A 121,896-nucleotide genomic window follows, 5' to 3' on the forward strand; every position below is an offset into this window, starting at 1 on the left:
GGAGTTGTCTTGGTTGTGTGTTTTTCAACAGACTTATTAAGGAGCAACTGCAAAGCACATTATGTCTCATTCCTCTCGTACCCTAACTTGCGCATTAAATGTTGAATTCAGTAAGTGCTAAATGTTGGGGCAATTTATAAGTGACTAAAGCAACAGAATGGAAGAAGACAGAAGAGGACATATTCAAGAAGAAGCCAGAAGAAGACTTCTTGTGGGAAGCGCTCTCAGATCACTTCAAAGAGAGCTACTGGTGATGCTTGTGTTCACAAGTGCTCCTCTTTGAAGTTATCTTAGTTGTGACAGTCATATTAGATTGAATGCAGTACAGTTTTTCTTTCCTGAATCCTGATTTGGTCATCATGATTACCCTTACAAAAACATGTACTTTGTCTCTCAATGCAGTAAGTGCTTTTTGTTGGGGTAATTTTGGTGATCGATGAATCTTCAAGTATGTAAGCTGCATGTCATTTGAAAACTTGTGAGATATGCTCTACTAAGATAGATCTCAATGAAATCACATTCAGAAAACTTCAAACTGAGACACTGATGATTTTTGTATTCATAAGTGCTTCTTTTTGGAGTATTCTTAGTTGTGACAGTTGGATCAGTTGTAATGCAGTAGTTTTCCTTTCATAGGTCCAGATTTGGTCATTATGATTACCCTTACAAAAACACTAACTTTGTCTCTCAATGCAGTAAGTGCTTTTTGTCAGGTAATTTTGGTGATCGATGAATCTTCAAGTATGTAAGCTGCATGTCATTTGAAAACTTGTGAGATATGCTCTACTAAGATAGATCTCAATGAAATCACATTCAGAAAACTTCAAACTGAGACACTGATGATTTTTGTATTCATAAGTGCTTCTTTTTGGAGTATTCTTAGTTGTGACAGTTGGATCAGTTGTAATGCAGTAGTTTTCCTTTCATAGGTCCAGATTTGGTCATTATGATTACCCTTACAAAAACACATACTTTGTCTCTCAATGCAGTAAGTGCTTTTTGTTGGAGTAATTTTGTAGACCGATGCATCTGCAAGTATGTAAGCTGCATGTCATTTGAAAACTCGAGTGAGATATTCTCTTCTAATTTAGTCCATGATTCTGCATTGGTTTCACATTCAGATTTGTTGTCTATGTTTTCAGAAGGTGTCTTAGGTCTTACGCTAGAATATGCCCTTTTGAGTAGATATAAAGTGCCAACTACCTTTTTGTGTTGTTTTAAAGTACTGCTGTTGGAGCTGCAACTGCATGTGCCAAAGAGTGGCACCAAGACGACTCATTGCTGTCTGATTGACCACTCATCAAATGCTAATGGTATGCACACATTTAGGATGATCGTCTCGTCATGAAGGTATTGTTTACTGACATCATCAAGACCATTGAAACTTCCTCTAAAAGTAGGCGGAGTTCATGTGACTTGATGTATTTAAGATGGGCAAATCTGTACAAGAAACAACACTTCCACAGCTTCTGGGACACAACAAGGATGCAGGTAAGAAGCATTTAGACTACAAGGATACTACGACTACTCACTGGATGTCTTTTATATTGCCTCAACTTGAGCATTGGCCTGTGTCTACATTCAGTAAGTGCTACTTGTTGGGGCGGTTCAACATGACAAATTCTACAAGATTACAACAAAAGAGAACTCAAAGAAATCACATTCAGATAACCTCAAACTGAGACACTGATGATTCTTTAGTTCATAAGTGCTTCTTTTGTGGTTTTCTTACTTGTGACAATCAAATTGGATTAAATACACAACAGTTTTCCTCTCTGTCTAGATTTGGTCATTTTAATTACCTTAACAAAAGCACTAACTTGTTTTTTAAATGCAGTAAGTGCTTTTTGTTGAGGTATTTTTGTTGATCGATGCATCTTCAAGTATGTAAGCTGCATGTCATTTGAAAGCGAGTGAGATATGCTCTACTAGGATAGATCTCAATGAAATCACATTCAGAAAACTTCAAACTGAGACACTAATGATTTTTGTATTCATAAGTGCTTCTTTTTGGAGTTGTCTTGGTTGTGTGTTTTTCAACAGACTTGTTAAGGAGCAACTGCAAAGCACATTATGTCTCATTCCTCTCGTACCCTAACTTGCACATTAAATGTTGAATTCAGTAAGTGCTAAATGTTGGGGCAATTTATACGTGACTAAAGCAACAGAATGGAAGAAGACAGAAGAGGACATATTCAAGAAGAAGCCAGAAGAAGACTTCTTGTGGGAAGCGCTCTCAGATCACTTCAAAGAGAGCTACTGGTGATGCTTGTGTTCACAAGTGCTCCTCTTTGAAGTTATCTTAGTTGTAACAGTCGGATCAGTTTTAATGCAGTACAGTTTTTCTTTCCTGAATCCAGATTTGGTCATTATGATTACCCTTACAAAAACACTAACTTTGTCTCTCAATGCAGTAAGTGCTTTTTGTTGGGGTAATTTTGGTGATCGATGAATCTTCAAGTATGTAAGCTGCATGTCATTTGAAAACTCGAGTGAGATATGCTCTACTAAGATAGATCTCAATGAAATCACATTCAGAAAACTTCAAACTGAGACACTGATGATTTTTGTATTCATAAGTGCTTCTTTTTGGAGTATTCTTAGTTGTGACAGTTGGATCAGTTGTAATGCAGTAGTTTTCCTTTCATAGGTCCAGATTTGGTCATTATGATTACCCTTACAAAAACACATACTTTGTCTCTCAATGCAGTAAGTGCTTTTTGTTGGAGTAATTTTGTAGACCGATGCATCTGCAAGTATGTAAGCTGCATGTCATTTGAAAACTCGAGTGAGATATTCTCTTCTAATTTAGTCCATGATTCTGCATTGGTTTCACATTCAGATTTGTTGTGTATGTTTTCAGAAGGTGTCTTAGGTCTTACGCTAGAATAAGCCCTTTTGAGTAGATATAAAGTGCTAACTACCTTTTTGTGTTGTTTTAAAGTACTGCTGATGGAGCTGCAACTGCATGTGGCAAAGAGTGGCACCAAGACGACTCATTGCCGTCTGATTGACCACTCATCAAATGCTAATGGTATGCACACATTTAGGACGATCGTCTCGTCATGAAGGTATTGTTTACTGACATCATCAAGACCATTGAAACTTCCTCTAAAAGTAGGCGGAGTTCATGTGACTTGATGACATTTTGTATTTAAGATGGGCAAATCTGTGCAAGAAACAACACTTCCACAGCTTCTGGGACACAACAAGGATGCAGGTAAGAAGCATTTAGACTACAAGGATACTACGACTACTCACTGGATGTCTTTTATATTGCCTCAACTTGAGCATTGGCCTGTGTTTATATTCAGTAAGTGCTACTTGTTGGGGCGGTTCAACATGACAAACTCTACGGATTACAACGAAGGTGATCTCAATGAAATCACATTCAAAGAACCTCAAACTGAGACACTGATGATTCTTTAGTTCATAAGTGCTTCTTTTGTGGTTTTCTTACCTGTGACAATCAAATTGGATTAAATACACAACAGTTTTCCTCTCTGTCCAGATTTGGTCATTTTAATTACCTTAACAAAAGCACTAACTTGTTTTTTAAATGCAGTAAGTGCTTTTTGTTGAGGTATTTTTGTTGATCGATGCATCTTCAAGTATGTAAGCTGCATGTCATTTGAAAGCGAGTGAGATATGCTCTACTAAGATAGATCTCAATAAAATCACATTCAGATAACTTCAAACTGAGACACTGATGATTTTTGTATTCATAAGTGCTTCTTTTTGGAGTTGTCTTGGTTGTGTGTTTTTCAACAGACTTATTAAGGAGCAACTGCAAAACACATTATGTCTCATTCCTCTCGTACCCTAACTTGTGCATTAAATGTTGAATTCAGTAAGTGCTAAATGTTGGGGCAATTTATACGTGACTAAAGCAACAGAATGGAAGAAGACAGAAGAGGACATATTCAAGAAGAAGCCAGAAGAAGACTGTGTGTGGGAAGCGCTCTCAGATCACTTCAAAGAGAGCTACTGGTGATGCTTGTGTTCACAAGTGCTCCTCTTTGAAGTTATCTTAGTTGTGACAGTCGGATCAGTTTTAATGCAGTACAGTTTTTCTTTCCTGATTCCAGATTTGGTCATTATGATTACCCTTACAAAAACACTAACTTTGTCTCTCAATGCAGTAAGTGCTTTTTGTTGGGGTAATTTTGGTGATCGATGAATCTTCAAGTATGTAAGCTGCATGTCATTTGAAAACTTGTGAGATATGCTCTACTAAGATAGATCTCAATGAAATCACATTCAGAAAACTTCAAACTGAGACACTGATGATTTATGTATTCATAAGTGCTTCTTTTTGGAGTATTCTTAGTTGTGACAGTTGGATCAGTTGTAATGCAGTAGTTTTCCTTTCATAGGTCCAGATTTGGTCATTATGATTACCCTTACAAAAACACATACTTTGTCTCTCATCAATGCAGTAAGTGCTTTTTGTTGGAGTAATTTTGTAGACCGATGCATCTGCAAGTATGTAAGCTGCATGTCATTTGAAAACTCGAGTGAGATATTCTCTTCTAATTTAGTCCATGATTCTGCATTGGTTTCACATTCAGATTTGTTGTCTATGTTTTCAGAAGGTGTCTTAGGTCTTACGCTAGAATATGCCCTTTTGAGTTGATATAAAGTGCTAACTACCTTTTTGTGTTGTTTTAAAGTACTGCTGTTGGAGCTGCAACTGCATGTGGCAAAGAGTGGCACCAAGACGACTCATTGCCGTCTGATTGACCACTCATCAAATGCTAATGGTATGCACACATTTAGGATGATCGTCTCGTCATGAAGGTATTGTTTACTGACATCATCAAGACCATTGAAACTTCCTCTAAAAGTAGGCGGAGTTCATGTGACTTGATGTATTTAAGATGGGCAAATCTGTACAAGAAACAACACTTCCACAGCTTCTGGGACACAACAAGGATGCAGGTAAGAAGCATTTAGACTACAAGGATACTACGACTACTCGCTGGATGTCATTTATATTGCCTCAACTTGAGCATTGGCCTGTGTCTACATTCAGTAAGTGCTACTTGTTGGGGCGGTTCAACATGACAAATTCTACAGGATTACAACAAAAGAGAACTCAATGAAATCACATTCAGATAACCTCAAACTGAGACACTGATGATTCTTTAGTTCATAAGTGCTTCTTTTGTGGTTTTCTTACTTGTGACAATCAAATTGGATTAAATACACAACAGTTTTCCTCTCTGTCCAGATTTGGTCATTTTAATTACCTTAACAAAAGCACTAACTTGTTTTTTAAATGCAGTAAGTGCTTTTTGTTGAGGTATTTTTGTTGATCGATGCATCTTCAAGTATGTAAGCTGCATGTCATTTGAAAGCGAGTGAGATTTGCTCTACTAGGATAGATCTCAATGAAATCACATTCAGAAAACTTCAAACTGAGACACTGATGATTTTTGTATTCATAAGTGCTTCTTTTTGGAGTTGTCTTGGTTGTGTGTTTTTCAACAGACTTGTTAAGGAGCAACTGCAAAGCACATTATGTCTCATTCCTCTCGTACCCTAACTTGCACATTAAATGTTGAATTCAGTAAGTGCTAAATGTTGGGGCAATTTATACGTGACTAAAGCAACAGAATGGAAGAAGACAGAAGAGGACATATTTAAGAAGAAGCCAGAAGAAGACTTCTTGTGGGAAGCGCTCTCAGATCACTTCAAAGAGAGCTACTGGTGATGCTTGTGTTCACAAGTGCTCCTCTTTCAAGTTATCTTAGTTGTGACAGTCGGATCAGTTTTAATGCAGTACAGTTTTTCTTTCCTGAATCCAGATTTGGTCATTATGATTACCCTTACAAAAACACTAACTTTGTCTCTCAATGCAGTAAGTGCTTTTTGTTGGGTAATTTTGGTGATCCATTCATCTTTAAGTATGTAAGCTGCATGTCATTTGAACACTTGACTGAGATATTCTCTTCTAATTTAGTCCATGATTCTGCATTGGTTTCACATTCAGATTTGTTGTCTATGTTTTCAGAAGGTGTCTTAGGTCTTACTCTAGAATATGCCTTTTGGAGTAGATATAAAGTGCTAACTACCTTTTTGTGTTGTTTTAAAGTACTGCTGTTGGAGCTGCAACTGCATGTGGCAAAGAGTGGCACCAAGACGACTCATTGCCGTCTGACTGACCACTCATCAAATGCTAATGGTATGCACACATTTAGGACGATCGTCTCGTCATGAAGCTATTGTTTACTGACATCATCAAGACCATTGAAACTTCCTCTAAAAGTAGGCGGAGTTCATGTGACTTGACAATATTTTGTATTTAATATGGGCAAATCTGTCCAAGAAACAACACTTCCACAGCTTCTGGGACACAACAAGGATGCAGGTAAGAACCATCTGGACTACAAGGATACTACGACTACTCACTGGATGTCTTTTATATTGCCTCAACTTGAGCATTGGCCTGTGTCTACATTCAGTAAGTGCTACTTGTTGGGGCGGTTCAACATGACAAATTCTACAAGATTACAACAAAAGAGAACTCAATGAAATCACATTCAGATAACCTCAAACTGAGACACTGATGATTCTTTAGTTCATAAGTGCTTCTTTTGTGGTTTTCTTACCTGTGACAATCAAATCGGATTAAATACACAACAGTTTTCCTCTCTGTCCAGATTTGGTCATTTTAATTACCTTAACAAAAGCACTAACTTGTTTTTTAAATGCAGTAAGTGCTTTTTGTTGAGGTATTTTTGTTGATCGATGCATCTTCAAGTATGTAAGCTGCATGTCATTTGAAAGCGAGTGAGATTTGCTCTACTAGGATAGATCTCAATGAAATCACATTCAGAAAACTTCAAACTGAGACACTGATGATTTTTGTATTCATAAGTGCTTCTTTTTGGAGTTGTCTTGGTTGTGTGTTTTTCAACAGACTTGTTAAGGAGCAACTGCAAAGCACATTATGTCTCATTCCTCTCGTACCCTAACTTGTGCATTAAATGTTGAATTCAGTAAGTGCTAAATGTTGGGGCAATTTATAAGTGACTAAAGCAACAGAATGGAAGAAGACAGAAGAGGACATATTCAAGAAGAAGCCAGAAGAAGACTTCTTGTGGGAAGCGCTCTCAGATCACTTTAAAGAGAGCTACTGGTGATGCTTGTGTTCACAAGTGCTCCTCTTTGAAGTTATCTTAGTTGTAACAGTCGGATCAGTTTTAATGCAGTACAGTTTTTCTTTCCTGAATCCAGATTTGGTCATCATGATTACCCTTACAAAAACACTAACTTTGTCTCTCAATGCAGTAAGTGCTTTTTGTTGGAGTAATTTTGTAGACCGATGCATCTTCAAGTATGTAAGCTGCATGTCATTTGAAAATTCGAGTGAGATATTCTCTTCTAATTTAGTCCATTATTCTGCATTGCTTTGACATTCAAATGTGTTGTCTATGTTTTCAGAAGGTGTCTTAGGTCTTACGCTAGAATATGCCCTTTTGAGTAGATATAAAGTGCTAACTACCTTTTTGTGTTGTTTTAAAGTACTGCTGTTGGAGCTGCAACTGCATGTGGCAAAGAGTGGCACCAAGACGACTCATTGCCATCTGATTGACCACTCATCAAATGCTAATGGTATGCACACATTTAGGCTGATTGTCTCGTCATGAAGCTATTGTTTACTGACATCATCAAGACCATTGAAACTTCCTCTAAAAGTAGGCGGAGTTCATGTGACTTGATGACATTTTGTATTTAAGATGGGCAAATCTGTCCAAGAAACAACACTTCCACAGCTTCTGGGACACAACAAGGATGCAGGTAAGAAGCATTTAGACTACAAGGATACTACGACTACTCACTGGATGTCTTTTATATTGCCTCAACTTGAGCATTGGCCTGTGTTTACATTCAGTAAGTGCTACTTGTTGGGGCGGTTCAACATGACAAACTCTACGGATTACAACAAAAGAGATCTCAATGAAATCACATTCAGATAACCTCAAACTGAGACACTGATGATTCTTTAGTTCATAAGTGCTTCTTTTTGTGGTTTTTTTACTTGTGACAATCAAATTGGATTAAATACACTACAGTTTTCCTCTCTGTCTAGATTTGGTCATTTTAATTACCTTAACAAAAACACTAACTTGTTTTTTAAATGCAGTAAGTGCTTTTTGTTGAGGTATTTTTGTTGATCGATGCATCTTCAAGTATGTAAGCTGCATGTCATTTGAAAGCGAGTGAGATTTGCTCTACTAGGATAGATCTCAATGAAATCACATTCAGAAAACTTCAAACTGAGACACTGATGATTTTTGTATTCATAAGTGCTTCTTTTTGGAGTTGTCTTGGTTGTGTGTTTTTCAACAGACTTGTTAAGGAGCAACTGCAAAGCACATTATGTCTCGTTCCTCTCGTACCCTAACTTGCGCATTAAATGTTGAATTCAGTAAGTGCTGAATGTGGGGGAAATTTATAAGTGACTAAAGCAACAGAATGGAAGAAGACAGAAGAGGACATATTCAAGAAGAAGCCAGAAGAAGACTTCTTGTGGGAAGCGCTCTCAGATCACTTCAAAGAGAGCTACTGGTGATGCTTGTATTCATAAGTGCTCCTCTTTGAAGTTATCTTAGTTCTAACAGTCGGATCAGTTTTAATGCAGTACAGTTTTTCTTTCCTGAATCCAGATTGGGTCATTATGATTACCCTTACAAAAACACTAACTTTGTCTCTCAATGCAGTAAGTGCTTTTTGTTGGGTAATTTTGGTGATTGATGCATCTTCAAAGATGTAACCTGTATCTCATTTGAAAACTCGAGTGAGAAATTCGCTTCTAATGTAGTTTGTCCTTCTGTATTCGTTTCCCATTCAGTTTTCCTCTCTGTCTAGATTTGGTCATTTTAATTACCTTAACAAAAACACTAACTTGTTTTTTAAATGCAGTAAGTGCTTTTTGTTGAGGTATTTTTGTTGATCGATGCATCTTCAAGTATGTAAGCTGCATGTCATTTGAAAGCGAGTGAGATATGCTCTACTAGGATAGATCTCAATGAAATCACATTCAGATAACTTCAAACTGAGACACTGATGATTTTTGTATTCATAAGTGCTTCTTTTTGGAGTTTTCTTGGTTGTGTGTTTTTCAACAGACTTATTAAGGAGCAACTGCAAAGCACATTATGTCTCATTCCTCATAGTACCTCAACTTGCACATTAAATGTTGAATTCAGTAAGTGCTAAATGTTGGGGCAATTTTAAGTGACTAAAGCAACAGAATGGAAGAAGACAGAAGAGGACATATTTAAGAAGAAATTAGAAGAAGACTCCATGTTGGAAGCGCTCTCAGATCACTTCAAAGAGAGCCACTAGTGGTGCTTGTGTTCATAAGTGCTTCTCTTTGAGGTTATCTTAGTTGTAACAGTTGGATCAGTTTTAATGCAGTACAGTTTTTCTTTCCTGAGTCCAGATTTGGTCATTATGATTACCCTTACAACACTAACTTTGTCTCTCAATGCAGTAAGTGCTTTTTGTTGGTGTAATTTTGGTGATCCATACATCTTTAAGTATGTAAGCTGTATGTCATTTGAAAACTTGACTGAGATATTCGCTTCTAATTTAGTCCATGATTCTGCATTGGTTTCACATTCAGATTTGTTGTCTATTTTTTCAGAAGGTGTCTTTGGTCTTACGCTAGAATATGCCTTTTGGAGTAGATATAAAGTGCTAACTACCTTTTTGTGTTGTTTTAAAGTACTGCTGTTGGAGCTGCAACTGCATGTGGCAAAGAGTGGCACCAAGACGACTCATTGCCATCTGATTGACCACTCATCAAATGCTAATGGTATGCACACATTTAGGCTGATTGTCTCGTCATGAAGCTACTGTTTACTGACATCATCAAGACCATTGAAACTTCCTGTAAAAGTTGGCAGAGTTCATGTGACTTGATGACATTTTGTATTTAAGATGGGCAAATCTGTGCAAGAAACAACACTTCCACAGCAACAAGGATGCAAGGAAGAACCATCTGGACTACGAGGATACTACGACTACTCACTGGATGTCTTTTATATTGCCTCAACTTGAGCATTGGCCTGTGTTTACATTCAGTAAGTGCTACTTGTTGGGGCGGTTCAACATGACAAATTCTACGGATTACAACAAAGGTGGTCTCAATGAAATCAAATTCAAATAACCTCAAACTGAGACACTGATGATTCTTTAGTTCATAAGTGCTTCTTTTTGGGGTTTTCTTACTTGTGACAATCAAATTGGATTAAATATGCTATAGTTTTCCTCTCTGTCCAGATTTGGTCATTTTGATTACCCTTAACAAAACACTAACTCTTTTTTTCAATGTAGTAAGTATATTTTTGTTGATCCATGCATCTTTAAGTATGTAAGCTGTATGTCATTTAAAAACTAGTGAGATATGCTCTACTAAGATAGATCTCAATGAAATCACATTCAGATAACTTCAAATTGAGACACTGATGATTTTTGTATTCATAAGTGCTTCTCTTTGGAGTTGTCTTGGTTGTATGTTCTTCAACAGACATATCAAGGAGCAACTGCCAGGCATGAAAACGGGTTAGAGGTGAAAAAGGTGAGAGGGATATTACCCACAGGTAGAGGGGTGTGCAAAACATTTAACAACAAACATTTGATGCTAAATATGAAACAGAGTGCAAATAGTGGATATTTAATTGGGAGTACAGTATTGAATATTTACAGTTGATTCTGCAGGGAATAAAAATAGAAAGAATAAAAATAAGGAAGTAAAATGCACGGAATGCATAAACATGTGAAAGTGACATGTAAACGAGCTTCATAATTCTTGATGGAAACACGACTCTACTGTTCAGGAGCCGCTCCAGTTGACTCCTGCTGAAGTACAACTGAAAGCTCTCGTCATCCAGACACAACTCGCGGATAGTTATTCGCAGTACTCAATTTAATTTATTTTTTTTTAAAACGCCTGGTGCGTTTTTGTCAAGGAGTTTTTTAAGCGGCTGCGCTTTAAAAAGTCTCGTCCTGTGTGATTGGTCCCTCAGTCCCTTCACCTCAGAATCTACCTCCTCTTTAACGGAAGCGTTAGCTAACTTTCCACCGTAGCGTTAGCTAGCTGGCTAACGACGAGCTCTCTCCTGCTGTGTTCAATGACTCAATTCATCAAGCTGTAGCTAACGTTAGCCAAGTCTAAGTCAACAGAGCTCCAGGGTAACTTAACTTAGAGATAACCATCAAATATTATATTACCATGCACTCGCGCTCCCTTCTGGCACGCGCATCTGTTCGCAGTTCACTGAATATAAATACCCCCCTCGCCGCACTCCTCCTCAAAAAAAAAAAAACTCATTGAATCTACACGATTCGGTTTCAAAACGCCGAATTTCACCGAAAGTTGAGGGATTTTCATGCCTGAACTGCAGAGATTTAAAATTTCGCGTCTTAAAAAGGTGCTTCCTATGTGACCGTGGAGTAGTTTGTTTTATAGCCTAATGTAAACTTTATACTTTCGCCGATTGCATTCAAATGTTCCAAAAATTTGAAGTGACATTAATTTGTGAGGATTATCTTGCTGAACAAAACATGCCAGAATAATAAACATTTCTTTGCCACAGATTTCATTTTCCACAATAATCCAAAATCTAATGGGACAAATCCCATTGTCTGTTTGTTTAGGGAACCAGTGCGATGCCAACTTCCTGCTTAGTGTACAAAGACACATCATCCCTGCAACTTTCTAGTGTATGTTTTTGTAAATTGTGGAGCAATGTAATGATAATTCCTTCATTAAATAACTTAGAATTTGTCAATTTATGTCTTACTTCTGTGCAAGTTTAAACCTTATTGTTTTAAGGGATCACTTGACAATGATCTTTTTAAACATGAAACAACGATTACATATAATTGTTTGACTTATACAATGATACTCAGATAAACACAACGTATGTTGCACCGGCTCATTTATTTGTGTTGAGCTTAGCAGAGAGAATCTGAGTCAAAGCAATCATAACGAACTGTAAATCTATACAGAAAGTGCAGAAGCAAATACTGACGACAGAAAATCACTTTGGCTTACAAGGCATTTTGGTTAGCAATTGTATCACATACGTCTGGTTTGATTCATATTCTTAAACATAATTAACCTTTTAAGTATTCCCAAACATTTCTTACAAAACTTCATTCTTAGATTTAAAAAAAGATGACATAACATCTTTGCAGGACAAAAAAAATACACATTAAAGCTATTACACACTATTTGAAGTCATACAATGATACACACATAATAATAACATCATCACTCATATCATATGAGATTACATGTGTGTCCAGTGCAGGTCTGTCATTGTCTGGATATATTGTACAACCTGGAACTGTCACATCTCACCTTTACGGTGACTATCTTAGTCCATAAATATTTGTCAGGAATTGACTTTGAGTCAGATGCAGGAATGTGTTTACTTCTCCAATCATGTATTTCATATTAATCCTAATATATTCACATATCTGAAACATTTTACAGACTACAAGGCATTGGAAGGCAGGGCATTAAACTACATAGGCTTGCTACTGTGTGCAGTTTACAAACCCTCGTTATTACTATTGTAATACATTCATATTTCAAAGCAAAGTGAATATATTTGTAATTGATTTACAATTCACATTATTATTCAGTTCACATTACAAACGTACACAAAAAAATAGGATGTTTGCACGACAGTAAACCTGGAACTGAAAACAGCTGGTATGTCACCTTTTAACCAGACCCAATTGTGAAACTGAAATATTACAACTAAAGTCAGTATAAAATGCAAGTTGAATTTTGAGAGTAAGATGTAGGCAATATGGTCAGAGTTTTTTGGAGGACAGGGTGGAGTCGCTGATCAGCTGAAGTCTCGGTTGGTGAGGATCATGGGGGCCACCAGGGTCCAGGTGTACAGGGCCAAGCACACCCAGCAGGAGCTGATCTTCACCCACACTGCTGGCCACTTGCTGGTTACGGTGTAGTCGGCATCGGGGCTGTCGGGAGCAGAACACAACAAAAGGTCTCTCAGTCTTCAACATGTTGCTCATAAAGTTGCTTTGATGACAGTTTGAACAGCACAAATTTAAAATATTGTGTTTACCAGAGTTATTTAAAAAAATAACTTAACCACACATTTAGTAGTCTCGGTCCTATTTACTAGGATGTTCAAAGCACTAATATTGAAGCAAATAACTATTTATTATGTAAAGATATACAGCAATGTCTGGCTGAGCAGAGAATGAAGCCTCTCTGCGTGCTCTTTTTGCATGTTACTCCCACACGGCTCTTACATCTGGTAAACACGCTTAGCTCTGTCACGTTGAGAGTGTGTATTAGTCAATAGATCTGCTCTGAATTTCGTATGGAGCACATTTAAAAAGCTTTGGACAATTATTAGTTGTAGCTAATTATGTGTAAAATGACGTCCACCATGACCTCTTAGAAAAGCAAACACAACATTTACATTTTTTTCTTGTTGTGATTTCACATGTTAACCCTGACAGCAGCTACTATAGTTTAAGGTAATTACAGATTAACAATTCAAAATGTGTCTTTCAGGTTGCAATCTGGAAAAATAACAGACCAGTATGCATATAGGTGCAACACTGTCTTATTTGGTGCTTCTCATGGATGTATAAGGCTGAGTTCGGAGGACTGACCTGTACCAGTTGGTGAGGGTCATCATAATGTAAAGTGAGGCCAGGAAGAGCATGAAGTGGAAGAAGGAGTAGCTGTACTGGACCATGTCGCGCTCGTTGTCCTCCACCCGGCGGGGTCCGGTGGACTCCTCTGAGAGGTCTGGGCTGCTGCCGCCCTCAGCCAGGATGACCGAGTCTTTGGAGGCCATGGTGAGCTTGTTCACCTGGCTGGTGCTGGACGAACGAATACTGAGGGAGGAATAAAGAGATAAATGGATACTGATGGCTCTGAAGTGTCCACCACAACATCAGACATTTCTCATACTAATAGGTTGTTGGTTACTTCAAATCTTTCTTTAGCTACGCAAGCAAAATTCAGGTACCGCTTTTGTCCACAGGGAACACCAAAATCAACACAACATCCAAAACGTTGAACTTTTAGTTCCTTGAGTGCTTTTAAAATACTTGTCCACACTCTTGACCTTGGAAAAAGCAACTAGCAGATAAATATAATGAGATATGACTGAAAATTACAGAACAGAAACTGAATGTTGAAACTTACTTCATTAGTTTTGAAATTGAGAAAAACATTGTCTACGTTAATAAATGATGATTAAGTGTTTATGACATAATTTTTTTGTTTTGTATTTCATGAATTTGTTTATGACAGTGAAGAGGTCCTGCATGTGATGCAATCAAACCTCCAGGAGGGTGCTCAGCTGTGAAGAGTCAGTCCTGTGACAAACACTTTCCCACAGTCACATTGTTTCTTGCCTAACCTTGAGTAGAGGATACAGAGGACAAATATCGTGAGCCCCACGATGCTCTGGGCGTCCCACCACTGCAGGTACGGGGATGTCAGGACTGGATCCTCTGTGCCGATGATCACCACGGCTGTCTGGTTCTCCATCTCCAAGGGGGCCGCTGTGGGGGCCGCAATCTGATGGAAGATGCTCAGTAGGCTGGGGTTGCATTCTCGGTCTGAGGCCAGGAGAGAAAACACAAGCACAATGTTTGAATCTAGATGTAGTGATAGACACTGATTCTGATAGAAGATTACTATCACTGATGGATGATATTGAGACAAAACACAGTTTTACCCGAGCAAGGCGCAAGGATGAAGTGACAGGATGAAGGGGGCTGTTAAAAATTCTAAGGGCACTCTATTTTTGAAAATAACAGATTTAAACATTTAAAGGGCGCCATGCACTGTATAAGAAGTGGACACAGTCACTGTGACGTCACCCGTTGGTTTGTGTACTAGTTTTGAAAGTCGGGTTCGGCCTTCTGTCATCTGCATCGGCATCTTGTTTTTTATTACCTGAAGTGACTCGGGAGGGTGGAGCTAAGTACAACCGAATGCAAAATTAGCCAATTGTAGGCGACCAAAATGATTGGTAATGTCAATCACAAGGTAGCCCCGCCCTAAAGCAGTTTGCTTTATTTTGTATTACAATTTCAATTTACCATAAATTACTAAATGAACGTCATGCCGGATTGAAGAAGATTTCAAACTAGAGATTAAGACCATAAAGTCATGTTTACAATGTTTACTGAGGAAATAAATCAAGAGAGAAGAGTCATTTTTTCTCATAATATTGTTTGGCTTGATTGAAGTATAACTTAAAAAACTAGTTACAGTGCAGGCTTTACCTCATAGAAAATATAATATTGGGCTCCAACGGTTACCCTGCCGTGGACCCGTAGCTTCTGTGGTCTCTGTCACGTGTGAGCACAAGACATGGCAGCCATGAAAGTAGCTTGAAAATGATACTTGACCCATTTCAAATGAAATGTAATGCTTTTGGTCAATGGAGGAATCAATTAACTACAGCATGTTGCGCTGATGCAAGTACAACACACATCATGCATTTTGAAAAGAACAACCAAAAGAATAACTAACTTAAGCTATAACTCAAAGTTACTGGCATTAAAAGAAGAATTTCTTTAAAATGACTGCAACAATGCATACAAATAGAGCCATGAACAGATACTTGTCCGGTTTCTTATATGGGGCTAATGGGCGGCTGTTAATTCTGCTATTCATAAGTGCTTGATTGTTTACAGCAACATTTCCGGCACACAGCCTCACCAGGCTCATTGGTCATGGCAGACCAGGTCAGATACATGGTGTACAAGGTGATGATGGAGGACTGTAGAAGACCTGAACGTGCCTGAGACTCCTGTGGACAAACACAAATCAAATAGTCAGAAACCCATAAATATATGATGTGAAATACTCCGTGAGGACTGAGCAAACTCTATTCACTGATGAAGAATGTAAAATGTGACTGAAAGTATGAATAAGAGCAGTGAGTGGACGGACATATTTTGGGAATAGGTTGTGATCCAATGTTTAGTTCAGAGCACAGAAATACAAATATATACCTTAGAATATAATGTAAAAAAAGTTAAAAAATACAGTTACTTATATAATAATCTTGATATACTTGGAGAGACTTTGGTGTGGTGGGAATGAGGGTAGTGCAAAAGGCTCTGGTGTGATCATGTGTAAAACCAGCGTAACAAAGAGTTCCATGTCATCTATTTATGGGTGTGGAGAAAGAGTCTACAGCCCGAGGAAAGAAGCTGCCCTGTAGTCTGGTGATAAAGCAGCTGATACCTCTGTATCGCTGATGGCTGGGGTGGTTATCACCTTTTAATTTCTGTTTGGCTCTGCTCAGGCACAAAACCAATTCAAGCTGAACTTGGCAGGAGCATTTTGTTTTCTTAAATTTCCTTAAGAAATACATCTAAGCGTTTATGTCATTAATGTAGATTAAAGGTGTGTGACTTCGCTTCCTAAAAATCCTCTACAATCAAAAATCAGTTACTTGGTTTTAACAATCTGACCACAAGATTGTTAATTTCCTTGCGATATGAATTCTCCGGCTTGTTTGTTTTCCAGCCGACGATGGTGGTGTCTCCGCAAACTTCTATTATTTTTAATCAAAAAGTCACAAATCTGTATCAAAGGGCTTTACAATTTGTACAACAAAAATTGTCCTTTAATCTTAGTGAGAAATTATAGTTAATTAAGTTGTATTTGCAAAACGGACACTATATCCTGACAGTAATGCAAATCTGGCTCTAACACTCGTTATAGCATTTGACTTCACCCATTAGTTTGTGGAATACGATTTTGAATACGATGTTTGGCATTTTGGCCATTGATAATATAAATCCATTTTTCATATTCTTCATGTCTAATGAAGTTCAGGTTAGCGAGGTCACTATAACACAGTTATGCAGCTGTAGTTGTGTCCATGAAATGTCCAGTTCTCAAGGGAAGTTAGTCACTTGTTTATGAGTATATTGACATTAGGAAAGCAGACTGGCCCGTTGCACATTCAAGCCTTATGAGAAAAGATGAGGACACGATTCTCCTCCTTTAGAGCCAATTACGTGTTACTTTGCTTGCGTTATGTTGATGACAAAAAACTGTGTAATAAAGAGCTGAACTTCTAGCTATTGGGGGGTTGTTTTGGACGGTCAACCTGCGCGTTGACTGGACGACTCCCTGCTATCGCGATTGCAGCGCTTGTTACTGTACTTATGATCAGAGGAAATCAATTACGAGAACGAGAAAAGTTGTCGAACTGAATTCTTCCGGAGGCTACACCAGGCATTAAATAATTATTACACGCTAACACCATCACCATTTTTAGGCAACCAAGATGTTCCTGTTCATTTTCATGTGAAAACACTTGTGAAAAGGTTAAAGTTGGAAGACAAAAGCTACATCCACACTATTATAAATATTTTGCTTCGTTCACACCTTGAGCCCAGAATACGGAGGCTTAACCCCTCAAAAACAGGGTGGTTTGAAAAGGCCAGCATTGTGGCTTTGTTAGTTTGAAAACTCCGGAGTTGCATTGTAGTGTGGACGGGCGGAAAGATGACCCCCGAATCTGCTACATAATGGGTCTTAGCAGTAACGTCCTTCCCTGTTTTGTCCCGCCATGCAGAGGAAGTAGCGTTTAGCGAGTGCGCGTTTAGCCAGCGGCATGTCCAGTGACGTTATTAGTCCTACAGAGCGGAGGTTTAAAGTCACAGTTTGTGACTTTGATTGATCCATAATCTTTGATTGTTATGTGTTCATTTTTAAAGTGCATGTGATGTGTATGAGAGAGAGAAATAGAGCAAGACCTGGAGCCTTCTAATTAAAGTTTAAAAAACAGAACTTGAAATTTGTCTGTTTGAGTTTAATGAGGAAGATTATAAGGGAAGACCGTAAGGATCAAGCCTGACCATTTATCATTAAAGAGTACAATAGTTATCTGTTGTATTTACTGTAACTACAGAAACACACATTGTTGGTCACACCTGATTGAATGATTGACACTGAAGTACTGTACCTGTACTTTATGCAGCACGGAGATAACAGAGACCACGATGCAGAACAACATGTTGAAGCTGATGAAGAACTTGTTGATGAAACAGCCATCAGGTTTGGTGTAGAAGACGAAGAACAGGACGACAGCAATACAGGACAGGATGTAGTTGAAGATCGTGACCACCAGCAAAGCTGGAAACCAAAGGTAAATATATTGAACAAAAAAAGACTAAAACTTTCATAATCAAGTATATAAGTAAACGATAATAAGTCTTCACTCCCAGCAACCAAACATTAAATGTTTCTGTCACCTGTGAGCAGTTTTCCACTGTGTTTTGCCTCTTTGAACTGGCATGTCTATCAACACCACATTCAAAAATCCATAAATTTTAGTCAGCATGTTTCATTTGGGATTTTTAAAGTACATTCTCAAAACACAGTTGACAGCAGCATGTGTTTGTGCCACAGCTTGAGTTACTGACCTGCATACCAGCACCGGGAGTTGCCAGTCTCCATCTTGTCCATCCAGGACTCGTTCCAGGAGTGGGCAAAGTCCACTAGCAGCACCAGCTGGATCAGAATAAAACAGAAAGCTCCACCGGAGCCCACGACGAACCACGCTGCGACGACAGATACACAGTTCATTCGATTACTCAGCTGTTGTGCAACTCTGTGTGCGTTGGATGTCAAGATCTAAGATGCCAAAACCTTAAAATGTTACGTTCTTACTGTAGGTAAAAGGCCCATCAGGAATGTAAAAGGCACCGGCTGTAATGGCCATCAAGGCAGCAAACTTAAAGAACCAAAATCTGAAAATAAAGTACACAATAACATGCGCACAAACATGTATTTTAGAGTTGTATCAAGAGCTCACCTATTACGTAACCCTCAAAGTCAACCAATGCCTAAAATATGTCATCTCAGTACAACACTTTCAACAATGGAATAACACGCTCCAAGATTTAAATGTGTGACAAACCAGTGGAGCTGCTGAGTGATTGGCAGAGGAACCATGTGGTTACTGTGTACTGCACTGTTTGATAACCATTATGTAGGAAAAGGCAAGAGCTGTGATGTAAAGCTTGCTGGCATTATTCTTTCATTTGCCGCCATAACTGTCTAAAAGAGGCCTCTGGCATCAATGGGCTGTGTATCTGGATATCTACTGTCACCAGCAGATATCCAGGCTCAGACTTCCTCTTCCGTATGCTGCTCATCGTTTAGTTGTCATTATCGTTTACTGTTCATTAGCAACTTGAGATGAGAGTCTGCAGTTGGAGGTCCACGACCAGGTTGTTTCACATTTAGCCGGTTAACGTGCTCATTTTAATCTAATAAAGAGCTAAATCATGGTCATACCATAGCTGTTGGGTTCATGGCCAAAGCTGGACGGACATTCCAAGCAATCAGTCTTATTGTTACACCACATGGCCCAAACAGCCTATAGTCTCCCGGCGAGACCCTAAAAATGACCCCTCAATGGCACATGCAAGGGCCACATAATGCTGAGCAGACCTAAACTTTTCGGATCAATATTGATTGGACACCCAAATGGATACGGAGGCCGGATCAATGGACGAGTATTGTGCTTTAAAACGGGACTTCAAGGGTGTGTGCAGGACAAAGGTATTTGCCAAATGACATGTTGTATAACTTCTGACCTAGTGTTACGGTGCACACGCTCAGAAGACAGAGAAAGACAAACTTCTTCTTTTTCCCTTTTTTGTTCATTTGACATACTGTGTTTCATGAAAAACCTCCAATGTAAATTTTGAGGTTGAAAGTCGTTAAAAAACAGAAGCAGGAAAAGAGACACACCAGTGTTGGAGGGCATTGTGTGTTACTGCAGTGCTTACCCATTGTGGATGGTGGCTCGTGGGTCTCTGCTGTTCTTGATGTTAATCATAAGAAGGGCGAACCCCAGGAACCACACACTCATGCCAAAGCAGATGCGGTACACTGCCTTGTAGCCCACGAACATTTGACAGTCGACATCCGCCTGCATGCCGGGGATAGAAGAGCCAGCCCCGTCTTCACAGAAGCCTGGGATCTGCAGCAGACCACAAGGGTCACATAGGAACTTAACATTTAGAAACGATGGGCTCAGATGAGCAGGAGCTGAACTCCATGTGAGGCTAAATAGTGCTGGACAATTAAACTAATATTTAAAAAAACATTGGGAACCTCAACTGATCTAATTTAAGCCTGTAATGAACATGAATTTACACATCTAACCAAAGTCAGTCAGTGTGTGGCTCTGTGTGAATTAATTTGGAAAGGGGTTAGCACAATTGGCTCTTCACCTCACAATATACTTAACTTAGGATACATCAGTAGAGAAATATTAATATTTATTATTTGATCATTACTTGTTTTTTACAAAGGCAGGAGACCACACAACTAAGTTATAACACTAACGTATAACAACACAGATAAGCAGCTTCAAAATAACTTAATTTGAATAATAGTTTATGACAATAACACCAGTAAGATATTTCAAAATGTCTGGTGTTGCTCTTATTTGTGTACATACAGTAAACCAAAGAATGTGTTTTATGAAGTCACAGCGCCCTTTGACCACCACATTCTAATCAGCGGACAGCTTCATTAAACCAGTGCACACAATCTTTGCTGCCATCAACCACTGTGTGATTACGTCCCAATCTGTTTGACACAGAAATAGAGCGTTGCTGTTCCATGTATGCATTTTCTTCATCTCCACAGTCCACTCGTACCCTTTTCAGCTGCTCATCCACACCCGGCGACAGCATGATGCAGGCAACAATGGTCCCCAGCAGCAAGATGGAGGCGTAGATGACCCTGGTCACCGTGGAGTTCCTGGTGCTCGGGCAGCAGCTGCATATCAAACAGGTCGCACTACTGCACAGGCACGGCACCTGGGAACAGACAAAAACATAAATTTCAGTATCCACCTGAAAAAGAAGGGGACATCGGAAACATCGATTTACTCCTCAAGGAGCTGCGCCGGCTATTTGAATTTCTAGTTTAACTTGTTTTTGTTAGTTGTAAACTCAAGTGTTGGGGCTGTTCTTTGTCAGGAATGTTTAGTAATTTACAGTGAACCAAGGTCATCTCACTATGAAGGCATGCGAGGAGCAGTGAGAGATATCAGAGCATAGAAAACATCCCCATGTTGTTCTGTTAATTGGCAGCAGACAAAGGCTGATGTGGTGAATCAGAGTCAACATGAAAGACCATCATCTTAGAGTCATCTACCACCTGATGATCACTACGTTTTAGTCATGCCTGAACTAAAAGACCGCATCAATCCGATGTTTAGTCTCGCTGCCTTTCAACCCTTGAACTAATCTACTCATGGGTTAGCTTGCTCGTAGTGCTCTGAATAGAGAACCTTTATATTGAAATGAATGCTGATAGTGATCTTGGAAAAGGTCCCTCAACTGTATAGAAAAGCATTTGGTGTAAAACAGAGAGGTTCATCTGAGTCTGACCTTTCAGAGCAGTGGTTCTCAAATTGGAGGTACATGATGGCTCTCCAGGGGATACAGTATGTGAGATTTTTTAGAAATATATTTTAAATGAGCATACATTCTAAAATCCTTGAAAAAATTGCATTCATAATATATAAATATTCAATAAAATATTAGTGTAAGTTCATGAACAGAATTAAATTTTATTCATTCCATATTAAATCTGACACTGATGGCACAGCGCCGTGTATTACATCTTTTTTTCTACTAAAAATGCATCGCGCTGGTTAGAGGGTACTCGGCTGAAGGAATATTTCACATGGAGTACATCACTGAAGAGAGGTGGGGAACCACTGCTCAGAAAGCATTATTTATGGTTTATTATATCTCCCTTCAATAAAAAAAAAAAACAGGGCCAGCACTCAAACTGCCGCTGTGTTCAAACAATGAAGCGCTTCAGTTTCTCATTCCCACACCAACAACTGAGCGGAGTCAAGAGATAAAGGAGGCCGGGAAGATTGTCAACAACTTAATACCCGTGCCAGCCAGACAAGGTCAGCTTAGTACAAACGCAGACTCGGCCGAGGTGATGTGTGCCAGATAACATGCAGGCAGCACATGACCCACCCAGCCACAGAAATTAGTTTATAGGAGTATAATCACTGAGACGTGGTGTGTTTACTTTGCTTGAGCTTCGCAGAGTTGACAGTCCTCTACTGAAAAGCACAGACAGGATTTATATTAGATTATATTATGAATTTAATAGTCAAAGAAAACCCTAAACATTTTCTAATTACAGCTCCTGTATATGTTTCTTCTTTTGGGTTTTAAAATCCCCATAAACAAAATAATATCAGAGTATTGGACAACTTTGTGACGTTGCCATTATTTGTATAAATGCTGAGCTGCAGTTTGTTACAGCAGCCCCTTTTCACCGTTGAGCTTTGTTCCATCAGTTTTTTGGTACATTACTTATTTAGTACACTTGTTTTTATTGTATTATTGTTGTTTTACTTATGTCTTGTTCGTTTGCATCACGTTATGGAACGAATAAAGGGTTAATTGATCTTATATTACATAGTTTAATAAATACATAGCCAAAATGGATACAATAATTAGGAAGATGTAGTCCTCTAAATTGTCCGGGATGTGACCGTCTCCCTCCTGTCGCCCTGCGCTGCTCTTTTCTCTGCATCATCATCGTGGGACTCCACATGATGGGCAACATTTCTGAATATGGCGCTCGTGCGACAACGCAGAGTTAATCCAATTAATCAGATGTCCGAGTGTGTTATGAGTAACCCCATGCTTTGCCTCGGGCTTCCTGTTCTGTCTTACACTTCACAACAGTCGCTTTAAAGGAGCATATGGGTTAAGTTCCGCTTCTTGGAAACAGAAACACGTTTTAATGTCCTTCGAGTATGTTCAAAAATCTGGAGGGAGGTGTGTGTGTGTGTGTGTGTGTGTGTGGGGGGGGGGGGGGTCATCGCAAAGTGAATCAGGTTACGTGCAGAATGAAGCACTAAACGAACATATTTCGTATACTAGTTGCAGTTATAGTCAATATCTGCACTTTAAAAATGAAGTGAAATGATTCAATAACTGAGTCCATTAGCGGGGAGGTCCTGCTTTGAGAAGAAGTCACCAATAAATCACAGTCGCGAGCTAATGTTCTACATTACGTGGTGTGCGTTGTAAACCAGAAGCGACGAAAAGGACCGTGGATTAAAACGGCAGGCATTTAAGTGGAGTTTGGCGCGTGCGGTGTCACCTGTTGCTAAACACTATCATGACGCCACCGGGGTGCCCGTCAATGGGAGAGACAGGGGTTGTGAATAACGTTGGCGCTGCCGGAACTCACCCAGCTCGCGAGGGAAAAGGCTCCGAGAACGGCTCCCATGTCTCTCCAGGTCCAGTCCCGCAACAGGAGCGGGCAGTCCCGTCAGGTGAACCCGTGTTGTTCCCCCCGTCACGTCTGCTCTGCTCCTCCAGGGTGGACTCCAAACTCTCACCGGGTTACCTCACGGAGGCGGCTGGGCACAACGCAACACCCGGACAGTGCAAAGAGCTCAACGTGTAAAGTGAATCCCGAGTAGCGGAGTGCTCCGGGCACAGTTGGGTTTATTGCGTCTCTGAGGGCGTCATGCCGGTGACGTCATTACGACGTTGACCTGTGAACGTGAACTGTATGCCGTGCACCACGTGGTTTGACCCATTTACTGTATATATGCTCAATGTGAAAACATTGTAATTTAAAGTTTAATTTCCATTTGTAAACTTTGATTTAAACTTGTATTAATTTGTAATGTTAGACATTAAAAAACATGTTTCTACAGCAATGGTACGCGTTTAGGACAGCAACATACATTATTATATCATCAATAATTATTATCATTATTAATAATAAAATGATCATTAATTGTTAATCACCTATAGTTTTGACTAATCCTGGAGACTCTATAATATCAGAAATATATTTGCTTTGTCAAACTCAAAGTCACAAATCGAAAGATACATATTTTGCAATGATATGAAACAAAGAGGGCTCAGGTTTGCTGTGGTCCATGCGGCTGGAGGCCTTCAGACTGCTGGGGGACATCCTACACTGAGCTCCTCTCTCCTCTTCTCTGTCTCCTTCCATAGGAATTCATTTTACTTTAATGCACATTACTGACTTTGCTTCTTTGTGCTTTCACATCTCACACGTTTACATAGATCATGGTTTTATCTGGACCGTCCTCTCGACAACTACTGCTTTTATTATTATTATTATTATTATTATTATTATTATTATTATTAGTTGCATTACCAAGGCCATTACAGCTTTTAATATCTTTTTTTTTTTTACTATAGCTACTGTTGTTGTTTTTTGTGGTATTTTTTGGTAGTTAGAACTCTCATTATATAAATAATACATATGAATAACTCTCATAGAATGAATAATATATAATATATTTATATATTTTTGTCCATGTAGAGGGATCGTCCTCTGTTGCTCTTTCTAAGGTGTCTTCCTTCTTCTCCCCGTTAAAATGTTTGTTGTTCTTAACGTATTGTTATCATTGAGTTCATGGTAATAGAACTGCAAATATCACAGTACGCAGCACTAAAACATGTTGTGTTTTAATTTGGCTTTATTTGGCAGAAAACGAGCTGCTTGCCAACTTCATGTCTTTCACACAAGGACAGACCAAACAATTATACAGCGGTTGCAAAATCAAAAACAATTATAATCTCAGCAACAGCAGCCTTCACCGACCTACAGGTGTTTTAATTGTTGACAAACACACTACGTACATCAGCCCAAGTATGTTACAAAGCATTTATGAACTGGTTATATGCCACTTGTACAGTTGAATGTGTACATAATGTCTGCTGAGACTGATATTAAGTGATTTTTCTCCTAGATTTTTCTCACAGTCAAAATGATGGGATTGGTTAGTGTCTGAGGTAAACGCAAGCACTAACCCAGATCATGATGTTTTAACAAAAAGACTTCAGTCTCCAGCCAGTGTATCAGCAAACTGACCTGGCCTCTGCATCCAATTCTTACGCCAGTAGATGGCGATGTTTAATAAGAAATCAGCATCAAGTCACTGAGCTCTGGGGTTTCAGTTCAGGTCCACACAGAGAAAAGGACTGATTGACAGGCATGCGTCACCTAATGAACGGAAGATCTGCTCATATTCATTGATCTCACTGACATGGTCGATAAAGGTGACGTCACCAGACAGGCAGGAAAACATCCACAGTCGATATAGTTTGATTTAGTTGATATTTGTAAGGTGTGGACATATTTATTTAAGTTGAAATATTGTCCGACCATTAATAATTTGGTCGGACAATGGCATACGAACCAACCAAGTGACGAGAAGAGTCAGTTTGTAATCATTAAAGTGTATATCAAATTAATGTAATAAACTGCAAAGATATTTGTATGTTTATTTGTAATTCTTTCAAGGTTCCAGGAAGAGTGCACAGTGTATTTTAGAGTATCAAGAAGATTGTGTATTGAGATCGATCTAATAAATAGGACTTAAACCAGTTTAATGCGGTACCTTTAAAAACAGTCCGCTGGTCTAGTCTCTGTAACAGGATGTCATGATCAATGGTGTCAAACGCAGCACTAAGGTCTAACAAGACAAGAACAGAAATTACTTTTTGTATCTGATGCAATTATAACCAGTGCAGTCACTGTGCTATGCTGATGAATGAATGTCTTGTCACAAATCTGTTCGACAAAGAAACAGTGAGCTTTGAAATGTGTCAAAATCCATTAAAAGAAACACAACAATATAACAAAATTGTGGCAACATGAGACCCTGATTTTGCCTTACTGCAGACTTTCTAATAGTGGCTCATGCCAGCATGAAAACAATCTGCCTGGTTCTGCTCGGCTGCTGAGTGTGTGATGAACCCATGAGAAATATCTCCTCTGTCCTGACCTGTGGTGAGAAACAGGCAGCTGGTGGAAACCGTCTCTCCCAGTGTTCGTTGTTATTTCACCAGCAGATGCTTCAGTGTATTTTAGGCTGAATGACTAATCCCCGTTTACATACTTCTAGCTAACTTACTGTATCAACTATTTCGAGGTCCAGGTGAAAACATTGGTGGTCTGTCTTTGGCGGACAGATGTGGAGAAACGACGTCGGTCCACATTGAGAGGAAATTACCTTATGTTGAAATTTGACAGAACAATTTCTCTGGTGGGCTAAAAATTGTGATTCTTTGTCTACACATCGTTCCAAAGCAAAGCAGTCAGATCACACATGCAAATGACAAGAGCTGAAGTGCAGTTTGATCTGACTGTGATCCTCTAGTCATGTAGAAACCTGCCAGGCTTAAGTCATCTCTTTCACACTGTTGCGTCAAAGTAATCTGGAACTCGCTAGAAGGACATTCAAAGCCGCATTGAAGTTAAATGAAACCATGTGCACATATTGTTTTGCTGTTTTTTTGCAAATTAATCTCACTCTGACCTCCACATTCAGATTCATCCAGATATTAGTTGACAGAAATCAACAATCAACATATAATAGGAGCTCCAGCAGCTTACAGGGCTAAATCAAGACCGGAAAATGGAGCAACTTGGCTCTTTTTCCAACATGTCAGACAACCAAGAGGTCAGAACAAACCTTCAGGTTATTTGTTGCCCTTTTTATACCTCATAAGTTTTTAGTACTGTGTTTTTGGTGACCTCTAGTGGTTAAATGTCTCACCTTACAGCAGTGATGTAGACGTGTACCAGTGTGCGTACCAGTGTGTGTCGGTACACATCTGAATGCTAACATGCTCACCGCAAGGTATAATGTTTACCGTGTGCACCATTTATTTGAACTTTTTAACATTAGAACTAAACACAAAGTACAATTGAGGCTGAGAGGATACCATTCAATTTGCAGGTATTTCTTGTCATGAACCAAAGTATTGAAAAAAGTTTTGAACAAGTCAGGGTTAACAAAATGATTATGCTTCATCCTCGTGGGAACGTGAATGTCTTCAGCACACAATAGTTGTTGAGATATTTCAGTCTGGATCAAAGTTGTGGACTGACGACGCTGTCACTTGTTCCAAAGATGTCATAGATCTTATCGCTTATCCCTCAGGGGGGAGGGCTGGTCTGCCTCTATGGAATGTGTTATTTATTTAGTCTAGCATTTTTCTAAGACAAAACAGACCAAGGGTTTGTTTTCAAGTCAACAGTCAAGTCTTTAGCAGTCCCTTCTCAACTAATTCATGTGTGTCAGAAGGAAGGTGTCTCATGTCTCCTATACTCTGCATTTGACCTTGACCTTTGACAGGTCCTATATAATTGTTTACTTTTAAATACAGACCTGCTTGTACATGTTTGACTCATGTTTAGGTTTGTGGTTTCTCACCCTCCCATTATCCAAAGCACGTATCCTATATTTAGGGTCACGGGGTCACTAGAGCCCGGCTGACATTGGGCAAATAGAGACAGACAACCTCATGCCTCCGGGCAATTTTAGAGTCGCCAATTAACCCTAAGCCTAAGTTGCCTAAGCTGCTTGTCTTTGGAGTGTGAGAGGACGCCAGAAACCCCAGAGGGAACCCGTGCTGCGGGACAATGTGCAAACTCGAAGGACCACCCGGCATCGGGGATCGAACCAGCAGGGCTGTGAGATGCTTGCTGTGACGTGACAGTGCTCCTCACCACAGCACAGTTCCCCACCACTAAGTCTCTATTAAATCTGAATCAATTCAACCACTAGGTGGAGACAAATGACGACGTGTAGCTGTGGTGCGCTGGGAACAAACATTTAACATCATCTGTAATACATCTAGATCCAATTGTTGTCTGATCTTTCTGTCAGTGTTGAAAAACTTGTCCGTTCAGACCATGCATTTTATGGAAACTTTGCAATCATGGGTTGATGATGGTTTTTATGCTTTGTGTTGTGCCATTTGTTTCACAACCCTGATGTGTAATAATTGAAGGTGAGCACTGAAATAGAATTCAGAATCCAGGTGAATGGAGTTATCCACACGGCACAATCAAACATTATGTAAAGAGACGAGGGCTCATAGGTGCATATCACCATCAAAAGTGACATTTATTATTTTATGATTCAATACAATAGCTATAGAGCAGCTGTGGCCAAGTCAACAGTGGACGAATGTTCTTTAAAACTTGTCTTGCCAGGATCCGGAAGTCTTTCAACATCCTCAACCTCAGCCCACACACTCACGCACACGCCTGCACCCGATCTGATCTAATGTCCCAAAACATGGACTCAATCCCGCGGATCAGAGCCCTGTTGGGCCCCACTGGACTCTGATCATTTGCAGATCTCTAATTGGACTGATGGAGATGGTCTGATAGGCCGGTAATTTCCTGAGCTGCATCTGCTATAGACGTCCATCAGCAGACATGCTCTGTTCTCTGTCGTGGAGAAAAGGTCATACCCACCCTAGAGGACGGATCCCTGTCATGTTGACTCCATGGTGAAGTGTTGGTGGCCGAGACTCTGCACCCTGAATGTTTAACTCTCCTGATGAGCAGGCGGCAACTAGTGTGGCAGCCAGTGTGTCACATGTGTGTGAATGGGGGAATGCTGGCTTGTGTTGTTAAGCACAACACACAAAAAGCACAAGAATTAAAAAAAAGACCATATACATGTCCATCTGGTCTATTCATGTGTGGCATGATGATTGCGAGGTGGTTCTCAATCTTTCTTCAGTCCGGTACGTCTGTGAAATTAGTTTTTTTTGCCAAGTACCTCCTGACCAGTGAAAATCATTTTTGGTTGAAAAAAAGATGTAATACACAGCGCTGTGCCATCAGTGTCTGATATATAGAATATATCAAAATAATAGAGAAAATCCAGTTTATAAACTAACACTTATATTTTATTGAACCTTTATTAAATAACTATGGGTGCCCTTTTCAGATATATAGATATATATTTTTTTAAATCTCACGTACCCCCTGGAGTACTCTCATTTGAAAACCACTGTAGTAAAAAAAAAACACATTCAAGATATGAAGCTTCTGCTAAACCAGCTCATGACATGCAGCTCTCCATATTTCACTGTCAGAAATCGCGATCTGGTCTTAATTAAATTATTTCATTTTCTAATATGACTCACAGCTATAAGAAAAAAATAAGATATTCCTTTATTAGTGCCGCGGTGGGGAGATTGCAGGATGACAGCAGCAGACAGGTAAAGTACACACAAGAGACGTCAAATAAAAATGAAACACAAGTAAGATAAATAAACAGTATATTTTCAAAAACATTTTTAGAATGCAAGTTATGTCAACATATTTGCATGGAAGTCTGAATTGCTAGTCGCCTTTTCTAAAACTTGATTCCAGGCGGCTGCAGTCCTTCCATGATCTTGGAAGAGCAACTGTAACCATGCCGATTAGAAATTTAATCATACACAGGAGTTGAAATTGAAAACTATAACGTCAGCAACCAAGGAGTCTTGACAAATGTAAGTTGGATATACGTTAAATACTAAGTACCCTGCTGAGTATTGTAGTTTATTGTGTGGTACATGATTTTATAGCTATTATCCAGCTTTTTAATAATCTGCACCAGGCTAACTCTGGTAACTGGAGGCTTTGGCATTGTGGACGCAGAGGTTGATCTGTATGAGGTTAACTGAACATTTGATGAATGTTAATGTTACTTACATCCTTTGCACTGCCCTGATGAGTGACTGCCAATCATCCAAATGTAATATGTTACGGCCTGGGTCAATGTTTACTTCCTGTCAGCTGATGTCAATAACAAATGCTTCATTTTTTCCACAGAATACTGCTTACATCTTTCCTGTAGAAAGACCCATGTCTGTACCGTTGCATATAAGCCATGCACTGAACATGTACATGTGAATGTGTTTTACAGTCATCATGGATGAACTCAGTACAAGCTCAGCTGAAAGTGAAGCCCAGGCGGTCCGGTTTCAGATGGACGGCCTCCCAGACCTCTACAAGCAAATCCAACAGCTGCTCTGCACCACACTTAGTGAACACTCCTTCATGGTGAGTCACTTATGTAGTCTTTAATTCCTAAATCCCACAAGGGGAAATGTATTCTCTGCATTTGAACCCATCCGGAGTGGGCAGCCTCGTGAAGCGCCCAGAGTCTCAAGGACACTTTGATGTATGACATAATGTAGAGCTGGGTACAAGCTATACACCTCTGTATTCTTACTGATTACTCCCATGTTGTCAGACTTGTTTAACATATTGGACAGGCCATAAAGCTGCAGTCTACCAATTAATCTGCCGATTATTTCTTTCAATTATTCACTTAGTTGTTCCTTATGAAACATTTGAGCAAATAGTGAGAAATGCCCACCATTAATTCCTAGAGATACCTTCCTATCTCCAGACGACCTCAACCTGACTCCAGGTCTAATCAGCTGGCGTTGTTGAAAACACCCGTGTGGGTTTGGAGGGTCTTTACACTTTCAAAAAGCCTTCACTGGTGTGCGTGTGCCGTCTGAGGGGTGTGATGCACAGTGTGAAAGTTTGAGCCCAGAGCTGAGCTCCTGTTCATGTGATGTACTTTCAAGGTGAGGCAGGAAGAGCTGAGAATCATGCAGAGGAGCTCGTTCTACTTGGAAATCCGACGCTACGATCACCATGAGAACACCCAGCGGGTCTCCGACACCAAGCTGTGGTCACTCCTGGACAAACAGAGGCAGCGGAGTATCATGACCCTGGCGTACAACCGGGTGGAGCTCCTCCTCGCTCTGCAGGAACTGCTCTACGAGGAGCTCATCGAGGGCTGCAAGGAGCTGAAGGCCTTCGTCGACAGGTACGACCAGGGTTTGGCGGACGGAGACGCGGCGGCACAGGCGCAGCAGAGGTTCCTGAGAACCCACCAGGACTTGAAGGACTTTGAGAGCAGAATGACTCGGGATGCGGCCAAACTGTACCAGCAGAACCAATGTACCCCCAACGATGGCCACCCCCCCGGGATACCGCTCAGCATATCACTGATTATCAAGATGCCGGTGATGATCAACAGATTGAAGTCGCGCGTGACATCCAACGTCGTGCATCTGTATTGGGAAGTCGCAGACATGCAGTCTGAAGACCAGAAACAAATGTTTCAGATCCAGATCAAATGCCTTCCCCAAACCTGTGCTGAGCAAGAGGACGTCTATGATTACACTACATGCCAGCAGCACTACTTAAAGATCAGCGACCTGAAACCTAAAAGGGACTACGAGTTCTCTGTCAGGAGATTAGATAGGATGACCTTGGTGCGCGAAAAGTTTGTCGACACCATCTCCCTGAGGATGGTGGAGAAAGATGCCCCTGTTTCAACATGAGATTTCAGAACCTGTATGCAAGATACATATATCTGACAGGTTTTAAAGCAAATAAAATAATCTGTATTGAATTAAAAACTGTGTGAGTTTGGTTGCAATGCCTTCACACAGTGTGAAGCCCGGTAGAATTCTGACCCATGTGAAGTCATGAAATGGGAGTTGGTGTGAACAGAACCTAATCACATGAAAACTGTTCTGCACTTTGGGATTTGGTCATTTTATTCTTGAATTCAGACAGAGGCCTCTGATGAGATACATGTTTTAATTTGTAGAAACTGTGTCCTTGTGATAGATTTCTAGTTAAACATGGCTGCTATCAGGGAACTCTGTGGTGCTTTAACATTGAAAATGAAAGGTGATCTCAAAAATCTCATTACTTTATTTTCAAAGTAAAATATAAAATAGCCCTAACCCTTAAAAAAGACTTATAGATGCCCAATAATAATGCATTGTAAGAAACAGCCATCATAGCAAAATGTTCATTTATTAATCCTCAAATCATGTCAAGGTCTCTTTTTTCCAGAGCGTTTAAGTACGATGGCTGAAACTACTAAAAGCTACGAGTTAACACATTGAAAATGGCGGCAATTCAGTGTAATCTGTTTATTTTGATTGATTGGTTGTTCAAGACTAGTTGGTACATGTACAATACACACCTGAGCTAGAGGTAAACGCCGTTACCCAGCCTTCTCTTTCTATTGTCAGACAACTATGACATCATCGTGGCCAGAAATGTGACTTTTTAATCGGCTGAATAGTAACTCCTGTGATGGGGTTCAAATTTGTTAGAATCTGCTATTTCCAAGCATGAATCCAACAAGGATGAGAAATCCTTCAAATGTTTGTTTTTAGCAGTTGCTAAATGGACGAGATTCAGAGTTATTTCAATAATTCAACAAAAGCTTAGTATCATGACGGTTTGACATCATTCAGAGTTCAGGTTTCATCTCTTTTCTGTGGATGGAAGTTTAACAAAAATCACAATCTTATGACAGTTGCCTGGGTTGTTTGCTTACGTTGCCAGGGAGACAGCAGCGTTAATTCAATTCTGCAACAAGCGTGCGCCACACGGTCCTGATGGAGCACATTATCTCAGTAAACTGTGATGGACTTACAGATGAGGATGGTTTCCTCTCATCGTTGCTGTTTAGAGAGACTGCATATTTATTGTTGTATTTTCTCACCTTTGCCAATGAAATCCAAAATGTATGAGCTCAGCCGCGATAGAAACAGGACATGACCAACTTGGGTAGAGGTATAAGATGATGGTTTTGGTTGAAATGACTACTGTTTTAAACGGGAAGGGACCATGTTACAATAATAACAATGAGCATTTGAGGCTCAGAGCCAACTGGTGCAGCTGAACAAGTTGTTGCAAGCCCACGGCCAGAATGAACAACTCTTACAGGTCTTTGGTCTGCGGCGTGAACAACTTCAACCGTTTCAATAAATCAGTACACCAGCTGACTCTCTGGGACGGATATTTCCCCTCATATTAGAACTCGACGTCAGACTGAATAAATACTGTGAAACAAATGTGAATCCAGCCTGAAGTTAAGCCAATGTGAGCCTCCAACAGACAGCAGGAAGGTGTTGCAACAGTATGAGGTATTTTCCAACGCTGTGCAATACTGCAGGGTCTCTGGGTGTAGCCAGGTCTGGCGTTTCCTCTAAGTGCTTGTGCACATTCATCACGCAGATCTGTGTTTTTCCTACCCGACTGCGTTTACGGAATCAGAGAATGTGTGGGAGAGAAAATGAGCGAGATGATAATATTTATCTGTGGAAACAACACCAGTGTGTGTGTGGGTCCGAAACCTCAAAGCACACGGACGCTCTCATCTCACAGCCTTTGAGAGCGCGGAAAAGACTGGAATATATTCAGTGTTTCTGTTGAGCACCAGGAGGTTTGAGGTGAACTGTCTCTTTAAATGAATGTCTGCAGTGTGAATGCAGGAGATCACTTCTTAAGAATTACATTTTCAATTCAGTCCATTTTGTAGAGCCCAAAATCACAAATACAAGATTCTCCTCGGAGGGCTTGACAATCTGTACACATGACATCCCTGTCCCGGGACCGCACATCAGGAAAAACTCCCCAAATAAAGACAGTGAAAACCCTTTTTAGGGAAAAAGAGAAGAAGCCTGAAGGAAGCAACAGAGGAGGATCCCTCTCCGGATGGACAGAAGCAACAGATGTCATGTGACCACAACGAACAACGTAACGGAGTGACAGCATTTTATATGAATGACTGCATGATTTGAAGCATTAGTTAAGTAAGAGTAAACACTTAATTCGTCATTTATAAAGCATTATTCCACACTCTGTAAATGATTTACCATTTGTAAATGAAATATTTTATAATTCTTCATAGTGTGCAGCTATTATAAAGTGTTACTGTTTATTTTTGTTTGTCTATATTTGGTCACGTTAGAGGCAGCAGTGATCTCTGGTCCTATGGTAACACTTTATAAAAACACGCTATGAAGCATTATATAATACTCCATTTACAAACAGTGAATCCATTTATAAAGTGAGGAACTTTAAGCCTCAAAGAGGCGTCCGGTTGGACGAAGGCAGAGAGATACTAAATTCACAAGCGACTTCACGATTCTGCAGAAATAACATATGCACAAATTTTCCCACGAAAGCAATATTGTGTAAACAGTGTGTGATGTAATGATGGTCAAAATGCAGGAACCTTTGCAAAAAATACTGTCATTTGTTTTTCAAGCTGGCGAAATCATGTTCCGGTGTAAAAACTGCACACTAAGCACGAATAAACACGTAATTCATTACCCATTTATAAATAAAGTATTATATAATGCTTCACAGCGTGTTATTATAAAGTGTTACCGAGCCATAGGACCAGAGAGAGACTTCTCTCTGCCTCTAACCGGACCAAATATTACAGAGACAAACAAAAAGAAACAGTAAGACTTCCTAATAGCTGCACGCTGTGAAGCATTAAATAATACTTCATTTACAAATGGTAAATCCATCATTTTTGAAGTGTGGAATAATGCTTAATGCATGATGAATTAAGTGTTTACTTATGCTTCACTAATGCTTCACAGCGTGCCGTTGCGATGCCAGAAGACGACACTCTCTTTTGCAACAGTTCCTGTATTTTGACATACATCACACACTGTTCACACAATATTGCTTTGGTGGGAAAACTTGTGCATATCTTTTTCCTGCAGAATCGTGAGGTAGCTTGTGAGTGATTATCTCTCTATCTCCGTCCAACCGGAAACCACTTTGTGGCTTTTGTGCACACTTCAATGGGGCAGAGGGATGTTGGAGGAGAAAAGCATAACCCTTATTTTGGTACATGTTCCTGTTGACAGCACAAGCATGGTCTGATGCCTAAGCCAGAGGCATCATTCCCTACCAAGCCAGGAACTTGCCTATCGGCAGCGAGGCCAGGGCCAGGGCCATGGAAGTCATTTGGTGAAATCTTCCCGGCTCCACGCCCTCGGCCTGGACGTCCTGCTCCATTAAAACAGAGGACCGGATGCTGTACTGCAGGAATGATGCAGTTTCCAAGGAACTCTCAACAATGGATCCATTAATATTCAACTCAAGCCAAACCCTAACCCTATAACCCATGATACAGTTCCAGAGAAGTTCGGTGCACCTGGCGGTGGCACCCTTTCCCATAATGCTGCGGATGACAAATAACTGAACATGTTGCTAAATTTCTCCATGACCTCGGGGTGATTGATGAGTACATTTTTTTTAAATGGACAGTGTAATTATGCTGTAAAAATAGGATACCAATAAAATACTTACCCGTTTCGTTGTGTTGTATTACTGACCGTTCTCCGCTTTATAGCATTATTACATAGTAAGACCAACTGATGCAATACTTGAGAGCCTAATTCTCCTCTGCAGGTCGGTGCCGGCGCTTACAATCAAGATGAACTCATTTGGAAGAAACAAACATGTGATCACTGTTTGATAGCACGCCTGTAAATCAAGATATCAAGATCAGAGCAGTCGTGGCGTTGCAGTTATCCCCTGATCTGTTGGTGAGGAAAATTCCCTGACGTTTAGTTGCATCACGTACGCTAAAGGCTGATTCATACTCGGGTTTTACGCAGAGACGCAGGCACGCAAGACACGCATGGCCGACCTGGCGTGGTCAAATCGGCCATTTTGCGTGCTTGCGTGCGTCACCCCAAATTTCTGACTATCAGTCAAAGCGACGCGAGCCCACAAGGCTGTGATTGGTCCGATAACGGACCCACATCCTTTCTGAGTCTCTCATTTCTGGTGTCGTAGCGTAATACCGCTGTTTTTAAAAGCCGTAGCAGAAACACAAACAATGGATCCCGTTGAAGAACGTTTGGCTGAAGAGGTCCACAAATATGAGCATTTATAAAAACCCGTCTGACGGAGTATCAGGACACGCAGATGGAGGTGAAGTCCTGGAGGGAGATATCAGTAAACGTCAGTGTGCAGGTCGACTCTGAACGCTCGTTGCGCCTCCTGCTGTTGTGGCGTATGGAAAACGCAGGGGAACGAAACATCAAAACGAGTCCGTCAATCCGACTGCGTGGCCAGCCGCAGTTGGAGTTGCAGAAGTATAATTCAGCCTTTGACATGAGTCATATGCGCAATTATCATTAGCATTCAGAAACTTCACTTTCTCTTTGCAGCGGCTGAGACATTATTAGTCCCCTGTATGTGTTTAAGACAGCAGGGTGAGCCGTGTACAATAAAATAAACGCAATGTTTTGGTGCTGGGACAGTTGAAACATTTACTACAGCACTGCACTTCAGGCTCTTGAGGTATTTGCAGCATCCTGTTGTTTCCCATACGCCTGCAGTGACGTGCGGTGAGGTTGGTGGCTGAGGCACTGACGCTTTCATAATCACATTTACAAATATATGAACCCAGTAGAGGAGCTTAAATCACCATTCAACTGCCAGCTTGCACATTGACTGCATCCTGATCCGATGTGAGGTCCCGGGACGGGGATGTCATATGTGTGCAGATTGTAAAGCCCCTACGAGGAAATATTGTAATTTGTGATTCTGAGCTATACAAAAAAAACTGAATTGAAAATGATTGTTTTTCACATTCCATATCATCATTTTTTTACACACACTTAGGGACATATTTAATTCCACCAATTCATAGCGGCCCAGAGAAAGAACACTTTTCCTCTGCACTCTGTGTGCTTTGTATTTTCCATCGCAACTCCACAATTTGTACTAATAAAAATGGGCTATAGACTACAGCAGTCTGACCTTTACTTGTATTGTATTGACCTTTACCCCAATATGTGTGTGTGTTTGTTTGTCGATGGGGCAATAATGTATAAACATATATATGGAGACATAGATTATACCACAAAATATATTTAAATAAATACAGACAATTCAGCAGCTCCCTATAACAGTTTCAACTCTAACTGAAATATGAACCTGCAGTGAAATAAATCATTCTGACAGAAGGCATTCTGCATAATGAGTATTTTAATTCGTGGCATTGATAATACTTCTGTACTTTCATGCTAGTAAACATCTTCGTACAGGACTTTCTTTTCCAGCATGGTATTTTAGCTTTAGCTGAGCTGGAGAATATCTCTCCCATCACTTTGAAGAAACAGAGCCGAGGGAGCAGTCAACGCGTGCGCTTCACAAGCTTCACCTGCAACAGTGCAGAGGTAAAGTCTGCCATCGTGCAATATGTCTCCATCGAGCTCGAGACACGATACGCGCAGTGGACACGCGTCCTGCACAGAGCAATCACAGCAATAAAACAGCGTGCATCATATGAACAGCGCTTCTGTACAACATGCAACACTATACAACACAAACATGAGCTCCAGCTGCAAATAACATCTGTCCTCTGCGATCAGCTGCAGCAGACAGACTACGTCCTGCGTGTGTGTGTGTGTGTGTGTGTGTGTGTGTGTGTGTGTGTGTGTGTGTGTGTGTGTGTGTGTGTGTGTGTGTGTGTGTGTGTGTGTGTCTCTCCGCTGCTGACACCTGACTTATGGCAGACAACATGCTTCATATCCTGCATAGACCGGCCATCATTGTACTTTGCTCCCGACCATAAGGGAGTTCCGGCGGTGCGCGCGCGCCATCAGCTCACCTCCGGTGAACCCGAGTGTGCGTCTCAACTTTTCATCAGCTCGGAGTTATTCAAACGAGTGTCCGACGGGGAGTCCGGGTCCACGTCCATCGGCCTGCGGTACAGGACGGCTCCCGTCATGCCGGCCAGGGACTGCCGGGCCCTCCGTCTGAGGTGATGGAGCCTCATGAGGAACTCGTCGTTCCCCACGATGTAAATGAGCGGGTTGATGGCGCTGTTCAGACACGCCAGGCAGCGGGACACCTGGTGCGCGATGTAGATGTCGCGGAAGCTCGCGCGGCAGATGTCGCTCTTCTTCAGGACCCTGGTCATCAGGTTGAGGTTTCGGAACACGTGGTAGGGGATGAAGCAGACGGAGAAGAGGATCAGCAGGATCACGACCAGCTTCAAGCAGCGCTGCTTCAGCAGAGGGTTGACGTTGGCGTTCCTGCAGAGCACCGAGACCACGTGACCGTAGCAGACCAGGAGGACGACGAGCGGCACGGCGAACCCGGTGACGGTCCAGCCGATGCTGTACGGCAGGTAGTCGCCGACCAGCTCGTTGGACGTGGTGTCGTAACACGATTCCAGTGACGTCGGAGTGTTCTTCTCAAAAAACATGTCGGGCAGGATCTGGATGATGACGAGCAGCCAGACCAGGGCGCTGATGGCCAGCGAGTGGCGGCTGGTGATTTTGCCCATGACCCACATGGGGTGCACGATGCCCAGGTACCTGTAGACGCTGATGCAGGTGAGGAAGCCGATGCTGCCGTACAGGTTGAGGTTGAAGCAGAAGCGCGTCACCTTGCAGAACGTCTGGCCGAACTTCCACTGGCTGTTGTTGGCGTAGTAGCACACGAGGAAGGGCAGCGTGGCCAGGTACAGCAGGTCCGCGACCCCCAGGTTGAACATGAAGACGTTGATGCTCCCGATCTTGCTCCAGCTGGTGCACACGCTCCGCAGCCCGAAGACGTTGGACAGCGTCCCGACGACGAACACGGAGACGAAGACGGGCGGCAGGAAGCCGTGCGTGAAGTTCAGGTTGATGCTCTCGCAGAGTGCGCGCGTGTCGTTTACAAACATGTTGCTGGCCGACTCGCGCGGACCACACGTCTCCTCCAGGTACCACCACCACCACCACTACTGCTGCTACTGCTGCTGCTGCTGCTGCTACTGCTGCTGCTGCGTGTGCGTCGCAGCTCCGCTGGAAGGGAAAGCAGCCAGGCGCCCGCCCACTTCCCGGTCTCCGGAGGCGGCAGTTAGACACGGAGAGCCACGCGGCACGCTTGGAAATAGAAAACAACAATTACAAATCGAGCCCTCAGATCTTTAACGAGAGCACAGCCCACATCCTGTGAAGTCATTTCCATCACCTCGGCATGTCATGACAGACCAGGCTGCACGCGCATTGTTGAAGAAATACAGTTTTTTTTTAATTTTATTTTTTATTGAACGTTACCCAGGTATTGCAATGTATCATTAACTTACAAGTAGTAAGGATATCAAACTTCCATGCCTGTTGAACTCACTCTCACACCCACCTCCCTCTTGTCAAACACAGATTACAAAAGGAGTGCCAGGATTCCAATTAATACTATTCATACTGGTCATAAATAACACTAACATTTGTGCTCTTGATTAAACAGACAACAGGTTTCTTATTGACTGCAGGCTTTGTTCAGGAAACCGAATCAGATCTTTGAGAAAGACATTGAGAATGCATCCTCAGGTTTGAGAGAGCGCACTCAGATAAGTGAATCTGTATCATGTGAAGAGCTGACACCTTTCTTTCCAGGTGTGCTGGCCTTTACATCACCTGTGGCCTTCAGGTGATGTAAAAAACCCCTCTCAAGGGTTTGGTTTGTCCGGTTTGTGTTCGTGTAGAAACATATTGAAGAGGACCTGCTCTCTCCGTAGATGAGGGTTAGTTAGATGATTATATTGAAACATATATCCTCCAGAAATCCTACACAATTGACTCTTTCTTGGCTCCAGTTTCATATTACTCCATTACTATCAAACCACCCCTCCTGTTATCTGTAAATCGTGTCCAACCTGGCGGTGGACGTGTGTTTTCATGCTCCGAGGCGACTAATGAGGACATTTTCATGTCGGCGGCTTCATGCCAACTCAGCGTCAGTTCGTTTACGTTCAAAGAAACAACTCCATCGTCCGTTTGAAGCACAACCCGAAGGATGAGACTAGTTAAGAGGTTCATATATGTGTTACTGGTTTATTGGTTGATGATAGAACACAGAAAAGCAGATGCACCAATACATGCAAAGCTAGGCCACGTGGAATATCGTTTCATGTATAAGTCATATTTCATTGTGGTTGATATCTTGCTGAGGCTTCGCCCCTCAAGGGATTCTGTAGGTTGGAAGCTTTCCAGAAAGGTGTACCATTCATGTGTGGCATCCAGGGATATGCACATTCATATTTCCATAACTTGGAGAGCACTCTTGAGTCACTTCCGAGTCCTCTCAAGTCATATTTATGGTTTATGGTAATAATTGAATTGTGTCATAAACATGTAAAATGGACTTATCTGCTCTTGTGCTGCAGAGGTTTTTGCTGAGTCACACCAGTGACAAGAGGACTTGGAGAGTGAGGAAGACCTCCTGGTGAAGAATTCAGCATCTCTATTATGTGGTTCATCTTTATTATGTGGTCTAAATAATCTAAATGTGAAGAAATCAGTTATAAAAAGAGAAAAGAAAAGCCAAACAACAAAGGTGGAGAAAACACAGACATCGACGAAACTGTTGAAACTATGAGAGCGGAATACCAGAATAACAGAATAACTGCTACCGTGTAGTTTTCTTGTGTGGGGTCGGCCTATACGTTAGCCATCTGTGTGTTAACTGTGACAGTATCTTTCAGTCATTTGAGCTAAACAACAAAACTGTCGTTATTTGATTTACATTTTAAAATAAAAAAGGTGTTTTTCTTTTTAATGGTCAAAAAGTGATGGGGCAAACCGGGCCGGGCCAATAGCTGCTCAGCATTACACTACATTACACTACATTTCATGCTCATTGCAGTAGATTCCCACAACACAACACACAGGCAACTTTGACATCAACACTGTAACCCAATGATATTGAATGTTGATGGACAGCAGACACGAGCATTCACTTGAAGTTGCATAGAAATGTAACAAAATGGGGCTATACCTCTTGTTCTTTTTAAATCTACATAAGGATAACTTCATAAATCTCACTACATACATTTAGCCCATTTAGAAAACTCTGAATTTGCTGGATTTATTATCCTGATACTCTCACTATAACAGCTATTGTCGAATGTCCAAGTCTCCCATCCTGATTGCAATAGTTCCATACAGTTCATCTGTCGTGCGTCACCACGTTTGCTCACTTTCCTCACAGACGGGTCCCGCCCATCTCTCTTGTGTCCGGATGCGCGCAGCTCACGGCCACATTGGGATACTGCGGGCTGCTGCGGACGCTCGGCAGTTGGAGATGCTGCAGGAGCAGGACTCGACCACCATCACCTGCTGCTGCGTGAGCCGGTTTTGGGGGCAACGGAAAACCATCCGCACTGTCCTGGTGTGTGAGGGGCTGCAGCAGCGTCCCTCCGGACAGGTCAAGGCGCAGAACCTGGGACGGTAGGCTCTGGTGCTCCAGCAGCCCTGCTGCTCGAGCTGAATGGACAGAGGTGAACTGTAGCTGCTCTCGCACCCCCCCGAACCCTGAAATACACAGAGACAGGAAGCATTGGAGTTACGTGGTTACTGTTGTTACAATCCAGCGATGGATATAGTTTTACCATTATCTGACACTTATCTTGCCATATAGCATGACATGTATTGTATCGGGAAGGAGAAGAGTGATCCATTGTATCCCTGTTCATTATTGTGTTGTTGTGACCGCGCCTCACCACAAGTCCTTTTCGAGTAAAGCCGTTGAAATGAAGCTACAAATTGACACCCAACACTTGTGTGACGCGCTAAAAATCAAAGCTGAGCTGGACTTAAGTTAAGCTGGACTTAAGTTTCGCGTTCCAGTGACCAATGAGTCAAGTGTAAACAGATCATACGGTTTTGTTTTATTCCATCTTTTAAAAAACAACAACACTTCCACAGTGACTTGTTCACAATGCAGCTGGCCATGCTTGTCCGTTTTGTTGCTCGTGTCGCTCGGGTGTGAACTCAGCATCAGTCAATCACATTCCTCTTAGCAGGTTCAGCCAAGAGGACTTCAGAAACCACCAGGAGGGGACAGCCGCACTCGCTACATATATAGTGTCCTGAGTGTGGGGAAAACAACAGTACAGATGTCAAAGCCTTCGGCAATTAAAGCTGATGGGACACATTTGATGCCAACTGGGCAGCTGGTTCAATTAGCTATTTAGTATTTATTTTAGAGAAGATAGTAACTGTGGTCGCCATGAGCGATGCTGACCATCTTCTGCACACATTGAAATGCCCTTTGAAGAAAACTTAAGATGAAACTTCTCAGTGGCCACCAGCTACAGGATATAGTTATAGACCAAACCTCAGTTGTTCAACTGGGGAAAAAAACAACTTGTTGTCAGAGAAGAGGCCTTTTTGCATATTGTTAGGAGAGGATGACGCCTGGAACAGGCTTTCAGGGTCTCAAACTGCTTATTGAGAGGATTACCAAACCTTTTAAAGAGGAGGACAAAGCGGTAAATTTGGGCTTCATACGGTGAGAACAACTCTGTCCATTACAAGTGGCATTATGAAATGAGTGTTTCGGGAGGAAATAGCCACTATGGTGAGAAAAGAAATTGGAAAACAATATTTTAAACAGAAGGGACAAGAATACAAATTAAGTCCTAAAACACTCATGAGGAAATAACGTTTTATAATAGTGACCGAAGTTATTGAATCATTCTAATAGCCTATAAGTTTGGATTCTTTAATAAACAGTTTGATTTTTTAGAGTATTTTCAGATGACATTGTATGTAATATCTTCATTTATATGATATTGAGTTCCATATAGTTTGAGGTCAAATGTAAATGCTATACACGTTCTTGTTTGCTCACCAGGACCGGTGACTGTCACTAATTAACTCCATTAAGTGGATTATGCACTGACCGGCTGCAGCGTCCGGAGCATCAGAGTCTGGCACGGCCTGACCTGGCACAGTCTGGTCTCAGTCTGCAGCCGGCAAGCCCAGTTCCTGTTTGTGTTGCGGGCGGAGACACCTGGGCCACAGCTGTGGGAGCAGGGGCTCCAGTCTGAAGTCCACTCGATGCAGTTGGACATGGAGCCAAAAGACGGGCCAGACAGCCCGCGACCGTAGTCCTGACGCGTCTGCTCAGCTGGAAGGAGAAAAAAAAACAGAAGAGGAAAATAGTTGCTCTCTGCAGCGAGCTGAAAGCTGTTTAAAAAGGACAGCTTTGATGAAAGCTCATAAGCCAGAAAATGCAGCACATACGCAAGACTGGAATGTTGTAAACTGCTGCAAGGGCGAGGTCGGTTTCCTAAGAATAGCGCTCACAGATGTTTCACACAGATGCTTGAGCTTCCAGACACCTCTTTGGAAATGAAATCTGTTTATTTCGCCACAACCCAACAGTGACCTTAAACATGATGATATTGACTCTTGTCCATGTGTTTGAACACCCGCTGGCCTGCATTTAAAAGATGCCTTGAAGGAAACAGCTGAAAATCATCCAATTGACCCCTGGCTAAACTATGTCAAACTATGTCGGACTAGTTCAGCAGTGAAAACAGATTTAAAAGAGTAAGATAGACGCTAAAGCTATCGATGTAAAGGGGACGAGTTACAATCATCAAAAAGGTAAAACAGCGTGTGTATATATGTAACATAGCTTTAGTAGCGTAGCATTGAGGTGATGACGCTACTGGTAATGAATGACGCGCTATCAGACTTTGCTCACGCGAGCTCCACAGGTTTTTATAGGGAAACGTAATATTTGATTGCTTTATTTAAACATATATCTTCTTCGAGCCTCTCTGTGTCACAAGTATCACTATCGCACAATGTTTAACAAAGAAGAGGTCCAAACCCACGAAACCAGTCCGGACATGAAGACCACCTGAAACCACTGATGAGTCATTGGAGCAGAGACGGATCGTTGCCGATGCTCTGCTATGATTGGTATGCATTAAGGGGCCGATTCCTTCAGTCTTTTACTGGCAGGGATGAGACGCCTCTGAAGCCTTCAAATAGCTTTAATTGAGTAATGTAACTTCTTTATATGACTCTTAACAGCCAGACTGTATAACAGCAAGTACCTTTCTGATCACCTAACCTCTGTTGATATGCTTCCAGCCGTATGTGTCTGCTGTCGCTTATCATCAACCCCATTACCTGCTGATGGATTTGAGGAAATGCTGTTGTCCAGGCCCTCACACAACCACTCTTTGCAGCAGCGTCCCGGTAGTCGCACCAGCTGAGGGTTGTGGCACGTATCAGCGGGCCTCTGCAGATCATCGCTGCACAGGGGCACGCAGGTCACCCCTCCCCCAAGGCAGTGGCAGAGCTGGGCACAGGACGGTTGAAATGCCTGTCCCTCCTCCAGCCTCCTGCCATTCACCTCACAGCCAAGCTCGTTCCGATCTGATCACGACAAGGGGAGAAGGCCGGGAAGGGAATGGTATGTGCGTGGAAAGTTTACACTTACTGCATCAAGTGTGTGCCAAGTTTGAGGTGAGCTATGGGAGACATGTGCAGACAAATAACCTACAGGAAATGCTTCATAATGCTCCATAATGTTGTCCGCTGAAGAGGATGCAGGTAAATTAAGAACGGGAATCAGAGAGGATGTGCTTCTTTTTCAAGATGAGGAAATAGTGATATCAGCGGTTGCCTCATAGTAGCTGAAGGCAACATCACTACTATCAATAGTTGCAGCGGCAGTATAAGTATTGGTAACAGAATACTGTATGCAAGTATGCTAGCAGTACTTCTGTCCAGCCCATTTACCCCAAACATTTCTAACATTGTACTTTTAAAAAAAAATCCTGGATATGTTGAATGTGGAGCGACTGTTATTGAAGGTTATGTGGTATAATAATGAGTAGAACAAGCAAGAAAGTACACTAAATGTGTTTAGAGGAAGCGTAAAGTTAAACGCGCTACAGTTGTTACGTTACAGTGTTATTTTATGTTGTTACAGTTTTTATGTTATTACGATATTATTTCAGCACAAACCATGGTCTTCATTCATCCCATCAGCGACTAGTCTTATTTCAGTAGTCATATTTTCAAAAACCTAAGGAATGTACAATGCTAAAAAAAAATCTGCCGACTGGGTTGTTCTTTTATCGCAGTAGTGATACCGTTACCAGCAGGCTCAGGTTGTGCTTCAGAGATATTCAGTTTGCTTTCATGTAAGAAAAGCAGAACATTTAACAAATGACTTAAAGCTATAATCTTGAGAAACTAGCGAACGTATAGTTTTAAAAAGGATCCATCCTAAAGACACAGCCTGGTCTTTTCCAATAAAAGTAGCTAGCAGCACTCGTTCCATAAGTTCCCTTCAGGCCTTCCTTCAAAGTCACTTCTCCAAAATGATCATAGAGAACAAAACATGGCTGCTGTTAATACTCACAGCCATCAAGCTAGCAGGTTGTGGAAGACAGACAGAATACATGCAGGGAGGTAGAGAGACAGGGAGGTAAAGAGACAGACGGGCAAAGAGACAGCCAGGTAGAGAGACAAGCAGGTAGAGAGACATGTAGAGAGACATGTGGAGAGACAGGAATGTAAAGAGACAAGCAGGTAGAGAGACAGGAAGGTAAAGAGACAGACAGGCAAAGAGACAGCCAGGTAGAGAGACAAGCAGGTAGAGAGACATGTAGAGAGACATGTGGAGAGACAGGAATGTAAAGAGACAAGCAGGTAGAGAGACAGGAAGGTAAAGAGACAGACAGGCAAAGAGACAGCCAGGTAGAGAGACAAGCAGGTAGAGAGACATGTAGAGAGACATGTAGAGAGACAGGAATGTAAAGAGACAAGCAGGTAGAGAGACAGGAAGGTAAAGAGACAGACAGGCAAAGAGACAGCCAGGTAGAGAGACAAGCAGGTAGAGAGACATGTAGAGAGACATGTAGAGAGACAGGAATGTAGAGAGACAAGCAGGTAGAGAGACAGGGAGGTAAAGAGACCGACAGGCAAAGAGACAGCCAGGTAGAGAGACATGTAGAGAGACAGGAATGTAAAGAGACAAGCAGGTAGAGAGACATGTAGAGAGACATGTAGAGAGACAGGAAGGTAGAGAGACAGGAAGGTAGAGAGACAAGCAGGTAGAGAGACAGGTAGAGAGACAATCATTTCATTCAGAACAAATTACAGTCCTCTGACAGGTACAGTTACCTTTTTTTTAATCCACACATTTGTTTAACTGATTGCTGTCTGGATATAATGACAATTTATTTATTTTTGATTGAAAATCAGAACTACTTTTGAAGAAGATGACCAACCCTGCCTTTAAGCGATTACAGGTAACACAAAGGAAGTACAAACAAGTGATTTCATGGTAATTAGCATAGCAGAGGCATAGCAGTTGCGGTTATGTCAGCATTAGCACGGCTCTTGCAGCTCCAACCCAAACCAAATCTGCGTCAGTGTGAGTGCGTTGTGTTCGCACCGACGCACTGTCCCGGCCCTCCGGGGAAGCTGGCGCTGTAGTCACACTGCAGCCCTCGCCGGGTGTCACAGGGCAACCGGTCGGTGCAGGCCTCGCCTTCCTGCACGGCACAAACCTGGCAGCACCCGCAGCCGTCGAACAGCATGGGAACACCAACAGGGCAGCGCGGCGGGGTGGGCGGGCACCGGCAGGGCCCCGAGCACAGCTGGCACCACACCTGAAGTCAGGGTGACAGAGCGCAGCGGCTGTTTCTGCTTTCGCTCAGTGGTATGTTGCGCTCTCCGTTTGAATTGCGGCTCAACCGGTATTATAATAACTGTTGTGCTGGAGTGGATTTGGCCCCAAGGCGGGTGTTTCGACTGAAGAAAAATAGCTCCAGTCAAAACTGTTGACCTTTTCAAGCAGGACACACAACCTTTTCATAGTTTTTGGGGATTTTGGATTTTGGAAATATCATAAATCTGGTCTCCACACGCTATACTGAAGTTCAACTGTAGGACTCAGTGTGCGTCATGTGTATTCCTAAGCAGCTGTACACAAGTTCATACAAGTGACAGTTGCATTAAGAGCATAAGCGGAGATACGTCTCCACATGGGAGAAAGACAAGCGGACTTTAGAGTCACTGAGCCTCTTTGTGTTGCTCTTTTGTGTTATGGTTGCTTTTTCACTTTTGTTGTAGTTGTACACTTTAGGCCCCTGGGTCTCTGCCCACTTGGCCCGCTCAGTTATGCATGTTAAAGAGTCATGCGATTCTAAAATAATCTCATAATCACTCACTTTGGGGCATGGGACAGGAGGGTTTCTTGGGACAGCCCCATGTGAAAGCATAGGGTGTGACTTTCAGCTGGAATCATCATCTCACATAGTTCCAGTAAGTCAGTTTCCTTTTCTACAACAAAGGGTGCGGCCCTAAAGGATGTGGAAGCCCACATCCTTTAGGGCTTTCACCTCATTTGTTTGACAGGCAGTCAGATTGTTTGACAGACACCGTCAAATAATCTGACTGCACGATGCTGTCTTATAGGTGATTAGATGAGCTTCTCTGAACCTTTCGTTTATCATAGTGAAACGAGATGTTCGTCACATCACGACTGGAGTCGTGGCAGAGGGGCAGTTACACAATGGCAAAACACATTGACTGATTCAGAAGAGTGAAGCGAATGAGTTTCAGTTTAACTTCCAGTCTTCCTCATTCTATCACATCTATTGAGTCTGTGGTTTGGTATAACCGGCTGCTGAACACTCATTTCTGTGGGTTAGGCTTTTTAATAAACACTTTCTGTTTCACTTTATTTAGTTTTATTTTGGCTCTGTGTTTTAGTTCTTGTTTGAGTGTCATGCATGTGTATGTGTGCTTCTGTATGTGTGTGTGCTTCTGTGTGTGTGTGTGTGTGTGTGTGTACATTTTTGTATGTATGTAGGTATCTAGGTATACATGCTTGTAATTGAATATTTTATCCTATATTAGTTGCATTTTAACTGTGTTTTAAAAAAGCCATTATTGTATCAAGCATGAAAAATGTAACAAAACGGTAACACACATAAAAACAAAACGTCAATTAAACATTATGTGCATAAAAACAGCAACTCATGACTAAATAATAATAATAATAATAATAACTAAAAATACAATATTTACATAATTATCAGTATACCAGTATACAGTATGACTATGATTCCCCTCATATGACGATTGATGGCATTATGGAAACAACGGGGGCATCCCCTGCCCAAAAGTGAGAGCCAGCGTTCCCCTATGCAAACTAAAGCCCACCACATTTCCGTGCAGATGACGGAAATACTCTGATAACATCTTAAAATAATGTCATTACAACAGACAGACGGTCGTCCCAATTTACAGAGAGGACATTGGTACGTGTCTCACCTGAGTGATGATACACAGCAGCAGAGAGCAGAGCAGCTGGGTGTCCCTTCTGTCCATCGTCCTTACCTCTGCCTCTTGTGCTGCAGTCTCCCTCCCTTCTTCTCCTCAGTCCTCCTCCTCTGGACAAGAGCGTACATGTGTTTATTCAAGGTGCCTGCCTTTGTTCATTTATACAGTCCAGGTTCTGATGTCACAGGCGGTGGACTGGAGAAGAATCCAAACTCCCAGGCCGATCACAAAGCTGGAGGCTTCGTTAAAGATGCAACAATACTTTTCTGTACACCAGATTATGATAGTTTTGCAATTGACTCGATGTCCTTGTAAATGAGGGTGCGTGTAAAAAAAAAAAGAAAATTGAATGAATGAATTGTCTCCTTGATTATACACACTGTATTTAAACACCACTATTTATTTGAATGTCAGAATTTTTGGATCTATAGAGCAGTGGCGGCCGTGAAAATTGTCATTACGCCAGCGAAGAGAGAGACGAGAGAAATAAGATAGAGAGAGAGAGAGAGAGAGAGAGAGAGAGAGAGAGAGGTGAGATCTGATTGGATAAAGAGCATTAAAGCAGCGTTGGAGGGTTAGCTCGACAGGAGCTGCTCAATGACAACATAAGCTAATAGGGAAAAAATATTATAATACATGTAGTGTATTTGTGAAAAACAATTACATTATATATATATATATATATATATATATATATATATATATATAATTATTAATATATATATATATATATATATATATATATATATATATATATTTAATTATGAAATAGCTATAACTTTGTGATTATGTTTAGGCCAGCAGGGAAGGCCCAGCTGGCCCTGACGGCCCGCCACTGCCATATAGTGCCTACAAAAATGAGGAAGAAGCAGAAAGTATCGCGTCTGCTAACAATCACACAATGCAATGAGTCATATTTCATAGATGGGAAAACTCTCGTTGTGGTTCTTCTCTGTCAGCGATGACGCAAGATCAATGAAATGCATTGATTTCGTAAATCACAGTTCACTGCTCACAACGGAGTTTGTTCTCTGTCATTTCAGGACACAGCTAACATTGTGTTGTCAGCATTCTGCTGCCCCCAGGTGGCAAGAATGTGAATACAATCCCCTTTAAGACAAATAAACCCACCTCAATACATCTGAGTATAACCCAGTTTACATGATTATATTCAGTGTAAATCAACACTATTAATGTGTTTGCATGCGTGTCATAGACCAACGACACGTCAGGATGTGAATGACTGCTGTTCACTCACTGTCAAACTGGCAGAAACAATATTAATAAATGTCAATAAATGTACAGTTAAGCAGCTTCCCTCACCTATCCTAATATTTTCTTTTCTTTTGTTCTTCGATGCCAAAAACTCTTTGTTCACATTTTGGAGGAACCTTATTCAACCATAAAAACCTTCAGCTCAATCAGGACATCACTCCATCACTTCTTTCATTCATACCGTCCATATATTTTCAGAAATGTTCACGAGAAACTCCATTAAAAGTTTAAAATGTTCCACATCTTTCATACATATATGTACATTTATATTTCATGCTTTCTATCCATATCAGATGTTTACATGAATGGATGTAACGTTCAGAGCTAACGTGATGAAAATGTGTGCTCATTCATACAATGTCACTGTGGAAACCTCCCAAATTGTGTGTTTTCACAGAACTCTTCCTCAGATTATTAAACCCCCCAAATCCCCAGAAACAATAGCAAATACAGTCGACAATGTGTCATTCTTAAATGTTCTTTTTTAATTCATCCGTTTTATTCAGTTCTGCTTGTTTGAATCCCAGACGTAAATGGAAATGAACGCATTGCAGTACAGCTACTCCACCCCTTGGTGGCACTGTTGTCCATCTTTTTGCCTGAGGCGTTTGTGTCGTCAGCAGCAGCAGCAGCTGTCCTCACACACACACACACACGGAGGTACACAAATGAAGAGGTTATTCAGCTGTTTTGCAGGAGAACATATGTAGTAATTTATTTGTGTTTGTAAGTTTGTCAAATACGAAATGGGACCAGAGCAATGTGTAAGTATGGGTGATAATAGTAATAATAATAATAGTAATAATATAATTACTATAATAATACTAATAGGAATTATAATTATGTGTATTAAAACGTTATTATGTATTAATTTTTTACACACAAACCTAAAAAATAATAATGAATAGAAGAGAGCGGTGAAAGAGAAAGGGCTCCCTTTGATTCCAGCGTCACCACAAGGTTTCTGCTGACAACCAGGAAGAACTGTGTCAAATGTCAAGCTGAGCGACAGCAGAGCCACACCTGTCGCCTTGAAGGGGGAAAGGTTGACTGGATGGTGATCGTCATCTCTCTGAATCTTTTCTCCCTGTTTCAGTCCAACACACTTCATAAATCAAGAGACCAGGCTGTTCCTGCTCTGGTAACCTAAGATCTTCAGGCTCTCACATTTTTATTGAATGAACTCACAGGTTTTTTTTGTTCATACGTTGTGGATTTATTTCTCTTGTTTTCAACAAATTAAATAACAGTGAATGCTTCCACTTAACTTAACTTTTATCTGCCATTGTTGCCCAAAAACTAGTAAAACTGTTCCTTCATTATCATGATGCACACATCGCAGTTTATTTTTGATCCCAAAAATGCCTGCTGTTTTTGAAAATGACTCCATCTTTTGTTTTTTAATTGAAATTTTATATTTATGTGAGCTGTTTCGAAAGATGCACGTCTTTAAGAAGCAACGGACATGGAGCGCACAGCCACGCAAAGAGTTGAGCGATAAGCTGACAGACTTCTCGTGGGATTCAAAGATGTAGAATATTACCTGCCTCACCCTTTGATTATATTGTATCATATCATCAGAAATCCAATTAAGAATCTAACCAATATTCACTACATGTGTGCTAGGGCAACGAAATGCAGTTTTAGCATGTGACCAGAAGTGCAGAAAGAAGCAGTAAAAGTGCAGTGCAATGTGCTGACATCACGCTCACACAATGACTCAGCTCTTCTCATCAGTGATGACTGATTGGCTACTTGGGAATCGGCGGCTGGTTGATCTTTTGGTCTCTTCAGATGCCTTCAGTGTGATCTTGTTATAGCCGTAGCTACTATTTGGTGGAATCCAGATAATCGCCTCCAACTAATGCTCCACCTCTACGACACAATCGAGACAGCGACCTCCTTGTCTCGCGTCTTTTTCAAAGGAGTCTGGTGGATTTGAATGCATGGTTTTAGTCCCCTTTCGTAAACTGTTGCAATTCAACATACAGTGACTATGAAGTACAGTGTAACTCATATAACCTCACTTCAAAACACCTGAACTATCCCTTTAGAAGGATGTTTGACCGGAAAGAGGGAGAGTAAAGCCCAGTTAGCGACACAATGTTCTGGATACTAAGGTGCTATGTGGAGAGTCTAGTAGTAGTTGTGTGTTGTTGTATTGTATGAACGTAACAGTCAAAGCCCATTGTTTTGTAGCATATTGCCACAGGGAAGGCATATTTTCTCCCTCACAGCAGAACACTCTCCTCTGTACAGACCTCCAAACCACCTCTGTGGTTGAACAGGTTAGAGACATCTGGACTGAGCTGGTTACAGTGGCTGCAGAGCGCCTCGGGCCCAAAGAAGCAGTGAAGGGACAACGAGAGGGAAAGAAGTGGGAATCAGGAAGCGGATCCTTGCGTTTGCATACTGAATGCCAAACAATGTTTGGCCTGTCACATTCCAACTGTGCATCCTTTCAGCGCTGGGAGAGTCTGATGGGGAATGAGAGGACTATTGTTTGTGATTAATTACACCGATCACGGCTAGGCAGCTCCAGATTCGAACAAGACCAGAGTCAGAGTTCACGCCTCCGAGAATATGAAGCTTGAATTACTGCAGAACACTCAAATAATGTCCTCCATAAGTACAAGAGCATGGTAAATATTTAAAGGTAACATTACGTACGTTTCATTTACGTCCATGATGAGAACATTACTGTGTTTGGAGCAGTCGCCACGAGCATTTGAAGTTCTCCATCAGCAATGAAGCACACCAACATAGAATTAGAGAAACAGGTGAACAGGAAGAACTGTTTCACTCACTCCATCCAAAAAAAAGCCTCATCAGCCAATTTGACCCTTAAGCCTACAAATAAAAGTGTTAACGTAAATAGTAAATCAATACAAAAGTGAACAGGTAACTTAAACAGGTTCACACTAACATCTTTATGAAATCAAAATTCTTCCATTTTGGTTTTTGAGATGACCCAACCACTGAGTGAGTACACGGTGCAGGGGCACAGTGAGAGCATATATACAGGTTTGTGTGTCTGCGTGTGCGTATGTCTGTGGCAACCAACTTCTCAAAAATTTCCGGTGTTATCCGCCTCCTGTGCGGATGGAATATTATTCCTGCAAATGAGAAAAGTCTCTCAACCGGAGCTGAAGAGGGGAGGGTGGTGTTGAATCCAACAAAAAGGAGCTTGATAAGTGGGTACTGCTCGTGGAGAAAGTATTTTGAGTATTTACAAAAATACAAAATTACTCCACTTTAAAGTATTTTGTTACAAATTACATTTGTTTTTTATCGGCCCTATCAAATACAAATTACTCAAAGTAACTGAAATATATATTTCAAATACAAGTAACAGAAATACTGCCCATCTCTGCAGGTAAGGATGTGCTAACATCAGATAATGATGTGCTAACATCAGATAATGATGTGCTAACATCAGATAATGATGTGCTAACACGAGGTAAGGATGTGCTAACATCAGATAATGATGTGCTAACACTAGGTAAGGATGTGCTAACACGAGGTAAGGATGTACTAACATCAGATAAGGATGTGCTAACACTAGGTAAGGATGTGCTAACACTAGGTAAGGATGTGCTAACACGAGGTAAGGATGTGCTAACACGAGGTAAGGATGTGCTAACACGAGGTAAGGATGTGCTAACACTAGGTAAGGATGTGCTAACACTAGGTAAGGATGTGCTAACACTAGGTAAGGATGTGCTAACACGAGGTAAGGATGTGCTAACACTAGGTAAGGATGTGCTAACACGAGGTAAGGATGTGCTAACACTAGGTAAGGATGTGCTAACACTAGGTAAGGATGTACTAACATCAGGTAATGATGTGCTAACACTAGGTAAGGTGTGCACATTGATGTGCTAACATACTTTGCTCATGTTAGCTCCACAGGTTTTTATGTAGAAACAGAACATTTTATTAACATAAATCTCCTTCCAGCCTCTCTGGGTAACAAGTAGCACTATTGTACAACATTTAACCACGAAGAGCTCCAAACCCACTAAACCAGCCTGGACATGAAGACCATCCAAATCCATTGGAGCAGAGACGGATGACATGCTTATTACAAGTCAGAATGTCATAATTCCAACAGGACATGAACGTGCCATAAGTGGCCATACAGTGTAAATTGAGAGGGACTTTCCATGGGATTTTTTGAGAATGACAAAAATACAACAGAATGTGAAATCTTTGTTTGGTAGATTTAGATATTTAGACTTTTGGTGAGGGCCAACAGACACCTTGATGTTGCATTTCCTATTTACTTACCTCTAGGCTCCAAGCCTAGAGGTAAGTTATCAGGCCCAATAACTGTCAGTTATTCCCATTGGGCCAGATTATGTGAGCACATGTAGGTGAAATACACACACCTAGCTCAATGTCGTGCTTGTGATTATGTCAGCACTAGCTTTATTGAAAGCCTGCCCACATCCCATACTGACATAAATATTAAGAACTCACACAAATTCAAGGTATTTCCAAGCTTTATTGAAACAGTGACCTGATATGTACAAAGTCAGCAATAAAGAAAACAAACGTGTTTACGATCAAGCAAACAGCTTCAGTGTCATATATAACCAAGAGATAAAGGGTCAAGTCATCTGAACACAACACGGTATGGTACAGTTCCAGTCAGTCAGGATGACACAGAGAGGACTAAAAACAGTATCAGCCCGGCCTGAATTGTTCTCCAGTGGATCCAGAGAGGCAGACTTGCATAGAAGAGTGTTGCATGTAACACAAGTGACCTAGGTACATCAATCCAACTACGCAGGAAACTCTCCAGAGGCAGCTACAGGGACAATAAAAGGAAGATTGAAGGTTTTCCTAAATCTCTGTAAGAAATTAAAAGTGCATTCCTCTAAATTAAAGTAAAACAAAAGCAATTCCTCAGAAATCAGAAAGAAAAAACAATCTCTGTGAGTGTGACCATTAGCGCATCTGCACTCAAAGATGATCCTTTCAATCCCGTATGATCAAAAACGCACTAAAGTGGGCAACTGAGGTACGTTTTTCACAGAGCCTCAGCAATCACGGCCTGTGTTGAGCTTAATTAAGGTGTGAAAACATCCATATGAATGTAAACCAATTTCCCACAGTGCATCAGATGAAAAGAAGTCGAGCAACACAACAGAAGTCAAAAACTCCGGTACGCATCCCAAACAGATCACAACCCAAAGACCACCGCGCGCACACTGCGATGACGTTACATACAAAGCTGTGGCCGTGAAACCTGCCGGGTCGTTGCTAACTGAGGAATGTCTTTGTTGAGAGAACTATGGCTCAGCAAAGAAAATGTGCAGAAACACGAGGTAGTGCAATCCAAAAGAACACGATTTCGGGTCCCAGGTAAGGTTGACATGTGACTTCAGACCTTTGGTTTCAGGGCAAAACTATCAACCAAATTACAATATTCAGCTGTGGTTCACTGTACACGTTTCAACATGGTTCGAAACCCGTTGCTTTCCCCATTGGACTTCAGAGGCCTGCGACTGATTTACAAGTCACGATTGTTTCTCGACAACAAACTCTCTTCACCGCGGTTGAGAAGCTGCGAGGAGCTTTGATCCTTTAACATGAACGGCACCTGTTGAAACGTTTCGTACTCACTTCCCTTTCAAACGTGACTTCCCTCTACAAATAAATGGTCCGCAGAAAAACATTACAAGTCTAAAACACTGGATATAAATATTCTTAACTCAAATGATCACATGGAAATAATAGAAAATCCTGTTTATCATTCCTCAACCATAATTACAGTCAATAATGTACTTAAGGGTGCCAAATGAAAAGAAAGATGCAGCAGCAGATCTTGAGCCAAATTTTACCTGACTAGCAAATTCAAGGCACCAAAGGTTGAAACAATGAGACGACATCGGAACCCTAAAGCAGCAAAGTGTCTATTAAGTCAAATTCAAAAGAGAAGCCGACAGAGTTTAGCGCCAATGCTAATCACTAGCATCCTTGCATGTAAACTCAAATTCACAAATGCTTCCAAGAGTCTGGACTGTATTTTGTCACCACGAGTTCCTTCACTCTTATCTCACCGTCATCGTAACGATAGCCACAATGTTAGCGATTAGCACAGTCCAAGCGACAGGGATAATGGCCGCCATGAACGCTGATCTAGAAACAGTTCCGTCTGGCGAACTGTTAACGTAACAGAGCAAGCAGGGTCGTTCATGTGGTGCTTTTTTTAAATCTTCTTTAACAATGTAACGCTTCATCCTCATACTTTAGTGGGAAAGTACATTGCTGTCCCCAGATAATCAGTCATGAACACCGATTCCATGGGTGTTGTAGTTTGCCAAGTTGCAGTCCACAGAAAAGACTCGTGCTGTGAAGGTCATGCTGCACCAGTTACAAGAAAATTAACCAACAATAGAAATGATGAGACGTTTTTTTTCCCAGGCTGGAAGCACTTCAACCAATGGTCTGGAGTTTAGTTGCTCTTTAATTCACTCGATTAGCCAAAACAGTCTCAATAAAATGTATCGAAGAGTCACTCAATATTTTGGATTCATCTCAATATTGCAGTATAAAAATCACACGTAGCATGACAGAAGGTTTCACACGCGCACATCACCGACCTATGTAGTGTACTTCAATGTAAACCAGCAACAGATGTGTGGAGAAACTTTAGAGAAACAGGGCAAAAAGGTGACGATAGTGTTTTCTCACTGGGGCAACACATGGCCATATTGTTGACAAGTTGTGACAGGCGTTCAACAGGAAAAGTGCCACCACAAGACAGGTAAGCATGGGGAATACAATCTTAACCGTCAGCAAAGTAAAACATCCCACGTAAACAGGCCCAGACTTCACTGAAGTTCAAGACGCAATTAAAAAAAACTCTACCACATGAAGCGAGAGGTTTCCAGTAGTAGTGTGTATCGGATGTCACAGTGTTTTTATTAAATATTACAAGAATGCCTGACACAAACTAATGATGCACATCAGCTTGAATGTAGGTTTGTTGAGCAGTGTCACCATCATGTTCCCGAATGGGAATATCTCCAGACCTCCATTCTTAGACAGAGGCAAAAATCTAGCTTCCCGCTAAGCAGCAGACAACATTTTTTTTAATTATTGTAATTTTCAGGGCAAGACAAACGCTCCGTCAGAACCGGCAGGAGACCTCATTGTAAACGTTTTCAAAAGAAAGAAGAAAAAAAAATCCCATTTCAGCTTCCAAACTTCAGGAGCGCTGCATTCATTTCCTTTGTTTCTCCTTTTTTCTTCACAGACTTCGGATCAAAGTAGTTCGACCCGCGTAGATGTAGCAGCTCCCGGAAGAAACGCCAGTCTGCAGGGGAACAGAAAGAAAAGAATTATCTCTGGTCGTCTGTGTGGGACGCGGTAGAGCAGAGAGAAACACGCCTGTGGCTGGAATACTGTGAATTTCGGTCTGGCTAAAGAAAAGCTGAGGGGAGGGAATCAGGAAGCAGCATATTGGATCATTAATAGAGTTAGGGAGGGATTCATCTGATTACCGAGCAGCTGTGTGTGTATAACATGAGTGTCTGACATTTCTCTGAGTAACAGATGTAACCTGTGCAAATTGTTAAGAGCTAGGTGGACAAAAACATATTTCTTCATCCTTCTGCGGTGCAAAGTAACGATGGTGGACATGTAGCGTTGTTTTTTCTCAGCCCCATGACGCTTAATCTCTGTTACTCATTCATCGGAGATCTTAAACTCAAATGATGTGTCGCTCCCCTGTTAGATATTTATGTGCTTGAGGAGCGTCGGTCAGCAGCTTTGAGACGGTGAAGCCCGACGGAGGATTTCCAATAGCAACCAGCTGCTTTACGACAGCCTGAAACACGCCGTGTGTGTTGCATCGAGACGGCTGGAGAGACCTCGCTAACTCGACTGCGCAGCAGCCTATAAAACACAGATGTGCTGAGTCACTGCAGCAATGTCCACTGCAGAGCGCCGTGGCCCACACACACAGAACTTCTATCCTTCTGAGGACACTCATTGACTTAATACACTCCCAAGTCTCTTATCCTAACGCTAACCATCACAACTGAATGTTGAAGCCCAACCCGTAAACAACACCTGGACCTTCGGACCAAGTCAGAACTCCACCTTCACATCAACACAGCTCCTGTGTGACAGCGCGTCAGTCTGTGAGCCACCGTGTCGCGGATGAGCATCATTGTGTAGGAGCTGACCTGCGGCGCCGTGCCAGAGGGTCGGCTGCGTTTTTGAGATGATCAGTCGCTGGTCTCGTCGGTCACAGACACCGCCGGGGCTCAGCTGTGCTTTCACAGGTTGTCCTCACGCACCAGGTTACATAACTGACTTAGCGGGGTTCAAGCAGGGATTGAGAGCTTTATCCAGCGGCCCTGAAGAGACATCACGCTTTAATGGCCAGTGCTGACTCGTCAATTCGATGTGGCATGGGAATTTGGGAGTCTAGATTTAACCCTTCAGGCCCAAACGTACTGGGTTTTGAAGTGCACCCGTTTCAACTGGCCTCATGGAACTAAATAAAAGTGTAGGACAACATTTTATTTTAGAAATAAATCATCATCATCATCATATCTGTCTTCTCTCAGCCAAAGATTGTTTATGAGGTGCGAGACCCTTCACTCCAACGCCACTGGGCAACAGACTGGACAAAGTGTCTTTAGTAGTCCCAACAACTCCAACAGAGATATCACATCCATCGAGCCCGACGCCAACTTCACATCATCTTGCCTCGCCTTCATTTATATCACATCAATCAATTAAAGATACAGTGTTATGGAGAGAAACAACAACAACAACTAGATATCTGAATCCTGGCCTCAATAGTGACCGTTTCCTAAAATACTGCTGGCTCTGTGGTGTTGGCATTCAAATCAACTCGCTAGCTCCATATATCACTTTCAGGGCGTGTGGGCTTTTAGCCACGTGACGGTAACAGAACAGTCAGATGCTGGTGAGGGTACTTTAGGGTACTTAACATGACGCTGTTAAGTAACATGCCATTTTTTTTGACACACCTGATAATGACCCAGAATGTCAAAGAAAACATCTAAATCACAAACACATTTTAAATGCAGTACAATACTAAATACAAGCTGCCAACGCCGCCACTGTAATTACCACTTATTCTGTACTCTAAGTATTTCAATACACATAGTGTACCTCCAGATATGATCCGACCATTACAATGCTCCTGTGCATTCACATGCGTTTGTTCTCATGCAGATAACATGTCCAAATACAAGATTAGATAAGAGATCAATTAAAATCAAATCTAAATCCAGTACATTTATTTAGTTTTGCAAAGTTAGGAAAGCAATGTTTCAGTCAGGCTGATGTTGCCTTCCACAGAAACTAAAAGACTGATTATACCATCACACACAGTGAAGCTCATTTACTCCCATTATGTGATCAGTAACAGTCAGCTGAAACCAGAAGCCCAGGTATCTGTGTCGGGACTGAAAAAGCCTCATCTGTGATTCCTTAAAGGACAGTAGTGGTGTAATATACTGTTGATACGCGTTAAATGATCAGTTACATTATGATGTGTTCAAAGTTATTATGACGTGTTCAACTGTAAAAAAGGAGAAGTTTTCACAGCAATATTAAATAGGCATTCAAGAGAATTATGACCCTTTTAACTTCCTGACAAAAAGAATTGAAATCCCAAACAACAATCTTTTAATTCCTAATAATTATACTTGTGTGTTTTGACAGAAATAACCACCATACGGGAGAATAAATGAGTCAAAAGGAAAACGCAGGATTAACAGCAGCTGTCATTGCAACTGGCAACAGTGGCGGTCAGCAGACTGACCGGCAGGAGACGGCCTGTCAGCTGGCTGACCCCCCCCCCCCCCCGCGCTCACATAACATGCACTCCTACCCATCCCCTGACAATAGCAGGGCACGTGACACAAGAAGAATTAACAAACAAACAAACAAAGGGATAAGGGTATGATTCTTTCACACATACGCCAAAGAAAGGGAGTCTGGCCGCTCAGTTCAGGGACAAGCAGCTCCCCATCACACACACTGACATCTATGTATGAAACCAGAGGAGCAGCCAGTGCATGCTCACTAAACCTCACAGGAAAACACAGGCATCTGTGTGCTGATGGATGTGTGGCTGCCAGGAAGGCGGAGAGAGGGGGGGGGGGGGTGCTTTGGTTTAATAAGACAGAACAGGAGCACAAACACTCGGAGCAGTCACTGAAGTTACCCAACATGACACTACAAGCAAATCTTTTCCTTTTACGCGCATAAATAAACTTCATGGAACGCGCCTCAACGAATGTCTGCGACCGACCGAGTCATCCAAGTACAGGCCCGAACAGACCTGAGGACATGCGGAGCAATTAAACGGATGACATCGCATGGTTTGAGATGATGACATTTACTTCGGACAAACGCTGAAACCATGAATTGGCTTGAATGTCACTCAAATTAAATGGAACAGAGATGCCTGTTAAGGTCAGGAAATTACCCGTGCTGAGTCAGCAGATCAGACCACTAATGCAATCAGGGGAAGGTGGGGGGAAATCCACCTTTGTGGAAACCCTAAATTGAGTTTTGGCCCAATGCCATCTAAAATCAAGCTGGGGTGAAACTTCTCTCAGAAGAATGATTTCATTCTTACAGATGTCCCAACTTGACACACTAATATACACACCTTTAAGCACACTGGGGTGTTTTTTCTCTCTCTGCGTCGACAGGACGCGTTACAAAATACTGTTATTGGAGGAAGCTCGGCTCTAATTGTTTAGCAAGGCCGAGCTCCTCCTTGTGGCACTGGCACCACAGTGGCAAGCGCGTGGCAGGCGTCAGCCAGGCGCCGGGACCGCGGCAAGCGAACGTCACTCATCGAGAAGCCGAGTGAGTGGAGCCACATTTTCCAGGGAACACCCATTGTTGTCAGCTGTTATCAGTTTTACCTTACTTTGGACGAGACGCACTGTTTGTCTAAGCAAAACACTGGAATAATAACTTTTTTTCATACACGTAGATCCTTAATCCTTGAATATAAACAGGACACATTGAAATCGGATGGGAAATGTCACTCGACATCAGTGCAAAAAAAGTTGGACGTGCCCATGTCCACATGAGAAGCCTGAACCACCTCAGCTGACTCCTTTCGACACGAAGAAGTAGCGCCTCCACTCAGGTTCCCTCCTGATGTCCGAGCTCCTGAGCCGGTCACTCAAGCAGAGCCCGGCCACCCTATGGAGGATACTTAAAAATACAACTTGGATAAAATCTCCGCTTGTCCTCTCCTAGGTGTCGGTAGGTGCCACAAACTGCCAGTGGCAGTAGTTGTCAGAGAAGTGCCACGACGCGTCAGAGACTTGAGGTGCCGCCACTAGGGGGGCAGTAGTCAGAGAGACGCCTGCTACACGCTCGACATGGACTCGCCGCTGCCAGTAATTGCACTCCCTGTCTCCAAAATGTCCAATGCATGTCACACAGTCCATCACTGTTTTACATAGAGAATCCATAGACAGGATCAGGTCCACTTTGGCTGAAAGCCTCTGTGCACATGTTGATGAGTTAGTTGCAACCCTAACAAATCCAAGATTCTCTTTCAAATAATTAAAGTCACAGTAGCCGACAGAAGTAATGAAGGTAGAACTCACTTTCACGTTTCCCTTTCAAAAAGATAAAAGGTTCTCCCAGTTAAACTAAATAAATAAATGCAATGGAACTGAACATCAAAATAACCATAAGAAATTGTTAATTACTCCGAGTTTGATAACTCAGAATCCGCTCTATGCTTTTGTTCTGCTTGGAACTATAATTATTTTATCAGCCTTTTAAAATCCGCCATCAGTCGATCCTCTGTGAACCTCATGCAAACAGTACTTCCACATTAAATAGGATGGTCAGTGATTTATAAACAAGACAGATAGCGGAACATTCAACCATTCGATGGGTGAAACCTATGAAGACAAACGTGCACGTACCTGTGGGCTTTGGGTCATACAGCACACATGACTTGGTCCATTCTGACCTCCAGCTCGAAGGCGTCGGGCCGGTCCTGAGGGTTGACGGCGAGCATGTCCTGCAGCAGTTTCTTCACTCCGTCCGACATGCACGACCTGCGCTTCTGTGGGATGTTCAGCACCATCTTTGGATTCTCTAGCAGCGCTTCGCCCACCGGCACAATGTCCACTCCTTGTCTCACGTAAGAACCCAGCAGCTCCCGCTTTGACTCGCCGTCAATGAAAGTGATTCTCTCCAACATGGCCCAGATGATGATGCCCAGGGCAAAAATGTCGGCCTTGGCCGTGTAGTGGCCCTCCCACACCTCGGGAGCCATGTAGAAGTCTGAGCCGCACGCCGACGACAACCAAAACTTGTTCACGTTAACATTCTTGCTCTGGTCTTCACCCTCTCTTCCCTCGTTGGAGTTTCCTAACCCAGCACAGACTTTACTCAGGCCGAAGTCTGCCACCTTGAGGACCGGCGTGCCCGACTTCTCCGAGATGAGGATGTTGTCTGGTTTCAGGTCTCGGTGGACGATGTTGTTTTTGTGCAGGAACGCGACGGCGCTGGTCAGTTGGAGCATAAAGCTGTTGTTGGTTTGCTGGTCGGGCCTCCGAGACAGGATGAACTGGTTGAGGTCGCCGCCCTCGCAGAACTCCATGATGAACCAGAGGTAACAGGGCTCCTCTGGGGGACCAAGCACTCGCTCACCTGCAAGGGAAGCACATCACATCATCAGTCACTCACACGGTGATGCAATAATACACACTACTCCAGATAAGCTACCTGTGCAAAGAAAAAAAACAATAATGATCTATCAATTATGTTTAACTCAGAACATACATCTGACCCGAAGCTACAGATGTGGTTTATTAGATGTATGTTATGCTCTTAGTAGTTAGTACCATTTCATGCCAAAAAAGAGAGGGGGGGAGATGGGACATCGGTAAAACACCGTTTGAATAAAAGCCAGCTCAGCATACTCCATTTTATTTAGTCTCAGACTCGGGAGCTCCTTCACAAAATCTACCCATCCCCCAGCGAGTCTGTCATGGCGACAAAAACAATAACGTTCCCTGATTGGGATAGGTCGTCCAAACTACACTCATATATATTGGAATGTAACATTACTTTGGGTATATGGGATATCTACTAAACCCATTGCTTAAATAATACATTGGTTTCTAAGTATTATGGGTTGTTCTTTAATTCGGCATACATCAAAACCAACTCAGCTCACGCAGTTACCTTTAAGGGAAGTCTCCACCAGACGCAGGTACTGTTTGGACCGTTTGTTCCCGTGACTCATTTTCTGAGCCATACCGTTCCTCTGCAACACGCACTCCTCCAGCTGTACCACATTTTGATGCCGTTTCTCGAGACTCGCCAGCGCCCAGAACTCCTGCAAGGCGAGCTCCACGTTTTCCGGGGCGTCACATCGCAGTTTCTTCACGGCAACTTTCGCCCCGGACTTCCGGGCCACCGCTTCGTACACCACGCCGTATGTGCCCCGTCCCACCTCCCGCAGCAGGCGGTAGCGGGGGGCCATGACCCTGCGCTCCAAATTGTCCTGCTTGAAGAGACCAGTGTCCTCCTCCATGTCATGGCCGTCTTCCGTGTTGCCTACGCTCCGACTCCTCAGCACGCTGGAATCGCCTGCCTTCGCCCCGGTTTGCTGTTTGCAAACTCGTGCGCTCCTCGTTCGTCTCCGCCAGTTGTCACCTCCAACGGACTCCATACGCCCTCCCGAGTCACTCACAATTCAATGAAATAGAAAAATGTCAACATGTTGACAACAACGGCACTATCCACTCATTTCCTTGAACGGCGTAGGCAGATCAGAGTGTTCAGCAGCGGAAGAAACGGAACGACGGGTCGGGATCGCCACAATATACCGCTGACAGTTACCGTTTAAGACCTTCAAAATAAAACCTGCAATGTGGCATTCGTTTTTTTTCAAAGTGTGATAAGATGTGAACACACTGTGGTTTTGTCGATCTCTTACTTTTTTTTTTTTTACAGAACCCATTAACTCCGATGAGTTGATTTTTTGTATGCGCATAATATATATATGTATGTATATATATTATTATTATTATTTCTACATGTCCATGCTGTGAATCACGCCACTTCCGCTTCGCGGTTGCTGTTTCCGTATACATACGAATCGCATCTTCACCAAGTAAATGGAACTTTCTACAGTTTTGTCTGACAATTAAGACGTGAAGTAATGATTAAGCAGCCGTTTAATTATTTGGGATTTAATGCAGTGGATACTCATTTCAGTGAGAGCAGACATGTATTCGTCGTTTGGGATTAAATTACGATACTTTATCTCCCCCCCAGTTTGCCATGAATGGTTTCTTCCCTAAAACTCTTCTTTTTTTCCAGCGTGATACTCTACGTGCTCGAGGGCACGTTTTCTGCAGAGACGTTTGACACGTTTGTCCACGTCACAAGTTGAAAGTTGAAATCTAGTTTAAAATGTAATTGTATTTATTGATCACATATATTTGTCGTGCTATAACTAATTAGGCAATATATCACTTATTGTATCTATCTATAGTTAGTAGAACAAAGTATTCCTTAAATTTATAACAGCTTTTATTGGTGGACATAAACTGAGCATGGTTATGTTATGCAAGTTTACAAAAAATATTTATTTGTTAGTCAGTGGGTTTCATTAATCTGAAACAAAGTAACTATTTTTTGTTTGAGATAGAGTCACAGTAACTCACACTTGTTTGTCTCACCAATCTTTATTTATTTCAACAACAGAGTTGCTGAATGAGAAGCTCACGGCTGACACGTGCATGGGCCAACAAGAACACCGGGCGGAGAACCATTTAGACATTTCCAAGGTATCCTTTATGTCACATCATTTGTAATCGTCTCTCACCTGCCGTCTATTTCTGCTTTACATGGCATTATGGCACCATCTGGTGGTTGAATTATCATCCATCAATCCAGCCAAAAGAACATCTTGGTTTGAAAAATCCAATTTCAAATAAATTGTGTAAAAACTAAATAGGCTCACATTAGTTCTGTTGGACGACCTGCGATTGTATGTCAATATCTTATCAACCTATAGGGGCCTGGTCTTTCACTGCAGCTTTAATATTGTTAACAAATGTTTAAACATTGGTGCAGAGTAAAGGTAACCAAGTTCCTTATATCAAAAGGACAAAATAGCAAACTTGGGGGAGCCTACTGGTAAACAGGCGCCTGGCCTGACACAACCGACGCAAAGCAGAACTTTGTAGGAGGAAGAGCCATAAACGTGTATGCCCCTTTGTTCCGACCATGCCGACATCGTGAGGGTTCAGACAGCAGGATGGACGATGTTAAGATGTTTGGACAAGATTAGATCTCTCTGTGACGGGAGGACCCACAATCTAGATTGAGGATTCTTTCAGGGTTCAGAGTCATACATTAAAATAGCGAGAGGAGAGGCAGCCAAGGGTGTGAGGTGATAATATGAATCCTTAATTTCTGTACATGTTCTTCATATTCTGCATGTCTATTAAAGCCGGGTTAGGTTAGCGAGGTCAGCAAACATTATGCAGCTGTAGTTGTGTCTCTAAAATGTCCGTTTCTCAAGGGAAAACTAGTTACACGCCTGCACTCTTCAACACCCACGCCTGTTTATCAGTATATTGACATTAGGGAAACAGATTGGCACGTTGCATGTCCCGGTCTGGGAGAAAAGATGAGAACACAGGATTCTCCTCCTGACGGAATAGAGCGAATCAGATGTTAGGACGATGCGAGACGAACCTGTGACGATAATCTGTGTATGAAAGGCCCCACTTTGGTTGGTGGGGCAGTTCTTCTTTGGCCAACCTGCGAGTTGGTTGTTCCACTCACTGCTTTTGCAACTACAGCGCTTGTTACTTTACCTGTGATTGAGAAAATAAATTACGAGAACGAGCGAAGTTGTTTTGGAGGCGACATCGGGCTTCCAATGAATAATTAAAGTGCTTCAATGGTGAGAACAAAATATGGGTTGATAAATATAATGTGAATGACTAACTATTGCTCAGTTTACTTAGTATTAGTGCACATAAAACCTGAAAAAGTTTCATAATTTATTGTGCTCAGTGTTTTATTTGATCTTACAAGAAGTAAACCTGGTCTTGAAGTGTGACAATGACAATGTTTTATTAAAATTTCTGTAGCCGAAGCTAATCCCTGAACATACAAGAGCTTAAGGTATCAAAAGACAGTTGGTCCAATATTTCTTTAACAATGTTTCTCAAACACAAACATAAAAAGCCCAGACTAGTCAGTCTTTAGACCTGGACGTTTGGAATTTAAATGAGCACGTGTAAAAATATAATTCAAGATAAAGTTCACGTAGAAGTTGTAGCATTTTCTATTTATATTCATTAGCAAGGAAAGTCAGAGCTCATCAAACATGTAATACAAAACTTAAAATATGCTGTAAAACTGTAAAAAGAGTACGTCAAAAGTTACGCCATTATAGACTTAACCTAAAATATGAACATGAAATCGTGCTGTTCTGTTCTTCTGGTCTGCTACTTCGAGAAATCCAGTCCCTTGTAAAAAAGCATGAGTGCAGCTATGTTGCACCTTTTACGGAAATCTTGTGTGCAGCGGTCACTGCACTGTGAAGCCTGTAGTGGGCCAAGAGCTTCCTCCAACTGCCACTGCAGCTCAGCAACTCTTCGTTTCCTTTGAGAGGACAGAAACATGTTGAATTATGATGCTCCAGAAGAGTTTTGCACTTTAAGCGTAACAATAAGTGTCTTACCGATGATGCACAGGCCCTCCTTAGCCCTGGTGATGCCCACGTTGATCTGATTGGGATTGCCCACGAAGCCCAGATGTTTAGACAGCCAAGCTCCTTCTGGCTCTTTCTCAATGTCTTCACTTGGCAGAGAGCACACTGTGGAATAGATGACGTAACGCCATTCGCTTCCTAGAAGACAAAATATTGCATGGCACATGAAATACAACTGTCTGGATGAACTACTTTATGGATAATGATCTCAAAATGTGAGTTCTGGTCATGAAATATGACACGATGTGTTAAACTGCCCATCAGAACAGGAAGTCGTGGTACCACTGGGACGAGCTCAAACATACTGGTTGCAAGCAATTCTTCAGAATGTGCAGTTTTATGCTGGAATATGTTTTCTTTGAAGTGTAGCTACTCTCAGTAAAGGGTTGGTCACCTTGGCTTTTAGTGATGGTGGTGACAGTGATGTGCTCCATCTTCTTCTTCTTCAGCTCATCTTTGATTTCTGACACTTGGGCATTGTAGGGTGTCAGAATCACAATGCTTTGCTGTTCGATTTTGGCCAACGTCACCAGCTGTTCAGCAATTTTAACCTGCAAAAAACCCAAAGCAAAAACCACTGTTTGTAACAATGAAGCCACTATAGAGCATATCACTAGTCGGGTTTTCATTCAATTGTCAAGCAAAGTTTTTAAATGTTGTAAAACAGTAATGTAAATTAGGAACATTTCCATCAATTGGTTTGGTTGGAAAAAACTTGCCGACAGCGTAGTTTAGTCAGAAGTTGGCGCTCTGGGCTACACGTGGCTGTAATCCACCAATGGACAGAGTAAAAGAAGTGCAGGCCAAATGAAACAAATTGCCTTGTCCATCGAACTATAATTTGTAAATAATGTTGTTTGGATACGAGCAAAAACGTTATAGAAATATTCAAGAAGAAGCTGACAGATGTGTCATGTCAGTTTAATATTTACGATTTCTTTGTTTGTTGTTGGTGCATCAACTGTATTTTGACGAATGCAAAACACATCTACAGAGAGCATCCAAACCTGTTCGCTCAGTTGAAGTTATTGAACTTATTTTTTTCCATACAGCTTTTCTAATGCAATCGTTCAAAATGTGCATGAATATACGAAAATGTGAATGCGGCATGTTTCAAGGTAGGGTTGATAATCTTCAAAAACATTTTGAAATATTCTTTACATCTCCACATCAATCCATAAATCAAATGCTCTGTCAAAACAAGAGAAGATAAATAATTCTGTGATTGGTCACATGACGACAATCGGCCTGAATGGACCGTTTGGACGGCCTACCTGCCTTTCTACTTCCGTGCACTCTGTACACTCGTTGCGTGTCGCCAGAGTCTTCCACAAGCTGCTTGCTTGAGAGCTGTGAGTACTAACAATGGCCATGTTTATTGTTTAGGCTCATTATGTTGGGGGAGTGGCTTTGGAATGAAGCCCAAAGCGATCAGTGTTGCTGACTTATTTGCTGGATTTAGCAAAGTTTGGAGCTAATGCTGATAGCTGAATTAATTTGAAAAGAGTTGGTAACACTGAACCTGTTATTTATGTTGGATTGGTTTTCAAATCTAGTGTACCCTTCTTGTTTTCTCAACATTACCAGCCCCACCTGGACTCATACCCTTATATTTGAATACCACTGTTTAAAATCAACAAGGAAACCAAGGGTGCCCAAAACAGTACCACTTCGACGCTCTCTTCCTTGTTGGCTTTAGAGTTCTCGTTCCCCTTGGCTGTGTTGACGACCAGACTGACGGTCTTTCCAACGACGTGCCCAAAAACAATTGGCATTATCTTGTCATCAACACGCAGGACGCTGCTTGGCTGCTTCGCCCCAGTTTTCAGTTTTCCCTCGTAATATTCTTCTGACGGGAAATTGCATATGCTCTCATGCTGTAAAGTAACATAATTGATAGTTATTGTACAATTTTAATATTTTACTCAGACATATGGTCATACAATATTGCTTACGTAAGTACATATGTACAGTCATAATGCACTGTATACTGTATGTATATATAGTGTATTTTTAATGTTCTCACCATTCTGTACTGGGTGTCCAGCATCACTGCCTTGTTCTGGTGCATTTTATGGTAGCGTTCAAACAGAGACTTGGCCATCCCGAGCTTCCTCACACGCTCATGCTTCACAATGGGTTGCAACTGTTTGTGGTCACCAATCAAAACAATCTGAAAGTGATAATTTATAACATTACAGTCACTTACTGGTGTGATCATGCAAAAAGAGCCCCATCCCCTTTGGAGAACCTCCAAGTGCTTTTTAGCTCAAGAGACAGACATGATTATATCAACAGATGACATTAATTACATCAAACAAAGCAAAATTGAAATGGTCAGTTATGTTTGAATATCACCACGCCAATGATGACACATCATCAGGTAGACATACGTGTTTTGCTGCTGCGAGTTAACGTTCCCTTGGATGTAGTGATACAAAATAGACGAGTTTACATCCGACCAACTTGAATGTGCTACTTCATTTAGCAATAGTAAGCCAGTTGAAAAGTTTTCTGCCAGAATATTTTTTGAACAATTCACAGTGGGCCTTACATTAGTAACCCTAGTTCACCCTGCATGATCAAAGCACTGAGTACAAGTTTCTTTAGTTTTTGACAAAGATTAGGCTAATAAAGAAAAAAAAAATTCTACATTAAAACTTGTGCTTTAAAAATGTTGTTTCCCTGGCAGTATTTCATAAAGCGATGCACAAAGACAGCAACATTCATTGTTAGCAAACAGACGCATTCCTACAGTGTTAATGGGAAGCACGAGCAGGATACTGATTGGGAAATGGAAAGCGCACCTTTTCTGGATTGTTGCTGACCAATGGGATCAGGGCCTGGGGTTCGGTGGCCATTGCACATTCATCAATGAGGATCTGGCGTGCACTGACTGTGGCAGATAATATCGGGGTGGAAGACTGTGTACATGTGCACAGTATGATGTCATGCCGTTCAAGCTCATACTTCCGAGCCTCTCTGAGAAGATCTTTGTATCTGGGAAGAAAAACAATCCATAGTTACTGCTGGACATTAAGTTCTAATTTTGCTCGATTACTTGTCTATTTCTGCTACACCAAAGCCTGAATAAAAAAACAGCGTATACAAACACAAACATAAAACACGTCTGTGTTATTCTTCGACATGACCAGTTCAGCATAGAATCTAATTTTGGCCCAAACATTGTACAATGAAACAGCCAAACAAAAATGTCAGATCTGAGTAATAGAGGTGGGAAAGTTAATAAGATGTTTATTTGCCAAATCCTTGAAGTCCTCTTTTCTTGTAAAACCTGGAAACACGGTTTATCCACAGATTTTGTAGAAAGTAGTAAGTGAGTATCTTGCAGCTCTCACGTGTGTTAGACCAGCAGTGCATCTGGACTTACTCTTTCACTTCTTTAGCAGTCAGCTCTTCTTTTTTAGCAATGCGTTTATCAAAATCATTTATTTTGCCAGAGGAAGAGTTGTGGTCCTGTCGCATGAGGTGATGCAGGGTGATGCTCCTAAAACCATGTAAAATATGACAGTGTTGGTTAATAATTAAATGCATTATTTTAAAAACTGAATCTCATGAACTGGTGTAATTGTTATACTTGAGCTCCTTTTTGCTGCGTTCTTGGCGGTGGGACCTCCGTACGCTGTTGGGATAAGGGTACTCAAGCATCTCCACTTGTTGGCTGTACACCCTGAGTGGCCGTAGTCTGTTCCCAAACCTCAACAAGTACTCTGTGGTAACAGTAAATCGTTGGTTATAGAAACAGAATGAAATTATGTGGAAATTTAAGAAGAGAAACAAACGTGCCTGCAACAACATCCACAGACTTGTTGGAGGGGCCGCAGTAGAGAATGACTTCCTTCTTCTTCTCATCCTTTGGGTCTTTTGATATCCTTGGATTTGTAACGTTGAACTCAAAGAAACAGAAGACTATGTACGCACCTACCACCGTTTTTCCAGTTCCTAAGAAACAAATGGCAAAAAAATGCTGTTAGCCTCTGCAGAAAATATGAAGCATTAGGGTGATTATAAGTTCCAGCTCTTACCAGGTGGTCCCTGAATGATTGTGAAGGTGTGATTTAGAGCTGTCGTCACAGCAAGACACTGACTGGAGTTAAAGGGTGGTAGTCCCTCTGGTAACCCTCTTCTCAAGCTTTGCCACTTTGGTTCGACTGTAAAGACAAAAGGACAAATAGTTTTCTTTGCAAAACAAAAAAGCAATTGAATCAAACTTAAAAGACAATACAGAGTAGGAATGTGTAACGTGTGTTAAGCGTATGACGACGGGACATACCCTGTCTTGGAATGTGTTTTCCAAGTGCAATAGTCACGACAAGTTCAGATGCAGATGGTATTTTCTTCACAGCATCTTCTTTCCGGCTACAAAAAGAAAGAAGTGCATGTCAACAGTTTGATCTGGAACTGAAAACCATCTAACGACGTATAACCTCAATGCCAATGCAAGAAAAATTTGAGAGAGAAAAGATAAACGGTCAAATTTAACTCTAGTAAGACCAAAGTGAACTTTACTTATACTTACATGTCCGGCACGAGCTTTGGGATGATTTCCACTGTGAAACAAGTGTTTCTCTGAAAGACACAATCAGGAATGGTTTCCATCGGCAGGTGATTGATGTAGAACTGCACTGTACTTCCTTCATTTGGAGGCTTCTTCCGTTGTTCTACTTGTGTTGTGACGCCGTGGGCCACCCATGTAAACTGTTTGGGGTCCACCAGTGCAGCATGCTCTGGGGTTGAAGGCAACTTCAAACCTCTTTTCCGTATGCACAGTAAGCACCTTGACAGGTTACATTCAATGGCCCATTCATTGATCCATGCTATCGGTAAGAAGAAGCTTCCTGTGAGTGTGCCTTCCTGCTCTTGAGTGAAGTTTACCACTAGGTTCTCGACGACTATGCAGTCACTTTCATCCACTGCAGTGGAAGCAGATTCCATCTCACACATCGGTTTCCATATCTGTACATATTCTGCGGTGTTGCGATAATAATCATTTGACGGATTATCTGCAGATCTGGAGAAGCATGTGATAGGACTGTGGACATGGTGCACACAAATCTCAAACTTTGGTTTAATGTGCACCAACTGAACAGCAGGCATGATATAACCTCTTGTTATCTCTGCTGTCATTTGGATCTGAAGGGTGTCACCTCTCTGAAGCGTGATGACAACCTCATGCTCCTTTTGTTTCTCTTGCTTCTCAATGGTACATGAGTTAGTCTTGGAACCAGGCACCACAGCTGCTCGCTTTGTATTAGCCTCCACTATGAGAGACTTCGCCAGATCCCAGTCTTGATTTTCAACAGCTTCAATAGTGGCCTTCCATACTGTCAGTGGAAGCTCAACGTAGGGATCACAGCCTGGCATTTTCAGCTCTCGGTGGATTTGCATGTTGTCAGCTGCGTAGATTTGCTTTTTCCATTTGAGAGTGACACAGTCGTTTGCGTCATCAAAAATTGGTTGGTCGCACAATTGTAAATCTTTGTACATAATTGACACACTCTCTGCAAATACATTCTTGTTGAAAGGAAATGCCACTGATAAACAGTCTGGTTTGGGACCAACAAGAAAGGCTAACTTTGAAGCATTTTGTTTTTTCATGCTCACTGCATAGCGGATCTGCTCTCCCTTTTGTTCATAAGCCTTGGCATCCTTGAGGGTCTTCTCAAGTTGACTGCACAAAGTCTTAATCTCAAAGGAAGTGTATGGGACATCCTTCTTGCATATGAAGGAGTGTAAAAGTCTCTGCAAGATGATGTCCATGTACCGCCTTATTGGTGAGGATGCTTGGGTGTAGGACGGTAAGTTTAGAGAATAATGCCCGACCTGTGCTTCGCTACAAGACTTGGAGCAGAGGACTTTAGCTTTACTGAGGCACTTTTTGAACTGATCAATGACTGGCTGGAGCAGAGGGTGGATGTCATCTGCAGCAATCAGGTCCACCATACTGTCTATATCATCTGATCTGGCAGCTGCCTGGATATCGTCCCACACTTCTGTGAGTATGCGGAAGTTTTCACAGTTTGAGACTTGTTGGTCGTGGTGAACTTTGTGCCGCACATGAAAAGACAGCGGTATTAATCCTTCGCATATCTTCTTGAATTCTTCAATCTTTTCAGGATCTGGTTGTCCTTGACAGCGAAGGGGTGTGCAAGCCATGGTTTTCTCATAGCCAATCAATTCCTTAGACGCAAGTGCATTGAATAACAAACTCAGCTCTTCAATCATCAGATTGGCTTTGCGCTTTCCAGGCAATCTATCATCATCAGGTTGAGAGTAAGCCCAGTCCCTAAGCCTCAACTTCCGTTGGGCTTTTGCAAAACAATAAGCCACTGTCACACAGTCTTGTTCAGTGTCAAATCTCGGTCCGTCTCTATATCTTTCAGTGATTATGTCCCCTGCCTTTTCATAAGACAACTTCTGATTTGACTTGATCAATGACAGCTTGAACTCGGGCTTTCCAATGATCTCATGTGTTGTCTTTTTTACTTTGAACATTAATGAAACCACCCTGCAAACCTTATCTGGCAGAAGACTGAAACGTTCAGTGCAGGTTCTGGGGAACATATGCACAGGATCTTGCCCACTGCAGTAATAAGTAGTTCCACGTTCTTTTGCAAACTCATCCAGATCACTATATGGACACACAAAGCTTGCCACATCTGCAATATGGATTCCCAACTCATACTCATGATCTCCAATTTCCCTGACACTGATGGCGTCATCCAAGTCTTTTGCATCTTTTGGATCAACAGTGAAAGTAAAAACTTTGCTTATGTCCTGTCTGTGTTTCGTGTCTACATCTTCAGAGGAGAGTACCTCGTCTGATTGACATGTATTGGGTGCAACTTTGAACTCTTCATTCAGGATCTGTAGTCCAGCAGCAAAAGAACTTTCGATTGGAAGAACATGTGTGACGTACCCCAATGGCATATAGCAGTTTTCTTTCCAGCTAATCACTTGCACAACAAATACATTGTTTTGTATGAAGTTTTCGTTGAGACGTACATATGATGCAGGTGTCCAATGTCCATGTATCTGCTTCCATATTGTAAGAAAGTTACGTTTTCTCTTGGGGATCAGTATGCGTACTTTGGGTGCCGATTTTGTAATGGGCATCATTGTCCTTTTGACAAATTTGTTGTCAAAAGTTTGGTTTGATTTGCTGTGATCCTCATCCTCAAGCATGCACACAAGTACACGAGCCGATTCTGCTTCCTTGGTGATGCTGACCACTCTTGTTGTTTCTACGACCACTTCATCCCCACTGAAGCCCTTTCCCAGGTTTGTCCTTCCCTTGATGCTGATACGTGTGGTGGGGTTATTAAATGGTACGACATAACCTCTGTTAAATGTCTCCCGGACCATATTTCCTCGCTTGTACACCTCTGGTTGTTTTTCACACAACTCCAAAAGGTCTGGATCAACATTACTGACATTGAAAGATGATCTTGACTTGTGTTTGTCAAAGTCTTTCAGATTCATTCTGTCGTCTTCTGAACTATCTCCTAGTTTCAGCTGTTCGTATTCATCTTTCAGCTCTTGGAGTATTGCATCATTGACAGTGTTGCTCTCATCCTCATGTTCAGACTTTTGAAACCTAGCAGTTTCCATGATATCTTTTTCAAAGAAATCTTTGGTGAAATGCTGTGGTAACACACTGTTGTTACTGATGCAGTGGTCTACGTAGCTCTTCCAGACCCCTGAGCATTTCCCAAAGCAACAGAGGGCAGCAGCATCTCCCACCACAACCACTTGGGACTGAGCCCGAGTCATTGCAGTGTTTAACACACGGGCATCATTGAACAGCTCCAGACCAGGCAGGTGAGATGTTTTTAGGCTGTCGCGTGTTTGCACAGCTGTTATTAGGACTGCCCTGAACTGTTTGCCTGTCAAGATATAAAGACAATTCACATTAAATCATTAATTTAAGTATAAGGTCAAATATATATTTGTATTTTGGTTAAACCACTCCAAGTTCAACCAGAGAAGTTCTTAAGAACAAATTGTTATTTAAAATAAAAACAAAAAACTTCTAAAATAGTCAGACAGGTGTGCTAGTTAGCCATCCTCTATGAGTAGCATAATGGCATAATCATCTAGGAATTCTTTAAGTTAAAACTACCTTGCACGTTTGCGAGATTCTCAACATGGACATCAGCAAGGCCTCTTCTAGAAAGTGTTGACCTAATTTGCCGAACCTAATAATCAAAAGAAACAATTGAGATAATTGAACCACTGCAACTCTGACCTTATAGAACATGACAATTCAAATACATTCATGCAGAAATATTCACTGTATCATTGATGTAATTATGGTTCGGTCTTGTGACAACTAAAAAGATGTGATTTACCTGAGCTCCCTCTGATAGGATGCAGATTGATTTTTCGTCCTTGATCCCCCAGGTCTGTGGCCATTGTTTGAGAATCTCCTGTACTTCTTCAACCACTCTGCCAACCTCGTCGTTGTTATACCATGACATGGATCCAGTATCCAGGACACACTCCCCCCGGACATGGTGAAACTTTAGGGCATGGCCAATTTCAGGAGCCGGAACGTTTCCAGTGGATTTGATAACATCATTCTTACCGAGGTAGAAATGGGTGGACACAAACTCCACAATTTCTTTAGTGGAGCGGTAGTTTTCATTGAAAATGATTCTACTGTTCAGGGCCGCGTCACAGTTTTGGCCTTGATAGTAGTGGAACAAGCGATTGAGGAGTGTGTGATTTGAACGGTGGTGATCGTCAACTGAGAAAAGCTTGGGTCCCATTTGCATGTGATCCCCAGCTAAAACAACTCTGGTGTTTGGCCCAGCGAGGCCAATCGCCATCAAGGCTTCACATTCCAGCATCTGAGAGGCTTCATCAATTAGGATGTGGGTGAAATATCCCTCCGGGAGCTTGAGGTCCTGAAATCTTTTTGCCTGTGTCGTGGTGGTTATGACTATTCTGTGGCAATCTAGGGCAGCTTTTGTAGGTTGTAAAAAATTCTGTCCATCTTTCGAAAGCAAACAGTATTTTCGAGTAATCGCATCTGTGGCAAACAAAGATTTTTGACTGTTTGCTTTTATTCGAATTGGCCTCATCCCATTATTCTTCTGGTTGATGAATGGGTGTAAGTGATCTCTGACATACAGATCTGCAGAGCTGGAAGGAAACAAAAATGTCGAGAACATCGTTGGTGTTATGTGTAGTTTTTCACCAGATACACTGCAAGAAAATGTATGTTTCCAGACAAGAAAACCCTATGTGCCAGAATTTTTTATTAAATTAAAAATAAATTAATAATTTTAAACTGGTATAGCTGCCCACTTGGAACATTATGGTATGTGTAAATGAGTAAAGTTAAAACAGGCAGAAATTGACAGAAATTTGTTTCCGTTTATTGATCAAAAAGATTACAATGTCTAATATTAAGACAGAATAGGCACAATAATAATAATAAAAATAATAATAATAATGGTTTCTGCACCAAAAACACTGGAATTTAAATTAGGATGTGCAATCTACATAGTGTAATATTTATGAAATAGGATCAAGCTATGTTTTAGTTTTTTATATATTTTTTAACGGGCAGTGGTCCTTAATTTGGCCTGCCGGGTTCAGATCAACGAGCATAGCCAGGATTAATACCTGGGCAACACATGTCTATATGAATCACTCAATTAATATTTAATTGGTCACATTTTCAATAATATATATAATATATATTTACCTGTTGGTGTGGGTGCAAATGAGCACTTTGTTGTGAGGCAGCTTACAAAGTTCTTTGGCGGCTGTAGCAAGAGTGAATGTTTTCCCAGTTCCAAACGGTCCATAGATGAGAAGCGGTGCTACACATTTTTGGCCATTGGAAGGACCTGTGATGAAGTTAATCGCTGACTGCTGCTTTGCATTCAGCTTCTCATAGCTGATGTTATTCACAGGAACCGCACAGTTTTGTAGGTCCGGTAGCACTCTTTTTTTATCAGGAAGGAGGTCTATGGTCTTGTGCATGGCGCAGAAGCTGTGGCGATCGAGCTGAAACTGCACCTCCATTTGATACGATTCATTGCTTTTGAGTGCGAGATCGAAGCAACATTGTTTAGACAGCTTCAAATACATTTTGTTCTCGCTTTTTTTGTCTTGCAGAATGTTGGCTTCATAGACCTTGGAGTTTGAGCCACTTGAAGATAAGGGGGCTACCAGGCTAGACTGGATGCTTCGTTTAAGGGCCTGTCCTTCAGGGGTGTCTGGTGTGAGATTATAAGGAATTGAGACGGCACAGAACAGTTCTCCGTGAGGAGCTATGTCCATGCCAAACTTTGTGTTGTTCAACATGTCCAAAGTTGTAATTTCTCCACGAACATTTAGTCTAAAGTAAAAGAACAAAAGAAAGCCTTGGAGTAAGTACACATGTGCAATTCTAAAAATCCTAAAAGGAAAACGCTAAAGATAAGCATATTACCTTGAAACAACATGGTCCTCTGCCCGCTCCTCATTGTACAGGAAATGATGCATTCTTTCATTGTAGTTCTCCTTAGTCAGAGGTGTTTGGTTGTTGTGGGCGGATTTATACTGGAAGCTAATCTGTGGAGGCTTGTACTCCTTTAGCAGCTCCTCCTGTGCTTCTGTTCTGGTCATACACGGGACGATAACCCTGTTCCCTCGATGCCAACGCTCGGCACTTTGTAGTGTGCCTCCGCGATCGACAGTCGTTTGCTCAACGTCATCCAGTGACAGCTGGCCTACTCTTACTCTGAGTTTCTTCAACAGCACTGGCCTCGTGTCAAAATCTAGCACCAGCCACTGGTCATACAGGCCAGGATTGATGGATGTGAAGGACACGGTGATGTCGTAGGTCATGTCTTTACTGAGAAAGTGTTCACCTGAGGAGTAGATGCATGGCACAGAACCGAGGTCACCGAGGGTGAATGAAGCTCCCGGTTCCTGCTTCAGCAGCGCCACGTGCACAAGTTGTCTCTGTACAGACAGGAAAATGGCAAATAAGCATACCATAATATTTCCGGGAGATGAACGAAAAAATACATTTGACGATGCAGATTGTGTGATCGCTACACTGACACCAAGAGGAGTAACAGACTAGCTTAGCCAATACACAACATCTAACTTCTTGTTGTATACATCACTCGCTCCTGTATTTCTGCCTCAGTCCAAACATGTCTGATGGTGATTAATCAGAGCAGTGCATCTGAATACTAGAAGGAAACAACATGCAGTTATTACTTATTATTTTTTCTATTTAAATTATTACTGTGTAATAGCTGTGTGATAAAAAAAGACTGATAAAAGCTTCCATCATTTCTAAGATGTAACATTATGTAAGAGACTATTATTTAAGGTTTGGACGGATTACTTTTCTTCTTGCTCATATATATTGACAAGAAGAATCTGGCTTTTATGACTTCTGGCATACACTTTTGTATTTGTCACAGAAAAGGGAGCCAAGCCTTGTTGTAAAAGTCTTACCTCTGTTTCAACTTGGAACTTCCACTGCAGTGTTTCATTGATCTGTTTACACTCCACAGTTAATTCGTCATCACACGAGATGCTGACATCGTCAACTTGTTCAGCGAGCTGTTGAAATAGTGATTGATATCGTGATTATTAAATACATTATTCTATAGAAAGAGTGAATTTACGGCGATTGAAGAACTGAAGAGTAGTTCGTGAAGTTAAAAACTTTCAACTAACCAACTTTGATGAAAGTGACTAACTTGTATAATTAATTGTTACGCCTGAATGATATCTAGCTTTTGATATCTTTGGGCCTGAGACAATTTGGGCTCGAAATCCTTTTATAAAAGGAGAATACAAGTCTCCGGGAAGCAGAAATCCCTGTGTGTGTGTGTGTGTGTGTGTGTGTGTGTGTGTGTGTATATATATATTCATTTATTTATACATACAGAACGTTACAACAGAATTGCATTGAGTCCATTCTACTTCCTGTCAGCTGATGTCATTCACATAAATCGTAACAATTACTAAACTGGGACAGATTTAAAGTACTAGAAACTATATCACAGTATCATACATGCATATATTTTATAAACCCTGCAATATACAGAGAGATTAGTGCTCTGATCGGCTCATATTTACCCACAATGCTTTAAGTCCTAATTCAGTATAATTTTTTCTTTATCTCTACTGTAATTCTTTATCTCTACTGTAGTTTATGAAATAAATAAAAATCACAAAATCATCAGCAACCGACTGCGTACTTTTTTCTGCTCTTGTTATATCCTCATTCTATTGTACTGTATAATCTGTGTACTTTTTTTATCTGCTTTTGTTATATCCTCATTTTATTTATAATGTGCAAATGTTTTTTCTTTGAACAATTCATTTCATAACTGACAGCTTTTTTTTCTCAAGAGGAGGGATAGCGTTTGCTGTGACTTCGGATGAACTTTTAGAGTAGAGCTTTGTACTCACGACGTGTACTTCGTTACTGCTGTTTTTGTATTCCTCCAAGAGCCTTTCATTGAAGCACATGAGACCCTGAGCTCCGATGTTGTGTCTGATCTCCTTCTCCTCTTCAGCACGCATCAACCACTCCTTCAGCTCTTCCATAGAATGAGCTTTTGGGCACTTGTTGCCATATTCACACGTTTCTGGTCTAGGATGAAGGGGCAGTTATAACAAAACAACACAAGAAGGATCAAACTACCACTTTGGAATGTTAAAAAAACATAAACATTTCTAGAACAATTATACCCATTTAGCTCCCCAACTATGTAGAAAACTGAAAAACACGTTTTGCGACATGATTTCCTTGTCCTTTTCATAATTACATGAAAAAAACAGATGTTTTAAAGGACAATTATTTCCCTTTTAGGCTTAAATAACTGAATAAAGCCGTTAAAATAATTTCACAAACAATGAAAAAACAGTAAAGGGGTGTCAGTGATATCCAGCAGAAGGCAGCACTGCTGCCTCTAAATTTCGAGCACTGAGATGGACACACAATGTGCATGAGAAACACTTCACTCCGTTATTAAACACAAAAAGATAAATCATCATCATTTTCCTTTTTAATTTACTTATGTGAAATTGATTTAACAATGAAGCTTGTATAGTGTCATGTTTGATCTGTGCTGTGCATTTCAATACCTCACCACATTACTCTATTCGTTTGGATTTATTTCAAACTGTGAGGACTCGTTGTGTATTGCATTGGTGGACAAAAACGTCCATCAGCTCCGCAACTGGGGTACAACTTTTCCATTTAAATAATTTGTTTGGCGATGTTTTATGTTTTTCTTATTGTAAACAAATCCCAAGAAAAAACACAAACCACCAATTAATGTACACAAAAAAGTGCTATGAGGGTATCACAGCCTCTGATGGGTTAGCTTCTGAGGGAATTAACATAGTGGGACAAGAATCGACAGTGTGGTTGTCAGACATGTAAAGCGAGTTGTCTACCTTTCACACAGCCAAAGCTCAGATCGGTGGACGTGCGGGGGCTGTCGTCCTTTCCACCAGGTGGTGGTGTCTCCAGAGAGTAACCGGGCATGCTCCAAAGAGCTGCAGTGCTCGTAGAAGCTCTCCGGGGTGGGAAAGACCACTTGGCAAATTTTGCAATGAATCTTGACCTCCCTGTGCTCCGTCTGGTCCCCCCGTCTCGTCTGGAGGAGGTGAGGCCGCACGGAGAGCCCACTGTGCTCCGCTTTCCACACGGTCATCTCCACCTCGCTCTGGGCGGACTGGCAGTCGCTGGCCTGGTGCCAGCAGGGCTTTCCCTGCCTGACGTGGCTGCAGTACGTAAACTTACAGTTCTGTGGAAGAGGGCGCACCTGGCTGTAGACGTGCTTTCTGCTGTTTTCTGACAGGTGATGAACTAAGACTGGGACCCAGGTGTGCGCTGCATCTGCTGAGCAAGTGGAATTCCACCTTTTGGCTGTCAGTTTTTGAGGGCGATCGTGAAAGCAGTCCTTGCAGAACTCTACAAATTCGCCTGAAAACTGCTGGCGTATGCTTTCAGCTGCACTTTCGGGTGTCATCTTAATAAGCTCAGACTCAATTACAAGTCGGATTAACTCTTGCAGATCGATGTGTCTGTCTCTAACATAGTTCCATACTGCGGCCTCTTCACAGCTCCTGGCATAAGTGCAGCTCCGTCCGTGTTTGGTGCATCCAACACCCTCATCGAAGAAATGACACTCTCGGTAGAGAACATTCTTTCCAAACTCTCCACATGTGGGCCGCTCAGAGACAGGCCTCCACTGATTAGAGGTTCTGTCTTTGGCTAAAAGCAGGGTTCTGCTGCACTTGTGACTCACTGACTGAACTGTGTATGTTATTTCCTTCTTCTTCACGGAACACTGATTACACACAGCCTTTAAAAGCAGAGTTGTCAAGAGGTCACCCAGTGGTTCTGTGTTAACAGGCTGATCACCTCCTCTCTCAGACTGAACTATGAGATTACAGAGGAGCACGTGGTCTACACCGTGTTGCTTTTCAAACATCCACACGGCGGCTTCCTCGTCACTTCTGGCGTAGGTGCACCGGTTCTTGTGGAACGAGCATCCAGAGCCCTCCGCGAAGAAGTAACATTTCTCATATTTACTCGGATTTGGAAACTTGGGCCGCCTGGAAACTGGCCTCCATTTTTTGCCACCTTTGAATCTGCAGAGGAGGACATCGTGTGCACACTGGTGGCCGACCGATTTCAACGAATACGTAACTTCTCTCTCCTTGACGGAGCACAGAGTGCATGCAAGTTTAAGGTCATGTGTCCGTAAAAGAGGAGCCAGTTTGGATTCACTAGCTGACATTGTGATACTTTCATAATGCGGACGACAGAACCTGGATTCAAAACTGCAGATTGTAGTATTTTGGTTGCAGCAAGTCACAATAGACCCAGATTTAGTTACAAATCTGATTAACCAAGGCACACACTAACACCCCTATCAGAATAAAGCTGGGTCAACTTGTCAAGCTACAGGCCAGAGTGATAAATGTCAAACTGTGCTTTGAGGAGTCTGAAAAAGAAAACAGTAGAGACGACAGCATGATGAGAAATGTGTTTACAATATTCAATTCAGAAGCCCAGTGAGTACCAAGCAGAATGTTCGTTTCTTGATGAACACTTGGTCTGAAACTCTAAGACCTTTTTTCGCTGTCTTTCAAACCAGTTGAAACGCGGTGACATCATCAACGTGTAACAAAACACCAATATGTTTTAAAATATTGATGATTTGTTCAGTTGTACTAGGTTGAAAGCGAGATGATGTGGGTCACTGTAACTCTGTTTTGATGTTCATTCTGTACTGATGACATCTGTTGGCCGATACAAAATGCATTTAAATGAATTGAAGTTGAACGTATTTCTACAAAGTCATATTTTCGCATCCTTAGCATCATTGTATGCTGCTCACGAAGGAGGCTGCTAGCTTGTAGCGACATCAGCACGGACCCAGAAACATGTGTGTAAGTTCATGTTGGAGACTGTCTTCATGTGCTGTCACTGTAGCCCAACATTTATATTTCTAGGTCATTTCACATCTAAAATACACGACAGAAAGCGAGTGGGGCTGCACACACTTCAAATGGGGAGGAAGTGAGTGTCTTTGACAAGATTTAAAGAAAAAAGGGAGATTGTGTTATTGTTTGCACTGTCAACAATTATGTTTTTTCTATTTCAACACTTTGTGTTTGCTTATCTGTTTCAGTCTGGCATTAAAATTGAAGGTCCAGCTAGGACATCAAATGAGCTTGTTGCTATGGTTACCTGTGACAGAGGCTGCTAGAAAACTTAGTTAAGTACAGAAAAGCCCCCAAAACCACAGACAGCCTGTCAGATAGTCTGCTGCTATGATTGTAATGATAAAAGTCACCGCTGAGGCCAACGACACCTATTCATGCGGCTTGTAACCTGCTTGTAACAAAGCGCCAGCTGTTCACAGCCCCTTCCGCACGTAGCTGGAAACCCTGTAGCGGTGTTCACCATGAACGTTGATGTAAAACGTCAGGTGCACTAACGTGTTTGCTGATTGGACCGCTGTCCTAAACGGAGACAGCTAACGATAAATTAGCGAACGTAATTTCGAGATATGGAGGTTAGGTTAGTTGCTTGACGGGTTCTTTTTGTGTTTCAAAAACAAACAAACAATAAACTCCAATGCAACTCGCAACAAGCTGCCGACAGCACAGTTGTGCGAGTGTTGTTTGAGTAATAATATGGCTTGGTGCTCACCTCTCAGTCCGCCTCCTGTCCTCTCTTGTTAGCGCAATAGTTAGTATGCGCGCGAACTATCTTCCTCTTTTGTGCTACGTCTCTTCGCTCAGCACATGCGTATCTGCTTCAATTAAAAGCTTCACGTCATCCACACAACCGAGTGTTATTAAACACGGAAAATATCAATATTTTTTTTTTATTTCCCACTGTCTCATATGGCAATTACGCGCAGCTTGCATCGTATGTCCACTAGATGGAGCAGTTGTCCATGTTCTTATTTAACCACAGGGACAGGAAGCGACACTGGCTCACAGAATGAAGTCAGCGGCTCAAAAGGCTCAAATTACCAGGGAGCGAGATCAAAGTGCGCATCAAACTGTAGACTTTAATAATAATAATAATAAAATACATGTCCTACAATTCAGCAATCAAGACATTCAAAATTCAACCATGTATCGTTGGCTGATGCAAAATAACACTCTCAACATATGTCCGTAACTGTGAGTCAAGTTTAGTATTTTGACAATATTGCTTCTGCTAGTCCTACTACTACTACTACTACTACTACTACTACTACTACTCTATTAACAATAATAATAACACCAGCGTAATGATAATGAATTATAACAATATCATCAATAACAGTAGTATTTACAATTACCTTCAATTTGGCTGATCTTCAAGAGGATGTTGATCCTCCATGTTAATGGAGGCTGTGAGACCTGATGAACAGAAGCGGCAGCATCGTGAGGATTCACTACTGTGAGGTTTCGGAGTGGAGTCGGCCCCTCCTTGATCCGGAGCACTGGAGCCTCTCCTCTCTCTTTCTCGAGAACCAAATCTAAGTTTCGTTTACCATACATTTGTATCACTATGAGGTAGAAAAGGATACGCATGCGCTCTCTGCACAAGGATTTCGCTTCCTCATTTTTACGTGAAGTTGCATGCAGTGGGATTTTCCATCCATCTCTTCATGTAAAACCGTCAAGATGTTTCTGTACAGGACTCATGTATTAGGCTATTGACTCAATTGTAGTTTGTTATCTTGTCCTTATTAAATTAATAATGTTTCTTTAGTTTAGGGTGAAGGTTCCACTTGGTTTCAATACAAATCCACTTGTTTCATTTTCTTGACACAATAATCTGCTTTATTCTGGCACATTACTTAAATTCAACCCTAAAATATCTTTGATTTGAATAGTTTAATCAGCAGGCATTATTTTCATGCTCTCTCTCTCTCTCTCTCTCTCTCTCTCTCTCTCTCTCTCTCTCTCTCTCTCTCTCTCTCTCTCTCTCTCTCTCTTTCCAGTCAACTCAGTCAGCTGACTGGGTGTTCATTCTTTCAGTTAAACCAATCAGATTTCGCCACAAAAACTGTTCCCGTCAGCTGCTACTTCAGTGTCAGACTGATGCAACTCTCATCTACCTTGTTCCACTCCTGTCTTCATCACATCCATCCAGATCTTCAGCTTTGCCCTTCATCATCACCAAAAGTGTTGAGACTCCATTGGGCAATATTCCTGCACAGCTCATGGCATCACAACCTCCTTAAAATATTTTTTTTTTCTTTAACTTTCCAATAGTCCACTGTGTCAAATACATTTATTGAATTACTCTTTGAGCCTCAGTTTGTTTCAGTCTATTTCTGTGAAAAAGGCCTAATGTTTCTTTTTCTGGTAAAAAGTCTCATCACTGGTGTGTGTTTGTTGACTTTTCACCATGTGACCGCATTCTATACAGCATTCTATATATATATATATATATATATATATATATATATATATATATATATATATATATATATACATATATATATACACACATATATATACATATATATAAACAGAAAAAATAGATATGATTTATTTATCTATGGTAATTAACATCCATGGCAAGTTTAAAAGGAAGGAAAAACAAATCCTAACATTCTCTTTATTCTTTCTTAGGGTTAAAAAACGTTTTCAAAAAGTGTTTAAGAAGACATTTAATTTAAACGATAAAATTAATAAATAGTACATTTATTAAGTAAATTAAATACAATTTGATGTAATAATGAAATTGGGTTCAGACATCCATATTGCCAGATAGCGAGTCTTCATTTTAATTCTAAATTCCTGCGTGTTATCATGCTAACTGCAAGTGTGCTATTACGGTAACACAAAATAAAAAAGCATTTCATATGTCAACATGCTAACTGAGAAGGTAGCATGCTAACTGTTGAATGCTGAACATCAGCACGTTAGCATCCAGTATGAGCATGTTGTTAATCACAGGGTGTGGCAGATTTTTGAAAAGATCCAAGAGAAAAACCCAGTGTTGCCAACCCTTTTCCAACAAAAGTAGACAAAGAAAGTCATTAAATCTGGCGAGGAAAAGGCTGAGTTGGCAACACTGACAGCCCATCTCATCAGGCCTCAATCCAAACCACTCCCCTGATATTATCATGAAGAACATGATCAACAAACATGGCCACTGTTAGTACTTACAGCTGTTATGCTTGTGGCACAGGGAAGAACAACAGGGAAGAACACTCTGACAACTTCAAATGTTATTTTAGAGCTTTAAGCTGCTCCATGGCTGCAGGTCTTCATTGGGCAGAAGGATTTTTTATTGCATACATGCATTGATATAAATGTCAAAGTCAGTTGAGGTGTAGAGGTGGATACTAAAATAAAATCACACCAAGGGCCCTAAAAAGACTCAGAAGGCATTCACATACTCACAGTACACTAAACAAAGAATAGGTTAGTCATCAGCCATATTTTTTCAGTATAAATGAACCCGACGCAGATCTTGTGTGGCTCAGAAGTGGACTTTATTATCTATCCGACTTCCGAATATGTGTGGTTTACCAAAAAATGAAATGGATGAGTAACATTTCTTGCTGATTAACAACTTGTTTGAGTCCTGAAAGGTGCACTGTGGAATGATATTAGTGAATACTGAACAACTAGGAACACTTTGACACACAGAAGAGTTTGAAAAGTAACATCCACTGCCAGAGAGCAGAGAGCGTCTTCAGCCCGAGAGGTCAGCCTGAAGCTGCTTGTTCCTGCGCACTTCAGCGGCGTGGACTTCCTGTAAAATATAGCAATAAAGCTGTCACATTCACATGATGCAAACTGAAACTTAATGACTGAGAAGGTGGGGCTTATGTGGAACAGAAACTTAAGAGGCAGAGCATTTTTTTCAGAATATCAGAAACACAGCTGTTGAGATTTTGAAATTTCCCAGAAATTTAAACCAACCTGCTTCGCTTCCGATTAGAGATGTGTTTTTTGGCACAACCTGATCTATGTTTAAAATAATTCTGTGTGGCATGCTTCTGTGTCCTGTCCACTGTGCTTTTAATGGATGATATGTAATATTAAGCCTTCCTGAGTTTAAGGTCTGTACTATAAATATCTCCAACAGAATACAGCACTTTTGTTTCTGTTGTCACACAGTAGACATTACCGCGAGTTCACAACAAGGAATAAGCCACATGCTGTGTTGTATGGCTACTTTGAAGCTACACTAGTCGAATCATTTGAACCCCATTTTCCACTGGATGAATAAAACTACTTATATCAAAATCAGGCTTTCATCTTCATCCCCTCTAGCTCTAATTAGCAACGATGGAAACATGATGAAAATTTTATGTTGTTACAAAACACAGAATTATGCTCTCTATCATTCAAACTCATAACAGAAACAAGACAAAACTCATAAAAGCCTGTCTGCTGTCCCTGATCACCAACTCTGGTCTGAGAGTTTGAAAGAGGAGGAGAGAGTCGGTGGAGACACTGACAAGTTGTCACTGGAAGTAGTTTAACTTTGACTTCCTGTAGTGTGATGTAAAATATAAGGAGCAGGGTTGATAGTTATAATGTATATATGAAAAATGTAATGGGGAAATTGGAAGGGTAGCTACAGTTGCTCCTCTGTTGTATTTCTAAACAGAGTAGCTGTTTACTGCCCCGCTGGTCGATTCATGCGTGAGATGCACTACTAAAATGAATGACTTGATATTATAAACACCAATGTATACAGTAAACATGGGGATTATGTCCAAATTGTGCTGCTGCAACTTTTGTGGGTTGCATTATTTTTCATGCCCACTGACACAAATGACCACCGAATGGGAAGACTTGCTTTCTCACGCAGCCGTTGTTTGAGAGCATTGAGGTGAGCCTGCCGGTTCTCCTGGTTGACCTCCATCTTTTGGGTGAGCTTCTCCTCCGTCTTCTTGCTAAATATGTTGTTCTCCTCGCGTGCCTTGTAGAGCACCTCCTGCTCGTGCTCCCTCTTCTCCGCCAGCTGCCTCAGCAACACGGCCTCCTGGGACTACAGCAGCGTAGGAGATACAGATCATGCGGGGCAAAGAGAGCGGGGTCACCAATATGATGCAGGTGATGATGATGATGATGGTGATGGGGTTGGCAGGGATTCATGAGCACCAAAACAGAGGAGTATATGTGGGGTTTTTGTGGAAGGAAAATGTATGTGTGTATAATATTCCTAATCTGTTCTCAGCTTGTTTCCTCAACTTTGTAACCTTATGCAGGTGAAGAAAAGTTTACTCTTTGTAGAAATGCCGAGCCCGGGAGGGAAAAACAAATGGAAATGTCAGGTCATGATCAGTGGTGTGTCTACAGATGAGAGAGGGCAAGCTCAATTAGCATGTCCGGTTTTCACCGCGGATACCCCTATATCATCAGATGCTGTGTGTTTGTTCTGGAAGAGTCTTTCAACATTAAATGTTTTGTTGTTTGTTAACTTCTCACCACATACCAGCAGGTCGGTCTGCCAGCATCGGTGGCAGTAAAAGGAAATCAATACATCCACGCAGAATTAAACGCTCTACTTCTCTGTGACTTCTTTTTTTAAATTATTTATCTGTTGATAGTTTAGCGAGGGCAGCCACCTGCAGGGGAAGAGGCTAGACAGCGACATGACAGAATGTGGTGCACATTTTAGTTAAAGAAATATTAAAAAAAAAAAAAAATTCAGTAGCCCAATATCACCTCAAACTCCAAGATAAGAGGAGTTCCGTTCGAAATATTTCACTGGAAAAAGAAGAATAAAATACTATTTGTGATAATGTGCCCCAAATAGTTGCCACTAACTACGCGTGGTTCCCACCTCAGATCTCGTGGCATCTCGCAGATCTCGTGGCATGTCCCGGGATTCGCGGGGCATGCCACGAGAACTGAGAGCAGTTGCCAGTAATTACGTAGGGCACGTCGCCGAGATGCTACTAGTTTTTTTAGTCTTTGGACTGGCACCACGTAGAACACTGCAGGGCTCTGAAGTGTCACGCATTGAGCGTGACTGTCACAGATTTTGGTCTTAAATCACGCCCTCCCGCCACGTCTCCCCCTACATACACACACACACACATATATATATATATATATATATATATATATATATATATACGAACAAACATATTGTACATGCATTTTTATCAATATATAAATAGATGTAAGCAAATGTCTCTGTTACTAAGACATAAACCTATGTAATTTAGGGTTAAGAAACCCACATTACTCTATGAAAGATCAAACTTAAATCAGAAGAAAATAACAAAGAGAAAGTTCAAGCGCATGTTATTATCTTAATTTTGTTGAAAGTCTTTTTGTCACAGTTGAGAAAGACATAACTCTGGTCCAACAAGTCATTGTAAGTAATAAGAACACTCGCAGTGGTTCTCAACTGCTTAAGCTAATAATTAAATAAATAAAAAAGTCGGGAATGAAGCGAATTATCACAAATAGTCGCAAGTAAAGAGTGTCGTGAAAGCAGTTTTGAGGAGTGAGTACAGCGCCCTGCAAAGACCCGTGACTCACTCATCTGAGGTGGGAACCACGACGTCGTGCCACTGGTGGTGCCCCGATGTGCCGCGACTGGTTCCACTGGTGCCAGATTTGAGGGAGTAAATGGACATACCGCGACGTGCAACCGGACATGCCTCTATGAGATACCTATGCCACGAATGGAGCCTGCTCCTACTGCTACAGATGGCAGGTACAGAGGAAGCCACTACATTAAACACACAAAGGGCTGAAATAGATGAGAAAATGAGGATCCTCAGCACAGTCAAAACACACAGTTCCTCCAACTCAACTCTAAAACGGACTCTCTTGTCATCTGCACATTGTCCCTCATTGGGATCAGGTTAGCAAAACACCTGGAGAGAGACCTGCTCCACGGTGTCGAAGCAGTTGAATGTACATTCCCATTCCGGAGATAAAGTCACGGTGACCGGGCGCTATTCCAGGGCGAGCCAGTCAAAAGGGAGCTGTAGCCGCAAGTGGGTCACTAGCTTCCGAAGACAAAAGGGCTAGCAAGCAAGAGATGAGATATTATGACAAGTAGCGGGTAGACATGCGACCAGAAAAGGCCCAAGTGGGAGATAGTCTGCAGCTAAATACTTTAAGAACACCGGCGTGAACTCGTATACGCGATAAAAGTGATGTACGTGGGCACAAGTTTAGATAAATATGAAGCGCTAAGAGGGTGGATGGTGAGCTGCACCTGAACCAAATGTTACCTTATGAATATTATGTCTGTTTGTTCACAAGTTGTGGCAGGAGTCGCTGTCGTCGATACCGGACCGAACTCGGTTTATTTGTGATCTGTGTGTTACAAATAAATACTTCGTGAATTGAACTCTGCTCCAACCTCTCTTGTGGGTGTTTGGTTACTGAGGTCCCGTTCGTGGCACCTCACAGTCAGTCAGATAGGAGGTAGGTACAAGTTGATACAGCATCAGGTTTTAAAAAGATTAATCGTCATCGATACAAAAGAAGAAATAAGCCCCAACAAAATCCTGTTAATCTCACAATTACATAGCAGAACGTTTTAAAGTCAGCGTTTAGATACCAGGTTCGAATAATAAGACTTTTAATCGTTGACCCAGAACGACATGATTAATCCACAGCAAGGGGAAGTAACCTTTAAAGTTATTAATCATGCAATACAATCAATAAGGCATTTACTTCCCTTTAGCACAAACAAACCATGACACATATTCCAAAAATCACTTCATGGCTCATGTTGTTTTGAAATAAAAACTTGCCACCCACTGAAGTTTCAACACAGTCTCTCTTTGAATCACTTATATCTTCTCTATGAGTCACTGTATTATCTCCGCCAGGAGAATGTGTAATCCATCAAACAGGTTTGTGTGCTTTCAGGTGTGCATCACTGTGTCTGTCCGTCTGTCCACAGCTCGCAGACTCCTGGACCCATCAGCTTAACTTTTTGGTGCTCCTTTATAACTGTGTGGTTCACAACCCTTTTTTAAATTATTTTATTGACGCAATAATTTTCATTGACTGCTGACTTCTCCCTGCTCTTGAGAGGCTGCAAATAACTGAGCTGGCAGCATTGATATTGTTGACCCTTTTTGACCTTGTTGGTAGCTATCAAGAAGCCCAGGTCATTGTTCGTTAGCTTGTAGTAGACTAACTACCCACACAGTGTAAACCTGCATTATTTTGAAATGCATTCAGTACAGATGCAGTGCAGGTTGAGGAAGCTGCAGCTGGACCATCAGGGCTTCAGGTGAGGCATTTTGTAAAAATTACCATGCATTAGAAACAACATTGAAGAATGTTTGGGGAATCTGACCTCATGTCAGTGTTCATACTCATTGAATGTGCTGTAACTCTGTTACGTTATCACTCTGGTCACATGACATCTATTGCTTCTGTCCATCCGAAGAGAGGGATTTTCCTCTGTTGCTCTCCTGAAGGCTTCTTCTATTTTTTTCCCTGTGAAAGGGTTTTTGCTATCTTTGTTTGGGGAGTTTTTCCTGATCTGATGTGAGGTCCTGTGACAGGGATTAAACCCACAGCACAACTGTACCTGTTCAGAGGAAGCGTTAAACACTCTACTCAGTGAAGTCTTCGAGTTACTCTTTGGTTTGGACAAGGCAATGACGCAAATATCGACAGTGTCATTGTGCAGTTGCACAGGGGCCAAGACGTTTTCAGGCGCCCACATTTCACCGTTCTACACTGTGTCCTAGCAGCGAGCGAGCGACCAACTATAACATCAGACACTCATGTTGTGAGAGAAGAACATGCACTTTGCAGAGGCAAAACACCATACTTCACTTATATTCTTGCATTACTTCACAACTACATTACTATTCATGCCGTTATTTATTTAGGTCTCGTATTTATAACACCGATGCACGTTCTGTGCAAATGTTCTCACATGATGTCAGATAACATTTATCTACATGGCCTAACGAAGCTCAGGCATAAGTTAGATCAGGAAGAATATACATGTTCAGGCCCGTAGTTAATTTTTCATACATCTGCCATTCACTCTTCTCAGGCATGCTCACTCTTTATTTCCTTGCTGTCATTCTTCAGAGCTGTCAAGCGTGATATCGGCTGTTCTGATCATCTAGTTTCCCCTATTTGATAGCACAGCAACACAATTACATCCTCATCCTATCATCTCGCTTATAATCAGGGCAATAAATTCTGTCGCTAAGCAGGTGTGGGAACAGAGCAGAGCCCACATGAGAATAAAGGATGCACAGGCAGAGAGGAAATCATGGGATGAACAAGGCTCTAGCCAGGATGCAATGACTCGGCATTCATCAGGAGTCAAAGTATCACATAAACAGCATAACTGTTGCAATGAAATATATCTTTTCTTCACTGCAGACTGGCCCAGTTATGTGCACCGCCACCCCGGCTATCTGTCATTGCCATAAGTATAGTATAAAACTATGCTCCATTTATTTACCTTGATCATCCAATATCCATGATCCAATATTGTACTCTGTTACATCGTATTAACAAACCATGTAGGCTACCTGTCCGCTCTGCGCTCAAGGTGAGACGCAACCACTTTTTATCCAGAAAACAGACATTTCATACTGGGATATTTAATGGAAATGACATGCAATATAACCAACAGCAAGTAGGAAACTTTCAGTCAATCTCCCTCTGGGTGTCTGACAAAAGTTCAAATCAAAACTGTGCAGCGCTGCGTCGCTCATGGACCTGCATTCTCTCAAATGGTAAATGGTAAACAGATTGTACTTGCATAGTGCTTCTTTAGTCTTTCGGCCACTGAAAATGCTTTAACACTACATGTCACCATTCACCCATTTGCATCAGGAGTTTAACGTACATTCACAGTTTTGCAGGAGCTATGGTCTTTGAGAAAATGACTCTACTTCACTCTTGATTCATTACCTAAGTGAATATTGTAAACATGTGTTTATGGTCTCAATCGCCATTTCAAGTCTTCTTCAATACAGCATGATGTTCATTTAGTAAATGATTGTCCATTTAGTGTCAAACAGACCATAAAGCAGTGTATGCTTTGGGGCGGGGCCACTGTGATTGACAGTTCTCTGACCCAGCAACGGATCCTCACACAAGGGTTCATATGATCACTTACCAAAAGGTTTCCCATTTGTGTGTGTTTTCCTACAACAGTCCAACTATGTGTCAATTTACACTGGTTGCATGCAGTCTTTTCAAAATAAAGTTCTATCTTTGCAGAAAATTATTCAGTTAGGTTTAGACAAAGATACCGAATTACTATCATTTTATTTATTTATTTTTATACATGTGTGTGCACAAGCTTGTGCTTTGGTATAGGGTGAGGTCAGAAGAAAAGAAATTCCAACGAGGTCAATCATAAATAGTTGCACTTTACAACACATGTTGTTCACTGTCACATAGGATCAAGCTATAATTAGGAAGACCCATTTTGTATTTGCTTTCTTAGTTGCAAAACCTTTGTCCTGCACACCCTTATGTCAGTGTCAAGCCGGTTATTTCGACACACCCTTGTGCCAGGTCGTATTGGAACCCACTTTACAGTCTTTCTTTTGTTTGCTCAAAACTTGTTTCATGTTGACATCCAAGAATCAGTCTTATAGGATCTAGCAATAGAAAACTGAGCTAAAATACAGCGGTTGTTCATCCCTTCAGAGCAGGATTAAAATTGTTTTACAGCTGATGGTTGACCTTTGCTTTGAGGCGAGGCCTCATATCGTATTTATAGCGTACGGAACTACTTTATTGTACAATAACCTTGCCAGCCACTGCACATTCAGCATACCTATTCAGCATAATTTTCTACCAGAGCTGCCAAAGGAGCTGCTCTACCAGTGCAGTGCAGCTTTACAACAGGCTTTCTCAAGAATTGAGAAAGACCAGTGATGACTGTAGCTATTTCTTAATACATTACTCGGGAGGACCTAATATTCTTGCCCTGTAATCTGACAAAGGGTAATACAACTTACAACAATGACAAGAGGGATCAAAATCTTTAAATACTTGGAGACCAAGTTGTGATGCTTTGGTATCCACAATGAAAATGTTGTGTTTGCGACTCTTCGTGCCAAGGTAACGCGACTACACAACAGGCTTTAAAGGCAACTGCAAACATTTAGTTGACATTCCTAAGACTGTAAACCTACTGCGAATCTTTTGCCTCACGGCACCTAAAGGTGACGGCTGAGCTGTCGGTTCGCAGCTAACCGTGCTAACGGCTGAGCTGTCGGTTCGCAGCTAACCGTGCTAACGGCTGAGCTGTCGGTTCGCAGCTAACCGTGCTAACGGCTGAGCTGTCGGTTCGCAGCTAACCGTGCTAACGGCTGAACTGTTGGTTCGCAGCTAACCGTGCTAACGGCTGAACTGTTGGTTCGCAGTTAACCGTGCTAACGGCTGAACTGTTGGTTCGCAGCTAACCGTGCTAACGGCTGAGCTGTCGGTTCGCAGCTAACCGTGCTAACAGGTCCAACAGTTTAAGCAACAATGCTGATCAGCAGGGGAATCCCCGACGGAGGCGTTGTCACCAGTAACAACATGAGAGCAGAGCAGGGCGGAGGCCGTTCTGCAGGCGTGCTCACAAACACAAACAAATGACCGAGGCTCGGATTACAACACACACAGAGGGAGCACGACTTAATTCTTTGCTCAAGCAGACATTAATTATCTACTACATCTTCACATAGATGATGTTTCACACGCCTGCTTAGCAACAACAATCAGCCATGTGAAGATGTAGAGGAGAAGCTCTGCTCCTGGCCGGAGGAGGAGACGCTACTGCCGGGCGATGGGCTCTGCATATGAGGGTTTTGTATGAATTAAACAGATTCAAACAACTTTCTTTTTTATTCATTTAATATCTTCTACTTCTGGTGTATCATTCAATAAGAGCAGCATCGTTTAATGTCTAGGATTTTATATGGTGGTAAAACAATGTACAGAAGTCAATGCAGATGAAGTCACCTAAAGGATCGGCAGTGACACGCCATCTCGGGGCCATGCTGCGGTCACATATCAACTTACCTTCCTCCTCTCATCAGCAGCATCCAGCCTCATCTGGAGCTCCTCCAGGGACACCTCCCTCCTTGGGGGCGAAGGCAGCGGCTGACGCTGGGTTTTGTCCCCGGTCTGGTCGGGCTCCTTCAGGATAACCTCAAACGACTGGCCGGACGCTCGCTTGTTCAAGCCCTTCACCTCCAGGTCTGACACAGCAACGGTAAAACACGGGCAAGTGAGCTGTTTATCAGGCGCAAGCTCTTCCTTTCTTTAGTTCTTTCTGGTTGCTTGCATGCTCTCTGCTAAATCAGAGGGTCAAAGGTGATATATCTCCGGACGGTGTTTCAGCATTGTTATCAAAAAGACTATACCAGTTGCAGACCCTACTCATATCCTGTCAACCCTTGACTGCAAATAAAGGTATTAAAATGTGGCAAAAGTTGAAAGCTCTTATGAGAGCTGTGAACATGGCTCTTAAAGGAGCTGTGAACATGGTTGGTAGTAAAGACATGTCACCGAAAGACACAATTTGCAAGGTACAGTTGAGAAGATAATACTGTCTAATACAGAGCCTTACAGAGTGCTGAAAAGCAAAAACATGTTGGCTCACAGAAAAAAAGGGCCTTTTGTTCTGTGTTCTCACATGGAACTAACTATAGCTGGATACTTTGTATTTGAATATATGTATACTATTCTTGTATTCTTGTCTTTTGCTCCTTCACTGTACTTTATGGTCTAATTTCCAGGTCTTCTTTCACTGTTAGCAGAAGCTAGCTCCAACAGCCACAAGTTCATACAAAAGGTCGTCCTATACGTCACTGACCTTGGCAGACTTTTTGTGGTAGGAGGCTTATCTGATGTTGCCTTGGCAAGGATTTGACCTTTTTAACCGTCCCTCTCTGTGGAACTTCATGTAACACTTGAAATTTAGTTTTTGAGAGCAGCTAAAGAATAAAGGCATTGCTAAGCTAAGCATAGTTTGTAGGGTAAATTACGCAGATGCAGAAAGACAGACAGGGAGACAGACAGGGAGACAGACAGTAAAATACACAATTGGACAGACAGGCAGAGGCAGATAAAAAAAACAACCAGACAGGCAGAGGCAGATAAATAGAAGACAGACGGACAGACTGACCTCCATACTGATAGAGGCTGTTGGGATGTGGCTGTGTGTAGAAGCAGGAGCAGATCAGAGACAGCATGGACATCTCCTTGATCTTGTCTGTGTAGGCTGTTACATAGAGATACAAAAAAAAAAGTTACACATGAAACACTCTAAAACTCTGTCAACTGAGTGGGACAGAGTCAAACTTGGATTACTTGGCTGTGCTAGTCATATAACACAGAAAAACAACAAGAAAGGATTGAAATAGCCACTTTTAAACAAGACAACATCCTTGTTGTGGTTTGCACAGATTTCACTCGTAGGTTTCTTCACATTTCTTTATCTATTATCATCATCCGGGTACTAACTGGCGCCTCTTTTATCGCAGGCAGCATCTTTAATCAAGCAATGAATGACAGCAGTACGCCCACAGTGGTGATTTTTAGTTATTTGAGCTTATTACACCTCAGGACTGTGTGGGGGAGATATATCTGATTGGCATTTTCTTGACTCTCTTTTAGTTTTGCTGCACCTGCTTTAGTGAGACAAATTCAATATGTATTCAATTAAGTTCATGAGGTCTGGTGAGCTCACATGGAAGGCTTAAACCAGGGGATAGATATCCAAAAGGAAGGGCATGTTCCAAGCCCCGTGGTTTGATGAAAAAAAAAGGTTTTGCTGTGCTTCTGTTATTTCTATTAAGATGTTTTCAAACCTCCAGTCGTATATCACCTCCGTCTTCTTGCTTATGATGCAAGACTTAGTTCCTGCCACCAACCACAAGAACTTTTACCAGCGACTCACCCCTCTTTCTATACCGCATGTCTGATTCCACAATTGTTGCGGAAGTGCGCTAGAGCGGTCTCTCGCTTTGGCATCTCGCCTCGGTCTGACCTCGCTCATGAGACTCACACTTCCTCCTCCTCCATGTTTATTTTGGAGTTTAGTTGCAAGGGCCCCCACCTTTGCGTTGTGTCTTTTTGTTTTGTTCTTTGTCATGCAGACTGCCTGCACTCTGTGCGAGCATTGAACCTTTGCTGCAGCAAATAATTAAACCAACAAGCCAGTTCTGTTTTCTCAGTGTTCTTTATTTCAGTTCAAAGAGACTTACACAGACGGATAATAACACAATAACGTCGGGTCTACAGAAAGGCATCGGAGCACACAGACGTACACGTTCAGTGACTAAGTGAGTTGCCTGCCAGCTTTTCGTACCGGTTCTTCCACACAGCCTGTTTACGAGCTGTCTCTCTTTCCAGATAGCATGCCTTATTGTGTCCCTGATACGCCTTAACAATGGAAAATCTGTTGAAGTAGAAACCCCGGAAACCCGTGACAGCTGTGTGCTGCGTGTTCAGCTATTATTGGCTAATTTTGTGCTGAAGTGAGTTCAAACCTTTAATCTTCACTCATCCGGAAGGGTATTGCATGATACAAGCTATTTGCACCAGACGATCCGAAAAGAAATATGGCCTTATTGGAAACAAGTTGTATCTCCAGGTCAGACATGTTTTTTTTGTGGCAATTATCAACTCTGTCTCCCACAGAATTACATTCCAATAAAACTTAACAATTTAGTGCATGCAGGAGTGCAAAGAGCCGAAGGAGTGAAGCGGTGACTGAAGAGCCAACACAATCTCAAGGCAGCTTGTGTGTCAAACAATCCATCCAACCCGATACTGTCGGACAAAATGCAGAAACAAGGTAGAATGTAGAGTAGAAAGTTACATCAGTGAATGTAAAATAAGCACCTCAAAGACATTACAAACAGCCTGTGTCATATCTGTGTACTGCCTTTCTCTACAGCAGCAGCCTCTACTTAGTTGATTCAAGATCATGATTAGCATTAATGTTGATCGTTGGCTACATTTGATAGCAGACATTGAGCTTCTAGCCCACGGTGTGGGAGAATTGATTGGCTGAAAGGTGAGAAGGCAGTGACAAGACCACCATCATGAAAAGCAATATTGGGTGAAAAAAGTAGATGGGTGCCACGCAGGCCAACTTCTGTTTGAGAGTTTTGTTCTCGCCACTAGACTTTAATGCTTAGTCACATGGCCTCAGGCAGTGTAGTGGAACCAGAGGGACTGGCCCATCTTGTCAACGTTATGTTCTGTGTATGCAACAGTTTCCTCTTATCTCAGCTTCTTTGTTCACGGTTGACCAAGGAAACGATGAAAAAATGTTGCAGCCATTAGCGATGTATTTGAATGTAATGTAGATACATCCCATAACGCTGCTGCTGCCCCTATTTAAACGTTTTAATATATATATATATATATTTAGAAATGAAGCTGAGCAGAAAGCATCTCTTCGAGCCAATCGCATTGTTGCTGTCAAACTATGAATAAAAAAATATGTTATGATGGCGTCTATTTGCCAAAAACTCTCCACAATTCTAAATGTCTTGCTTTACCATCCGGCCTGTCTGTCTAACGGGGAATCATTTCTTCCACTGAACCTGTTCCCCTATCGAGCTGAATGACTGGAGATAAACCAGACTCGGGGTCAGTTGTGGGTCAGTTAGCTACGACATTAAGGAGTTGGTCATGAACTAATTTAGTGCATCGGGTCGTAACCTTCCATGGAACACAGAGAAGCAGGAGTGCAGGACTCCCTTCCTGTGAGCGGAGTCACTCCAAGGCTACGTATTGATAGTAGTGCCCAGCCTCCCTCCTTGTGTTTCTGCATCAAGGACACAGTGTGCGAGGCGAACAAGAGTTCAGCACCTAAATCAACCCCTACACGCAGTAGATAGAGCTGGGCCTGCGGTCTCTGACACGTCCAGAGGCTCCTGACTTACTGACGGACGGTCCGGCTCATGACCCAGAGCATATGCGTCATGATTCTCTGATTAGATATGCTTATTGCTTATGACTTCGTTTTACATGGAGACGTTCCCTCGTCTGGCGCTTTCTATTTAAATTATCCTCGAAACACGGCGGCCTTCGGACTTGAGGCCAGCGACGCACTTGTGACTGCACGTCTGTTCATCGCGTGTATTGCTTTCACTGTGAACTCGTTACACTCATCTGTGTGTTCAGTGATCTGCATTTTGCACTTTTCAAAATGGGAAAGGACTTAGTCGTACATTTGACATCATCACACGTGACTTGTTCAGGTATTTCGATCCGCAGCAACCAAAGGCAAGCGCAAAGTGGACTTTTTATTGCGTGACTGAAATGCATTTCATGAAAAGTTTATATTTTTAGGAAGATTCTGAATTATTAACATGTACTTCACAATCACTTTCAAGTCACTTAGCACAGGCTCTTACTGTGGGATCATTGTGGAGTTAAAGGGCAACACATCTGAGCAAGGGTTCAATCAAGTCTACCAGTGTATAATGTCGTAACACAACATTGCAAAGCAAGCTAATCATCTTGTTCTTTAACGGAATGTTTTTCATTCATTACACATGAGTACTACATGTTCCTGGAAACTATCCAAGGCTGTGGCACGTTTAAATATATTTCCTTGACAATATCAGAAGCAGCAGCCACCATCGTGGCATCAAGTCCAACCCGTTTACTGTCAGCCAGCAAGTTTTGATGCTCTGCTCGCATATATTTTATGATGTCACAGTTTGATAACAATGTTGAGACATTAGCTGTTTTGCTGTTTGGTGAATAATATTGTTTTTCTTGGCATCTAAACTGAAGGTTTTGCTACTGTTTTATTTGCAATGTGCTAATAGCTTAGTTTTAAGTCCACAGAAAGGAGAGAACATGGAATTGGCAATGTTTTGCATCACAGTATGGTCATATTAATTAGTTTAAAGCATTAAAGTGCATATAGAAATGGTTCAAGTATGTCTCATTGTTTTTTGTTTTTTTTACAGATGCATGTCCTCAAGTGACCCAGCAAGAGACTTGTCCTTGTTCCTCTTTGCACCTGCTCTATGGCTGCAAAACAAATCAGTCCCACATGAATACGTCTTCCACTGTATCCAGGTGTGTGTGTGTGTGTGTGTGTGTGTGTGTGTGTGTGTGTGTGTGTGTGTGTGTGTGTGTGTGTGTGGGTGGGTGTGTGGGGTTGAGATCCAGAATGTGTTGCAAATGTCTGCTGATAAGCCTTAAAAAAAGCTAGTCACTGCCCCAGTGTGCGCTGCCAAGTTGACAAAAAGGCAGTGTAAAGTAGTAAGTAACATACCTGTATTTAAATATATCAGGTCAGTATTTCTCAACATGATGGTCAGGGTCCATGAAGAGGACCCCAGAGGGTTCCCAATAAATAATAAGTTGCATTTGTATTCAAATTTAATAAAGCTCCAGAACAAAATGAAAATATATGACGGTTATTATCTTCCTCACACACAACTCATGTTGGTCACCTCACTAACACCAATGAGGATAAGCTAGATAACACACACACATCACAGTAAAAGAAGACATTACACATATGCACATTGATCCACTTTACTCGCGTCACATTTGATGTTGAAACACGCCCCCTGCTGTTCAGAGACGCAGGTGCCAATCAGTTGGAAGGGTTTATTTACGAGCTGTGTATTGAACAGCTGTGCAAGGTGCTGAGTAATCCTTAGATACATAATCTAGTCCTGAAGTCTACATACAATGGGTGTTTTTGTGTGGGGAGCCTTGAGTCCTCCACATTCTCTAAAGCAATGAGTCATGATATATGAAGGTCTTCCCTCCTAGCAACAGGACTGACTGAGTGTTATTACTCAGTTTTTACTGACATGACAGGAAGAGGAAGAATGGGATGCGTGCATTCACCACGAGGTCATCTATTATTGAGGTGCTCATCAGGATGGAGCCATTAATCCTTCTCAGCGTCCCAGCCACGTGCTTCCCCGAGTCACGCCTCTGTCCACAGCCACACAGCGCCACGATCCATATCAAATAATGTCTCCGATTCTGCTGCAGCTAGCGTTCGTTTCTGCCGCCATAAAAATACTTTATTGCATTATTATTTCATGCGAGCCATATACAGTAATTGCCCAACTGCTCCATTAAAATCCAACTGAAGTCGAAGCCACTTAGTTTTTATAGTCAATTAAAAGAAGATGGGCCAATGAGTCGAGGGGGTGGATGTATCAATCCTCCCCGCTATGTTCAGGGCCATTGCTGGTTTTAATTGCACTTAATTGTTGTTCTGCATTTTGCAAAGTAAACTTTACAATAGCTACATACTTGCTTTGGAGAAAAACACTAAATCCACTGGATGCAGGGATTAGCCCGGTGTGTGAAGGTGAGAACGTCTTCCTTAAAGAAGCTCTGCTCGGATTCGAGAGCATATGGATTGAGCGATTGTCTCCACACAGCTCTCAACATGGAGATGGCTGAGCAGGCAGCTAAAGGTGCGAACAACTGCCACAGTGCTGAGGAGCTAACGGTGTACACAGGAACTGGAGGGCGCTATGTATGCTCATGCAAAAACACTGTGAGCCATGATGGCGTCATCCGCTGTAAGCGCTCAGAGCTGCAGAGCTGCTGCAGTGCGATAGCCAGCGGGACCCTCAGAGAGGGACTCACAGGTTGTTAACATGCGCACGCAGCTGGACCAGGTGGAACTCCACTGTGATTGACAGGTTTTGGGTCCAAAAAAAATAAGACGCAACAGTCAAATTGCAGAACTCAAGGTTCAAAAACAGGTTTCCATAATAAACCAATGGGTGACATCATGTTGACTATACACATACAGTCTTACAACACACACACACACACACACACACACACACACACACACACACACACACACACACACACACACACACACACACACAAAGGGAGAGAAGATTTTTTGCTGCTTTATTGGTGCTCTGAATATCATATGGAGTCATCATTAAGCTCGATCTATTTTTGTCACTTTTTATGTGAACAACCAAGAGCAACGTCTATGTCTTCCTGGAGAAAACATGCACATGTTATCTCCATATCTAATGGTCAATAAAAGGTTAGTTAATGGTTAATTAGTGGTTAGTTAATGGTTACCTAAGGTTAGTGAATGGTTGATAAAGGTGAGTTAATGGTTGATTAAAGCTTAGTTAAAGAGTCACCATTTGACTGCTTTGCCCCGCCTTCGACTGGCGGTTCACAACAGCCATGAACACTGCTGCCTCCTGACGTGGTTGAATTCTCTACTGTAGCCCGGCCATTACAATAAAGCACCAATGCAGCACTGCAAGAACAATAGTTGGAAATATGTCAAAATAATAATTAATACTCCTTCATTTGACGCAGACCTCGAGCCACTTTCGGCTCACGTGTACAGTTCCGGCAACCCTGCGAGCACCAGAGAATCAAAGATGATGAAGGCATTTGTTCTTCCTCTTCTTATTGAGGGAATAAATGAGAGTCAGCTGCACAACACACTGCTGAAGCTAAATGTTCACACTCCCCCGGTGTGCTGCGCACGGTGAGTAAGACTAGTTGCATCTATAAAGCCGTGTACATTAGCTCATCGGTCTGAAGTAGGCCACAGTCACTCCACTGAATCCTCAAAATGGCTGCCTTGTAGACCACACCGTAGTATTATGGTATGGTTTCACACGACATCAACTGTGAACACCTGCCTGCCGCTTACTCTTTTCTTTCCTTTCTTTTCTGTGAAGGCTAAACAGACGATGGTAATGAGCTGTGTATGTGTGTGTGTGTGTCTGTGTGTGTGTGTGTCAGACAGGATCACGAGGTGTGTTCACACAGGGAGACATTGGTAAGACTAGAAGCAGGGCGTTGACAAGCTCACGAGCCAGCCAGCATGCAGCGCTGCATGTATTATTCAGGAGTTTGACTCCAAATTTAAAGAAAACAACGTTGTGCCTGGTGCGCTGGAGACGTCTTTGAAACTACTTTCAACATAGCACTTAATATAATGAATATTAAGAAGACATTGATAAAGATGTGGACCTGTGACAATGACCTCCCAAAGTTAAAAACAAGTTTTCCAGAGATCTCGTGAGACAGTTGCTCGCCAATGAGAAGTTAGAGACAACAGCTGTGAGCAGTTTGAAAAGCCTCCAGATAAAACCATCAGAAACTTGAAACACAGCATATTGATCTCACTGCGTGTATCAATGGACACTATCGGAGAGAAACACTCCGAGAAATAGAAAATAACTCGAATAGACATTAGCATTCAAATCAACGTAGCAGAGCGAGTTAAGAAAATGTAATTGCTTCACGCTTCATCCACACATTGTCACAGCGTAGGAAAGATAAACGAGTGACAACTATATTCTCGTTAATATGTATAGGATACAAAAAAAATGTGTTGATGCCCTGCACTGCCTTTGATTGAACCTCAAATATGAACCATGAATCTTGTCCTCATATTCTGTGATTAGGTCTTTGTTCTTAATGCATTCACTACGTTGGAAAAAGTTTTCTTTTAAATTGCATTTTAAGGTTTTTCTGCTGTTGTTTATGCTGTTCTTTCTTGCTTATGTCTAAATGCATTATGTAAAGCATTTGTGATCGCTTTTGTGCTTGACATGTGCGATGTAAATACACTTGCCTTGTCTCGCCTACGAGTGCACTATTATGCTTTTATTATCTCATCTCTGATCGAAGTTCAATTGGAGTGTTTTTTTAACGAGGGTATTAATTACCACTAGAAATATAGATTTTTTTATAAACACAAAACTAAGTTAGTGATATTTGTTTTTCAAGATATATATATATATATATATATATATATATATATATATATATATATATATATATATATATATATATATATTCTGAAACTTCTGCCGTGTACCAAGAGGGAAGAAGACAAAAACACAAAGGGCTCTATCTAGGCAGGGTTTGATTTGTCCATTCTGGGCTACTGTAGAAACGTGGCAGTGTGACATAAAGAGGCCCCGCCCCCTGATGTAGGTATGAAGGGCTCAATCTAAGCTAATGAAAACACAGTTGTTATTTTCATTGCTTCAGTAGTAGTTCAGTAGTTTGGGAGTTGGTGGTGAGCAAACACAGAGTGAATATTGGACTTAAATCAGGTGGAAACAAACACTACAAAATGAATGACGAATGTAAATGCTGGGTGTGTGAATGAATGAGCAACTTATGCTGAATTGTTAACATTCACGACTTGAGGCTGATATTTTTCAAGCTTACGATTTAAGTTTATTTATTGTCCAGTGAAGATTCTCAATCATTACTGAATAGATTGACACAAACTATGCTTACAGACATTCAGGGTTGCCAGACGATATATCCTAACATTTTCAGTGATGTCCTGATTTTCTGAACTTCAATTTGTCCGATAGTCTACGTTGTTTTATGACCAAACACAAAACCAGCGACACTCCCATCGGCTTCATCTGTGTGTTTAGTACTAATGAACAAACGTGAGCATGCTAATGCGCTAGCTAAACTAATATGATGCACATGCTTAACACCGTCACATTAGCATTGTTGCTGTGAACCTGTTTCACGTTTGGATGTTAGCATTTAGCTTGAGCCACCATTGTGTAGCCTCACAAGTCTTGTTTTATTGTCATCATTTAAAAAAAGGAGGTGATTACTGCACATTTGTCTCTCTCACAAGAGAAATATTTGCTGTGTTTATGTTTATGATAGAAGGCTTTTGAATTGGTTAATGCTACTTTCTGCCCTGTTATTGCTAATGAAGGTATATGAAAATGTATTAAATCATGTTTTTAATAAGGTGTGAATGCAAATGTATGCACATGTATACTATGCACATGATTACACATGCAATGTGTATTTACTTTGTTTACCAGATAAAGGCCGAAAATAAATGTGTGTGCTACGTGACAAGCTTAATGTGTTTACTTATTTGAGATTATATGCATTACATTACAGTGTGGATGACTTTAGATTCTACAAGAACATCTCACCTCATGGCTTAAACATATGATGAACTTTTATTTTTTTTAAATATAGTACTAAATATAGCAGCACATCAATATTGATACGATACTGTGATGATTATTCCAGGATCCATTTGGTCTATTTTGTCCTTTACTTGCAGTATAAAGTCTCCAGAGTGGTGTCGTTCATCTCACTGTGAATCTGTGTTCAGTTTCTTTGGTTTTTTTTGGATCCGCATCAGTGAGCTGGTCAGCTGGAGACATTACTGCCAAGGACCGGTTGTTTCTGGAAGAATCTGGCTGCGCCCACATGTCCGTTTGGGACTAGGGGAGGGTCTCTCTTCTCCATCAGAGCGCCAGTACAACAAGAGACACCTCAGTTGCCATGACAATCACACAGATACACATAGACTTCACCCTCTTCATCACCGAAAAAGATTTTAAACAATGCCTCCCCCCACCATTCCACACACACAATTACTATTTTTTTGAAAAACGGCATGGTGTGCAGAGGGTCGTCTTACCTGATATTGTGCTGGTCATTGTTGCTGGCGGTGGAGGAAGAGGAAGAGGAAGAGGAGAGAGCCGGAGGATGCTGCTGGGCGGAGGCGAGGAGAGAATGTGAAAGAGTCAGAGAGAGAGGATAAAGAATGAGGAGGAGGAGGAGGAGGAGAAGGGAGAGCGAGAGGCAGAGAGAGAGAGAGAAGATGGGCTGGGCATGTGTGTGTGCCTTGTATGGTGCAGTGCACAAGTCTATGTGAACAATGGGCAGTCAGAGGGATGTGTGTGTGTGTGTGTGTGTGCATTGGGTGGATGTGTGGTGCGTGGTGTGAAGCAGTGATGGGAGTCACACCATGTATGTAACCAAACATAATTTGTCTGACATGATCCAGATATGCACAGACTAACAGATATGAAATTACCGTCTGAATTACCGCCTTAAAAGGATTTTCATTCGGTGGGATGGCTCCAATGTTTACTCGCTGTGGAGTTTATTCGTGGGATTTCTGAAGGCACAAATTACCTACAGACATTAGGGAGTCCAGGCCACTCAGTTCATGGAATAAAACATGAAACAAAACCCTCAGATGAACTTAAAGGAGTGCATCTTTCTTTTTTAAAGCATCTTCTAAACAGTATCCAACATTAGCAGAGATTTAAAGCTACACTAACTCGTATAATTGTATTTGTGTGTGTGTTCATTTTGTTTCCAAAAGCAGCGGGGTGGGACAATAGGATGACCATTCGGACTCAGGTCCTGGCAGGATGGATTTGTCCAATGAACTGTCAGCATGGAGATTTTGTCACGTTGTTTCGGCGGCGTGTTGGTTATTGTGTCCCAGGAGGCGCTCTGGTTCTTTTGTTTTCTTTCTCATGTGCATGTTCAGTCCTATGCTGAGTGCCAGGGAGTCATCTCTACGTGATCGGTTCAACGGATGAGGAACGCCTGTCTGACTCGGTGACTGTTGATGTTTGTCTAAATGTTACTCGTGTACTTCAAGAACGCACGGGGTTGTTTTAACACGGTGGTTCTCAAACTTTTTCTGCCAGATATTTTCGCCTACAAAGCTGCAGATCAGTCTGAACACCAGGGGGCGGTCAAGCTTCTCGTGGTTGGAGGAGGAGGGAGCCGCTGCAAGAGGGTTTGCAGGGAGGGGCTCAGGGGTCAAAGGTCAGGAGGAGGATGACTCTGCCATAGGCCACTTCTTGTAAGTGGATCAATGTTATTGACCGGCCTGAGTCGCCCTGAAGACATGCTGAGATCATCTCCTGCGGTTTAAATATTCAGTGTTCCTCAGTGACGTCGGCAGGATGAGCTTCCCACGGTACAAGTGGACATTTTATTACACCCTTTCAAAAAATCTTACAAGTCCATTGAGTGTTTATTTCTCTATTGATGACGCCAGGCTGAATTATTGCAGTGTTAATAATGTTGATTAATCATATATCACAGCACTCAAAACAGTATTGATTGTTCACATAACTCAGAGGAGACTTGGACATCTCAGGCGTGTGACAGAGAAGCATCAGCATCTTAAACCGCTGACGGGTGAAAAGCAGACTACTGGAAGAGTATGACAGTCATTAGGACATTGGTCATAATGCATATATTGTATTGTATATTTCAGTAAGAGGCTGTTATTTAACGAAGCATAGATAATACATATTTTTTTGTGTTGGTTACATTATTTTTCATGTCATAATAATAATTCTAAGTGCTCTACTTAATAACAAGCTCCATGGATGTCTTTCCAAATGCGATGACCACCATGACAGAACCGTCCTTTCAACCATCGCTTCAATTCTTAAATCAGCTTATTATTATTGTTATGAAGAGCAATGGCTTTCTTTTACGTTTTCTTTTTTGTGTGTTTGACCTGAAACCAGACATTAAGTTGTATTTAATAAATATAAAAGGGTACACTTCATTTACTTTGTTGAACAGCCATTGCTAGTTCGTATTGGTATGTGTGAGGAGTTTCCTAAATACTGGAAGACAAACAGCATTAATATTAATCTGTGAGATGAAGTGAAGTCAGGGGAGAGAGAGAGAGAGAGAGAGAGAGAGAGAGAGAGAGAGAGAGAGAGAGAGAGAGAGAGAGAGAGAGAGAGAGGGAGTCTTGCATGAAACCAAAGGCAATATTGCATTATTTTAATTCATGTACGATACTTAACTATTTTAAAATCCAAATCATGATTCTTTCTTTTCTCTTCACAAAAGTAGTTTTGTTGCCAAACCTAAATAGTTTCCTGTGGTGTCAGCAGTGGTTGTGTTAGTCTTCCTCGTTGTTGGTCATCGTGACGGACAGGATTATGAAATATCCAGTTAATGTGATGCGCTCTGAGAGGCAGCGCTATAATTATTCCTGTGGCGGAAGTCTTAACGTGCCTCCATCGAGTAAATGCCCGCTAAGAGGTCGTGGTGGGAGAAAAAAGTGCACGTAAGTCTAAGATCTGTAAAAAAATGTGACTGAGGCCTTTTCACAACGAGGGCCTATTATTCAAACGTCAATACAAAACTGTTGATTTGGTCACGAGTTCTTTCACGCAGGTCCCGAATGTTCCCAAAAGCAGTGTGATCTTTGTCTTCTTGGAACGAGGTCAGTCTTTCTGAGCTTTCACACTACAAACAAATGCATTAAACAATCCTGTTGTGTCTCTATTTAAATATTATTAACCAACATCATGGATGCTGTGTCGTCTTTCTCTCCACACGTTCTAGACATATTATTCACAGGTGAGTATTCACATTGTGGTGTCATTTAGTGTAAAGGCCTTCAGGCACATTTCACATTCAGACATTTTGTCTCCTTTAAATAATATTTTGAACTGTTTATAGGCAATGTCTAGCATCTGTATAGTTATTATAGTATGATTATCTACAGAAATATCCTTAAGCATTCTTGAGATTTTTTCCAGTTAGACTTGCTAAACCTGAAAGAGCAGCTATTCTCCAACACTGCTGGTTCTCAGAGAGCCATCTAGTGGGCCCCAGAGGTACTGACAAATGGTTAGAAATCAAAAATAATAATAAAAAAAAAAAATCAGATAGAGACGTTTTGGCACCGTTAGCTCGCTACTGTTCCTGTGACTCGGATGGAGTGACATAAAGTGCGTTTTCAGAAATGAAGGCGTGATGTGGAAGAGAACGCTGCAAAGCGCATGGTGAGGAAATATGACCCTGAATGTAATAAACATGCACCCATAATGGCAGGCAGCGATGGTAAGCAGAATATGTATTCTAGCCATCACAGCGGGATAAGGGCACATAACTCATATTTACAGCCCAGTTTATTTATTTTTTGGCATTAGTTTTTTCTTATGGAATTGTGAAGGTGGTCCTCGACTTTGTTTTTAACAATCAGAGGAGACGTGTTGGATCTGTCCACAAACCTGGAGAATGAATACAGGTGAATGGAACTGAAGCCAATGGCACTCGGTCTTTTGTAGTTTGGACTTATTTGATAGATTATTATTTACAGATAAATCAATAAGAATCGGCATAAAAACAAAGTACAGTTAGTCAGTGAATAGTCCAGCATGACGCTAGATCATACTTGTGATTTGGGGAGTCCAATATAACGACACTGTACACACACACACCACTTCCTGTGGGCCACCCCTGGTTACAGTATAGCGGTGTTACTTTGAACCCCTTTGTGCTCATTCCTACATGTCGAGTGGGACCACAAAGACATTAAATTGTGTGTCTTTGAAATTAGAAGTTTATTATTTTCATCGACCGTATATGTGTCTGACAGATGACGCCGTCATTTTCATAACGAGGTCATAGATCCCAAGTTCCCCATCATGTATAAAGTGATGCAACAGGGTTCCTCTGACAGAGAACCTGCCCGGTCACCCAGCTGTAGTGTCAGATTATAAACAGTCAGTCATTTCCGTTTTGATCAAACAATAAATCTTTTACAGGAGTCAAAGGATATACGGGGAACATAAAGAAACTTTAAAAAAAAAAAAAGGTTGCTAGAGTAATTCTACACTTTATGAAAAAACCTCCACTGCATTGTTCTGGTGACAGAGTGAGAGAACTTTAGGGAACAGCCAACAAGCAACAAGAGGTATTCATGTCATATCTGAGCCGTGTCCACTTTTATTCTCCCCACAGAACGCAACGCTATCGGCCTTTCGGGCCAGTTATCGGTCGACCCTTCAGTGTGGAGCTCCAATAAGCTGCATTGTGCTACCAGTAAAATTATGCAACCAGAAAAAGAGAGTATAAAAAAAAGTTCATAGTTTCTTCTCCTTTTTATGGAGAGTTGGACTCAAACTATTTTAGCTCACATTATTTGGAGTTGAACTCTCCACACGACACAGCTGCCACAGGAAACCCCGTCAAAGTAAAATGCATGATAAAATCTCACATCATGACATCGTGTGATAGTTACATCGAGCCAAAAACGTGATGAGGAGTCAGCGACGACATGACAACTGGTGAAGTGAGAAAAGTAGTGAACGCCGAGGCGGCAGTGTGCAGATTGGAGAGTTCAAACCTTAAAGTCAAAGAGAAATATCATGTGTCTTTTTGTTTTCTTCACCATAACAACAATGTCCAATTTCTCTTTGACCCAGTCACATGACCACGGAAAACCTTCCCATGTCCGTTCTGATCCGATTCTATTTCTGTGGTTAGCAGCAGGAAGCGGCTCAACCAGAGGCCTGAAAAGAGGTTCCTGTTCTCAATAACACAATAGCTGCAGGATCCTTGATATTTACTGATACATGAAGTCTGGAGGATGCACATTTAACTTAAACATGTGAGCTAAATATTGATCTGATACCGTGAACAAACCGAACACCCTCCACGTTGCCGATTTGTATATTTCACATGAGAACCGATGCTTCTTTGCTTCAGCCAGCTCCACAGACTGAGACCGCTGTCCAAACAGGAGAAGTCATGACACCGCTTCAAACAGTGTACCAAGTCAGAGTCCATTCAAAGCACATCTAAAATGATGCTTTGTGATCATAAAACAGAATAAAATAAAAAAAAAAACTGTGACACTGTCTGTAATGAAGCCCTAAAAGACAAAATCCAAACTGTTCAAAGTCACAGCAAAGCACGAGGAGAGAGGAGAGGGGACTCGCTCCGGGGTTCACGTGGAATGTCCTCAAGGAGGACCTCGCAGTCCAAAGTCAGAGGAAGCAGAAGCTGGAGCTTTCCTACGTGATGTCCTTCTGTCTGGGCGGCCGGTGGATGTTTCGCACCACACACTTCACCATCCAATCGATGCCTTCGTTCACTCCATCCCTGTGTGTCAAAACAAAGAAGTCACTCACTACTTATTGCTCACGACCAAGTACACAAGAAGGGAAGAGAGCTTCCATCAAGGCCTCGTGGTGTGATACAGCGGTACGTGCACAGCAGGCCATACCCAAACTGAACAGATGCAGCTGAACATGAAGGCATCAGTCACTTCTAGCACCACAGGTATTCAGAAATGCAGCTTTTCAATGTACAAACATGGTACTTTTACTTTGGAATATATCGACATGGAAACATTTGATTTTGTGTCTGTATGCAGTCTGTCCTTTTCCTTTAATCCCTCTAACGTTAGCTGGCGTTTTTGCAAACAGTAGCTAACGTAAAATGCATACAATGTAATGTGCGTGAAGATTGTGATGTTAGCTTTGAACAGGCGTTGCATGAATGAGTATAACAGGAAAGGGGAACTGAGGTTCTGCCGGGTTCCAAGCTCGCTCAGCAGTTAACAGAGCTCAGAGCAAAAAAAGAGGCGGGACTTAGGAAGGGTCCATTAAGACTTGTGGGTATTATCATGACTACAAGCATTTTAACTAGCATGACAACAAACACCAACTTTGAGCAGCTTCTGAACAGTGAACATCATGAGCTTCACACAGAAAGTGTTCCTCACAGAGTTACTGGACTGTATTTTGTATATATAATTATATTTGACAGGTGTTGATGCACACACTGAGAGTAAATGGACTGTACTTTCTAGTCTTCCAACCACTCAAAGCTCTTCAACACTACATGTCATCATTTGCCAATTCACACACTGATGGGAGGAGCTACCATGAAAGAGACCTACCATGCCCACCTTGTAGGTGGGCATGGGGTCAAGGGGTCAAGTGTTTTGCCGATGGACACGTCGTCATGGACTTGCTGAGCCGGGGATTGAATTGTTGATCCTCTGATTGACGACCCTGAGCCACAGTCGCGACACACAGTAAACACAGTAGCAGACTTACCCTGTCAGGGCGGTACAAGGCTGGACTAAACAATCTCTCTTGCCGATCTTCGGGGCGGAGTCACTGAAGGCTGTTTTAATGTCTGGCACTGACAAACAGTCCTGAGAACAGAGAACAAATATGACGAGACTGCACGCTTCAACAGAAACACTATAAAGAAAAACAATCCTCTTGAATATAGTTTGAAAATTACAGCCTTTCAATTGCTTGTACGGTCCAACAAACAGTTAAAAACATACGATTTTGAATTTACAATGAAATAAAAAAAAGAGCAAGAAGCAGCAAGTGGAAAAGATGGAACCAGAGAATGTTACATGAATCAAACCAGGTTGTGAATAAAACGGTGGTTTAGGTTTGAAAGAAGTCCTGCATTGATCTGAACAGGGTCTCAGGGGGTTAAAAAGATCACACAGTTACCGGCACATCCTGCTTGTTGGCCAACACGAGAAGCGGGACCCCGTCTAACATCTCGCTGCTGATCATTTTCTCTGGAGGAGACCACAGTCACAGGATTGATTCAACACTTTGCAAACACAACACACAATAAAGCACCTCATGGTGTGACGTTGAGTGTCGATTTGCATTCAAGTAATCTGCTCTGCAACACTGGAGCTGATCTACGTGTTGGTTGAGAAGCCAAATTAAACTCAAGCCCGTCGGCAACGATCCCATTATGTTTGAAAATAATAGAGGAACGCCACTCACCGAAGGCCTCCTTTGATTCAGACAGGCGTTCCTCATCCGTTGAATCGATCACGTAGATGACTCCATGGGACTCGGCATAATACTGGACATGCATATGAAAAATAGAATCAGAGCAGCCTCCTGGGACAAAAATAACCAACATGTCGCCAAAACAATAATGAAACCCTCGAGGTGGCTTTTGGCAGATTCCAAGTCTAAACTCTCACGCCGTACTGTGGGGGTGGTCATGTGCTCGGTGATGTGTGCACCGGTGTGTTTGTCCATGGCTCATATTACATACTACTGGATCAATCGGCCTGATGCTGTGCTGACTTTTTGAAAAAACTATATTCATGACATGCCTACTGAGTTTTAGTTCATAATGTGATCAGAAGAAAAACAAAAAAGGTTGTACAATGTATCCATTAATGTCATGATATTTAGACAATAAAGATGTAACAATAACAAATCATTGGAGAAAACCAACTAAGTCATGCTGCTCCAAAACATCTGGTTGTACAATTCCCATCTTCTAGTTGGCTTCATTTCAACACCCTAAAGTTTAAGACAGGGCCTTGATGACTGCCATCACCCAGTCAGCAAATAAGATGGTATTCGCCGACGCCAGTGGCTGTTAGGGTTACTGGCAGTTTTGCGTAAGCTAACTGTTGCGTTGGTAATCTATTTGTGAGGATAAACTGCTGGATGATTTGAAAACAGCTCAGATATTTTTAGTTACAACAACATCGGCATCAGAATTTCACAATCAGTATACTGCTAGTTAGATGAAGAGAGTTTATTGGTGAAACTTCAGGTCCTCCCACTCCTCTTTCGACACATGAGAGGTGACCGCCTGCTCTCATCTGGTTAACGTATTGTACAATTTGGACTTCATCCTCAAAAGAGTTTTTTTGGAGCCATACATTTTGGACTTTGTTCTTGTAATACGTCTGCTTCTCAATATCTCCAATTATCTTTTTTCTTAACTGTGGCCATATAGTAGCCTTACGATATTAATGCATTGTAGTTGCACGTTTTTTTAAACCGATCACTTAACATCATGCATTCAGTTTGATCTGGATTTGGGAAGTTGCGTGGTAGAAAAGGTAGAACCCGTTTTTATTTTAAACAACATGCATCTTGTCAGCGCGAGGCCGGTGAGGATACTGTCACCGTTTCACCCTTCACTCACTTTGTCCCACAGAGACTGGAGCTCATCTTGACCTCCCAGGTCCCAGAACATCAGACGAGCTTTTCCCACATCGATTGTGCCAACTGTGAGGGAGATTAAGAAGAACAATTGTACTGCGGAGCAGCAGGAGGAATGACACACATACTGTCAGTTGTTAGACAAGCAATGTCAGCTGATGCACAATTACGTTGTCTAAATTGATAATAACAAGCACATATTGACTATTTCTTGTAAAAATAAAAAAAAGGTTAATTTTGCACCTTTTTGCGATGTTTCAAGATGTATTTTTTTGTTAAGCTTTTGCTGACAAAGTTCACCTTTAAAGAAAAGTGTTCCAGGAGTAACAAGCCCATCGCTGAAGACATAAAGTACTGAAACGTTCACTTACTGTTCAGGCCAACTGTGGTTGTGATCTTTGATAAATTCATTCCCTTATAGTTCTTGCTGAACTTTGTTTTGGTTTGTTCCAGAAAGGTCTGCAAAGAGAGGCAGCAGTGAGATGAACAGACGATTCATGTTCATATTCAATGACTCACATGATCTGGCGGAGGCTAACAGGCATACAGTAGTTGATCAGTTTTCACCACCAAAAATCCTCCTGAAATACCATTTAAACCATTCCAAAGTAAATGCTAGTCGTCCCAATTAAAGGATAAGTTGAAGTTCCATAAATAAATGTGACGCATGACATAAATAAAAACATTCTGATAACAAAAAGTTAGGAATTAGCTTATTTTATGAAAATATGTTTTACGTATACATACTCATTTATTTGTACCTCAAAATAATTTGCAACATATTTGTTGCCCGTCGATTTACAAAATTACGGTACCGGTGCTGGGAATGGCCAAAAAGGACTTACAGTGATTTCTCACGTTCCACACACCATGTCAAATTAAATCATGGTTATCATAAAATGGCAGGCTTTTAGAGAAGCTTCCTAAAAATGTAAAATGGTTTCGTAGATAGATATTACTTTTTAATGTGTTGTATAAAACGTGAAGTCATTGTACTGAAGGAGGCCTTTTTTTTAAGGAAGCTAAATAAATCCACCTTCACTGCAAATATCCATTGAAAATCCGCTCGAAAGGAAAACAGCTCAGCTGCAAGAGCAACCGAGGTCCTATGGCACCGACGGTTTCACGTAGCTCACGTCTGCTTCATGCAGTTGGTGCCACACAGCAACTGAAAGAGTTTGGCTTGTGTTTTGTTTCATTAGGAGTCACTGCGTGGCTTTTCAACCAGAGTCTTTACACAGCTGAGTGCTGTAGCAATGAGTCCTAATACCTGGAGATGAGTTCAGCCTGAGTTATGCTCCTGCTGCAATGCGCCTATGCATCATGTGCGGGTTGGTGAACCTCTTATGCGCGCCAGACAAACATAGCTCTGTGGTGTATTGAGCAGGAGCGCGTTGTTTCTTTGAGATTTGGACCTGCAGTTTCTTTTTTAAGTTGGTCAAGGGGTTATTGATTTACTTCCTAGAAGTGATTCAATAGTTCCATAAAGGGTCGCCCAAACACAACTTCATGGCTGGAGAAAAAATATGGAAGAGTTGGATAGCAAGATGGAGCTCCGGTGCCAAGGATTAATAAGGTGGTTGTTGTTACAACACGATGTGGGGTACTTCTCCAGAAAACACATGACATCTATCACACTTCTGTTCGTCCTGATAGAGGGTCCCTCCTCTTATTTCTCCCTGTTAAAGTTTTTTTTGGGAGAGTTTTCCTGTTCTAATGGGAGAGTCCTGGATCAGTGAGTGTTGTATGTGTGGCACTTTTAAAACCCTCTGAGGCAAATTTGGGATTTGAGGCGATGACAATTTAATTTAAAAGCAATATCCCGGTGCTGATGTCCAATCAAACTCCTGCAACGTCCACAGTGCATTACGCTTAGTCACATATTTCAGGAGGCGCAAACCATCTCTGCAGTAGCTCAGTGCTAGTTTACCCGCTTCCGTACCAATGAGGAATCAACATTGGTTTTCTGGACGAGTCTTGGTTAGATAGCCCAAATATGTGTGGTTAATACAAAAGTATGACATTTTAAATTTACGTTCTACGACATGAAATACATCAGTCAATAACAAACTAACATTTTGAGTCTTTTCTGTGTCATAGAAAAGGTGGGTGCGAAATGAGCCTAAATGTCATCGTACTAGTCCGCTTTATTAGCTTACTGGTGATGTCAGGCAACCTTGGTGTAATATTAGTTATTTTCTTTCATTAACTTCAAATACTTTATGTCAAATGACACTTCAATCATAAACGTGCTGTTTATTGGTAAAAAATAATCTTGCTGAACAAACTTAAGTTTATTTTCTGCAAAAATCCAAAATGCAATGGAAACATCTCAATGTACTTTTTGTGAGGGGGACCAGTGAGATGATAACTTCCGGGTTAGGTATAAAACCCTCTTTTTGACCCCCTTCACGCACCGGTACCGTAGTTACACTAATAGACGCGCAACACCACCAAACCGGCTTCATCGCATTCGGGTTTTTGCAAACGACGGCTCACTTGGCCGCAGTCCTCTCACTCAAAGAAAACCAGACTGACAGCTGACACAACTACATAGTTACTATTGTGTTGCTATATATGTTGTGCTGATTTCATCCCTATGTGACATATGTGAAAGCAATACAACATATGTAATGTTGTAATCGACAATGCTGTCAGTGTGGACGAACGAGTTAACGTTAACCCTGTTGTAATTGTTTTTTATATATATATATAAAAAACTCATTTACCGTTTTCCCAGCGTTGTCCAGTCCCAGGATCAAAACACAGAATTCCTCCTTTTGGAACATGTACTTATATAATCCAGATAATAAAGTATACATCTTGACAAAATTTTGTAAACAACACAATTACTTGCTAACTAGTCATGCCAATATTAGCTCGGTAACATAGATTAGCCTACATATGAGGCCAAACACAGCGACACGCGCGGCTGCGACTTCATCATCAACGAAATTAATGAACGCGAGTGTCCAATAATCGTACATGTATCTAATAAGTGAGTCAAAGTCGTCGTTTTGTCGCTAGTTTGCTACTCAGAAGCTCTCTTTGAGAAGTGACACTACGTGTTATCTAACCAGGAAGTACAGCGACAGAAGTTGTGGGAAATGAAGTACACTTCGTATCGTCAGACCTTTCTGTGAACAAGGCTGTACGTTTATATAGAACTTAATTTCCCAGGAAGCATTGCGGTGTTTCTGTGCGCTCAATGGCGCGTAAGAGCGTAAGCCAGTGGCGTCATCACGTTAAAGAAAAAAGCCACACTAAAATAACATGTTCTCTCTTTATTATCATCGTTAACATCAGCTAGTTGCTGTTCTGTTCTGTGTTGGATTTCTCACCAATGAAGCTGACAAAGCATATATATATATATATATATATATATATATATATATATATATATATATATATATATGTACATATATATACATATATATATGTATATATATGTATATATATATATATATATATATATATATATATATATATATATATATATATATATGTATATATATACATATATATATATATAATTATATATATTATATATAGTGACGGAAAGACATAAGACCCATCACTGCCGCTGGCCACCAACATTTCAATTTGGATCATTTCCTGTAACAAGTGTAGCATTAAGGACACAACTTAAGGTGTTTTGTGGTCGTTGCTGGATTACTTCCCCAAAAACATTTCTCTGTTATTTTCTTAGGCCTGTCATGATATGCACATTGTAGTTTTTTTGTTGCTATTAAAGCTCAATACTCAAAGCTGATTCAAAAATAGGGCACTGTTAATCATATTTACTCATTCGTCTTAATTAACTAATTGTAAATGTCATAATGTGTTTATTCCTGCACAGTTGTTGTGTTAAAATGACAGTAGTGTTCTCAGTAGGAAATATTTATAGGTAGAAATTTGTGTTTTTGCTCAGCATAGTAAGGACAATTATTGTTTTGATATTGTAACAACAACTTTAATACTCATTCTGTCACCAGTGCTAGAAACATGATACACAACTATATGTATCACACAATGTGTGATACATATCATCGAAATGACGAGCCAGAACTAAACAATGTGTACCAAAGTACTTTAATGCTTTTGATTACAATTTGTAATGGATGTTACATATTTGACCGAAAAATAAACCACATTATATCTATACAACACTAATTATAAGTAATTTAGGTAAAGTTTGTATACACAGAAGATAACATTGGATTTAGCAGTTGAGTTGGGCATCAGCTGTAATCCACATTGTCTCCGCTCAGGGCCAAACGCAGCACTTGCAGCTGTCATCAAAGATGGATCCAGATCCGCATCTTCTCAAGTGGGTGATGCCACCAGCACACATGTAGAAGCTGTTCTTGTCTTCGGGGTGGGGGTACAGGCCGTCGGGTTTGCCGTTGCAGAAGCCAGGTCCTGGGGCGTGGGTGGTGACAGTGGTGGCGGTGGTTGGACGGGCGGTGGTGCTAGCACCAGGTTTGGGGGTGGTGGGGGCGGAGGTAGGGGGCAGTGGGGGCAGTTCTGAATGGTACAAAAGAGAGGAAGGGGTTTGAAGCAAAGAAATATGTTTTCTCTAACTCAACTATGATTTAAATGACTAATCAAGACAGCACTGTATATTACTTTATTACTCCAATAAATGACAGAGAGGGTGGCTCATTCTCAAGCCTTACAGTAAGAAGTGGTTTTACAAGCAAAGTACCTGTTTGAACATGCATGTTTATCTTTTTTATATGGCAAATGACTGTAAAATGTCCCTTTGATATCCACTCTTTACAGGCCCATAATATAGAATATATTGGTAACAAAAATACCTGATGCAGATTTAAATAAGACAAACTATTAGAATCAACTCATTGGGAATGTTTACTATGAGAGCCAAAGATAATAGTAGGGGTAATAATTATTAATCAGTAGACCACTAAAGACGTCAAACATTATTATCTGTCTTGACCATAGTCCAATACCTTTAAAGCAAAACTTCTGCTTGAAAATGCTTTGGACTTACCAATATTAAGAAGTTTGCGGAGATGATTCAGCAGAGGATGGTTCCCCTCGTTGCAGAATCGTCCTGCAAAATCATCCAAATCGAGTGCCCACACAAAGGCACCACCAAACTTCTGCTCCTGCAGGTAGCGAACCTATTGGGGGCAGACAGAAAAATGAACTTGTGTAAATACTTTGGATTTGTTATGAACATGTTACATTCTACAGCTGATATGCCACCTACCTTGGTCTCATAGCTTTCCTTGGTGTCAAATCCCACCCACTCATTGTTCTTGGAGGCATAGGGAACCATCTGGTCCTCAATCCACTGAAGAGTGGTGCCCTTCATGAATCCACAGATCTAGACCAGAGAAATCATGAGGACTGTGTAGCTTTACATTTATTTTGTCTTTCAAGCTCGCCATTAAATGCCACTGTAACTGATATACTGAACACCATATTAAGCCTCATCTAAACTATACCTCATAGTAGGCCCAGAATCCAGCTTCACGTGTGAACGGTCCGGCTGCTGCAGGACCGCTAGCTGGGGCTCCAATGCCAGTGTTTTCTGATGTCAGGCGGAAGGTACGACCATAAGTAGCAAATCCCATGTTGAGTTTCTCCAGTGGCGTGCCTTTGTCTCTCCAGTACCTCATGGCATAGTCCTACAAAGTTTGAGGTGAAGAGGTGAAATAAAATTAAGGGCTAGGTACCCTTAAGTATATATTCATCTCCAGTACCCAATGTCAACTTACCGTGTTGAAGTAGATGAGATCACCATGGTCCTCGGATCCACGGAACAGTGGGCTGTTGTGTCCAGTGAACTTCTCCCAAGTTCCATGAAAGTCGTAGGTCATCACATTGATGAATTCCAGTTCCCTGGAGATCGGGGGGAAAAGGACATTTTCAATTCATACAACTTTGTAGAACAGTTTACTCTCTTAAGATGCATCAATGAAAGCACACTCACTTTGCAATCTCAGCAATCTCATATCCAGCATCAATGGTTCCCTTTCCAGCAGACACTGCAGCAGTTACCACGAGCTGAGTATTGCGGGTGGACTTGGCCTCAGCTGCGTATGCAGCAACAAGCTCCTGCAAATAAAGACCAAAGAGTGAGTAAGAAAGAAGTCAATATGATCTAAACCATACAACAGTAGCAGTGAATTACAGCAAGAAACTCAAGCAGGAGTACCCACCCTGCAGAGCAGAGTGAACTTCTGTTTGTCCTCTGGGGGACTTCCGCGAGATCCAGGGTACTCCCAGTCCAGATCCAGACCATCAAATCCATGAGTCCTCAGGAATTTGATGGTTGACTGGATGAATTTCTGACGGTTGGCTGCAGAGGACACCATGATGCTGAACCTGTGAGGAAGACAATGTTATGTTTTCACACTTGGTACAAAACCCTTTTTGTTATAGATGACCAACAGCGTTTGGCCATTGGCCCTTAACTTTTCGGGAAAAACACCTGACCGCAGATTTATATTGGAAATTGTATTAAATGGAAAGAAGTTTTAAGTAGAAGCGTTAAAGTTAGAAGACCACACTATTTAGCTGTCTATTTGCAAGTGACTTACTGCTGTATGTTAAAGCTAGCATCCACTAATTCTTCATTCAGAAAAGTGACTGTGGCTCAGTGGTGAGCAGGGGTTGTCTTTCAATCAGAGGGTTGGTGGTTGATCCCCGGCGCCGCTAGCCCATATTGATGCGTCTTTGAGCAAGACACTTAACCCTAAATTGCTCCCGTAGCTGCGCCTACGGAGTATGAATGTGTATGAATGGTTGATTAAACTGATGTGGCACCTTGCATGGTGGCTCCTCCCATCAGTGTGTGAATGGGTGAATGATGTCATTTAGTGTTAAAGCGCTTTGAGTGGTCGGAAGACTAGAAAAGCACTCTCCAAGTACAGGTCCATTTACCAAAAAAAACCTAAATCTATACTAGTATATTTAGACTATATCTCAGCACCATTTTGGGACAGTTAACACGTCATTGAACTTCCAGGATGTTTCAAGAATGTCTTGGTTACTGCATGTGATTTGAAATGTTACTCACTGTGCTGAACCAAAGTTCCATCCACCAACAGCCAGAAGAGTCCTCAGATGAGGATTTCTGGAAACACAGAGGATAGGTCATTCCCACCACACTTTCTCCAAGTGTGTCATTCAGACTCAAGTAGTGTATTTACAGTTACAGTAGGGAACATATCTGTACTTGAATGCTTTTTAAGCAAAGTCACAATTTCAGCAAGCATTACCCTGCCCCTTGTGTAAGGCACTGAGCCTCTGCTAGCTTAGTGTTGGAAGACAAACGTATTCACGCTTTATCAGTTACTGTTTCACAGTTATATTCAGACTTCTCATTGAACTGTCTCTGTTTATTTTAACACACACACACTTGGCATGTTTCCTGATACGGATGAGACTGGGGAATGTGTAGCTTTCTGTCTGAAAGAATGTGCCTCTTAAATGTGCTAGCTTAGCCATTTAACTATTGTTACTTACTTGGTCTTGAGGGCATTGAAAGACTTGTAGAGGACGTCATCATTCCACTCATAGGTAATCAGCTCGTTGTTACTGTTGATGATGGAGAAGGCGTAGATCAGGGTGGTGCACAGGAAGGGGTCCACATCTTGAGGCATGTACTTCCCCAAACCAGGTCTGTACTGGGACCAGTTGGTGAAGTAACACACCATCTGGGTGGCAGATCCTGTGATGGAGTAAAGGAACAACAAAGAAGTATTGAGTCCAGTGATTTCAAATGAAAATCCAGATCAAATGTTGCCAGGTTATAAAAAGTATTACAACTTACCCAGCTGGCATATCACCAAACATAGGCCTAAAGAATAGAAAAGAAACAGATTTTTAAAAAAAAGCACCAACCAAAACATTAATCAAAGGTCCAGTGTAGCTGTAAGGTTGCAGATCTCAACCAATAAGAACCTTCTCCTATGTGCCACATGCATAGAGGAACTACAGAAATCACATGAAAACGTGAATGATCCTCCCTAAAGCCAGTGCTTGGTTTGTCCTTTCTGAGTTACTGTTACTTTAGGTGATTCTAAACTAAAGAAAACATACTTATTACGACACTATTTCATTTCAGCCTATATCCTCCTCAATGCTACACACTGTTTCTTTAAGTCAAGTCAATTTAATGTCTTTAGCCCAATACCACAAAGAAGAAATTTGCCTCATGTGGCTTCACAATCCGTACATCATACAAAACCCTCACTCCTTCGGGCCCTTAATTTAGATATAAAAACCCTTTAGCTGGGAAAAAAGGAGAGAAACAGGAAGTGAAACACAGGCAGGATTTCTCTCACCGGACGGACATATATAAATAGAAATTGATAGAAATAGAGGCTGTGTGTACAGAATAGACCCCATAATAGAATGACAGTATGGACAGTCAGAATGACAACATTATAGATGGTATAGTCTGTTAGTGGAGAGTAATGGAGCACCAAATGTAGATAATTACCTGCTAGAATTGTAAGTCTGGTCATCGTGAATTCACTTTTCACAACAATGGAATACTAGTAGACACAAAGTGAAACAGGGTCAAGGATGAAACAACAGCAGAAATAAACCATTCACAAGATGATCACAAGTAAAAACTTAGAGGAATTGATTGTAAACTCACCTTGGGACAAGACCAGAGACCCAAGTAACCGCAGCAAAGTTTGGCCTTTTATACAGTCGATGCACAGAGAAAGGAGGAGGTGTAGCAGCCTTTGATACATTGGGGTAATAAATATTGTGGTTATTAGAACAGGTTTTGATAAGATCCTGCAAAGTCTGAACCATAGGATGTGTAGACAATAATTTACCGAGTGCGGCACGTGGTTCACAGCATGCATTCAACGCATGAACTGGTTATATAGTCTGTAAATGGATGCAAAAAGGCCATTTTAGTTTGGATAAATGTCTAATTGTTACTGTTGTCACTGTAACTTCATGGGAAGTTAAAACATTACTTTTCAATCAATTCATTACTTTGAAATTAAATACATAAGTTTATTTTTCAGCATTCCTTTGATAACCAGTAATTTAATGACTTTGGGCTACATGGTATGTGGACTAATGAATAAAGTGCATGTATTCTTTGTCTGGTAAGCTGCAACCAGTGATCTTGTCCAATTTTAAATTTTGAATAAAACTGGTAACATTAAAAAAGAAATCACTGTGTGACACTTATTGTTTTCACTGACTTCACGATCATAATAAAAATAAATAAATGATTTAATGAATTGATGTAGACTTTGGTTCCTGAATGAACAGCTTTGATTACTTTATCTCTGTCCTTTGTTGGACACTGCTGACGACCGTTGCCCATCAAGATTTTACACAGCTGGCAGCTTGTTTTTCCACACTCACTTGGAGATAAGTGTGGAGCATTCTGGGACACGGTGGTGCGATAGTAACAAAAAAGAGAACGAATATTAAACACACTGAAGGTGTAATCTTGAAACCCCAATAAGTATACGACGATGGCAGCTTGGTGACAACTAGTCACATCTCTCATGATTGTAAAACAAGAGGTATTTTGTTGTTTTAGTTTTGTATGATATTGGGGTAACTACATACCGATTAATCTACACATTTGACAAAATTACTGTACTCTATTAATAATTGTGTCTATGAATATATTTAAATCAAAAAGTATCATCCAAAAATGCCAGGGCCCATAGGTCTCTGCTTTGTCTGAGGTCGCAGATCGTAAGCAATTAAAACGTCTCCTGCGGTCCCAGCGTGTAAAGAATTACAATGGCTGACGTCAAATGTCAATTAGGTAAAACGTTAACGGTCCAATCGAGAGCCAGTGTTTCATTTGTCCATTCTAGGCTACTGTAAAATAGGCCCGGTACATACATACATTTTAACTGACTGAAGGAGAAGACTTGGTGGTGGATTTACTGGCAACACCGTTCTCATGGATGACGTTTCAGG

General features: G+C 41.5%; 9 protein-coding genes across 12 annotated transcripts; 1 reads left to right on the top strand and 8 right to left on the bottom strand.

Moving 5' to 3' along the window:
* Positions 1-11,953: 11,953 nt before the first annotated feature.
* Positions 11,954-23,565, bottom strand: si:ch73-267c23.10 (serine incorporator 1). The gene is made up of 10 exons (XM_068594952.1): positions 23,309-23,565; positions 20,731-20,892; positions 19,852-20,045; positions 18,725-18,804; positions 18,478-18,615; positions 18,018-18,187; positions 15,752-15,842; positions 14,439-14,640; positions 13,681-13,908; positions 11,954-13,014 (listed from the first exon to the last, which is right to left on the bottom strand). Exons 1-10 carry the CDS (start codon positions 23,345-23,347, stop codon positions 12,879-12,881), a joined length of 1,440 nt encoding a protein of 479 aa, XP_068451053.1. The 5' UTR covers positions 23,348-23,565; the 3' UTR covers positions 11,954-12,878.
* A 5,739-nt stretch (positions 23,566-29,304) lies between these two features.
* On the top strand, positions 29,305-31,341 carry LOC137796802 (fibronectin type III domain-containing protein 11-like). 3 transcript variants are annotated; one of them, XM_068594954.1, is made up of 3 exons: positions 29,305-29,409; positions 29,826-29,962; positions 30,499-31,341. In XM_068594954.1, the coding sequence occupies exons 2-3, from the start codon at positions 29,831-29,833 to the stop codon at positions 31,261-31,263; spliced, it is 897 nt and encodes a 298-aa protein (XP_068451055.1). In that variant the 5' UTR covers positions 29,305-29,409; positions 29,826-29,830; the 3' UTR covers positions 31,264-31,341. The 3 variants fall into 3 exon arrangements, with proteins under 3 accessions (XP_068451055.1, XP_068451054.1, XP_068451056.1); XM_068594953.1 differs by lacking the exon at positions 29,305-29,409 and adding an exon at positions 29,420-29,654; XM_068594955.1 differs by lacking the exon at positions 29,305-29,409 and adding an exon at positions 29,420-29,574.
* Positions 31,342-36,764: 5,423 nt separating this feature from the next.
* LOC137796696 (P2Y purinoceptor 1-like) lies at positions 36,765-38,738 on the bottom strand. Its single transcript, XM_068594777.1, has one exon. It carries the CDS (start codon positions 38,436-38,438, stop codon positions 37,401-37,403), a length of 1,038 nt encoding a protein of 345 aa, XP_068450878.1. The 5' UTR covers positions 38,439-38,738; the 3' UTR covers positions 36,765-37,400.
* Positions 38,739-39,508: 770 nt separating this feature from the next.
* LOC137796038 (CCN family member 5-like) lies at positions 39,509-55,208 on the bottom strand. Its single transcript, XM_068593673.1, has 7 exons — positions 55,203-55,208; positions 50,089-50,221; positions 47,851-47,948; positions 45,965-46,181; positions 43,684-43,932; positions 42,441-42,667; positions 39,509-41,067 (listed from the first exon to the last, which is right to left on the bottom strand). Exons 1-7 carry the CDS (start codon positions 55,206-55,208, stop codon positions 40,786-40,788), a joined length of 1,212 nt encoding a protein of 403 aa, XP_068449774.1. The 3' UTR covers positions 39,509-40,785.
* Positions 55,209-56,029: 821 nt separating this feature from the next.
* Positions 56,030-63,075, bottom strand: LOC137796689 (serine/threonine-protein kinase 35-like). The gene is made up of 3 exons (XM_068594769.1): positions 62,365-63,075; positions 61,095-61,827; positions 56,030-56,461 (listed from the first exon to the last, which is right to left on the bottom strand). Exons 1-2 carry the CDS (start codon positions 62,852-62,854, stop codon positions 61,109-61,111), a joined length of 1,209 nt encoding a protein of 402 aa, XP_068450870.1. The 5' UTR covers positions 62,855-63,075; the 3' UTR covers positions 56,030-56,461; positions 61,095-61,108.
* A 2,177-nt stretch (positions 63,076-65,252) lies between these two features.
* Positions 65,253-82,946, bottom strand: LOC137795941 (3'-5' exoribonuclease HELZ2-like). 2 transcript variants are annotated; one of them, XM_068593537.1, is made up of 20 exons: positions 82,786-82,946; positions 79,370-80,928; positions 78,377-78,560; positions 77,411-77,518; positions 76,389-76,903; positions 75,657-76,295; positions 74,293-75,088; positions 74,064-74,139; positions 70,461-73,827; positions 70,215-70,300; positions 69,967-70,092; positions 69,728-69,883; positions 69,519-69,651; positions 69,312-69,428; positions 68,728-68,920; positions 67,947-68,093; positions 67,588-67,797; positions 66,315-66,471; positions 65,891-66,058; positions 65,253-65,811 (listed from the first exon to the last, which is right to left on the bottom strand). In XM_068593537.1, exons 2-20 carry the CDS (start codon positions 80,719-80,721, stop codon positions 65,699-65,701), a joined length of 8,643 nt encoding a protein of 2,880 aa, XP_068449638.1. In that variant the 5' UTR covers positions 80,722-80,928; positions 82,786-82,946; the 3' UTR covers positions 65,253-65,698. The 2 variants fall into 2 exon arrangements, with proteins under 2 accessions (XP_068449638.1, XP_068449636.1); XM_068593535.1 differs by having other exon boundaries at positions 82,143-82,946.
* Positions 82,947-84,045: 1,099 nt separating this feature from the next.
* stmn3 (stathmin-like 3) lies at positions 84,046-104,045 on the bottom strand. The gene is made up of 5 exons (XM_068594072.1): positions 103,848-104,045; positions 94,551-94,646; positions 93,443-93,621; positions 86,259-86,450; positions 84,046-85,202 (listed from the first exon to the last, which is right to left on the bottom strand). The coding sequence occupies exons 1-5, from the start codon at positions 103,864-103,866 to the stop codon at positions 85,143-85,145; spliced, it is 546 nt and encodes a 181-aa protein (XP_068450173.1). The 5' UTR covers positions 103,867-104,045; the 3' UTR covers positions 84,046-85,142.
* A 3,117-nt stretch (positions 104,046-107,162) lies between these two features.
* arfrp1 (ADP-ribosylation factor related protein 1) lies at positions 107,163-115,016 on the bottom strand. The gene is made up of 7 exons (XM_068595320.1): positions 114,678-115,016; positions 112,320-112,407; positions 111,932-112,014; positions 110,761-110,842; positions 110,473-110,543; positions 110,056-110,156; positions 107,163-109,093 (listed from the first exon to the last, which is right to left on the bottom strand). Exons 1-7 carry the CDS (start codon positions 114,768-114,770, stop codon positions 109,006-109,008), a joined length of 606 nt encoding a protein of 201 aa, XP_068451421.1. The 5' UTR covers positions 114,771-115,016; the 3' UTR covers positions 107,163-109,005.
* Positions 115,017-116,215: 1,199 nt separating this feature from the next.
* On the bottom strand, positions 116,216-120,452 carry LOC137796116 (acidic mammalian chitinase-like). The gene is made up of 11 exons (XM_068593809.1): positions 120,428-120,452; positions 119,756-119,782; positions 119,449-119,653; positions 119,000-119,056; positions 118,140-118,305; positions 117,911-118,035; positions 117,696-117,819; positions 117,423-117,605; positions 117,185-117,301; positions 116,963-117,095; positions 116,216-116,475 (listed from the first exon to the last, which is right to left on the bottom strand). Exons 1-11 carry the CDS (start codon positions 120,450-120,452, stop codon positions 116,216-116,218), a joined length of 1,422 nt encoding a protein of 473 aa, XP_068449910.1.
* Positions 120,453-121,896: the final 1,444 nt, after the last annotated feature.

Source organism: Clinocottus analis, unplaced genomic scaffold (genome assembly GCF_023055335.1).
Source record: "Clinocottus analis isolate CAN_PGR_092001 unplaced genomic scaffold, fCliAna1.0.p SCAF_3, whole genome shotgun sequence".
Classification (NCBI taxonomy): Eukaryota; Metazoa; Chordata; class Actinopteri; order Perciformes; family Cottidae; genus Clinocottus; species Clinocottus analis.

Excerpts from the sequence above, each read along its gene's own strand:
- si:ch73-267c23.10 (XM_068594952.1), bottom strand. The coding sequence starts at position 23,347 with ATGGGAGCCGTTCTCGGAGCCTTTTCCCTCGCGAGCTGG. Across the intron at positions 20,893-23,308 it reads CCTTTTCCCTCGCGAGCTGG|GTGCCGTGCCTGTGCAGTAG; the intron begins GTGAGTTCCGGC and ends GTCTGTTCCCAG. Across the intron at positions 15,843-18,017 it reads CCGTGCTGCATAAAGTACAG|GAGTCTCAGGCACGTTCAGG; the intron begins GTACAGTACTTC and ends GTTTGTCCACAG.
- LOC137796802 (XM_068594953.1), top strand. The coding sequence starts at position 29,570 with ATGAGGTTAACTGAACATTTGATGAATGTTAATGTTACTTACATCCTT. Across the intron at positions 29,655-29,825 it reads TGACTGCCAATCATCCAAAT|TCATCATGGATGAACTCAGT; the intron begins GTAATATGTTAC and ends TGTGTTTTACAG. Across the intron at positions 29,963-30,498 it reads TTAGTGAACACTCCTTCATG|GTGAGGCAGGAAGAGCTGAG; the intron begins GTGAGTCACTTA and ends TGTACTTTCAAG.
- LOC137796696 (XM_068594777.1), bottom strand. The coding sequence starts at position 38,438 with ATGTTTGTAAACGACACGCGCGCACTCTGCGAGAGCATCAACCTGAAC.
- LOC137796038 (XM_068593673.1), bottom strand. Across the intron at positions 47,949-50,088 it reads TTGTCAGCAGAAACCTTGTG|AAGGGAGGGAGACTGCAGCA; the intron begins GTGACGCTGGAA and ends ACTGAGGAGAAG. Across the intron at positions 42,668-43,683 it reads TTCCTCAAATCCATCAGCAG|CTGAGCAGACGCGTCAGGAC; the intron begins GTAATGGGGTTG and ends TTCTCCTTCCAG.
- LOC137796689 (XM_068594769.1), bottom strand. The coding sequence starts at position 62,854 with ATGGAGTCCGTTGGAGGTGACAACTGGCGGAGACGAACGAGGAGCGCA. Across the intron at positions 61,828-62,364 it reads GGTGGAGACTTCCCTTAAAG|GTGAGCGAGTGCTTGGTCCC; the intron begins GTAACTGCGTGA and ends CTTCCCTTGCAG.
- LOC137795941 (XM_068593537.1), bottom strand. The coding sequence starts at position 80,721 with ATGTCAGCTAGTGAATCCAAACTGGCTCCTCTTTTACGGACACATGAC. Across the intron at positions 74,140-74,292 it reads TCCTATCAGAGGGAGCTCAG|GTTCGGCAAATTAGGTCAAC; the intron begins GTAAATCACATC and ends TTTGATTATTAG. Across the intron at positions 69,652-69,727 it reads GTCTGTGGATGTTGTTGCAG|AGTACTTGTTGAGGTTTGGG; the intron begins GCACGTTTGTTT and ends CTGTTACCACAG.
- stmn3 (XM_068594072.1), bottom strand. Across the intron at positions 86,451-93,442 it reads CTGCTGATGAGAGGAGGAAG|TCCCAGGAGGCCGTGTTGCT; the intron begins GTAAGTTGATAT and ends ACGCTGCTGTAG. Across the intron at positions 85,203-86,258 it reads AACAACGGCTGCGTGAGAAA|GAAGTCCACGCCGCTGAAGT; the intron begins GCAAGTCTTCCC and ends TATATTTTACAG.
- arfrp1 (XM_068595320.1), bottom strand. The coding sequence starts at position 114,770 with ATGTATACTTTATTATCTGGATTATATAAGTACATGTTCCAAAAGGAG. Across the intron at positions 110,843-111,931 it reads TCCAGTCTCTGTGGGACAAA|TATTATGCCGAGTCCCATGG; the intron begins GTGAGTGAAGGG and ends ATGCATGTCCAG. Across the intron at positions 109,094-110,055 it reads CCTTGTACCGCCCTGACAGG|GGATGGAGTGAACGAAGGCA; the intron begins GTAAGTCTGCTA and ends TTTGACACACAG.
- LOC137796116 (XM_068593809.1), bottom strand. The coding sequence starts at position 120,452 with ATGACCAGACTTACAATTCTAGCAG. Across the intron at positions 119,057-119,448 it reads TTCAATGCCCTCAAGACCAA|AAATCCTCATCTGAGGACTC; the intron begins GTAAGTAACAAT and ends CTGTGTTTCCAG. Across the intron at positions 117,606-117,695 it reads ATCTCATCTACTTCAACACG|GACTATGCCATGAGGTACTG; the intron begins GTAAGTTGACAT and ends CAAACTTTGTAG.